The sequence below is a fragment of the Microcebus murinus genome, chromosome 15 (genome assembly GCF_040939455.1).
Source record: "Microcebus murinus isolate Inina chromosome 15, M.murinus_Inina_mat1.0, whole genome shotgun sequence".
Lineage (NCBI taxonomy): Eukaryota > Metazoa > Chordata > Mammalia > Primates > Cheirogaleidae > Microcebus > Microcebus murinus.
The window spans coordinates 34,174,373-34,318,551 of record NC_134118.1 but is presented as its reverse complement, the minus strand read 5'-3'; the positions used below and the strand labels follow the sequence as shown (position 1 = coordinate 34,318,551).

Genomic DNA, 144,179 nt, shown 5'->3' with positions numbered 1-144,179 from the left:
ATAGTTGCTTCTCCCAATTTTTGAATTTACTTTCATGGGGAGGACTTTACCTGAAGTTGTATCTGTGGTGTTGAGTGGGTAGGGAATTTTGGCTTTCATTTTGGGTGGATGCAGTAGAGTAGCCTTTGTGTTATTCCTCAGTGCTACTGCTGCTGGGCACTAGGACAGTGTGCAGTTTGCCAGAGGCTAGTTTTGAAAATGGCCCCCTGCTGCAGCTGCTTAGGTCCTGGAAAATATGTGCGACACAGCACAACCCCTGCCCCAACTGAGTACTTCCATCCCTCTGTCTCCTGGTAGCTTCCTATGTTAGTTTTAGGGGTTGTCAGGGATGAGTGGTCCTCTGGCAGCAGGGATATGGCCTCTGGAAGTCTCTTATTTACCACTTCCTCATTTTGGGAAGATGATCCCATCCAGAGAGGCTGCCTCTCCTTCTCCTTCGGTGTCCCCTGTCACTTCTCTGTTGAATTTCAGTGTTCTTTCTTGGATAATGTGTTCAAAGTGTGACTGTCTATACACTATGCCGCTTCTTCCATGCGGAGGAGGCAGGCACAAAATGCTTCCAGTTAGCCATCTTGAACCTCCCTCCACTCTGATGTCTCCTGTTGACATTGTTTATAACCACTGGACTAAATGTGCAAATTACGATTCAGATATCATTATGATGTAGCCTGTTTTCTTATGTCTTCCAAAGTGAACGAAATTCATTTAAAATAAAAATTTACCCCAGGCCTGCAAGTGATTTGAGTTTTTATGCCATTGTCTATAATTCATTCATTGATAAATATTTTTGAATAATAACTGGGCTGCTCTGGGAGCCCAGAATGCAATAGTGATCAACACGATGACCCTGGTCCTCATGGAGCTTACATTAGAACAGGGAGACAGACAATTAACAATAACTATAATAAACAAATAGTATAGTATATTAGTAGATGATAAGTGGTAGGGGGGGAAAAGAGCAACGTAGGGGAAATTTGGAATGGGAAGGGTAGTTGTCATTGAGAGTGACATTTGGAACTTGAAGAAAGTTAGGAATTTAGCCAGGCCCTTATCCAAGGGAATAGCCACCCAAAGGCCACAGGCTGGAGGAGACTCCTATGGGGCTGGAGCAGAGTGAGAGGGGAAGTGGCATGGGGGAGGGAACCAGGTGGTAGCTCATGGGGGGGACTTTGTCTTCCTCCTGGAGTGAAATGCAGTGTTTGAGTACAGGATCAAAATGATCTAAATTGCTGCATTTTTTAAAAAAAAAATGCATTTTAGATTTTAAAAGGATCAGCAGATCAACCTGTCTGCTGTGTTGAGAGGGCACCACAAGGACACCAAAGGTAAAGCAGAGAGACAAGTTTAGGAGGTGATTATCCTGATGAGAGATGCTAGTGGTTCAGATGAGCACTGTAACAGTAGTTGTGATCAGAGTGGTTGGAGTCTGTATATATTCTGAAGGAATAATCAACACTGATTTCTGACAGATTTATGTTGGATGTAAGAGGAGATAAGTAAATGCATCTGTTTCATCTATTATGAGTGAAAACATCGTATTTTTAAACTTAAAACCTTGTATACTTTTGCTTGCTCAAAGTTTTCTTTCTATTGAGTTGCACACAATTAAGCTGCATGTGAAGTAAATGAAAGTTTTATTAGCATATTTTGCAAAAGGTTGACATGGTGATTCTTGGGGAGAGAAGTCTCTACAATTAAGTCTTAGAAAATGGGGTGAGCTGCCTGCCGTGTCCCTTTGCTCTGAGCTTTGGGATGATAGCTACATTGTAGATGTCAATTTATTTCATCTCCATCAACCAAAATTGAAGTGGCATTTACTGATTTCATTAAGTGAGATTCTGCTTGGTTTTGACCTTGGATTTCCAAATTTGTGACTTCTTATTCTTCTTTGCAATCTTTGCAGCCTGTCGTGGAAGAGAATTTCATCTTACTGTCAAGAGAAAATTACTTCCAGCTCTTTCAGATGTCAGAATCCTGTCATTTCTGCAGGTGTGGCCCATTGTGACTCAGGATATGAGATGAGGCTTTGGATTTTTATTGTCACTTTCTTTTCTTTGAAGTATCTATGTGCACACCTCCCCTCCCCGCTCTACCTCTGTATGCACCTGTGTCACAGCAGGTATTGTTACCTAATTGCTTTGATGCCAAAGATGAGCTATTTTACTCTCTTAGGTTCTACTTGTAGAGAAGATAATCCCACAACAAAACTTTTGCTATCCATAAAGGTTTTGTCCACCATTCTCATAAGTGATGGAATACCCAAAATACCTATATAAAATAAATAAATAATATTGATTGATTGATTCATTGATTGGTTGATAAAAGACTGGGTCTCTTTTCCTTAGGGAACTCTGCAGACTATCAAAAAAACTGATTGGGTAAGGGGGAAAAGTTTAATGTCCACCTCAGACCTGAGTAAATATAAGGTCATCTCTTAACTCATTCGCAGTATCTCTATATTTAACATTTTGTTTTTAATAAATATGGTACGTTTGTGTCTCTTTAGGGAACCAAGAAAATCTTTCTTGCATACTTCAAGGAAGGGTTATTTATTTTAGCCTGTATTGGTTATTTGAGGCTCTTTACATGTATTGAAATTTTATAGGTATCAGGATGGAAAATAAAGCTATTCTCTTTCACCATAGGCGGAGTTACCTCTTATCCCTGCATCTGAGTGTGGCACTCCTCTCCCACACACAAAATGCTGCTTTTGGAAGAAATCATGCGTACTGTATCTCTGTAGCTTTGCCACTACCACTACTGCATGTAGCATTTAGAAGAAATAAGAAACACGCAGAGCCAACATAAGCTTTTCTGAGATGTCAGAAGCTTTTACACCACTCCTAGATTAAAGCAAGAAATAAATAGTCTGTTAATTCAACTTTCTATACTTTTGAGAACCATTAGACCACTTCTGGAATAAGGCTAGTTATATCTTAGTTGTCACAACCTTCAAAGAGAGAATCCAGGTTTGTGTCCACCTTGGGAGACACAACTCTGCCACTAACTGGCAGTGTGAACTCAGAAGGGCACATCATTGGAGAAGCACACAGTTTTTTTTAGCAGTTAAAAGGTTTCTAAAGATATTGTTAGTCGTGTGTCACTTAACAATGGTGATACCTTCTGCGAAATGTGTCATTAGGCAATTTTGTTGTGCGAACACCATAGAGTGTATTTACACAAACCTACATGGTGTAATCTACTATACACCTATATGAGATAGCCTATTGCTCCTATGCTACAAATCTGGACAACATGTTACTATACCGAGTACTGTAGGCAATGGCTACAACATCATGAGGCAATAGGAATTTTCTAGCTCCATTATTATCTTATGGGACCATTATATATGCAGTTGGTCATTGACTGAAAAATCACTATGCAGTGCAGGACTTTGTAAGATTCTACTGTATTTATCTATGGCAATTCAAATTTATTAGATAAAAATAGTATTGTAAAGGAAATACATTGGTCTTGGATCTTCCCTGTTTTTAACCTTTGGTCTTGCCTCCCAGATTGTAATGACTGCTCAGAGATTTGTGTCTCTTTTTCCTTGCTAAGACTCACAGGAGTGGCCAGGATGTTCTGTGAACTTGTGCATTACAATGTGACCAAAGTCATTGGCTGTGCAAGAAATATACTGTACAAGAATAACAATCCTATATTTAGAAAAAAAATAAATAACTTCAGCCAAAACTTTAAATTTCTTGACCCTTATACTCAAAATGTTGGAAAAACATTGTGATGTCAAGAAAAATAAATTATAGTCATCCAGAAAAAGAAGTAAACATAATAAAATTGTGTCCTTATTAAAAAACAAAAAGTAGAAAAGAAATTATTGATTAAAGAAAAGATAATGAAAACAAAATTCATTATTACCAGAATATCACGGAAGACAGCTCCTGGAGGAAGGAGAGGAGACTCATAATTGCAATTTCCCCAAATTAGATGGTGAAACTATGGGGGGATAAAGCTTCAAATTATGGTTTTCAGAGATTCTCTAGTTTCAAGATGGGAACATACCAAGTGTGGTCTTAGTGCTTATTCTTTCTATCTAAAGGCAAGTCTTGCTAGTGGTTCTTTTATGGGCATAACAACAGTAGTCACTTTTTCTTCTAAATATCATGCCCCTGAGCCAGAATTATGCTGGAGCTAAATGTGCTAATTCAAGACAGCAGACTATGCTCATATGTTCCCAACTGCTTGTTCAATGAATCACACTGGTGGCTTATAGTCAGCCAAGGTAGGAGCATTTACACAATGGAAATTGGCAAACACTCACACCAGCCCTCCCCACCAGAGCCCACTGTGAAAGTTTTACCAGCATACCACTGTCCTGATCCCATAAACCCTAACCCATCTACCACTGCTCACTCCATCTGCCCGCACGGCCTGAGTGATGATGCTTGCACAGTGAGTGACACTATACTTCCTTTCAGATCCCCAGCCATGGCCCCTGCCACCCTTGCTACAGTAGTTCCCATATATTATAATTGCAGTGAATATAGTTGGATAAAGGAACTGGTATTGGGTAGAAATTACAAATAGATAATAATAGTGACAGAGTGATTGAGTTTCACTGATAGATATATTATAAAAGCCCAGTAAATGTAAATTAAACAGAAACTGAATAGCTTTCCCCATTTGGTTTGGTCAATGTAGGTTTCTTATGGGCATGAAAAACAACCAAAGCTGTCCCGTTCTATTAAATAGCATCAATGTTTTAAAGAGTTCAACTTATCTTCAGGCAAATGATTTCACTCTACAGCAGAAACATGCTTGTAAGGTAAAATATGGTAGGTTTTATAATTTTCATGATATGAAAGTTTCAGAGGAAGCATAGAAAGAATAAATCATTTGCTAAAATCACACAGTGAGCTCATTTAAATTATAATATATCTCTTTGTAATATTTTATAAAAGGTCATCATTTCAACATAAGATTCTAGAGTAAGAAAATATGATCTCAGTATAACCAGTACTGACATTTTGAAAATGTAGTAAATTTGTGTTTTTCTCTCCTGAATGTACCATTTTCAAATAAACAAATGCCATTTTGAGACAAAAGTAAACAAGATTGGAAACTTAAATTTAAGCATTGCTACCCACATGGAAAACAGTGACTATCTGAAAACAATTCCACGATAGGCTTAGGATTTCTCGTTATGACACACTTTCCTGTAACAACTCTTTTCATTTGTATATTTTTTTAAATGTTGACAAAATAACCTCAATAGTTTCATTCCCATTTTATTTTCACAATATTACTTGGTAGCAATGAGTAACATTCCATTTAACAAATTATCCCCATTTAATTACAGCTTAGAGAGTTTGTCAGTTGCTCAAAGTCACAGAGAGCTTCATTAATTGGCTTCTGATATGTCTTTTTTTTTCTGTGTTGTCATTGCATAGAAGGACAAAAATAATTCTGATATGGATTTTAAATATGCTAATTATAATATTAATCTTTATAACCATTTACCTTGATATTTAGAAATGCAAACTATCATTATTATTATTTATAGCATTAAAAATTGTTTTGGACTTAATAACTACCATTGAGTGCTTATTATGTGGCAGATTTTGTGCTAAGCTCTTTACATACATAGCTTCATTCAACACTACAGAGAAATGATATCACTCAGTTTACATAAATGAACTGAAGCTTAAAAATGATAAAGAATTTTCTCAAGATTATGTAAAGAAAGACAGGGGTTTGAAACATGGCACTTATTCTATATACTTTGAGTTGCATCAGTCTGTTAATATTGCTTTGCCAACTATTTGATGGTTGCCCTATTCAATCTCCTTTGGAAGAGTTTTTTTTCTTAAATTACTTTAAATGCATTTTACTCTGCAATCAAATATCCTTAAGACAATTCATATCTCACAGTTATTAATTTTAATAATCTTCCTTTATTCATGGCTTCCATCATTTATATATTCATTCAATGTTTATAAAAAAGACAATGGCCACTCATTGTTTAGTTAATTGGCTCTAAAGTCAGACTAGCTGAACCTAAATTCTAACTCTCCACTCACTTGCAGTGATGCATTATGTAAATTACTTATACTCTTCTTGTATCATTTTCCTTCTACGAAAAATGGGGATAAAGTGGGATCTCCCACTGGTTTTTGTATGGTGATTAAATAAGTGGATACATACAAGGTACTCAGAATAGTGCCTCTCATACAGTGTTAGTTCTTACTAATAATTAGTATAGGTAGCACCCATATACAGAGAATGTTCAACTACTCAGAAATTGTATTTAAAGACTTAAACTCTGCTCTTAAACTTTTATTCACAAAGCCATGCTTCATAAGTCATAGGGAAAAGGAAAGATCTAGCTTTCTAGTTTGATGTTAATTTGGAAGAAAATGTTGCATAGTGAAGGGTTTGTTAGATTGAATATTACTTCTTCAGTGAAAATTTAATTAGCATCTCTTTGAGCTTCCATTTCCTATTTTATAAAATGGGACTATTAATATCTAGCTCACAGAATTGCCTACAGGACTTCTTCTCAACCTTTTACAAATCAGAAGTATGGCAAATAATCCCATGTGGTAGCTCACTGGCGGGCCTCAACCTCAGGCCCCGCTGGCTCTCACCATCTTGGCCCACTTGAAAGCCATTCCCTCGAGCCCCACAGAGAAGCTCTGGCCCGGGGAATCACATGTGGTGTAGACGGATGGCAGAGCGCTTGGCAAACAGAACACACCATGTTAGTTCCATGTTATTAGCTCAAATTAATGAGCCTCTATTGTATCTGATGAAAACTCATGAATACTACAGAGCCTAAATGGTGTCTGCGTGTGCCATTTTTGTCACTGTGTTTCATTCTGGCTTGACTATCTCATTCCTTACTATTCACCTCTCATTTCCTGTGAGCTAGGAAATCCATTTATCAAGTGTTGGAAATTATGCCACAAATGTTAGCAATGCTAAGAGCGGAGCACTCTCATTAGAAAAATAGCAAGAATCATAAGAAACAAAGAAAACTGTTTTGTTATTTCCCATCATCATTCAGAAATGACACTTTGGGGCTGGTTCTTCTCTTGTGCACTGTACAGTGAACTCCATGCATTTTCTAGACACTTTCATAGTGAAAAGACAGTCATTTTGTTCTCCAAATTGGACTCCATTTAGTAATTAAAACCACATCTTGTCCGATGCACCAGTCTCATCTATGAATGCGATTAAGAGGTAAAGATCTCCTCGTCCACACCGTGGCTCTGCTCCAGCACGAAGCCTGCAGTGGAAACAGGCTGTGGTTGCCTCTTCTCATTTTGACTCATCCTGATACTGGCATGTTCTTCTTTCTCAAAGCCCTTACAAAGCTTCTGTGGAGACATCTCCCCTGACTCCCATGACTAAGAATGGAACTTCAGTTTCCAGCTGACTGTTTATGACTCCTCTCTCAGCCCCTGTGCATCTAATCTAATTTTGACCACCTCTGGCATCGTTCTCATGAGGTCTTTCTGCTCCTGCAGGTGACCCTTTCACCCAAGGTCTAAGACAGTACCTCTATTCATCTCAAATATACTCCATAGTTGCACAGGAAACACATACCTTAGAACTGCAGTCAATGGCAGAACAGTTTCTTTGCAAAATATAACCCCAACTCTGCTATAAACAGTGACTTCAGGCAGCTTCTCACATTTGGGATTTCTCAGGTTAAGCCATCAGTTCACTTTGTCCTTCAGATGCAGGAGCATAGCAAGTTCTTTTGGTGGTCAAAGGAATCCCTGTCCCCAGTCTGGAGGTGAACCAACAGCCCTATTCCTTCACTGTCGCTTGGGGTTGTAGATGGGGTGGGCATAGAGCACTGAGCTCTCCAAAGAGCCTCACCAGTCTTCAGCTATCCCACCTCATCAATCTGAAACATTTTATACTTTCAGTGAGTCCCTAAGTGTTACACAGTAGGTTTTTGAACCCCACTTTGCATGTCTGCATGGGTGGTCTCACTTGTACCTTACTTGAGAATGTGAGACTTGTTATTGGCTATAATCTTTTTTTCTCTCTCTCTCTTTCAGGAAATTTATTTTATGTATTTTTATTTATTTATTTATTCCAGCATATTGTGGGGGTACAAATGTTAAGGTTATGTATATTGCCCTTGCCCCCCCTCCCTTCTCAAGTCAGAGCTTCAAGTGTGTCCATCTCCCAGTTGGTGTGCATTACATACATTATGTATGTATATACCCAACCCCTCCCCCCCCTGCCCGACATCCGATAAATGTTATTCCTATATGTCCACTTAGGTGTTGATCAGTTAATACCAATTTGCTGGTGAGTACATGTGGTGCTTATTTTCTCATTCTTGTTGGCTCTAATCTTAAGTACACTGCTGTAACACATCTGAATTATTTGCTATGTTTTAAATAATTTAATTGTCTAGACATGTGACTTCATACAGGTGAAGTATAACTGTCTTAAAATCAGGAAAACTTTTTTAAAAATTACGATTCATGCAGAAGCTCTCCTAAGGGCTGATACTATAATTTTGGATACATTTGTCAATAGACTAAATAATCAGCCAGCAGCGCTTTAAATTATCTTAAAGAACATAATTACATTTTGGATGACGTGAAATTGGAAATAATGTTTGCAATTTTATATGCGAGACTAGAATTCAAGGCAACTGTGATAAAATTTTAGAAGGCAGATAAATAATTATCCCTGGTACTCTAATCTTGGGAGATTTGCCAGGTTCCAACTGATTATGCTGCAACCAGGACATCCTGGTGCCTTGGTTGCCAAGCAACCATTCTCCTCCCCCCCCCTTTTTTTTTTTGTCTTCTAGAGGTGCAGAATGCAATGTCAATTGGGATTGAAGTTGATAGATAAGAAAGTCAATTGCATTACATCAGCCAGGGCTGGTTTGGCATGGACACAGTCTGAGCTTTATGTCAGACAAATCCAAATTCAAATATTGACCTTGGAAAACATAATTAACCTCTCTGAGTTTGCTTTAAAATGGAATGTTATGTTTCAATCACATGTTCAAATCCTTTCAATGGAACAGTTCCACTCACAGCCCACTGCTCAGGAAGGCAGCACTTTCTGTGGAAATTTTTGTCACTCATTTTACAGAGGTCACTCAGCATGTGCTCCCCAAGGAACCCAACTGAGTTTACTGACAATCCAGGGGAGGGTTCTGGGAAGCTCTCTGCTGAAGGAAGGTGCTGGTAGTTAGCCAACTAATTGATTCATTTTTTTCATTCAAACAATAGTTACAAAGAGCTTCTTGTCTGTTCTATAAATTGTGTCAAGCACTAAGGATTCAATAGTGAAGGTGACCACTGCCACTGCCCTCATGAAGCTTAAAGTTGAATGGGGGTGATGAACAATACGGAGTAAACATAAAATAAACAAGATGTTTACAGGCTGTGATTATTGCTATGAGGCAACCATATGGGCGGGGGGAGATGGTTAGAGAGAAAATGAGAGGAGACCTAAATCATGTAGCAAGGTTAAAAGAAGGCCTCTTGAAGAAGGGACATTTAAGCTGAGATCCCAAGGGGCCAACCAAGAGGGGCCCTGAGTTGGGAAAGGGGAAGAGAGTGGAATATTAGAAGGCTGAGAATGGGGGCAGGAGCAAGGGAGAGAGTGAGGCAGGGGGAAGAGAGGCTAGCAAGTGGGAAGGGTTGCGAACAGGCGGGGCTCCTGGGCTGTGCTTAGGCAGTTGGATTGCATTCCAGGTATTCTCTCTGGAAACCAGATCCAGAGCACACACAGAGGACTGGCCATTCAGAAACAAAAGGAGAATTTAAAAACCATGCAGAGAGAAACAAAGAGACTACATGGAACAGGCTATGTAGGACCTGGGAGAGCAACTGAGAGAGATAAGATCTCTGGAGTGGTCATAGATCTGACAGCCTTCTAGTTCTTGGTCCAGCCTCTTTTTCCCTTCACTGGAGTATTTTGCTGGTTTTGCTTTCAGAAGTAAGTAACCCCAACATAGTACTATAGCAACCCCAATATAGTACTACAAGATAGTACTACAGCAAAGATTAAATGAAATAACGCTGATAAACCCCTAACACAGGGATGGGCATATATTGGGCATTATGGTAGTTGCTGTTACTCACTTTTTCATTGTGAATTGTTATGATTATCATGTATCCTGTCTCTAATAAGCCCATTTTACTGCTGATATGGTGATACATCACAAAGGAGGGATGAGAATTACAGAGAATCTAAGGTGGCAAAGTAATTACAAGTAACCAGATTATTGCAATTTTTCATAATGCTGTCTTTAGTTTGTATCCACTGTGGACATAGAATATGGAAAAGTCTTTAAATTACATCAAAATAAATTCTGTATAAATTAGTATGCTTCTTAATACATGTGAAAAGATTAAAAGTAGCACTTCCCCCAGTTGAAAGTTGCCGCATTCCCATTTGACTGCTATACACCAGATTAAATACTCAATCATCTGTTTTATGCACTTAAGTAGATATTGACCAATAAAATAAACAAAATGTGGTTTTTTTTTATAAAACTGCCCATAGATGATGATAAGATTTTTGTCAATGTTTATACATGATTCACTGAAGAGAATTTTGCTTTGGAATCAACAGACTAGTTCCAAGACCACCTGCCACCATGCCACCTTATGTCATTTATTTAACTTCTCTAAGCTCCTATTTTCACCTTCGTAAGATGATTTGCATTCTATTGCTTTACTTTCTGCATAAGATTGCTATGAAAATCAAATGCCAAAATGGAAGTTAAAGTAGTTTATAAGAAATAATAACATAATTTATCATTAAAACCAGCAACATGATTTTTTTATTGGTCAATTTTCACTCTGAACTGTTTTTGTCTTTCTTTCTGTTTTATGCTTTATTCTCATAGAAATGTTTTAGAATTTTAACGTTTGCCTACTCTGTTGTTCCCAGACTGTTGGCGATCACAGGCCAAACGTCTTCACCTTTCATGAATTTAATCTCTTCCATAGAAGGACCTTTCACGGTGTGTATCAGTTCCTGGGCTCCCTGTACATTTCCCTCCCACTATATTTAGCTTCTGGAAATTAGAGGTGACCTTTAGAAGCTAAGGGTGACATTTAGTAGCTGATAACCAGCAAGAAGCCAGTGCCCTCAGTACTATAGGACTGCAAGGAATTTGTACCTTGAGAGTGTATGTACTTTGTACATTGGGGAGTTTCAAAGGGAGAAATTTAAAAGGAGAGAGATCTGGACTGCGAAAAAGATTTGGTAGTCTTATGTAAACAGAAAAAGTGCCAGGGCAGTGAATGAAATTATTCAAAAAAGAGTATCTAGTGTGAGAGAAGCAGAGGACCTACAACACAAGATAATATAACAATATTTCAAGGACAGAAATGAATTGGGGAAGGAGATGCAGGAAGAAGAAAGAAAAAAGTGTGTTATTATTAATGCCACAGAAAGAGATTTGCTTTGAAAAGCACAGAATGCTGTTAAAAAATTATGAAAGAAAATGATTCAAAAGTGGCCATTGGACTTTGTGACTGAGTAGGCCATTTGCAGTGGATGGTGGGGGCTGAAGCCAGGTGTTTACAATGAGTGGTGGGGATGTGGATGAAAAGAGGCATCAAGTGGAGGTGAAGGACTATAGGGAAGGTCTGTTGTGCACCTTGACCTGGAAATGATTTAAGTGGAGCTGCAAAGAAGACTCAGAGGAGGAATTAAGAGGGGAAAGGAGGAGTGAGACCATGGATCAAAGGCTAAAGCACGAGGCAAAATTAGGATGTGTCTTAAGGGACTTATATATTGGGCAGAGTGTGGACAAAAGCAATGAGAGACAGAGTATGGCTGGCTAAGGCTCAGGGACTCCAAGAATTCTGAGTCCCAAGAGTCCTGTCTGTGGGTGCTCAACCATCTCAGATTTATAAAGGCTTCATCTAGAGACCTTCCTGTGTTGGTAAAGTGCAAACCAGGGGAAATCATGCAATATGCTATTTCTTCCCAAAGGAACCTATGCAGAACACTGCGGGACTGTGTGAAGAACCTAGGATATCAGCTACCAGTGAGAAGCACATGCATACAAATTGGGCTCCCTTCATTTCTCAATTGGACTATAAACTCCTTAAGAGCAGCATTGCTGAACGCACAGTATTGGGAACACACCGCAGGTGCCCAATAAATACGGGTAAAAATACAGGCATACCTTGTTTTATTGTACTTTGCTTTATTGTGCTTTGAAAAGTTTGCGTTTTTAACAAATGGAAAGTTTGTGTTAACCCTGCATCAAACAAATCTATTGGCATTATTTTTCACAGCACATGTTCATTTTGTGTCTCTGTGTCACATTTAAATAATTCTTGCAGTATTTCAAACGTTTTCATTATTATTATATCTGTTTTAGTGATCTGTAATTAGTGATCTTTGATGTTACTATTATAATTGTTTGGGGGTACCACAAACTGTGCCCTTATAAGAGCACATTTAATTCATAAATGTTGGATATATTGTGACTACTCTACCAACTGGCCATTTCACCATCTCCCTCCCTCTCCTAGGGCCTCTCTATTCTCTGAGAAACAATGATATTTATATTAGTCCAATTCATAACCCTATGATAGCCTCTAAGTGTTCAAGTTAAGGAAGAGTTTCACACATCTCACTTTAAATCAAAACCTGGAAATGATAAAGCTTAATGAAGAGGGCATGTCGAAAGCCAAGATAGGCCAAACTTAGGCCTCTTGCACCAAACAGCCAAGCTGTGAATGCAAAGGAAAAATTCTTGAAGGAAATTAAAAGTGCTACTCTAGTGAACACACACATAATAAGAAAGCAAAACAGCCTTATTGCTGCTATGAAGAAAGTTTTATTGGTCTGGATCTAAGATCCAACTAGCCACAACACTCCCTTAAGCAAAACCTACCAAAACCTAATCCAGAGTAAAACCCTAACTCTCTTAAATTCCATGAAGACTAAGAGAGGTGAAGAAGTTGCAGAAGAAAAGTTGGAAACTAGTAGAAGTTAGTTCATGAGGTTAAGGAAAGAAGCCATAATATAAAAGTGCAAGGTAGAGCAGCAACTGATGATGGAGAAGCTGCAGTAAGTTGCCCAGAAGATATAGCTAAGATAATTGATGGAAGGAAGTGGCTACACTAAATGACAGATTTTCAATGTAGACAAAATAGTCTTATATTGAAGATGCCATCTAGAGAGGCAAAGTCAATGTCTAGCTTCAAAGCTTCAATACTTCAAAGGACAGGCTGACTCTTATAGGGGCGAATGCAACTGGTGACTTTAAATTGAAGCCAAAGCTCACTTACCATTCTAAAAATACTGGGGCCTTTCTTTAAGAATTATACTAAATCTACTTTGCCTATGCTCTGTAAATAAAATAAAAAATCCTGATTACAGCACATCTGTTTCCAGCATAGTTTATTGAATATTTTAAGCCCACTGTTGAGAACTTCTACTCATAAATAAACACCCATTTCAAAATATTACTGCTCATGAACAATGTACCTAGTCACTCAAGAGTGCTGCTAAAGAGGCACAGGAAGATTTAGGCTGTTTTTTTTTTTTTTTTTTTTTTTTCAGCCTGCTAAGACAAAATCCATTCTGCAGCCTAAGGATCAAAGACTAGTTTTGACTTTCAAGCCTTATTAGTTAAGAAATACGTTCTGTAAGGTTAAAGCTGCCATAGATAGTGATTCCTCTGATGGATCTGCATATAGTAAATTGAAAACCTTCTGGAAATGATTCACAATTCTAGATACCATTAAGAACATTTGTGATTCATGTGAGGAAGTCAAAATATCTACATTAATGGGAGTTTGTAAGAAGTTGATTCCAACTCCCGTACATGAATTTCGGTGGTTCAAGATTTCAGTAGAGGAAGTAACTGCAGATACGGTGAGGATGGCAAGAGAACTGTTAATATTAACAGAATCAGAAGTGGAGCCTGAAGTTGTGACTGAATTGCCGCAATCTCATACTAAATATTGAATGGATGAGGAGTTGCTTCATATGAATGAGCAAAAAACATGGCTTCTTGAGATGGAATCTTCTGGAGAAGAAAGATCCAGTGAACATTTTTGAAATGACAGCAAATCACTTAGGATATTCCTCCATAAACTTAGTTGATACAGAATCAAGATTTGAGAGGATTGACTCTAATCTTGAAAGAAGTTCTACAAGGGGTAAAGGGCTATCAAATAGCATTGCATGCCACAGGGAGATAGTTTGTGAAAGGAAGAGTCAATCAATATGGTAAACTTCATTGTCTTATTTTATTAATAAAACATTGCCACAGCCACTCCAACCTTCAGTCATCACATCCCTGATCAGCCAGCAGCCAACCACATGGAGGCAAGACTTTCCATCAGCAACAGGATTACAACTCGCTGAAGGCTCAGACGATCATTGGCAGTTTTTAGAAAGAAAGTATTTTTAAATTAAGGTAGCTCAATGGGTTTTGTTAGACATAATACTGTTGTACACTTAATAAACTACAGTATAAATGTAAATATAACTTCTATATGCAGTGAGAAATCAAAAAATTTGTGAGACTTTCTTCATTGCTAGATTTACTTTATCACGATGGTCTGTAAGCAAAGCCACAGTACCTCTGAGATATGGTTGTGTGTATGACATCAATGAATGAATGGCTTAGGCCCTAAAGAAAGGAGTAACCACAGGCAATTCATTAAATACACTCAAAAATCTTAATTAATTATTGTTTAAAATGTTCTCATAAGGCCAGGACAAAAAGTACTATGAAAATGATGACTATTATTGTTATAAAATCTACAGGCTTCTTCCATAAACGCATTATCCAGTCTCTTCCTCTTAATGCCTTAATTTTCTTTGTTAAAATATTTATGTTTTCAATGTTATTTTAAACTTATTTATAATCAGCAAAATATGAGAGTTTATCACTGTTTGTAGAAAGAAAGAAGTGCCTACAAACCATGCCTCTATCATTAACTCTTTGACCTTGTGAGAAGGGAATTCTCATGACAAATTAGCATGCATATCATTTGGAAGAGGCATTTAAGCTGTGCAGACTGCTTTAGCAGATTATTGTGTGCAGCGTCCATTTGCTTCTAGAAAAGGATGGATTTTCCCCAGTGCACCCAGGTAAAGAATATTTTTCAAACCTTCGTAACTTTGTCCTTTCTTATGACATAGAGTCCATTTATCACAAAAGGATCTTAGCTTCATCTTACACCCCTGTCACCAGAGTTAACTGGGCATTCACAAGCAGTATGAAATGTATTACCATGTATAGATCTTTTTCAAATTCTCTAGACAATTACATACTTTAATACTTATATTTTAAATTTAACATGATTTCTATTTTTACTCATTTCCAAAGCAACCCAAGTTAACCAAAATAAATATAGGATAGTAGTAACTGAATGAAAGAGAAATACATATCTCTCTACTTACCTGGTGATCAAACACCAGAATCACCTTTGTGTATATGTTTTATAACTCCCTCTGTTTTACTTGTTAATTTATGTTTACATATTTCATATTTTAGTCAATTTTTAATTTTTAAAAAGTTTCCATCATTCATTTTTACTATAACTTATCCCCTATAAATAAATTATTTTGCATTATTTTTAGTAAACACGTGCACACAATATACATCAGAATTTTATTTGATCCATCCTTATTTCTTGACATAGAAAAGGTTTTCCACTTTTCATCCTTAAAAATAATGCTACAACATCCTTAGCTAAATCCTTGCACATATTTCTGACTAGTTCCTCAGGATAAGAAACCAGAACTTACTAACAAAGATTTCATACATTTTTAGGCATTTGGCATCATTGCTAGGTTGTGCTCCAAAAATGTAAAAATTTATGTTCCCCCCTACACTATAAGACATAACCATATTTTGAAGCTAAACCAAGGAGATGGTTTCATGTGAAGTGTAAAAATAAATTAAGATGGAATTATTTACTAATTTTCATGAAGGATAAGAGGAAGAGAGTGGGAGGAGTTTTAACTCTTGGCTTAGTTTGAAGCATATTTGATTACAGGGTGGCTTGACTCAGAAACATTGCCACAAAGGATCTTTAGCTGGCCATTAAACTGCAGAGCACAGGCAGGAAATGACACAGCACACCAGGCTGTTGTTTATTTAACACAGGCAAGATGTACTGAGCAGCTATTATCTGCTCAGTGCTCAGCTAGGCAAGATAGCAAGCAGGGAAAATGTAGGTGTGCTTCTCATCCTCAAGAGGAAAGATAATTACAATTGAAAAATTCCACAGCAACACAAGGAAATATTTGGAAAGTAACAATTGTGCTGTACAAATCAGTATACATTATGGTAGTCAGGGGAGAAAAGAAAACTTTGGCTCCCTTAATTAGGAATTTATGAGAAAAAAAATAATGTGTAGTTTGAAGGAGATAGTAAAGAACAGGTAGGACTGAAATAAGAAGAAAAATAATATAATCTGAACAATCAGAAAATGAAAATGAGCCTGTCACAACTAATTTCCATGAGAGCCCTCTGATAGAGATAGGTTCCATTGGAAAAATGTGGAAGGCAACGTGGAAAGCTTTGTCAGGACTACAGCATTGGATTTTAGGATAAGAAAACTTAACTTACAAATTCAAGTTAAGTCATTTGAAAGTTTCTGTGCAGGGAATTAAAATGGGAAAATCATCTTCTATCTGTTCATCCAGGCGTGCATAATTAATATTTATTGAAAATCTACTAGTAACTAAACATTAGGTAAGAGAAATATATTCTATTGAAAAGGCTTTGTACTAGAAAAGCTTACCCTTTAGGCAAAATTAAGCACTGAGATATTAACTTGTATTTTGTTTTTGCTGCTGAAGATAAATTAGGATGAGCATTCCTGTGGGGAAGCCCTTTTTTCTTGTCTTATGCTCCCATATTAAGGGGTTGGGGCTATAAAAACATTTCTAGTTTCCTTCCCCACTGAGGACTTACATAGCTCACTATCTAAATCCAATCCTGCTGCTATAGCAAAATACCTTAGACTGGGTAATTTATTAAAAAACAGATATTAATTTTCTCGCAGTTCTGGAGGCTGGGAAGTCCAAAAAGGCACCAGTAGATTCAATGTCTGGTGAAGGCTGATGTCTCAGATTCAAAGATGTTGCCTCTTGCTGTATCTTCTCACGGTGGAAGGGGCAAAAAAGAGAGTAGGGTGCTCCCTTCAAACTCTGTTATAAGAGCACCAATCCTCTCATGAGAGCAAAGCCCTCACAATTTAATTACTTCCCTAAAGGCTCCACCTGTTAATACCATCACCTTGGAGGTTGAATTCCAACATATGGATTTGGGAGGGCATATTCATTCAAACCATAGCACTCAAAATGGAAGAAAAAGTAATTAACCTGCAGGGTGGAATTAGTGCCCCTTCTAGGCACTGTCTTTTAAAACCAGCTGGTCACATCCTCTATTTACTCATACTCTGACTTCTTGAAGGGGACTCTATCCCTACTGAGGATACCTGAAGTTGTCCAGTATGCTGGTTATGAAGTGGATAAGTTTATCTAATTCCCAGCAGGTGAAGTATTTATAAGCGCATTGGTTCATGCATCTAAAACCATACTTTCTAATCGTCTTTATCAGCCATGGAGCTGGCCTACTGATCCCTCTGTTGGTAATCCCACATTGCCCCTCAAACGATCCTGAAATAATGAGAAGAAAGGAATAATTTGCCCCTCCCACAAAAGAGCTAAATTTTGTTATAGGGCAAAAAGTAAAATATACCTGAAGATGTTTTCTCTTTCTAGTTGTTGTTTTATGAAAGCCTAAACTCTTGAGGATATTTTACAAGTAAGGATGAGAAAATCCACTACTTTGAGGAGGGCAAGGCTCAAGCTCAGGTTTGATAATGATGAGGTTTCTTATGTGTGGGTAGCAACTAGGTCCACAGAACTCTTGGTATTATAGATCTGTGCTCAGCTCCCGTACAGCACCCTGGTAGATTAGCAAACCTGGAGGAATGACCATGTGGTGTGTCCTGCAAGCCTTGATACTCAGCTTAGGGTCCCCAGCTGCAGCAGAATCCCACACCCAAGGCAAGCATGAAAAATGCTGAGTTCCTAGATTTAAGTGGAATGCCCATACATATCAGTTTTCCTGAAACAGTCCTGGTTTATTTTGTATTATTCTGACTTGACTTTTATTTGCACCCTTTTCCACTCTTTAGAGTCTCCTATTTTGGGTGATAAATTTTATGTAGTTGCCCTTAAAACTTTTAAGAGACCAGGCAGAGCTGTGCAATGAGGATTCTAGTAGTGAACAGGGTGGGTGACATCAAATGAAAAAGAAGAAATCCTTCAACAATACCTCGAATGAACAGAAGAATCTCAAATGTAACTTGAGAATGGCCCCTCTTAGGGACTAGAGTTGGATCTCATCTTCCTTTATTGGCTATGAATTCTTCACCTTTCTAGTTTGCAATGTAGGTGATGCTTCACATTCTTCCAAAATATCATGGGCAGATTTCCTACCCCAAGCCACACAATAAAACCAGGGAATGCCTAGGAACTTTATATTAATAATAATATGCATTCTCCTTGATCACCGAACATCTTCTACCACTATTCCCCTTGTTAATTTCCCTTAAGCCACACTGCCCTTCTCAATGTTCCTTGACTCAGCCAACCTCCACCTCAGGGCTTCTGCCTTTGATGTTTCCTCTTCCTGGAATTTTTTCTCTTAGATATATACAAATCTTGCCCCCTTGCCTAATTCAATTCTCCCTTCAAATGTCCTCTCTTACTAAGCCCCTCCACAGCAACTCTAGGAAAGAGCATCCATACTGTCCCTTCCCCCTTCTGCACTATCTAGTCCCTTATTGTGCTTTATTTTTTTCATAGCTCTTAATAATAATTGGTATATGGTATCTTTGATTTGTATATTTCATTATTAATTGTTTTCTGTCCCTATAAAGGCAGGGATTTTTTTCTTCCTGGATGTATTCCCCCTCCCCCAGCTCCTTCAATAGTACTTATCACATTGTTGGCATGCAATATATATGTGCTTAGCTAAAAAATAAAAACAAAACAAAAAACAAACCAACAAAAAAACCCAAACTCTAATAGAGTCATGGAAATGCAATCACTGAATAGGATGGCAAATATCTAGAGATCTGTTGCTGTCATTCACAAAAAATCATATAGTTTATGTTTCTTATGTTTATAAAAACATCAATTTTTTGACTTTGCAATAATTTAAAAATATTCTTTAGTGGTGCTAGTAATGATACTTTTATTTACCTTATCTTTGAGAATCTTATTCACATATTATCTATTTTTAGAAATGTCACCATTCTAGAGGAAGAAAAAAATCGAATATTCAAAGTTAATGCTTTTTGCCTGATTTCATGGGCACCAGTTATTGTAGGTGTGATTTTGCCAAATCTCAAATAAAAACTAGGCTGCCTTAGAAGCTTCTAGAGAAAATTGCACTTTTCAGTGACTATTAATGTTTAAAAGTCTATCCTCCAAATACAACAAAAAAAGGAGTTCATGGTCATTTTGAGTCATGTCACGATAAATTGGGGTATCTTCACTGACCCCAGGCTTTGAGTTTAGCAGAGGCTACAAAGCCCCACAAAATTTGATCCTAATTAACACACTCTAGACAAGATAGAAAATTTCCTTATGCCTACTCCTAACCACCATGATTTAAGATGTTTTTATACATATATATTTTTAGATATTTTGTGTAATGATCTTGACATGAAGTATCATCAGCCTATAGCCCACAGGTCTTTGCAATATCTTAAAGACAATATAGTTATGTTTTTGCTTTTTGACCCTGGGCAAGGTTGTGTCAGTCAAATTATCCTTTACTTGCTTGCTAAATAAATCTGGTGACATATGCAATAGATTTTCCTGTTTCAAAAGGCCTACTTCTTTGAAATGCAACCAACAACTAGGGCTTGGGACTGAAGGGTTTCTAGATTCCAGAGGCACACTGCCTAGTTACTCGTGAACATTAATGACATCATGCAGGCTCTTCTGCCCTAACTAGTCTTTCATGTTGGGCTATCAACTGGATATCACAGATGATTATTGAGGGGGAAAATGCCTGTTCCACTGATGCAGTTTAAGTAAGTAATCAATACAGTCCAGTTCTAAAACAGCTGCCATTTTGGTCATTTATAAACAACATTTTAACCTTTCTTTTCACATATTCTAGCCAAAGTTTAGTATTTCATTTTTATTTTGGAAAAAAACAAACACAAGAAGCAAAACTTTATCACCACTCCATTAGAGATATCTATGCCAAATAAGATGTAATGATCAATGTCATACCTTAGAATAGCAAATAATTTTTAAACTAACTTGATTACAGTCATGTATATGTTTAGAGCTTTTGTATACGTGAGCCTCCCAAGGACAATTTGATAGGGCTTCTCCCTCTGTGTTACCACATGTGGTGAGCATCAAAATGCACTGCTCTGGTCTCCTCTTGCAAGAAGCATAATTGACTGATGGCCCCAGCTGCTGTCTCTCTGGGTCTGCAATCATGGTTGCTCCTAGCCAATGACTGAGTATGGTGAGAGCACTCAGGAAGCCTGGTTCTGTAACATGTAGGACTCCACCTTCCACTGGGCATCTTTGACTCAAGGACTCCACACTGGCCTGGTCAAACATTCTTTGGACCTGCACTATGGTCCTCCATTCTTTCCACCCAATATTCCCCCTTTTCCTCCCTTCTTCCACAAAAGCTTATCTGTACCACAATTTGAAGACTGTGCCTTCTTTTGCTCCCTTCTCCAATAAACCTCTTACATGTCTAATCCCATTTTGCTGTCTGCTTCTCAGCCAACCAGAATGAACACATCATTCAAATTACAAAGCCATCTCACTAGAAGTCTCTTTCATTTATTCAGCAAGTATTTATTAAATATCTGCCTATGCCAGGCAACGCTCTCTTCACTGGAAATAGAAAATGTTGCACTAACAGTGAATGTATACATTAGATACAGATTTTATGCTATTGAGGAAAATATATATTAAACAAATAATTATGAGTATATTGAAAAGAGAAAAGTTCTATAAGAGCACAATTTGGGGACAAAATAAATTCTAAGATTTCAAGATGGTCACCCAGAGGAAGAGAGTTTTAAGCTGAGACCTGAAAAATGTGTGGGGATTAACTATGCAAGCAGGAAAAATAAGAAGAGCTCACTGAGAAAATTCTGAGACAAGGAAGCACATATTTTGTTCTGACAACTGACAGGAGTCAAGTATGAATTGAAGTAATTCACAAGTAAGTTCAATATAATAAATAATTCTTGAGGATGTATATGGGAAGTACTCCCTGGATCCACTTCTTTCTCCCAGGAAAAGTATTTGATATAAATGTCTTATTTTAGCCCCTCATTTTCAGTTCTATCTGCCTCCTTCTGAACATCCTATAATTGTACAATATTAGATCCCTGTAACTTGTAACATAGTGGGGTCATGGAGTCTTCTCAATTGTACAAGCTTGTAATATCCAGCAAACTGACTAATGGTGTTATAGCAAATAAACCAGCAACTCTCATATTTTTCAGCAACTATTTCTCCTTAAGTATAAGCTTCCGACATGACTTCTAGAATCATCTTCATCTTTGTCATGTGATCAATATAAACATATCTCTGGCTTAAGTTGAGCACTAAGCTGAGATGTTCTTGAGTATTTTAATCTATTTTAAGCTGCTAAACCCTTTCTTGTCACTTACCTGGCTACCACAATTTATATAAGCAACATTTGAGGCAGAGAATACTAATGTTTAGAGTAATATATGCAGTTACATTTTCCTTTACCCTATGTAAGAAGTGAATTAAGAAAATATAATTTTTCATTTGAATTATACAGATACTTGCCTTAGGTTGACTTTAAATTCTGTTAAGAAAAGACTTTTAAATACATTCAATTAAGTGTTATTTAAAATAGAACCTAAATTCATTTCCTTAAAAGTGCTAGTATCATGTTTTGCTAAGCATAATGATAACTGTCATCTTAATCTGCATTTCTCTATCATCAATCATAATGCAGCTATTAGGTTAACAATGATGTTGCTAAATAAGGTACACTCATTTTACACCTAGAATTAAATGTTAAGAAAAATTACATCTTCCTTAAAATTATTGCAGTATAAATATAGTATAACAATGTCTGACAATACCTTTTAGAGAACATCAAGGGAACATTTTTTTAAATAGAAAGAGGACACTGAGGACATATACACTGAGAACTCCAGCATATTATATAAATACAAAATAACACTATGAAATGAAAAGAATTCTGAATACTAAAATAAGATGGGATTTCAAGAACTCATTTCATTTAGAATTCTGGCCTATTTCAACTTTAATTAAAGTCCACAAATTACTGGAGAAATTCAAACACTCAAGATATACCAGAGAGAGATAGGAAGGCAGCTGCAATGTGAAGCAATGCCAACTTTAAGCAGCCTCTCTTGTTTAGATTTTCTCCTCTCTTAGTCTCTTTTCTGCTGCTACAACAGAATTCCAGAGACTGGATAATTTATGAAGAACAGAAGTTTATTTAGCTTATGGTTCTGAAGCTGGCAAGTCCAAGAGCATGGTGCCAGGTTATTCCATGGTAGAAGCCAGCACATGGTGAGACAGAGAGCAAGTGGAGACCAAACTTATCTTTTTTATCAGGAACCTATTCCCACAGTAGCATCATTAATCCATTCTTGGAAGCAGAGATCTAATCACCTCTTAAAGGCAGCCACCACCTAACACTATTACACTGGCAATTAATTAAATTACAGCATGAATTTTACAGGGAAAGTTCAAAGAATGGCAAACATATAAGTTGAAAACATTTATTTAGATAATTATTGGCATTTGAAAACCAATTTGTTTGCAAAATGTCAGCACCTTTGATCTACATCAGGAATCAGTAGGCAAATTATCTAAAGGGCCAGCTAACAGGTTTACTTTTGCTTATCAGAAGATTTCTGTGACAACTACCCAATTATGTTGTTATAGAGAAAAAGCAACCTTAGACAACATGTAAGCAAATGCATGTAGCTGTGTTCCAATGGAAATTTGATTACAAAAAGAGGTAGCCAGCCACATTTGGCCCAGGCAATGTTTACTGACAACTACTCTAAAGAGCAAATAGTATGGTGGAGGATACATGGCAGTTTGCTTTATTAAATTGGGTGGTGAGGGCAGACTCTCTTGTTTAGGTGGATTTAAGCTGACTCAAAGGAGGTGAGGGAGTTGGGCACTCAGATCTCTTGGGAGGTATCCAGGTAGAGAAAAGATTAGAGCAAAAGAAGGTGACTATGTGACCTGTGAAGAGATAAGGGGCCAGTGGGGCTGGAGGGGAGAAAGGAGTGAATGAGGAGGACAGGCAGAGGATGGTAAGGAGGAACTAGGTCCAAAAGCCATAGGTGGGAGTAGGGCCTTGAGAACCATTGTAAGGACTCCACTTTTGCATTGTAAGAAACAGGGGACTCCTGCAAGATTTTAAGCAGAGGGGTGACATAAGCTGGTTCATGTCATCAGAGAGACTGCTTCACTTTCATGCATTTGGACTCTAAACTGGAAGTTAAATATGGTGGAGGCTCAAGGTGACCATGGCCAGCAGTGTCATTTGGGCTGGAGAAACCGGATATCATAACATACTCAGGGTACCCTAATTCTACTGTTTGGATTCACACTAGCTTTTTCCAAGATATAGAACTGTCCATTTCCCAAGGGCCTCCAGGAAAGAATTCTCTACCTTTTCATGGGAATATACTTTTGCTGCAAGAAAACAAAATGTTTTCTCCTTGTCTTTTCATGGGAGACCTAAGTTTGAGAAAAAGGTTGTCTGGTGACTTACCACATTTCAGCTTGAGTAATCAAAGGAACACATTTTCAAAATATGTACAAAGATATCTTTGTGAAATTTACTCAGTAGCAGATTCCAGATTCACAGACTTCATTTATACAGCTTACTTTATTTAGTTTGAGCTTACTGGTAATATTAAGTAATCAGAGTTCATATCCTTGTGAAAATTCTCCCCCGAAGGCCAATTCATTTGTAATAAAAACCACATTTTGAGCAGTGATAGAGTCCAGGTGGTTGCATTGGTAAGACATCTTCATTTTCTCCAGCACATCTCAGCTTTCCAAGTATTGCATATTTGTATGAGAGAAATGTGTCTGAATTCAAGGTTAATGAAACATGAAGTCAGTGATATGCAAACATCTTCTTCTTCCTCTGCTATCTGGGAAGTTGTGGCCAAGAAAACACTTCTGCTCATTAGAGAATTGATCAGATGTAGTGCTAGTAACATTTCTCAGATCAAATGAAGCTTGCTCAGATAAAAGAAGAAATGTAAAACTGACAGATTGAAAGAACTCAACCAGGGAAATATTACCCCAAAAGTGAAGCACTCAAAGATACAAAACAAACTGACTTCAAGCACATCCAATTTGCATGGCCATAATTAACTCTCACATTAAACACACTTTAAACCTGCTTGTGGATAAAAGGTCATTTGATGGTGGTATAAGAACCTTCATATTGTGTAAGTGTAATTCCCCTAATATGCATGTTCTTTATGTTTTATAGAAAATCTACGATTTGTTTATTTTTGTTTATCCTCTCAGTACATGTACATTTGTACAGGACTCCATTGATTCCATATACAGAATCTTCAAAAATATATTTTGTTAAAGTTTTGGTTTTGTGGGAAGTTTTAGCAAATTTATATTAAGAAAGCCAAAAGCAATTTATAACTTCATGACTAATTCAATGCCAGACCTTTCCCCAGTATTGTCTTGTTCTCTGTATTTGTCTGCTTTCTCACTGTTCTTTTCTTCTCATTCTTTGTTCATTACTATATTGGATAATATAAATGATAGAGCATTTTAAAAGTTTATCGCTGATTTGACTGAGAATATCTCAGTAATCAAAATAAGCTGTACTTCACTGGGCAGTTTTAGAATGCTGTACACTAAATTTAGCTTTTAAGCTTCACAGAATTACTAGGACCCCTTTAAAGCAATTTTCCTATTTTGGTGACATGTATTATCAAAAACACACACTCTGGTGTGCTACATAGCAGATCACCCAGAGGAGTGCCTGGGATAGCTTGTTCATTGCAGCAGGCCTCTCTCCTTGCTGCTGTACCCAGCCAAATACTCATTATCCTCACCTGTGAATGCAGTAAGTAGACTCTCAGCAGGAAATAGATGGCCTACTCAAGCTGGTTTGCTGAGAGCAAGTGTTTAATGAGGACTATTTAAAAGACTAGGCCTGGGCTTTGGAAAAGCAACAGGGATGATATGCCACCCCAGGGATGCTAACAGTGGTAGCTATTACTATTATTCTTGGAGGGACTAGGGGAAGGAGCTCTCATTTGGGATCCAGAAAGTGAGGGGGCTGGGTGGAGAAGGGACCCCCTTCCTGGGAATTGTGTGCTTTGGTTGAGGGAAGCAACCCACTCAAGACAATGCCTACAAAGACTACGAGAGGGAGCTAAAGAAATCAGTAGTACAATTTCATGCTCCTCCATCCATCTGATCTCTTTCAAGGGGCTCTCCTTTGTTGTACCCAGCCAGAAGCCAGAGGGCAAGGAATTCCTGTGGCTTCCCGTGCACCTTTTGCACCTGTCACACCTGTTGACCTGTTGATGCAGCCCACACAGGTCAGGCTCCCAGGCCACAGAACAAAGAGGAGAGGATAGAGAATGAATCTCAAGGGGTAAACGGGGGATTTCCAGCACAACTTTCCAATCACGTTCACTGTCCACTTGGATAGTGAACAGAAATATTCAAGTAATCTAAATGATCCACTGAATGTGACTAGAGGCTCTTACTGACATTCTTGCAGCAGCTGAAACTGCTTACATTCCTCTAAAAAGGCCTCTTGAGGCTTATGTAAGAATCAAAGTACATATAATCAATGTCTGTTGTCAGCCCATCCAATATATCTAGTATTAGCACACTGTGACTAATATTTGTTTTTTTTATCTTAAGTGACTAATTGGCACCTGGCCTTAATTTAGTCGAACTACTTAGTGGAACTACTTCAAAACATGAGCTTGAAGGAAATCAATATAAATAAGGAAGATTTAGATAATTATTGGCACTATTCACACTTTACCCTATTCAATAAAAGAATAAACTTCAGAATGTTGTTAAATTTTAAAATCACTTTGAGGGTTTTTTTTTATTAATTCTCTTTGAAAAGGCCTTAATTCATGCTCTCTAAAAATTAAGCTGTTTAAGGAAGCCTCCAATAATGTCAAACAGTCTTACAGTTCCCCAGACTTGAGAGTCAACTCTCTACACAAAATATTTATGGAGTGTCATTCTGGGCCAGATAATTTTCTCGGCACAAAGGTGCCCGTTGTTCTAAGAAATCAAAATCTGTTCCAAGAGTTGCAAACACTTGACTTATAGGCAGGTGTTTGATTTGACAGTATACGCTTTTTTGTTTTTAATTATAGTGTCTTCAGGTGTGTTTTTTTTTTTTTTTATTTCGGCATATTATGGGGGTACAGATTTTAAGGTTTCAATAAATGCCCATTTCCCCCCCTTCCCCCAAAAGTCTGAGTCTCCATCATGACCATCCCCCAGATGGTGCACATCTCACTCATTATGTATGTATATACCCGCCCCCTCCCCCCTCCCACTTGCCCAATACCCTATTACTGTAGTACCTATGTGTCCACTTAGGTGCTACTCAGTTAATACCAGTTTGCTGGAGAATATATCTGGTGCTTGTTTTTCCATTCTTGGGATACTTCACTTAGTAGTATGGGTTCCAGCTCTAACCAGGAAAATATAAGATGTGCTATATCACCATTGTTTCTTAGAGCTGAACAGTACTCCATGGTATACATATACCACATTTTATTAATCCATTCTTGGATTGATGGGCACTTGGGCTGTTTCCACAGCCTTGCAATTATGAATTGTGCTGCTATAAACATTCGAGTGCAGGTGTCTTTTTTGTAGAGTGTCATTGGATCATTTGGGTAGATGCCCAGCAATGGGATTGCTGGATCAAATGGTAGATCCACTTGTATCGCTTTAAGGTATCTCCATATTGCTTTCCACAGAGGTTGAACTAGTTTGCAGTCCCACCAGCAGTGTAGGAGTGTTCCTCTCTCTCCACAACCACGCCAGCATTTATTGTTTGGAGATTTTTTGATAAAGGCCATTCTCACTGGGGTTAAGTGATATCTCATTGTGGTTTTGATTTGCATTTCCCTGATGATTAGAGATGTTGAGCATTTCTTCATATGTTTGTTGGCCATTCTTCTGTCTTCTTTAGAAAAATTTCTGTTCAAGTCCTTTGCCCACTTTTGAATGGGGTTATTTGATTTTTCTTCCTGATTTTCGTGAGTTCTAAGTATATTCTAGTTATCAGTCCCTTATCGGATGCATAGGATGCAAAAATTTTCTCCCATTCTGTAGGTTGTCTGTTTACTTTCATGACTATTTCTTTGGCTGTGCAGAAGATGTGTAGTTTGATCATGTCCCATTTATTTATTTTTGTTGCTGCTGTGATTGCCTTTGGGGACTTCTTCATAAACTCTTTGCCCAGGCCGATGTCTAGGAGAGTGTTTCCAACTTTTTCCTCTAGAGTTCTAATAGTTTCATACCTTAGGTTTAAGTCTGTTATCCAGCGTGAGTTGGTTTTTGTGAGAGGTGAAAGGTGTGGGTCCTGTTTTAGCCTTCTACAGGTGGCTATCCAGTTTTCCCAGCACCATTTATTGAAGAGGGATTCTTTTCCCCAGCGTATGTTTTTGTCTGCTTTGTCAAAGATTAGATGGCTATATGAGGATGGTTTTATATCAGAATTCTCACATCTGTTCCACTGGTCAATATTTCTATTTTTGTGCCAATACCATATTGTTTTAATTACTACAGCTTTGTAGTATAGTTTGATATCTGGCATATTAATGCCTCCCATTTTGTTTTTGTTGCCTAGAATTGCTCTTGATATTCGGGGTCTTCTTTGGTTCCATACGAAGCGTAAAATTATTTTTTCTATATCTGTGAAGAATGCTGATGGGATTTTAATAGGTATTGCATTGAATCTGTAGATCAGTTTGGGTAGTATAGACATTTTTATGATATTGAGTCTGCCGATCCACGAGCATGGTATGGATTTCCATCTGTTCACATCCTCTGCTATTTCCTTCCTCAGTGTTTCATAGTTCTCCCTGTAGAGGTCTTTTACGTCCTTGGTTAAGTATATTCCTAGGTACTTTAATTTCTTTGTTGCTATTGTGAAGGGAATTAAGTCTTTGATTTGGTTCTCAATTAGATTGTTGTTGGCGTATATGAATGCCTCTGATTTCTGTGTATTGATTTTGTATCCTGAGACTTTACTAAATTCATTGATCAGTTCCAGGAGTTTCTTGGTTGAATGCACTCAACTTCAATGTAGTCTGGTACCTGACTAGCATCTTTTGGAATTTGGGTTTATGACCCTTGATCTACTCTCAGAAGACAAAGCTCCGGTCTTGTGTACAAATGCAGAAAACGAGAGCATTCTTAGCCAAATAGCATTAGTACTGTTTTCTGCTCTAAATTTTAATATTACATATAGTATTATATGATCGGGGTTCCATTTATAAACTCTGTTAGCCATAGAATTAATATAATTCAACTTAATTAATTGTTTTACTATATTAAACTTTTAGGGATAGTTTTTCATATTACTATGTTACATAGCTTAGTTACTATATGTTTAATGACAATGGCATGAGTTATTCTAAATGGCATGTAAAATTCCCAATTCTGGTTTTCCCTCTGAGAGAGTAAATTATCAGAATTTTCTTGGCTTTTTCATGCTAAAGCTGCATATCATATTCTGATTGTATTCTCAAAGTACTTTTTTTTAGTGTTGGCAATCATTTTTGATTTCTTGGATCCCTACTGTAAATCTCTTTTCCAATTTTGGCTATACTCCTGCATTTTTCAGGGGGAAAAAAAATCAAGAGATTTTGCTCCTATGCAATAATAGGTCCATTTTCAGTAGCTACAGAATCATCTTAATTGTATAAAGTAAATAAAGGCTCTGTTCCAATGTAACATATTTTGGCTGGGGAACAACACTTGCTTAAAAAATAATTTCAGCTGTGCTGTTTTCTAGCAAACTGAGTAAAGAAAGACTAATCAGATAGATATTTGCTACAATGATAAAATACCTCTTTCTAGAAAGTCCTATCTGTAGAGATGTTTTTCTCATAATACTTAAAGAATTAACTGAGTTTGGGGCACAAATATCACCCCACTGAGGATTGTTCACCCTGTTATTCTCCCAGGAGAGAGGGGAGGCCACTTTTGGACATAAGCATATTGATCTACAGGTATGTGGCAATGAGTATATAAGTAAGGGGTGGTGGGTGTTTCTGCTGCCAACCATTAAGACAGAACCAGACTCAAGATGGAATGGCAATTCCTCTCCATTTGAAGAGCTCTTTAATTTGCAATGAGAAAAAGCCAACATTTCTCTCTAAAAATCCAGACTTGGATTTTTACCCCTGATAAAATTCCTCCTCTGAATTCTTCTTTGTCTGACATATCTCAACTCCAGCTTTCTTTTGATCAGTGATAGAATGGCACAAATGTTTCATCCTTTCCTTTTTAACTTATTTTTGTCTTCATATTAAAATTAGGGCTCTTGTAGGCAGCATGTCATTGAATCTTTATTTTCATGTCATCTGAAAATCTTTGCATTTTAATTTAGGTTTTTAGGTCATTTGAATATCAATATGATTATCAGTGTTTTGGGGTTTAAATCTATCATGTTGCTATTTGGTTTCCCACTGTCACATCTGTTTTTTCTTCCCCTTTCTTCCCTTTCTGCATTCCTTTGAAATAATAGGTTTTTAATTATTACTATTTCATTTTACTTCCTTTGTTGGCTTCTTAACTACAGCTCTTTTTTTAAGTGAGTTCTTTAGGGTCTGTCTATATCAGTAGTCAACAAACTATAGTCTACAGGCCTAATCCATTTCATTCTGTTTTTATAAATGAAGTTCGAGCGGAACACACATACGCTAACATACTTATGTACTGTCTTTGCTATTTTGCTATAATAGAAGAGTTGAGTACTGGCAATAGATACTGTATGGTCAGAAAGCCTAAAATATCACTTGGTCCTTTACAAAAATGCATGCCAATCCCTTTGGATATATTATGCATCCTTAACTTATCACATTCTATCTTTAAGTAATAATATATCACTTCACTTACAGTAAAAGCCTTGCAACAAAATGCTTCAATTTCCTCTAACAACTTTGAGTTAATATTGTCACACATTTTATTTCTACATGTGATAGAGCTCTCAATGCATATTTCTTATTTTTGTTTTAAACATCCAATTGTATCTTAAAGAGATTTAGAAATAAGAAAAAACATTTTCTTTTCACTCACATATTTACCATTTCCATTGCTCTTCCTTCATTTATGTAGATCAAGGTTCCATCTGATAACATTTTCCTTTTGCTCCAGGACTTCCTTTAACATTTATTATGGTGCAAGTCTCCTCATGACAAATTTGTTCAACTGTTATACATTCAAAAAAGTTATTCTTTTGACATTCATTTTCTAAAGATATTTTTATTGGGTATAAAATTCTAGTTTGACAGTTTGAGTTTTTTATTTCTTTCAGAACTTTAATGATGCTGTTTTACTGTTTCTGACTTGCATTGTTTTTGATGGAAAGTCTCCTGTTCTTATCTTTGTTCTTCTGTGTCGAATTTGTCTTATTTTCACTGAGTGATTTTAAGTTATTTTCTTAATCACTGGTTTTAAGCCAGTTGATGTTCCTTGAGATAGTTTTCTTCATGTTTCTTATACTTCTTAGAGCTGTGTCTCTATAGTTTTCAACGAATTTGGAAAAATTTCTGTCCTTATTTCTGCCCCCTGCTTGTCTCCCTCTTCTCTTTTGAGGACTCCACTTAAATATATTTGAGGCATAAAGTTTTCCCATAATTCTTTGATGCTCTGTTCATTTTATTGTTTTTTTTTTCCTCTCTGTGTTTCATTTCAGAAACTTTCTATTACTATGTCTCAAGTTCATTAATTTTATAGTGTCTAAACTTTTGTTAATCCTATTCTGTGTACAAGGGTTGCCCAGAAATTATCCAACCATTGTTAATATAATGAAAACAAGGAACATGGCTGGATGCTTTCTGGACAGCCCTTGTATTTTTACTTCAAGCACTGTTTTTTCATATCTAGAAGTTTAATCTGGATTTTAAAAACATCTTTTGAGTCTCTTTTGAACTTTTTTTCTACCTTTTTTAATGTATTAAATAGAGTTAGAAATTTGTTATCTAGCAATTGTATCATCTGATCATTTCTAAGTTTATTTTTATTGATTTTTATCTAGCTGTAGGTCTTATTTTTATGCTACATTTAATGTCTCTTAAGTTTTCATTATAAGCTATAAATTGTTAATTATATCTTTTCTGGGCTAGATATTTTGTATTACTATTAATATTCAGGACATATGTTCTGCAATGTGCATAAGGTACTTGGAAACAGTCTTATACTTTCATATTTCTTAGATGGACTCAGAGTAGCCTGTAGTCTAAGACTAATGTTACCTTACTATTGAGGCAGTACTCATCTAAGTAAGACACTACGAGTGAAAAGGTCTTTCAACTCTGGCTGTTGAGAACACAGATTATTCTCAGTGAGCTATAAGAGTCAAAAGTGTTTATTTCCCCAGCATCTGGTATTAATTATTTCCTCACGTGCATTATTTCACTGCTCAGCTGAAAACTTGAGAAAGAATCTCTGCAGTTTTCTGGAATTCCGTGTGTGTGTGTGTGTGTGTGTGTGTGTGTGTGTGTGTGTTTGTGTGCAGTTTTTTCTTCATAAATATTCTATGAGTGCTTGAAGCCTCCTTGGCATTCTCAGGCTTTCAAAACTACTCCTGAACTCAGGAAGAACACAAAGTTCTCTTAATTTTCTCTCAGGGTTCTCCCTCTAATCAGTAAATTAGAAAAATCATAGAGTTTACCATGTTTATTTTCCCTCTTTCAGGCATCCCTGCCTTGTGCTGTCTGATGACAATCTTTAAATATCACTATTTCATGTGTGTTTTTCCGTGTGTTCATAGGAGAATAAATCTGGACCATGTATGGCTTTAAGAGTATGCGTTTAAGACTTCAAGGTAATCTTTAGCTATTTTAATTTTATCTTTATATCACTTCTATAGGATCTTTAAGGGGAGCATAATTATATTCACATAAAAATTTTGAGGAAATCTATACTTATCTATAATCATCTTTCTTTTTTATTGGAAATTCCTGCACTAGAATCAAATGCACTGTATCCAACCATAATTTTTTTTCTAAACAATTGTGTCAAAAAAAAGACATTTTTACTTTGAAAGATAAGTAGTTTGGAGATTTTTAAAAAATCACTTATATATGAGGTTATTATATGCATAACCTTTTCCTTAAGTCTTTTGTTAAACTATTTCCTTAGAACACTGTTCCCATTTTCTTTTCACATCAAAGATTAAATTGTTTTTATCTGGAGCTAAAAATTTCCAAATGTGTTGAAGACATATAAATACGGAATTGACAGTATATTATTAATGTCAGCTTATCAAACACACCCATCAGTCTGAACTTTCTGTTGCTAATTTTTGGTGCATAAATTTACCGCTTAAGTGGATGTACAAATATCAGACAAAATTTCTAAGGTCAATTTTAAAGAGGGAATTAAAAAACACGTCACCAAAACATATTCTCAGTAATGTCTGAGGAAAAGCAATGTGATTTTTTTCAACATAATTTTTAATAATTTTTATTATAAATGTAATGTTTTAATTATTAAAAAGTTTAAAAATATAAATCATAAAGAAGAAGAAGAAAAGTAAAATCACCCTTAATTTCAGAATTAGAAAAAAACTACTACTCACATCTTTATATATTTCCTTCCAGTGCTTATTTTTCTCTCTTCATTTAGGTGTTTAGTTATATGTTTATTTTTATTGTCAAATAATGGAATTAAATTGTACCTATTTTTTCAAGTTGTTTTTTATTTTTTTAACTTTCATATTAGTTTATAAGCTTTTAAAAGCCTCACTTCTCCCTTTTTGTGTTCTAATATTGACATGGTGCTTAAACTTCTCTTCAGTTTAAAAGCCAGATGCTTATCTCTTGTGCATGTTACTAAACCTGACACTAAAAAGAACAAATGCAAGTTTAGGAGAAATAATTGTGACCTATAAAGAAAAAAAGAAACACTCAGTATCCAAAATTTTCATCTGTGGGTTAAAAAAACACTCAAGGTAAACATTCACGTTTTGTTAATCAACTACTTGTTGAATCAATTTTTTCCTCTGGGGTGGACAAATTTTCTAAAGCTAAATGCCTTCTGTGAATCAGCAGAGATGAATGTGTTCAATACCATTCTAGGACCACATTATTTGCTAGAGTTTAATACTTTGAGAAAAAAACAAAATCATATAAAGTGTTTTGTTTTTCCCAAGTTTGCTACATCATTAGAATTGCTTGGGAGAGGTGGATTTTTTTTTTTTTTTTTTTGAAGAGAATCATCTCTAAAAGTTTTGATTTAGTGGTTCTCTGTTAGAGACTAGGGATCTGGATTTTTATTAAGTTCCCTCGGAGATGGTTCTGGTCAGGCTAATTGGGAAGCACAGATGCCAAGAATGTGTATCTCTATTTATAAGAACAGCCTATTTCCCATTCATGCTGGAAAGCATGTCATTAATACTGTCTCTCTCTCATTTTTTTTTTTTTTTACCATTATAGGGTAATAGTTTTCTTCACTCTTGTAAGGTTGGAATACTGGAGGGCTCTCAGAGGCTGTTGCTGCTACCCTGATTCTCTTGCTATTGTGAGGTCTGCCATTTAACACCTGCTTTGACAGTAACAGGCCAGGGGGCCTTTTATTACTGTGTGGCATCTCTTAGGGGCTCAGAATGTCCAGTATATTTCTACCAGTCTCTCATAAAAAACCAAAAAGGGGACATCCCTGAAACAAAGCTTTAGGCATTAAGAATATACCTTATGCAATTCTTGGAAGGAAGAATTTTGTGTGTGTTTTGTTACCAAATAATAAAAAAGAATATACTTTATGACGGAATTATGTAGTTTATAAGAAATAGAGTATCATGTTTAACAGATACATTTTGTCATAGGCATTTTATGTACAGTTGATGTTTGGGTCATTTTAGGATGTTTTGTAACATTCACATTCTACTTACATTGAATAGCAAGGCATGGTTATTATCAAATTCCAAGTTATCCTGTATAAATTTATTTGTAGCAATGACGTGAATCATGCATTTTGATTCACTATCTCATTAATTTGATATTTTCTTATTCGATAACTCATTATTTTCCTGATAACTTGGGCCAAAACTCCTTCAACAAAAAGCTGATTTCTCTGATACCAAATAAGTAAACTCTTTAAACAGAGTGTGGTAATCAGACTTACCCAGGAAGGGGGACCGTGGGAGACAAGAGCAAGTAGGATCTACCCATTGCTTAAAAGAAAGGTACAGAAATATTTGCTGAGATGAGTAAGCTGAGTGAGATGGATGCTCTCATAGTAGTAAACAAACACATATGAAACAAGAATGGGGAAAAGTGCTCTCTTCTGAGAAATATTTGTTCTCCTAAGTTCCCAAGTGGTGGCTTGGGAATAGTGGGCACTGGCAGCCATAAAAATTGACCAGCATTTTGGTATTTGTCTGGTTACTAACAATCCAAGCAAGTCTACCACTTTTTGTTTTGTGGGGTTCTGTTTGTTTGTTTGCCCTTTGATTGCCTTACCCAGTCCTACATTTAGGTCCCTACATGAGATTGTTTTCCATTCCAACTTCTTAAATACTGTAATTACATAAGTCAATATGTAAGATACTAGTAATATAAGCTCAGCATCTATTAAAATTTGCTTCTGTTTAGCTTTCAAAGTGCATGTTATGTTTTCCCGCATGATATGAACAAAGAAGTGCACAGCCTGGGGAGTGGATTTTGCGTCCAGTCCAGAAGTTGCAGTGTGGAGTGCGGCACCCGTGGGCAGCAGGGCGAGTGTAGCCTACCTGATGCAAAATGAGTTGCCACATGGGAGGCCGTATGTTTTAAGCATCTGTACCTTCAGCTTTTCTTCCTCCTATCAGTCAACTACAAAAAGCAAGCTGCACATATTTCCCTTGAGATAAGGAACATGCTTTGAAACACTGCAAAAGAACAAGGGAGAAATTTCATTACATGTCATTTCTTTCAGTCTGGCATGAAGATGATAAGATTCCTTTGTTTTTATAAAGCAGCAGTCCTGCTCTTGGTTTTGGGACATTTAAACAGTCAAAACTTCATTTCCATGGTTCCTACCTTATCCTTACCCCTTAACTAGCTATTTTTAATATCTGTTCCCTTCTTTTTATTGATTCATTAAGCATGTCAGCATCAATGACCTCAGTAGCACCTCATATATATGATACACTGGTACATAGCACAGATACTCATACATGGTACATTCTCTTCCCTTATTTTGAAGCTATGTATTAGATTGTGCTAAAGTTTTCAGGAAATTCTTATTTTATTAGATATAAGACTTAAACCATAATGTATTATTGTAATAGGACTAAGCTTTGCCACTGAAAGAGAGAACAAGTACCCAAATAAGTCATTGTGCCCAGGCCTTTCCTGTGAGCGTGGGGGAGAGGCCTCCTTGGAGGTAAACTCTGCTTCTCCTGTGGTGGTTTGGCATTTAGAGCACCCACCCAAGACTCATCAGAACCTGCTTGCCCTTGTCAGAACAGCGAGGGAAAGGGAGGAATGAAAACCCCCAGGACTGTCCAAAACTGTAGATCACGCAAATGATAGAGAGAACAAGGAGAATATGAAAGATATGAAACAACCAGCTGTTCCAGATTTGAGAGTTCACGACATTTAACATTTCAAGAATGACAGAGACCTCTGCGTGTCAGGCTGATGGAAAAAATGAAAGGACTGAGAACAAGAGGGATGAGAATGTTCCTTTTTTGTCAGTGATCAACCAAATATCATTTTTAATCAATAGAGCTATCACATCATGGAAGAAAATATATTTTCAGAAGCACATTATATTTACAGAAGCATATTCTGTGTCATCATCACATCTGTACCTTTAACTTTTTAGGAAAATCAAACTGGAACTCAGAGCTGCTGCACATGGCAGAAATGGGCATGCTGTGTCCTGTCAGCTGATATTAACACTTCTCTGGCTACAATCAGCTAAACTAGAATGGCTGGACCAGATTCCATCTTTCCTTTTCTTCTTCCAGTATACTTGCTTCACTTGGTAATGATCAGGTCTGGAGTGAACAGATAATGAAGGGGCTTTGGGTGACTGAAGAATGGCAGTGGGGACAGAGGCATCCAGGTCCCAGGTCCCAGCAGAGCAGAAGGCTCCCACTGGTGAGGAGGCAAGAGTGAAAGCATTCTTTAGTCTCACTCATAGTGCGCAGAGAAGGGGGATGGGAAAGGTTGTCAACTTCCCATTCTCAAGTGCTTGTGTTACTACCTGGTTGTGTTAGGTGCTTTACAAATTCTTTCTCATTTATCCTCAAAATAGCTCAGAGGAAAACTCAAGCTCAAAGGGCTCAAGTCACGTCCCCTAAAATCCTAAATAGCTTAGAAGTGATAGAACTGGTATTCAAACCTAGTGGTGTCTGGCCCTGGTCTTTTATTCCCAATACTGTCCCTGACAGACAGGACAAGGAATAGACATTAATAGTTTTGGCATCCTCAATGCCAAGCACAACATGGTTTCAATGGACAGATATTAGAGGAGTGAATGCAGGAAGGAAGGAGGGAGGGAAGAAATAAAGGAGGGAGAGAGGGAGAGGCAAGGATATGGAATGAAAGGAATACAGAAAATAGTAGAAAAACCATTAGGGCATCTTTAATCAAAGGTAGAGCCATACCAATGTCCAATCAGATTATATCCATTTTTCTCATAATGAACACCTTTCTCCTCCTGACCTTAACTTGGCAGATTTTTGCTCTTGCTTCTATCATTTATTTCATTACAAGTTGCAAATTAGCAATTTTCATTCCTTTCACATTTATTAGTTGGGATACTTCTGGGGGATGGGAAAACAACATATCATCAGCTAGTACTATTTGGTTATTCCTGAAACTCATTTTGATAGGGAAAATCATGAAAACTTTACAATGGTCATGCGTTCAAGGTGACTGGGCTCAGACTAACTTTTGCTTTCCAGATCTTGTGAGTAACCAGCCCAACACAGCCACCATCACTCCAGTGAGCTGGCCACAGCCCACCAGTGCGAGGAGCTCATGTCGCTGACTTTAAAGCTTTTGTATTCTTAGAATACAAACAACAGAAACTTGGGCATTTTCCTAAATATGTCTTAGGTTTTAAGTCATTGCCAGATATGTTAAATTATTTAATGCAATTCATAGAGAGCATATAATTATGAATTTGGCAAAGGCCTAATGGAGAGACAAGTACATAGAGAGAATTTTAATACACTGTCTTCCTGGTAGCGAGCTGCACACATTCTGTGATATATTTAAACAGAGGAGCGCCAAATTTTATGATTACTTAGCAGGCATTTTCTCCTTCTCAACCTAACCTTGAATGCCACAAATTGGAGCTAGTAATTGAATGGGATTTCTCCATCCCACACCCCTACCCTAAACCCCATGGTAGTCTCCCAGGTTCCAGGGACAGGAATCAGAATATGTAGATAATTGGGGAGACCCACCGAAGAGTCATTTCTGACAGATTTCCTGTCAAGCGGTGTGTTTGCTCACACACCTTGTCAGATTCTTTTTCCTTAATCAGTGTTTCCATTTGTGGCAAAAGAAAATCTGTGTCAGCTCATTGCCAATGGAGACGTGCTTCTGAATTATTTAGTAAGGATCACTCTAGTACAGCAGCATCAACGTGCTTTTTGAAATGTATGTTCTAGAAACCAATTTTGTCGTAGAGATTTTATCCAGTTGAGTTGCCATTTGTGTGTGGTTGAAAGCTTTCTTACTGGAATGCAACCATAATATTTTTAATGTCATGTTAATTCTAAGATAATATTTAACCACTTCGGTACGAGCGTCGACTGTAGTCGACAGCCACAGAGGAATGTGCACAGCGACTTTAGCCCACAGCCGTGATATGACTTTTCTAATTTTTCATTTATCAAAATAAAATTGTGAACATTTAAAAATAACGTAATGAAAACATATATGTATATGTTACCTGTTCTGATTTACATTACAAGTAAAGCTGCCTGTAAAGTAAAACAAGCTTTCAGTGATTTTAAAGCTGTTCTCATCACACAAGAGCAAAACGGATTCATCGTCAATGCACAGCACAAACTATCATGTGGACTGTGAGTGCCGGCTGTGGGCAAGGTTTCGTGGCCGGCGAGCGTGGTACCGAAGTGGTTAAATTATCAATCTCTTATATTTAAAATTCAGCAGAATATCCACTCTTAAACCTGTACAAAAATATTCCTGATCATGTTTTTCCCTTATATTTTCTTTCGACACGCTGGTAGTGTAAAAATACCAACATAATAAATGAATTCTATGTATTTATGCATTAAAATAATTATCATATATTATTTGTACCTTATTTTAAGGAAATATCTGCTTTCAGCAAGAAAACTAACTTCATTTATTTTTTTTCTAATCTTTTATGACATAAACCACCACTTCAATGAGTTATAATAATGGCTATCCTGTTAGAGATGTTGGTCTATTCTGTCATGTTTTATAAGTATTAAAACAGAAGTTTTTATGGATATAAGATATTTTGAGATTTGTTATTTAAATTATAATACATTCATACAATGGGATAGTATTGGGCCACTAGTAATTATAATAATAATTCATAAATATGGCCCTTACCATGTGCCACATGTTGGGACATGTGCTTTGCATATAGTAATTTATTTACTCATCACAAAATCCTTTTGAATTGAGAAAACTGAGATACAGAAAGGTAAAGGGACTTGCCCAAGGTCACACAATAGGTAAATCACACATTGGGACTTGAACTTATGTAGTTCAGCTCCAAAGCACAGGTTGTGTAGGGGCCAAGGGAACACTTTTCCTTTGCCCTCTGAAAGTTTGCTGAAAATCACTGACAAAGACAGATTAATAGGAGAAAAGGAATATAAATTTGTTAACTTGTACATGGGAGCTTTCAGAATGAAGACCCAAAGATAAAGAGGAAATTGTCTATTTTTTGGTTTCACAAAATATAGACAACTGTGTAGAAATATGATTGGACAAAAAGGGTATGATCTAATGTTAACAGACTGAGTGGGGAAACCCAGAGAGGCCTGTCTGTCTGGATTCTTTTTGGTCTCTCTGGGTATATAGTCCCTCCTTCTGGGTACGGAGTGGGACCTCTGGAATGAGAGTCTTATGACTTTCAAAGGTCAAAAAAGGTAGTGCAGATAATTTCTTTATGGCCAGTTTTTACCCAGAAGGGTAGAAGGAAAGTAAGGGTAATGTTTTTAGGTTTTATGGTTGGCTTTGTGGAAAAGGATTCTGTTTTCTATTACCCACCTTGGGGAAGAAGAATTCTAATTTCTATGGCTAGTCCCAATTTGTCTTTTTCCTTTTAAAACTAAATCTCCTTCAAAATTTCCATACCGACAGATGGGAAATGGATAATGAATAATAAAAATGGAAATTGCTTTTATGTGGAAATATGTTTTCATCATGTTTTAACCCCAAGTTTCAGAAAAAGTAAGACTTCTTCATTTTCTAATAGGGTTTGTTCTCTTTTTCTGATTCTGACATTTTAACTAGACTGCTTAGCACATATTCTCTTTCACTCATAATCACCAATTAATATGTACCTGAGCAGATGATAAAAACAAAATATAATCTGAGTAGCACTTCTGACAGGAAAGAAGATAAATCTAACATCTTACTACTGGCATAGGAATCCTTAACTCAAGTTCTGTTCCTCCACTTCCCTCTCTCATCTTCTATCTCTGTGTCCATCGCTGACCATTTTGATGTGATGAAGTTGATATAGTAGCATTTACTCTTGGAAAATGAGACTTCTGGTTAGAGACAGCTTTGAATATAATTTCTGCTCCTTACATTAATGAAAATACATGATTTACAATATTAAATATAATACCAAGCTTTTATTTTTTAATATGAATTTTAGACTTGGAAACATCAATAACTAAAAGAATCCACAGGCATATATTTTTGGTTAACACTCTGAAATCTTAGTAACTTCATGCAATAATTTGAGGATCTAATCCAAAATCATGGAGCAATTGTGGTTGATGGAAGTTTAAGTTATTTAGCCTCTTTAGTTTTTACTCTCCTTATTTGTAAAATGAGGAATAAGAATCCATATTATTTAAAATAACTAACTATGCATCTATCATCAGTATGAGCTTAAGAAAAGTTTATTAGAATATTCATTTTGAATCTAGACTTATATGGCTACCACAAAAAATGTGAGGTGTCCATTTATCTATTTATTATGTCCTCAAAATTAACAGTAAAGGGTGAAGGCTGAAAAACTTGACATTATCAGATGGAAAGCATAGGGACAGGGTACTAATGCTACGTACAAGTGGAATTTGCTTGGAAGGACAGGCAAGTGATTCAAAACTTGTCAGTAAAATGATCTGAAGGTAAATGATCTTTGTAAGATTTATAAAGCTGGATGCATATTATATATATTTTGAGAGACGCATGAAAATTCATTCTAATATAAGTTGTCCATGGAATCTAGATGAGTTACACATAGGTGGGTTAGTCTTCACCATCTCTCCGAAGTTTGAACACTACCACAGACCAATTTCAACAGCTGTTATAATATACCAGCTGTTGTTTTTCTTTCTTTTTAAATACAAGTGTTGTTGAATTTCTAACAGATTACTTGCTTAAGATTTATTACCTTTAACAAAACCCAATGTAATTAAAACTTAATGTCATTATTTCTTTTTTCCTAATAAGAACTAACTACTGTGAGAAAGCTTTTGTTAAGGCTTATCAGTAAATCAGACTGAAAGAAAATGTCATTTTTGGCCAATGCTAAAGTTCTTGGTCACAGATAAAGGATAACTATTATGTTCTTGTGCCAGAGTTTTAAAATATTCTGCTCATTTGTTGGCTAAGCCTGATCAAGATCAAGTCCTTCATACAAGAATGAAAGAAATTTGTCAATATTGGTGATTTGGGATCTAATTAGAATGTTTCCCTAAACTTTGACAGGCCATTTATGGACATTGTAATGCCTATAGCATGCCATTTTAGGATAGCAACTATGAGGATTGATAACTGTTTTAAATTGTTTACTGATAAATTATTTAAACATAATTATAAATATTACTCCAAGCCATAGTCAAAACAGAACCAAAATGAAGCTGGCTGTGTTTGCTGTTTCATTTGTAGCTGCTGCTTCTCTCCCTTTTTTTTTTTTTTCAGGATAGGATACCTCTGTGTGTGTAGGCAAATGACAGGGTTCAGATCTCAGCTCAGGCTTCCCTTGAGCCATGGGGAGATATGTTGTCTTCCTAAGATGAGCAAGGTCCCTGGCAACTGAGCCCCCACCTTTTTAGTAGTGCTGTTCAGTTCAGAAACAAACCTGTGAGTAAGGTCCCAGATTCACAACACCTAGGATGGAAGGCTGTGACATTCCAGGAAGCCTGTCCAGTTGCAGACATTCAGACACTTAGTGAAGTGATGGACGGGCTCTATCTTCATCCATTTTGTGCTGTTATAACAGAATGCCTGAAACTGGGTAATTTATAAAGAACAGAAGTTTGTTTCCTCACAGTTCTGGAGGCTGGGAAGTCCCCAACTAAGACGCTGGCATCTGGCAAGAGCCTTCTTGCTATTTCATCATATGACCACATGGCAGAGGGCAGCATATGGAGGAAAGGGAAAGAAAGGAGGAAGGGGGAGAGAGACAGAGACACACACAGAGACAGAGACACACACAGAGACAGAGACACACACAGAGACAGAGATAAAAGGGGGCTGAATTTACCCTTTTAAAATGGCATTAGTCCCCTCACATGAGGACAGAGTATTGAAAGTCTAATCACCTCTTAAACATCCCACCTGTCTACACTGTTACAATGGCAGCTAAATTTCAACGTGGGTGTTGAAGAAGACTAGCATTCAACCAGAGCAGGCTCCTGATCTTTCCTCTTCCTATCTTGTCTTCAAGTCACAAGGACTGGCATCATCCCCAGTGGGAAAGAAATACAGTTTTAATGTTCAGCAACAAACATCTGCTGACAACAAACTACCCTCTTATTAATGTCTGCCTCTTTCTCTTACCCTTTTCTTTCTTTTTTTCTTTTCTATTTTTTTCTTTCCTATTTACCACCTTTTGTCATTTCCCTTCCTATTTTCATGAAATGTTCCCTTTCTCCTGTTCTGCTTCCCTCTCCTTCTCACACATCTTCTTAACTCTACTTCTCTTTTTCTATTCCTTCTACTCTCTATCTCACCTTTCTTTTTCACTTCCGCTTTCCCTTTTACTTTCCTTCTCATTTCACTCTGACCACAACAGTAAAACATATATCATTCAAAAGACAAGATTCCACCCTGCATGCACAGAAACTCCAATCAAAGTGTATTTAGAGAGGATGCTATTTTGTCTAACTCCATTTTTTCAAAGGAGATTTCTAAAAATAAAAGTTGTGCCAAAGAATATAAAGAGCTGGGTGGGAACTGCTGTGGTGTCAAATTGTCAGTTGCCTTTTAAATCCTATGCATGAAGTGTGTATTAATGAATTATACAAAATTGACACAAAAAGAAATTGCCTTTCATATTCTCTTTTGAGTTTCAGAGCTGCCAGAAGATTTAGCAAGCTACATTTAGAATAAAAGCAGTTCCAACTTCTTCAATTTTCTTTTTGATAACAGAAGAATTGATTCTAGATCAGTTCTATAAAATTCAGTGCTTATTAATTTTCTCTATCCAAATAAAGTTTTAAATGTCTTCCTTTTGTCTAACTTAATAATTTTATCTTAGAAACATCTTTATGTATACCAGAGTCAATAAGTCAATCCAGAAATTGCATTATTTCAATGAGGCTAATAGGTATTAGAAAAGATGGATTCTTTTTGCACCTCTTCAAGAGCAGTAGCTAAATAAAATAAATTGAAGGAGTATTATTTTTTAGTAAAGAAATATGTACAGCCTGCCTGTTCTCACTGAACTGTAGACCTGGAGTCTGATAAACTCCACACTCACTGGCCTTTCTGTTTGCTTGCTGTCAGAAGACAAATAATGGCAGTTCTTGCTTAGCAAGGAAAATATAAAAAGTTCAATCGTTTCTAGACACATTCCGAACTTCCTAAAGTATGGTGAATAGGCTGGCTAATGAGGAAAATTTATTAGCTCTTGGTCAAAGAACAACTAATTCAAAACAGGTTTAAATCAGGGCAGCCATAACACATTGGGTGAAGAAGAAGAAAAGAAAAGGAAAAACTTGTTTTGTATTTCAAGTGGGTTAAGGGGATTTCTTTCAAATCTAAAAAGTCACAACCAAAAGAACATAAAACTTAAATGAAAATAACAGTACAATGATTCTTGGACAAGAAGTAATTTTTTTTCAATAAGATCATCAGTACATATGAGGCATCTACTACGTCAAAAAAACTATAATATTTATATTGATAAATATAGACCAACATAGAGCAGTGTATATATTGGAAGAAAGTCATGCTAACATAAGGTGATACAGTGTATGATTCACCTCAGAAGAGTTTTTTGCATAGTAATCTCCACTAATTACAACAGAGATAGTATCATCAAACTCACCCTTGATTTAAGCTAGAGAAAATTATTCCTACAGTTTGGTTTCAATAATTTATATTATTGAGCGATTCCATTTTAAGTCAATTTCTTAATAATACATAAGAATGTCAAACTAACATAGTTTTGTATTTCAACTAAAGATAATACCACAGAAGTTTTTATGAAATGATCTATTCCATTAAGAATCTTCTCCAAAGATTCAATGAAGCCATGATATTATATGTGTGTGAAAATATATTAGGGGCTAATTGTGGAATGCATGTGTTACATTTTAACTGAAAAATATGGTATCTATAAAACCATACAAATATCTATGTAGAAATATTTTATAGTATTAACTTTTTATTTACTTTGTATTAATAAATATCTAAACCATTTGTAAGAAAGAAAAAACTACTTCCTTTGGATTTTGATAACAATCTATATCAGAATTCCCAAATTAATGGAACAAAATAGGAAAAAGTACTTGAAACCATAATTTATATTTAGGTATTTGTCTCCAGGCCAGATTCCATGGGTTTTGTATATCTGACCCTTTGGCATCTTCCCACATAATCAGCCCTTTAACCCAGACTTGGAGTAAAAGGAATAACAGTATTTTTTCCCTTCTCTGTTTAACTTGGCTTAACTTTCTGTAGAAACTCCTCTTTCCCACAGCCCAATTCCAAACAAATTGTGATATTAACAATACCCTTACTGCAGTTAATTTAGTCATTTTTTTGCCAGTTAACCCGATGAAAGGCCAACAATTAGATTCATTTCCTTTTTAGGTGAGAAAGTAATTAGAAATTTCAACCTAAGCTTGACTTGTATTCTTATTAGTGAATTTCCTTTTTTCTTCCATCCACTGTACTTAAGCAGAAATTCTCAGTCATGGGAAGATCCTAACAAAAAACCACAAGGGAGATAATATCAAATTATCTAGAAACATATACCTTTTCATTTCATAAGTAACAGGATGCTAGGAAAGGGACCACAAATGCTTGAAATTGCAACTTTTTCGGGGGAAATTTGAATGAGTCGAATGTCTTGTTGCTTTTCCGTAGATCTAAGAGAGAAAATATAAGAGTTTAAGACATCATTGCATTTCCTAAATAAAGAGAAAACAAAATGAGAAAGTTATCTGTGATGCTTTGGATAGAAATTAGGGAATAGCTAGGGGATGAGGAAGCAAGATAGTCTAATCCTGCATGAGGGATGGGCATGCATTATCAGAGACGAATTAATTTCAGCATTGCTCCTGGTTTTCTTAGGTCATTTGATAGGATAGCAATAACCAGGAAATATTTCAAAAGTCTTCTGCAATCAGAATCTCCAAGAATGGGGATTCTGGGGATGCCGATCTGTTGGACACAACCCTGGGCAGGCAGCTGGCCTGTGTGTCAGCATTTTCCACGTTGGAGTCAGGAAAACATCAAAATCTCCTAAAATATTTAGAAGGTGTCCACAGTGGTGGAGGTGAGGAGTTGTGGGTAACAGTGTTATATGACTAAATACAATTTAGAAATGGTATTAATTTATTGATGGTTTGAAAATTTACTGTGCTAAATAAATGTTTTAACTGTGTTTAATCCAGTATTTCTCAAATTTACTTAAACACAAAACTTTCCTCCCTGCCTCTTCCCATAAATCCTTAACAACTTACAGGACAATGTATTTTGTCCTACAAAAATACATTTTGATAAGTGATGACTTTTATCATTGCCAGTTGTCCAAACCAAGGATTGGGTAGATTAGAAAGAAGAAGGAAAATACTAAGGACTTTGCAAATCCTGTGATTTATTCAGTGGTCTAATACTATTGATGAAGGCTAAGGAAAACTCAAGGGCTAATTCTCTAGGTACCTAAAAATAAATCATGTATAAGCTTAACATTCAACCATAGAGTACTCTATGCTGACTGGCAGGAAGATGGAATCTCTTCTGTCTTTCTCTGTATCCAAAGCAGATATCTCACTTTCTTACTCACAGTTGAGTAGTTATAGGGACTGGCATTTAAAGATGCTTCTTTCTTGGTATATCTAGTGAACTGATTTTAAGATCTTCTCTAGGGCATTAGATATTTTCTATTACTGTAGTTCTTCTATTAATAAAAATATTACTACTTATTCCACTCCCTGGAATTCATGTACAGTGAGTTGAAATTATAGAAACTACTTATATACAAGTCATATAATCAATAAATTTTCTATAGGTACCATTTATCCATTTATTCATTCACTTATTCATCAGGATTTATTGAGTACTTACCATGTGCCAAGCACAATGCCAGGTGATGAGAATAAAATGGTGAACCTCACAGGCCCTTTGTGAGGCCGTTGAGTCTCTTGTGTACTTGTACTGTATTTAGCCACGTATATTGAAATTTTCTGTCAAGTAATTAACTGAGAGAAACAATATTCCCTTTTAGCATTTGTTTTAAGATTCTATAATTTGATAACATCACTTTTTAAAATCTTCTCTGGACTTTAGAGCTTCTTTATTTTGAATTAATTCAAAATATACTTGAAACATAAAAGCAAACAAGACTTTTTATGGAATTGCCAAGAGCAATGTTTTATGAATTTATTGACAACTGTGAAATAGCAATTTGCTAACCATCTCCCATACAATATGGCCAATCTATCTGTAGTAAGGAAAAAAAAATTAAAACTTCTCTATATTTAATTATATTGTCTCTAAAGCCCTATGTAACAAAATCATGATTTCTGATGGAAAAATAAATAGGATCTGCTAAAATATGTCAAGAAAAATAATTGGCACATCAACAAAGATTTTCACATTCTAGATGAGCATATTTCCCTAATCTCAGGTGGGTAGTTTTCAAATATTAAAAATATTTCAGAATTTAGGTATCTGGAAGAATTGGGGAAAAAGTGCCCTCTTGATAATAATCATGGGTCTACTTCCATTGTCATTTTTTTAATGTCAACAATAATGATGGATCAACATAATCCCTTCAAATTGGTTGATGATTCATTGATTGGTTTTTCCTGATGTAATATAATTTATCACAATTTTGGTAATGGTACAAATGAGGAAGAGCATAGTAAAAACCCATCACATTGTCACGCAATGTGGGGAAATCAATTCTATTCATTTTAGTGACTATACAGGTTTCCTTCTTCACTCACAGGTACTCTATCCCCACTAATACCTTTTGTTACACGTTTGCTTGATTTACCCTAAGTGTGCCATGATTGATTTTCTCACAATTGTCCCATAATATGCATACTCTACCTTCCATACATATACATCCTATCCATAACCAAATTTAAGTTCCTTAATATTTTAGAATCATTCAAGCTCATCTGTATTTACAGCCTCCTTTAATTCATCAGTTACTTATTCCATGATCTGCTACAATGTAACATCTTACTTTCCATAGGCTGTTGAACTTTACCCCTGTAAGGTCACCAAAGACGTCTTCATCTTGAAATATAGCCTCTTTCCCACCCCTGCCATCCCCAGTACTGAGCCTACTTGCAGAAATGCCCAGAAATAGGATGAAGTCAATTGGTGTGTCAAAGAAGGTGCTTGGTGGCAAGGAAGAGGAATGGTGCTGGCCATCTTATATAAATAAGACTATTTTTAGCAAAATGGGGGAACTCATGGTCAATGAGAAGACTGGCCAGGAAAACTGGCAAGAACAAAGGAATCATGGCAGCAGGATCTACACACAGTCAGGCTCTTGTGGCTGGAGAAGTCTGTTCTCACACTTCTCACACCCCAGACATTGTGCTTATTTCAACCTATAAGCTTATTTATGGCAGAAGTCAAGTCATATTTCTTCAATGAAGAGTCATAGTCCTAGAGAGGTCATCTCATTGGACAAGCCATATCACATCCCCACTTTTGCTTCAACTTCTAGTCTTGGCTGTTCCTGCAGAATCTCTCCACTCTTGGATTTAAGGAAACCGTATCACTGTTACTCAGATTAGAACAGATTGGGATGTTCTCTTTCTGCTTCCTTTGCTAGAAGTGCTAATTGTGAGCAAAGATTCCTCTCTCTCACCTATCTCCATATTTTCTCTTTACAGTGAGAAATAAAAATAAAATCATGAGTCCCTCAACCAAGTGAAAAGATCCCCTCTTGGCCAAAGGGATCCCAGGGAAACTTTAAAAACTGAGTTCCCAGCCAACAAGGGTGGGAGAGGAGGGAGAAAGGAGAAGTGAAGAAGAAAGAAGAGGAGAGGAGAGGAGGGGAGGGGAAAGGAGGGGAGGGGAGGGGAGGGGAGGGAAGGGAAGGGAAGGGAAGGGGAGGGGAGGGGAGGGGAGGGGAGGGGAGGGGAGGGGAGGGGAGGGAAGGGAAGGGAAGGGGAGGGAAGGGAAGGGAAGGGAAAAGGTAAAAGAAAAGATAAGATAGAATGGTTTAAATAAAAGCGTATCCAATAAAAATTTAGGAGACCTAGTTTCTACTTCTATACTTTCCACTAATTAGGTCTGGGTTTAGTAAACCATTAAACAATCTCTGGCTTTAAACATCTTCATCTAAGACATGAGGCCTTCATCCATGTGACGTACAATCTTTTCTAGTCCTAACACTTTATGACGTTTGTTCAGAAGCCGCTGTTTTCTAGATTGTGACATTCAAATTAAGTTACCAGGGTCCCTCAGAGTCAAGTAGGGTTCTCAGCAAAGCCCAACTGGTGCTTAAGGGTGCCAGAGGGGAGCAAAAGAACACATGATTGTCCAGTGTCCCCTTTCTAAGACATCAGGATCAGAAGCGCTGAGACAGATTTGGGGTGCAGTATCTGCTAGCCTATGTCAATTAGGGGATAGTGCACCTCTCCCTTATGGGCTATAATGTGCGGTACAGAGGGGAAATCCATTCTAGCATCTGAATCAAAAGCCAAGTAGACCATTTAAAACAATCAAAACCATAAGGCAAAAAGGGAGAAAATATATGAGGCTGCTCTGTGTTCTTTTATTCGACGGTCCATTAGGGGGTGCTGCAAGAGGATACACAAGGAGAGGAACAAGAAAACAAAGTTTATTATACTCACATATCCTGGAGGATCATTGCATGCCACACAGGGTCACAGGAGAAGCATCAAGTTTAAGACAGGTGGCAGAAGACAGGAGCCAGGAGAAAGCATCAGACCAGAGTTTCCATAGGAAAGAAAAGGCAAAGAAGAGGAAACAGTTGAGGATTGGCTAGTTTGAATAGTGTCAGTGGGCTCTAGGCTGTTACTGTGGTCCCTACTTGCCTGGGACCTGGCCCTGGGATGATTAAAGCAGAGGACTATTGCTTCCTGGGGTGTACAGGCCAGAGAGAGGTATATGGCTCTGGGTTGGTTAGTTTACATATGAAAGCCATACTCCTGGCTGGACTTTTTTTTCTCTAAGCATTGACAAGCCCCTGGAAGGGCAGTCTCTTCCTCAGCCAGAAAGGTTTCTAAAACATCAAAAATTCATAATATATAGGAAATTTAAAAATATATATCCAATATAGAGGTGGAGAGAGATTCTAGAAAATTTCCCTTAGTAGAATGTCACAGGAGCTTCATGGCCTAAGGATAAAATCTCTGAACTGCAGTGTGTGTGTGTGTATGTGTGTGTGTGTGTGTGTGTGTGTGTGTGTGTGTGTCTGTTTAGGTAGAGTACTAAAATTAAGAGATGTTATAAAATAGAGGTGAAAATATATAAATTATTCTTATAATGTTATCATGATATTTGATAGTGAAGGAAGACAAAGTAGTAGTCAGAGGAGGGTGTAGATTGAAAATAAATATTTATCAAAAACCTATTGCATACATGACTCTGTTCTAGAGAGCCAGTGACATCGGACACAAACAGGAACCTACAACTATTCTATGAGTTAATGCAAGTCTAAAATTGTCACAATTCTAGATTAAAACTAAACTGCCTAACATATTTGATAAAAATACATAATAAAGAAGAGAGCATGTTCTCTGCTGCTCATTTCGTTTTTCAAACACTTCTGAAATCCCATTGGTTTTTTCCATTCTGTCTGTGTTTATCCAAGTTAGGTCCCCATGATTTTTCACCTAGACTAAGGCCCACCCTTTCTAACTGGCCCCGCTTCCTGCAATCTGGCCTCTTTCTAATTCAGTTTTCACATCACAGCCAGCCATCAGTGGCTCCCAGAGCATTTATGACAATGTTTTAACTCTTCAATGTGGCTGTGCAGCCCACACCCTCTGGCTCATGGTTACTGACCTAGCTTCATGCTTTATCACTTTCTGCCTCACCGTCTAAGCTGAAGCTATGTTGAAATAAATTCAAGTCTTAGGTTATACTGAGTTCTATGTTGGGTCTATCCTTTCATTCATGCCATTGATAGGTGGTATTGCTCTGCTACCATAAAGCCCAGTTCTCTATCATGTGGCTCCCATTCCTGTCCACTGGGATGTTGGACCTCCTTGTCCAGAATAAGGAAAATTATTATTCGCCAAACCTCCTTGTAAAACGTCCATAGGCGTGCTTGACATTGGATGGCCCCCTTTCTGTCTCACACTTATGGTCCTAGGATAAACTATGCTTTATGGCTAGTGGGGTTGTTCCTGGGCCTGACTACCATGATGAAATTGAGCACTTTCAAAAGACTCAGAGAGCAAAATTGTAATCTAGATTGCAATTTATGATTAAATCTTTTCACATAGCTCTGTAGTTTCCAAATATGTGACAACCGAAAGTGGGACTGGTATGTGTTAGATGTCAATGATAAGTTTTCTTTTCAGTATTCCATCTGTCACTATAGCAAAGAAAATTTCCAAGTATAGTTGTTGCCCGTGCAACTTTGAAGCTGAAAATCTTTCACAGTATTTGGGGATGTGAGAACTAATTTACTCTTGACTACTTTTCCTTCATATATTTATTTATCATTTGTTCATACAGCATAGTTATTGCATAACATTTATGTACTAGGTATTGAGAGACAGAAATAAAATAGTGACCAAGGAAGAAATTGGCCATGCCTTCCCAGAGTTGACCATCTAATAGAAGACACAAATAGTAATTAAGAAATTACACTGCAGTGCAATGAGTTTTATTAGGTGAAGCACAGAGGGCCATAGAAACACAGGAGTGCTACCCTGACAAGGAGTTAGAGATGGATTATTAAGAGAATGAAATTTCACCTGGGACAATGAACAGGAGTTAGCTGGGCAAAGAGGAGGAAGAAGATGCTTCCAGACAGATGCATCAGTAAAAGTAGGCTAAGACATGCTGGGATAGGATAACAAAAAAGATCTCCAAGTCTCAGTGGTTTAGAACTACAAAGGTTTATTTTATATTCATTCTATGATTCTATGTGATTTAACCTAAAACAAAAACTGTCACAATTCTAAAGTTATGCTCGTGTCTTTGATACAAACACACATAACAAAGAAGAAAGCATGTAAATAAGCCAGATTAAGGAAGATTGTTACTCTGTTACACATCAAACCTTGTCCTAAAAACTTCTGTAGATCTACTGGAGGTGGCTGACCCCCTTCCTGCCACACGTCTGCAGCCATCATGTGTTGGCTCCAGCTCTGCTCCATGACTGCTCTCCAGGACACAGGTTGATGCATCGTCCTCTGTCTGGGACATTGCCTGTTTTTTGGCACAGTGAATAAAGAGATCATGGCAAGAGTGACTCTTAAGGCCATCATCCAAAAGTGATGTGTCCCACTTCCACTCACATTTCACTAGGCAAAGCAAGTCACTTAGCCCAGTCCACCAGACAAGGAGGTGCAACATCCCAGTGGACAGGAATGGGAGCCACATGGTAGAGAACTGGGCTTTATGGTAGCAGAGCAATACCACCTATCAATGGCATGAATGAAAGGATAGACCCAACATAGAATTCAGTATAACCTAAGACTTGAATTTATTTCAACATAGCTTGAGCTTAGATGGCGAGGCTGAAAGTGATAAAGCACGAAGCTAGGTCAGTAACCATGAGCCAGAGGGTGTGGGCTGCACAGCCACATTGAAGAGTTAAAACATTGTCATAAATGCTCTGGGAGCCACTGATGGCTGGCTGTGATGTGAAAACTGAATTAGAAAGAGGCCAGATTGCAGGAAGCGGGGCCAGTTAGAAAGGGTGGGCCTTAGTCTAGGTGAAAAATCATGGGGGCCTAACTTGGATAAACACGTTTGAAAAACGAAATGAGCAGCAGTTAAAGAGAATGCTTGGATATGAAGGTGTAAGGAAGAACTAAGGATGCAGTTCAGGTTTGGGTTTGTCCAGTGAAGGGTGGTACTAAGCCCAGTACAGGAAACATGGAGGGGAAATGTGTGGACACAGATGGTAAATTCCATTTGAACCATTTTGAGTCTGTTTTTCTGAAAGGCTTTCCAGTGGAGGTATCCAGCAAGGAAAGATTCATTTAGCTCTGAAGCTATGGAAGAAGGAAAATCTGAGCTAGAGATAGAATTCTGGGACTCATCAGAAGATAGATTGCAAGCAAAGCTGTGGAGTGGCTGAAGTCATCCAGAGGAGGAAGAATGAAAAGATTATGCAGCACAAGACCAAAAGTCTTTCTGTGGAGAGATTTTCTTGGGTCTTTAGTAAAAGCCCATGTCCCTATACCTTTGCTACTCTGTCAGTACAGGAAGGGCATTCGTCCTTAAAGAAAAATCAGGAGCTGGACTCTGGACCTCCCATAGCATTCCACATAAAGTGGTCAGTAAAAGAGTTAAGCGGTGACTCAGACAGTTTGGGTTTTAGTTCCCAGTTTTGCCTCATGGTAACCACATGTCCTTGGAAAACCCCTTAATCAGCCATGTCCTTTGTAACATTGGGCTGCTAACACCTCTACTCCACTCCACACCGAATGAGGATGGCAGGATTGGAAAAGCTGCACGCTATCGGTGAAAGTCCCTTGGAAACTGAAAGTACTATTAAAATACAACATTGGTATTATAACATTCATTCTTGTGGGGGAAATTCCTAAATCTATTTTGAGATCTCATAAAATAAGGAGAAAATAGGAAGTCCTTTGCCAAACCTCATAAGAGCAAAATTGACAATGTTTCTGACATGACTCATTCTTCCTTTGAAAAACCAACTATCAGATCCGATAAGGGTCAGCTCATTTTAAATAGAAGCTGAAGGAAAATAATACTTTTAAAAGTCTTTCTGGAGTGAGACTGTTCTTCAGATTGCTCATTTTGGAGGTGTCCATTAGTTATATACTAGTTAGCCTATTTATAGCCCTAACCCTCACCCTAGTCCTAATCTTTGCATTTTTCCCTTCAGACAGATACATTTGTATGGTGGCAAAAATAGTCATATTTTCCAATTATCTCATCAGATCTTTAGTGATCTTTATTATGGAGCTCTCTTAACCAAATGCTTTGAACATCCTCATACATATAAAAAAAATTCCAGAAGACTTGTCTAGAGATGAGACATCAGAAGTTAGGTGTTTACACTGCCAATGGCCCAGTGAACATTCTCTATAACTTACATTTTAAAAATGTAATTATGATTTTCTTTAACAATTTTTAGCTCTTTGAATTATAGCCAACCTTTACTGTCATTGTTTATGTATTTGAGTTCTTATAAACTCCAATTTAAAAACACTTTAATATCCACTATCCAAGCAGTTTATAAGAAATTTGATTCTTGGTTGTAAACTAAGTGGTTTTTTTTAAATACTGTGCCAAAAGTAGGACTTATGCTTTCTGCTAACTATAATCTCCTCTTTTTATTTTTTCAACCTAGAATAGCCCCAACATGAAAACATTATGCAAGGCTATTATGCAAACATTATGATTTTAAAAAAGAAAGAAATAAAAACTTCACTACCTATTTAATGAAATTTCTTTAGATTTTATAGGATAAAATTTTAAATATATATTTATGGATATATAAATAATAGAATTAGCTTTGTCTTTTCAGTTAATTTCTAGGCCATATTATTGGCTTCAGTGAGAGTAAATGTTAGCTATATGGGCCATCACTCACAAGCCCCACCCCAACTCAGCATCTTTCTGAACACAGTGCTCCAGGCAGCCACTTTTGATCAATTAGAGTTTTCACAAAAGATGAAACTTTTTTGCCACCCTGAGGCCAACAGTCAGGATAGGGGATAAAGACTAATAATCAAATACAGTTCATCCTACCTATGATGTATTTTATAGATGTATTTTGTCTGGAAATTTTATCTTTGAATATTAAAAACTATTCCTTATAACTTAATTTATGCTACAAGTACTTAAACATATAGACAGTTGTTTATTTTTCTACAAATATGGACACTATTCATGGAATAATAAATTATTAATATGATACCACTACTCTCTCTGTCACCCTTCACTATCATCAAAAAACAATGAAGTGTTTGCCAATCATGGATAGCTAAATGCTCATTTAACAATGATCATTATAATCACTTCAAATAAACTGGATATTTGAGGAAGTTAAGAGTATGTTGATTTTAATCTCATGCAAACTTTGTTTTACCACTTCCATGACTATAGCCTATTTTTTTATATTTCTGCTAATCTTTTCATTATTGTTTGTAAAGTAATAGCAAAATGGACGTTTATGATGCGCTAATGTGGAAAGTTATCATTATTCTTCTAAAATACATCCTTTTGCCTCTTATTGAAAGGCATTTACCTATTTTTTTATATTCGTTTGAAATATTCCAAATGAAACTATTCATACTAATTGCATTGTAAAGCCACACTATGTATCCTTTGAGATCATACAGACGTGTGTTGACAAAATAGCTATTTCAACATTGTACATGGTCTGGAAAAAAAAGTGTTTTAATGACTAAGAAAGGAGATTTGTTAAAGAAAACAAGTTGATGGTAAGCAGCTGTTTCTGTTTTAAACATTCCATCTGTTGAATTGCATTTTATATCTGTTCCCTTTTCAAGTCAAATCTTCAGCAGATTCATCTGAGTCATTATTCATTTAATAGGCAATGTCTGGTAGGGTACAGTTTTGCTATTTACAATCAGCTGGTTGGTGGATAATATATATTGTACACTACTCCTGGGCAGGGGACTGTGGCAACTTTACTGGGATACACACAGTTCTTGACAGTATAAAAGAGATTTTCAGCCACCATGGAAAAGCGTGATGATATCTCATTGTATATAGCACTATAATGTGAGATCTTAAAAATGCACACCTGTAAACACACATCTGAAAATACTGATATTAGAAGTATATTTTCATCAGCATACAATATGTCTTTGTGTAGGGAGTCTACTTTTAAAACCTACTTTGAATTATTTAGTAACTTCCATTTATAAAAATCTTTTACGGCTACATCTTACATGGGACTCCTTATGTAAATAATATTAATAATAAAAATAAGTTTGTTAAAAACATTTAAAGCAGGATTTGTTCATTTATGTCATTCTTTTGTTGAAAAAATGAATTGAACAAATTAGCTTGTGATACAGAAAGTGAGTAAAGAGAACCTTATAGTTTCAACTATAGAAAATGTTCTGCCACACCAGAAAGGGTCAAAATTCCTGGGCTGGACCATATCACTTTTATTCTCTTGAATTGCTGCATATCACACTTGAGGATTAAAATGACCAATAAATACTATAGTTGTGTGGTATTGATGAGTACCAGAGAGCTTACAAGGTCTAATTCCCATGGTTCAAGCATATTAGTTGGGGAAAATGCATGTTTCCCCTCTCAGAACCAGAAATCAATGACTTGACTATTTCTAAATGGATTTTATGACATGCTATTATGAATTTTATTGGATAATGATAAAACTGGTGAAATGTCAGTACACAGCAATCATTTAAACAAAGAACCATTTAAAGTTTAAGCCAAAACAGCACAACTTATAACTGCAAAGACATGGAATCAACCTAAGTACCCATCAACCAATAAGTGGACACAGAAAATGTGATATATATGTACCATGGAATACTACACTATTCCGGGGGTAGGTACAATAAAAGTCCAGACTTCATTACTATATGATTCATCCATGTAACCAAAAACCACATGTAGTTATAAATCTATTGAAATAAAAAAAAAATCTCCACCCACAGTGTGATTTGTTAAAAAAATAAAATAAAATAAAAACACATACACCTAGCATTATGATCCAGACTTTGCAGTCCTAGGTATTTACTTAAGATAAATAAAAACTTCACCAAAAAATTTAATTATCGAATAAAATAAAATTTAAGCTAAAAGTCTTAATATATTCACTGATGAATATGAGTGATCCATAGTCAATAATTTGATTTCTTAAACAATAGTCTCATCAATAAAGCATAGAAAACTTATCTAATGAATGAACTCAGAGCTTTCTGGGGGCTGATATTGGTAAATTAATAATCAGTAACTTGATATCGATGTATCACATGCCTTTGGCAGGTCTTCAGAGGGTACAGCTATAAGGTTAAACTGTACAACAGGTAAACAGCATATATTACTAATACTTCTGGAGTTGTGCAGTGTGCAACCTGCAGAACAATACTTGGCAGCTCTGACAGCCTGTCAGTGGTGTTATATTAATATTTTAATCAATAGTTTTTATGATAGAAATGAAATAGAAACACCACGATATGATTCTCACTTTTATGTCAAGATTGGCCCTAAAATAACATGTCTGTAAGAGTTTTTGCTAAGAGAAGATTCACTCTGCCCACATCTGCCCTACTTGAAATAACTGTATTAAATGAGACAGAAATTCTAAATTTTGGTTTGTCAAGATCAGTTGTAAGTTGTGTTCAAAATGTTACTAATTCTAGTAAAATACTCAAATGTGTGCACAATTTGCTTGAAAAATAAGTTAAGAGTAGATTCAAGGGTATCCCTACATACCTCTCTCATTTGCATTTCAAAGTGTTTTCTTGGGTTGGAGCAGAGGAATGACATCATAGTGAGCACCATTAGGACACCCTCCAACCTGTGCTCCCTGCCCTCTTGTCTGCACCACAGTCCCTAATAGAGGTGGACCCATGGGAATGTGTGGCATGGTGCACATCATTTTCTGTGTGCCAGGGCAAAGCAAGAAAGAGCAGCTTTACTCTGAAGAATGGATCGAACTCTCAAACCCAGACTGGGCAAAGGAAGTTCATGATAGAAACTAATGTGTGAGAATAGGGAAATGAAGAAAAACCTTGAGGCCTGGGGTTAGAGATGACATATAACAGATGTTTCTGGCCTGAGTTCCCCTGAGAAATAAGAGATGGTTCTTATTCTCAAAGAGCTCATAGTCAAGTAGTACAGACAGATGTAAACAAAATACTACAATATAGTATCCTAAGTCCTGCAGTACATATATCAGCAAAACAGACGAGAAGTGTGATCTACTTTTTCCAGGGTTTGGGCTAAAAAGGCAAGGTCCATACCACCTGAGAGGGAGCTAGAGTAGGCAGGGCAGGGAGGGAGGTGGGATACGGGAGAATGTCACCACCACTCTGGCCTCTCTAATCTCTGGATTACGACAATCTTATTGTCAGGGTCTGCAAAGGGCTGGGTGAAGCTTCCTAACACCAGAGCCAGCTTAATTTGCAACCTGGGGTTTGCCATGCCTCCTAGGAAGCGGTACAGATGTGTAAGCTTGTAGAGTTCAACGGATCCAGGGGCCAGGGAGGATATGGAGGTAATAGAATATGACATCTTACTCCTCCCTGGACCACCATGTTTTTAAATGGAGTCCAGAGTCAGAGAAAGTTATTTTCATATGTTTTCAAGGCCACTATTTCTTTCTCCCTGTGGTCTCCACTCCAGCTACACTCATCTTTCAGTTCTTCCAACATTCTGTGTTCCTTGTCCTCAGGGCTGTCCATGGAGCTCTAGTTCATTTCACTGGAGAGTGGAATTAGAAACCCAGATTTGGGCACTAAACAATGATTGCTTTTTAAAACTACTAGTTTGAATTCAGGTTTATTAAAACATGTTTTCATTGTGAAGTTAACAGCATTGTATAGATGTTTCCCTGATGTCAATAGAACACAGAGATGCTTCTATGTCTTGTTAATGTGTATTTATTCTATATTTAATAAAGAAAAATATATGGTAAGTTCATTTGATCTTTTTGGGTTTAGTTTTAGAGACGAGGTCTTGCTATGTGGCCTGAAATGGTCTGGAACGCCCAGGTTCAAGAGGTCCTCCCACCTCGGTCTCCAGAGAACTGGTACTACAGGCACGTGCCACCAGCTGGCTGCTAAATCCATCTGTAAAGTTACCTTTGGTTTGACACACTCCTTTATTGTGTCTACTTCAGGGTTAGCCTCCACCTCTGTATCCCCAGTGGAATATTCACAACAGATGCGTTAATTCTTTTCCACTGCACCCTCTAGTACATGATCTCAAATATCCAAAGGCAAATATTCTCTGCTTTTCAAGAGTAAGACTTAAGGGAAAAAAATCTTTAACATCCACTTTTTCATTTTTGCTGTTCTTTTGATATATCTAACTTGGCAGTTATAAAAATTTTCTTCTGAGAAAGAAAGGACCTCTGAACCACAGGCCCTTCTAATGTGGGGCATAGGAAATTTCTGTTATAAACAGAGGAAGTCAGATGTTTCCTTTTCCCTAACTTCTAAGAAAATTATTATTGCTAACATCTACTCCCACCTAGGAATAAAAGTAATTTAATACAAATCAAAGAGAAGTCCTCATCACAGAAATTTATTTGCTTTATCTAGAGAGACAGATGTTAAACGATGTTCTCATAAACTTGGTGGGGATATTTTCTGTTTGTACGTAACATAGGTAAGTATACTCTCATCATTACAGAGTCTATACTACTTACTTCTAATGCAGGAACATGACTGCATTTTTGAAACATATTTTAATCTTGTAATGATGATTGGACAGTGAGTCTTTATAAATGAACCAGAAGGTATTAAAGTCAAACACTTGCCCAGGGCTTTACAACTGTAGGTGCTTAAGTCTTCCCATATAATTTATTGTCCAAATCAAACACTTCTGAGAGTGCAAAGGGATATTAAAAGTAATTCAAATTATATAACTTTTCAAATGCTTAATTTTGCCTAATAAGAGAGTTTTAGTATATTATGAATATATATTTCTATTCAAAAATATTTCAGGCATATCTGTTTTAACATTTTTAGAAACATTTTCTTTTCAGATTAAAATAGCATATTTTTGTATTAACCATCTTGAATATAACATATTTAGGGCTTCCTGTTTCGACTTTGATATGTAAAAAGCTTAGAAGTTGTAACTCTCAGTTTTACAAGAAGAAAAAGTTAGACAAATTGAAAATCAACTATATTTTTAGACTCATCAGAAAGCCGAAGTGACATGACAAACCACAGCCCCAAAATCTGGAGAGACAGGAAAGTTCAGAGAACCACAACTAAGCAGTAGCACCTGGAAACATAAATTTATAGGAACATTTAAATGGTAATTTTGATGAATTGCTAGCTGCGGAGTGTGGGCTGGCATGAGAGCAAGAAACTTTTGGAGGCCACAATCTTAGAAAGTTTTCCACACTTTTGTAGATATTACCAATATTAAATTGGAGCAAGCAGAAAATCAATAAGGGGGCGACTTCTGGGGCCCCCCTCTCTTGGGACCTCAGAACCTCATCCACAAAAAAAGAAAAAAGAAAATCAATAAGGACAGAGTTAACCTAAATAGACTAACCCTATTAATTAAGTTACTTAATTTAATTATTGACATTTATAGAATAACCTATTAAACAATAAGTACACATTCTTCTTAAGCCTATGTGGACTATACACCAAGATAGCACACATTCTTGGCCACAAAACAAACACCAACAAATTAAAAAAATATAAATCATAGAGCATATGCTCTTAGACAACAATAAAATTAAGTTAGGAATTAATAACAGAAAGATTGCTGAAAATTTCCCCAAATATTTGGAAATTAAACAACATACTTGCAAATATGATGAGTCAAGAAGTCTTAAATGAAATTTAAAAATATTTTTAACTAAATGAAAATGAAAATTAAACTTATCAAAATTTGTGGAGTAAGGTAAAAGTGTGCTCAGAGGAAAATTTATAGCATTACATTTATATATTAGAAAAAAAGAATGCTTTAAAATAAATATTCTAAGCTTCCATATTAGAAAACTAGAGAAAGAAGGGGAAAATTAAGCCTACATAAATCAGAAGAAATGAAATAAAAGTTAGTGGGGATATCAATAAAATTTGAAACAGTAGAGAAAGTAATGAAACCAAAAGCTAATCCTTTCAAAAGATAAATAAAATTGATGAATGTCTCTAGCCAGGCTAATGAAGACAAAAATTGAAAAGACAAATTACTAATATCAGAAATGAAAGAAAGATTATCATTACTGATCCTGTGAACATTAAAAATAATAAAGGAATATTATGAACATGTCTGTGCTCATAAAGTATGAGCATAACTTAGATGAAATGGAAAAATTTCATTTAACTTATAATTTGGATAAAATGTATCAATCCTTGAAAAATACAAATTATCAAATTTCACACAAAGATAACTAGATAATCAGAAGAGGCCATATCTAATTAAGAAATTGAATAAATAATTTATAACACTGCAAAAAAGAAATCACCATACCTAAATGTTTCCACAGGTGAATTCCACCAAATATTTAGGCAAAAATGATAATAATTTCCCACAATCTCTTTAAGAAAATACCAGTAGAAGAAGCACTTCCAAACTCATTCTATGAGGCCAGTACCACCCTAAGATCAAAACCAGATAAAGACATTACAAGAAAGGAAATCTACAGACCAAAGCATAAAGAATGGAAAGGAGCTATCCTTGATAGGATTCTGGAAAAGAAAACAAACATCCACAAAGTGACAAAATAATCCAATTTATATTACAAATGTATGAAAAGCCCTCAATGAATGGGGATAGGGAAAGTGGTGTTGACCTAAGTAACTCTGGAAATGAGTAGAGTCTGTAAGATGAGGCAAAAGAAACTACGTAACACTGTACTTTAGTTGATAAAGTTGTATTTTTATGAAGATACAGATCAATAATTCCGATATTGCTATATTTGGAATTAGCAATTAAGCAAATGGGTGGCAGATGGAGGGAGCCAGGTTTCTCCCTGTTGAGTGAGTGGTTACAATAAGCAGAGGGAGGAGGCTGGAATTATCCAGGTAATGGGTTAGAGTCAGAGACATCAGTATGAACTCATGTTTAGCTTAATACCGATGCAGATGTCTCCATATGGAAGCATTGATAGCTACGAGTATATGGAGTGGTTAGTAGGCACACAAATATCCCTCCTGTGCCAGTTGAGAGTCCTAAAGGCAACAAACAAACCTAGTAGCAACAAACCTGACAAAAACTACCTCAGCCAGGTGATCAAGGTTAACACCAACAGTGTTAAGACATATTGACAGTGTGAACCTTTGATATGATGTTATAAAAATGGCACTTTACCTCCAAAAACACATAATCTAATCTAATCTCAGTCTAATCATGAGTAACACATCAAACAAACCAACACTGGGGAATACTGTACAAGTATTTTTACTTGGCCAGTACTTCTTGAAACTGTCAAGGTCATTAAAAAAAGGAAAGTTGAGAAATTGTCACAACCAAAAGGAATTTAAGGAGACATGACTACTACATATAATGTAGTATCCTAGAACAGGAAAAAAATATAGTTAAAATCTAAGAAAATCCTATTACTTTATACACTTTAGTTAATAAGGTTGTATCACTATTGGTTCATTAATTATACCAAATATGTTATATTGATGTAAGATGTAAATAACAGTAAAAAATTTGGTATAGGGTATATCATAACTCTGTGCTATCTTTGCAATTTTTCCTATAAATCTAAACCTGCTCTAGAATAAAACATTTATTTAAAAGTAGCAATTAACAGTATGAAATAGAAATATATAATTGTTATAATTTTACAAGCTTTAGATTTATCTTTACAATATGCTATTATTATATTATTACATTTAATTCTTTATAAAATTGCCTATAATCTTCTTCAAAATAGCAATTTATGGTTGGGGCACACATCTTTACCAGATAATGCCTTCATGCTTTTCTTGATAGGAAGATATCAGTTATATTACATCTGAAAAGGGAGATACTGTCTTTCAGATTTATCTACATGGATCTATATTTATCTATGTTAAAATAAAAAGTCTCTATATTGCTATAGGATACACATCACTATAGTCCAGCATGGCAGATGCTGTGTACACAAAGTGGAGGTCTGCCAAACCTATCTGTGATCATTATAATGCAACTACTATTAATAACACTGCACTTTAAAGTGTGAGAAATCTAAACTAAGGCCAATCTAGGCGTAGTAATGGGACAACAGGCATGAATAAGAACTATCACAGGGAAAGCAGGACATTCCTGGGTAGGTCAGAACAGTCATGCATCACTTAACAATGGGGATATGTTCTGAGAAATGCATCTTCAGGCAGTTTTACCATCATGCAAACATCATAGAGTGTACTCACTCAAACCTAAATGGTATAGCCTACTGCACACCTTAGTGGTATGGTATAGCCTAATCCTTCTAGACTACAAACCTGTATGGCATGTATTGAATACTGTAAACAACTGTAACACAATGGTAAGGATTTGTTTATCTAAATACATCTAAACATAGAAAAGGTATTGTAAAAAATACAATATAAAAGATTTTTAAAAAGGATATGCCTGTATAGAACACTTACCATGAATGAAGTTTGCAGGACTGGAAGTTGCTCTGGGTGAGTTAGTGAGTGAGTGGTGAGTGAATGTGAAGGCCTAGGACATTACTGTACACTACTGTAGACTTTATAAACACTGCATGCTTAGGCTACCTTAAATTAATTTTAAAATATTTATCTTTCTTCAATAATAAATTAAACTTAGCTTACTGTAACTTTTTTACTTTGTAAACTTCTTAATTTTTTTTTTAACATTTTGACTCCAAGCTTGAAGGAGAAAGGTAAGTGATGGTGTGATTCTGAGTTTGAAAGCCAGAAAACCAAGAGCTCTGATATTTGAGGGCAAGAGAAGATGGATGTCCCAGCTCAGGAAGAGAGAGTGAATTCACCCTTCTCTGCCATTTTGTTCTAGTCAGCCATCAAAGGATTACAAGATGCCCATCTACACTGGTAAGAGAGATCTTCTTTACTCATTCTACCAATTTAAATGCTAATCTCTTCTAGATACATGCAGACACACCCAGAAATGTTTTACTAGCTATTTGGATATCCTTTAGCCTTGTCAAGTTACCACAAAAAGTTAACCATCATGCCTTTGTTTATTTGAAGCTGATTAATGTCTTTAAAATCATGATACTCTTTGATTAGACTTCCTGAGAAAAGATTGACCTTTTCAACAAAAAGGTAAACTAAGTTCAGAGAAAAGGAAAAATCAAGAATGAGTTTTATTTCCATTTTTTGGGTATAGGACAAAATGAAGGGATAATTTTATGAGACCATAAATCTTGCAAACGACATAATGGTTAACAAATGTGCTTATGAGAAGATAGTCCTGAAAACCTTCACCAAAACTTCATGCAAAATGGAATTGAGGTCAAAATTGTTCAGTTGTTTCCAACTGTTGTGTAGTGTATTGAATTGTGGCTCCCTAAAAATATGTCCACCAAGGACATCATAATGTGACCTTTTTTGGAAAAGGGATTTCTACAGATGTAATTAAGGTTAGGATCTAGAGGTGACATCATCTTGGATTAGGGTGCGCCCTGAATTCAATGAGAATTTATAAGAAACATAATAGGGAAGTCATGGAGGCAGAAGGAAGGCCATGTGAAGGTGGACGCAGAGATTGGCGGTATGCAGTGCAGCAACAGTAGAAGGAAAACTATTGCCAGCAGCAACCGAAGCTAGGAAAGAGATGTGGAACAAATTCTCCCTCAGAGCTTCCAGAAGTAATCACCCCTGCATGTACCTTGATTTGGGACTCTTGGGCTCCTGAACTATGAGAGAAAAAAGTCTATATATTTTTTTAAGCCACCAAGTTTGTGATAATTCATTGCCCTGTGCCTAAGAAACTAATACATAAGGTGATTCTCATTAGCTGGGTGAAAGAACAGATGGTCTATAGATTTAAGATTCTCTAGCAGCTATTTTTAGGTGGAATGGCCTACAGACATTTATGTTTTTCTCTTTTTAAATATCTAAGGCAGAAGGCTGTTCTAAAGATTTCCAATTATCTTAAAGCTAATGCTCATGTGATTAAATTTAGTTGACTAAGATGAATGTTGGGTTTCTAAGTAACTCAGTTTTGCTATCTGTACAGCCAAAGCATTTGTATAATTGAGATATCTCCCCTTTTGTGTTATAGTGAGTAAACATTGCCTCTCACTGTGATGAGATTCATGTTCTATGACCTAAAAAAAGTGACAACATTCTAATAATTGCTTTATCGCCACTAAATAAATATTTATACAAACTTTACATGACACCCATAAGCATTTATTAATATATTGGTACCTTTGTGCTTTCGCTATCAATTTCTGGCTATAGGAGGGGAAAATACGTAAGAAACCTAAAATTAGGTGAACATCTAATGAGCATATAAGTTATAGGTTTTTCTAAAATTAACAGAAAGCATTCTTTTTGTCCTTACACTAGTTAAAACATTAAGTAGAAGATGAATTCAGAAGACTTATTTAACTTTCCAATTTACTAGGAAGTTTAAATAATCCTTAGGAAAATCCAACTATAATGATTTAGAAGGGTTCATTCCACTTAGTTATGAAATAAAACCAGGGTTAAATTAAGCAAGATCTAAAAATATATTAATAGTCTTACACTGAAAGACTGAAAATAAAATTTAGATTAAATTATAAATCCTATTTTAATTAATGTTTTACTAACTCAAATTAATAATTGCCCATGTCCCTTTAACTAAAGTGTTGTACTTATAGAAAATGGAAAAGGGAATTTAAAAAATGATTCTGCCTGAATTAGTGTTCATAATAATCACTATTATGTGAACTTTTCTTTCTTCTGTAAAAGAGATGTATTAAAGAAAATGTATAAAGTCTTACTTGTTACTGTTGAAAGAATGTCTGGTAGAAGAATTACCTATGTGAAAAGATGGAATTATAAGGCAGTTTTTTACTTCAACAAGCTTTAACCATCCCCAAATCAGGCTTCTAAACTGTCGTGGGAATTTGAGATTCTATAGTCTATTATAATATTCATCTAGGATAGTCACATTTATTACTTTATAAAGCTACCTCCTTTAATAAGGAGAATTGCTATTAAACAGTTCCTAATTTTAAAGAACTCTGCACAGTCTTTTTATGCTGGCTGAGTTCATTAAAATGAGGTAGATCAATGAGTTAATAATCAGTATGTTAATTATCACAAAGTTGGTAAGTAAAATTTACTTCTAATAACAAACATTGTTTATAAGTAAACAAAATTTTCTGCAATAATTCATATTCTCAAACCTGTAGCTCAATATTCTTAAAAATATTGAAACAAATAACATATAAGAATATTATTTTCCTCTTTCAGGAAATATAGTTGAAATAAAACACCTTTTTTTTTTTATTTCTGCATATTATGGGGGTACAGATTTTAAGGTTTCAATAAATGCCCATTTCCCCCCCTCCCCCCAAAAGTCTGAGTCTCCATCATGACCATCCCCCAGATGGTGCACATCTCACTCATTATGTATGTATATACCCGCCCCCTCCCCCCTCCCACCTGCCCAATACCCTATTACTGTAGTACCTATGTGTCCACTTAGGTGCTACTCAGTTAATACCAGTTTGCTGGAGAATATATCTGGTGCTTGTTTTTCCATTCTTGGGATACTTCACTTAGTAGTATGGGTTCCAGCTCTAACCAGGAAAATATAAGATGTGCTATATCACCATTGTTTCTTAGAGCTGAATAGTACTCCATGGTATACATATACCACATTTTATTAATCCATTCTTGGATTGATGGGCACTTGGGCTGTTTCCACAGCCTTGCAATTATGAATTGTGCTGCTATAAACATTCGAGTGCAGGTGTCTTTTTTGTAGAGTGTCATTGGATCATTTGGGTAGATGCCCAGCAATGGGATTGCTGGATCAAATGGTAGATTCACTTGTATCGCTTTAAGGTATCTCCATATTGCTTTCCACAGAGGTTGAACTAGTTTGCAGTCCCACCAGCAGTGTAGGAGTGTTCCTCTCTCTCCGCAACCACGCCAGCATTTATTGTTTGGAGATTTTTTGATAAAGGCCATTCTCACTGGGGTTAAGTGATATCTCATTGTGGTTTTGATTTGCATTTCCCTGATGATTAGAGATGTTGAGCATTTTTTCATATGTTTGTTGGCCATTCTTCTAAAACAGCTTTTTGACATAAAATACAGAATAAATATATATTAAGCTCATTATGCTAGCAAAGGTATACAAATATTTTTTTAGCCTAAACAGAAAGTACTATTTATACAATACTTTGAGTTCTCAAAGAACTAACATCAGTAATTCTGAGTTTCAACCAGGCACGGTGGCTCACACCTGTAATTCTAGCATTACAGTACCTTTACTTCCATTTAAAATATTACTAGATAGCCCTGAATTCTCAATTCAAATATCATCAACTCTTTAAAATTATTCAGGACCCTTCATGGGTTCCCAATACATACTCTGAGCATTCTATGACATCATGTGTATCACTGTATTGCAATTATTTTTCAATTTTCCTTTCCACTTCTAGACTGTGAATTCCTGGAGAAACATCACTAGATCACATTAAAAAAAAAATCCCCAGCAGTTAAGTTAATAGACAAATAAAAAAGTATAATTGAATCAAGTGAAAGATTAAAAGAATAAACAAATTTAAGCATTTCATTTATGACATGTTCATTTCATCAAAAGGTAGAATAAATGTTTAAATGTGTAAAATTTATGAATAAATATAAAATATAATTGATTTAATGTTTATATCACTCTTGATGCTTTAGACTTACTTAATCTACCTTACAACACATGAATCAAACTGCAATAGAACTGTCTTTCCTCTCAGCCTCAACCCACCTCTCCTCTCCACGTTAATCATTATTCCACCTGGGATTAACCCTCTCTCTTATACTTCAACCTTTTGATTAATTAACTCAAGTTAAATGAGAAAATTCAGTATCCTATAATACATATATTGTATGGGCTAATTGGACAAAAACCAACTTTTTCATATTTGCAATAATGAATGTTTCTTTCAAGCTTTGTTGTTGTATCAGACTGCCTGTTACCAACTCAGCATCACCCCTGCCCCTTTCTATACATTCTTTTGCAATGCAAGCAGGGAGCATGGAAACAGCTCCCAGAGGCCCTGGCCAACAGGGGTTTTAATTTGGATTCTGAATTCATGTGAGATTTAGATGGCATAGAAAAGGAAAAGCGCTAGTCTGGCAGCAGTGGACACCTGCAGGGGCAGAGGGCCTGGTGAGATTTGTATCAACCACGTGCCTGCTGCAGGCAGCTGGCATCCTTAATGGTATTTTCCTTTGATCCCTAAGTTCCTCCGCCAGTTCTTTCAATAGTTCTGTGAGCATCCTTTTCTGTCTGAAATGCACAAGTGGTTTCTTTTCCTAAAGAAGAAGAAATCTAATACCGTGGGCATATCAAAACTTACTTTATATTTGAGAGATTTATTGGCTGCACATAAGGAGCTGAAGTTCCTTACCCTCCCTACCTTACCCCCTCCCACCAACCATCCTTTTGTGCTTTATTTTTCTCCAGAGCACCTATTACCATCTGACATCCTGTGTATTTTATTTGTTAATGTATTTAATTGTCTGTCATGTCATTGTGGAAAGCCTTGACAACAGGGATCCTGCTTTTATCTTTCCCCAGTTTGTAGAACAGTGACTTGTGTATGATTGTTATTCAATGTAAGTATTTTTAAATAAGATCTTTTTCTTCTCTTTGAATGTTATGAAAAAGCTAAAAGGGGGCTCTAATTATGGTAAGAAGAATGAGAACATGCATACTTTAATTCTGAACATTCTTACCTTATCTGACTAGTCACCCAACTGTGTTCTTTCCTTGTCCTACTATGTTGTCATTGTCCTACTATGGTTATCATAATGCAAATAGTCTTTAACTAGCTTGAAAAAGACAATAATCAGTCCAGCATTGATTGTTATTTACTTTATGGTTTGTCATTAAATGCCACTGTAATCTATAGTTTCTTATAATTTAATCAAGATGAACTCAATTTGGAGGCTTATAATTTTTGTTTCAGGTGAACATTCTCAATATATAAAGACTATCTTCAAATGAATTGGAAAAGCACTAATACCTCAATCAAGGGCAAAGAACATAAATTAAGAGTTCAAAATATATAGGGTCGTGGTAATAATAATGACCAAATAAACCTGTAAGATATTTAAGAAATATAATTTGAGATTCACGTTTAACAAAAAAACATCTAACATAAATCTTTAATAAAAATAATAGCAAGCATATAGTTCATCCTTTACACAAAACTGATAAGATTATAAATTTATTAAAACTTATTAAACGATTTGGCAAATGGTATTAGTCACAATTAAGTAACATTCTCTGACACCAAAATTCCTGGAATGTTTCAAAGGAAGAAAATTTAAGTCATGTGGACTATTTATGAAGTTGCTCATCTGTTTTTAATTATGTTATGAATAACTCATAGTTTTTAGCTTTTTGCTTTACTCTTTTTGATGAAAAGAAGTGTTTAAGTTAAAAATAATATAAGTTTGTCAATCTGTTTCTTTGTTTATATTTAACCTAAAAATATATGCTTTCTGGGTCCCCCCCACCCCACTATTCTTTCTTGGCTCTTAGATCTTCTGATTGGCAATTGTTCTTTCTGTAGTACATCTTTACAAATTATCTTTTCAAAGATATATTGATTTTAAAATCTCTAAGTAAAATTACCTTCTTCCCACACCAGCCACCAATTCTCAAAAGTCAGTTTTGCTGAATATAAAATTTTAAATGGACAGTTATTTTTCTCTCAGCATTTTCTAGCACTTTGAGGATTATGGTCTATTTTCCTCTATTTTTGTTTCTGTTAGGCAGTTAGCAAAGTTGATAATCAATCTACTTGTCATTCAATTATAGGTAATCTGACTAATTTTCTGGTTGCTTTTAAGATCTCTTTATCTTTGGTTTGATCATTATACCAAATATATTTATAACTGGATTTTTAAAAATTTATTTATTCTTCTTGGGAATTGTTATGCTAACCAGAAGATGGGTGACTGAACTAAATTCTGGAAAATATTAGTCATAGTCATGTTGAAATTACCTTTCTACTAAATTGGTATTCTCTCCTTATAGTATCTTTCAAACATCTTAACCTATCCTTCGTATTTTCATCCAACTCTTTGTCTAAATTCTGGTTTATTTCTTTAAATGTATTTTCCAGTTCATTAATTTTTTCTTCAGTTTTATCTAATCCATTGTTTAGCTCATTCATGATATCTTATTTTCAATTATTATATTTTGTTTTTCTGGAAGTTGCTTTTGGTTCTAGTTTCAATCAGTTTAAGTTGTATTTCTGGTTTGTCATACTATGAATAACATTTTATTTTTTAAACATGTTTATTTTATATTCTGTTTTGAATAACTTCAACTTTTATACTCCTTGTAGGTTTGACTTTTAATTTTTTTAGTTCTGCATTCTATCATTTATGGTGGCTTTTTCCCCCATGTATTTGATGACTTCCTTATTACAGACTCATTTTCCCTGGGACTTTATCTGTAGAGATTATTTGAAGCTCATCTTAAAATAGAATTCCCCCAGTGAGGATTTGTGTTTGTTTCTGCCAGCCTCCTAATGTCATGACCACTTTAAAATAACATTTCTGCCTTGGGATTTTCAAGCCAGAATTAGTATGAATTTCGAATCCAAAACTATGGAAGTGCAGTCTTGTGATCAGGAATTCTTAGGAGGAACATGTTTTCTCCTCTGCTTCATTCTGAGCCAAAACCTAAAGAGACAAGGTACTTTGCATGAGAATACTCTCCTCTTCCACCCAAGGTGTCCATTTGTGTGTTGTCATTTCCTATTTGCATGGTTAGTTTTGTCTTCTGTCTCCCCTGTACATGTCACCATATAATCCAGGCTCTAGCCCACGAGTCTTAGGCAGATGGCCTCAGGGCAATTGCCAGCTACAGTGATTGCTCACCAGTGACATCCTTCTTTCTAGTCTCAGCTCATTGCCTTTTCTGAACAGCTAGGCTGGTTAAGCCTAAAAGCATGCTTAAATTTTTATCCACCATTGTCAGGTGTTCAGTACTGTGAAGAGATTCTCAGCACATCTTTTATAGTGTTGGAAAGGGAAGGTCCCTTGCATTAATTTTATAATCAGACCAAAATAGAATACTCCAAAAAGCAATAAGAAAGAGATTTGGTAAGACACTATTTCCCGTTGGTAATATTGTCAACTGTTTAAACAAAGCATTTTATAAATATGAGACGGCAGCCATAACTGTCATTTTCATAAAATGAGATTTCAACAAGCCTGCCTCTGCATAATTTGCCTTTTTTTTTTAAATGTCAAAACAGAATTCTTTTTACTTTCAAACTTGAATCAGTTTTCTTTTTTTAAACCACAGCTCAGGATATGGCTTTTGGCCGCATCTGGCAAGACTATCATTTAAGAGTATCTCAATCTCCTTGGCTGTCTTTTCCAATTTTGAGATCTATGTGTTTTACCTTTTCCAGAAGGAGAAGCATACATGAAACACTCTCATGAATGGAGTACAAAGAAAACATCTTGACTTCTGAAGCAAAGTGAAACTCAAAACCACAATTGATACCCATCATTAGAGGTTTCTGATACAGTTGCATGAGCTCATCAATATAAATCACCCCCATGTAGTGAATGTCCTGTGTAAGAATCATGAAAATTACCTGGCTTTACTCCCACTGGGCTGCTTAATTAGAGGCATATTATTTTTCTCATATCATATTTTGCAGCTTTAAATTATAAAAGTATAGTATAGGAAGCAGAAAAAAATGTATCTGTTAACAGTATTTTAAAACATGAGAAGGCACTTTCATGACTAAAGTGCACTTTTAATTTTTTTTTTTTTTTTTTTGCCATTCTTCAAAAAGTTACAAGTTTGTCTTTCTACAAAGATGACTCTTTCTTTCCCATTGGTCACTAGATCATATTACTTTGGAATGTTTCTTAAAATATAAGGGCTCATAGATCTCCACATTAAAAACTCTTCTAATTTTGAGTAAATGTGTTCTTCTAAAAGTGAGGTTCTGTTAAGGCTGTGATTTTTAAACTCTATTTCAGCTTGGCTATGCAAGATCCCTTGACATAGCAGACAGTCATACTACTGGAGAAGATTTGTGGGAGCTTCATTTTCAGGGGCTTTCCAGTTGTTTATATGTCCAGTGTCTAAAAATAGAAGATGTTAATTTTCAACTCTGTGTAACAGGCATTCATTTAATCAATGATTATTTCTGAATAGGCCTTGCCATGAAGGAAAGCAGGACTAAGGCAACCTTTAGGGAGAAAGTTACCTGAGTATGTTTTTCTTAATATTTCCTTTTATAAGCAGCTTTATTGAATATACTTCCAACGCTTCGCCTACATGCTCCTGTAAAGTTCCTTTCTCCCTTCCTCCCTCCCTCTCTTCCTTCCTCTCTGTAAATGCATAATTAAATGGAAACACACTACTCCTATTTAGTTAACCATTCTGTGAAGAAATCAAACTCTTGAAACTCATGTTCTCCACCAATCACTTGGTAACTTAAACTAATGTCAAGCAAAGTAATCAAGAAAATAGAACCAGTTTGATGTGCTAGTGCTGAGAACCACAGCCTACTACGTAAGGGCATCACCAGTGTGCACCTGCCCAAGGACTTCTTCAATAAGATAGCTTTACTACCTTGAAGTTTTTAGTATTTCTGAGTGTCATTCTCAATATTCAGAATAATCTACAGATGCTTGTTAAAGTGCAGGTTCCGGAAGCCTACCGGTACCCAAAGAATATGATTTAATAAGTTTGGACTGGTGATCTTTATTTTGATAATTCACAAGCTCTTTTCAGAATGACAAGCATGATTAATACCCTGGAGTTATGAGCCAGATTGCTTGAGTTTGAGTCTTGATTTTGCCACGTGGGGAGACATGTTTAATCTCCTTACACCTCAGTTTTCTCATTTGTAAAGCTGATATAATAATAGCACTTACCTCTAAGGGTTTTTAGGGGAAACAAATAATGCAGTGCATATAAAGTGCTTATAACAGTGCCTGGCACATAATAAACAACCAAGGATGTTAACTATTTAATATTATGTTTCTCTCTTGACAATTGAAATGTTAGAACTACAGCAAATAATTCATTGATCTTTCTTTTGATAACTTTTTGTTGGCAGCTGGCATTAGTTTTCTATTTAAAAAATAGTGACGTCAAAGACTCATAAAACATAGAATCTGTTTTTAAATGGCAAATTATTTTGGAAATCCCAGAAATCTTATAAAAAGTGAGGCTAGGAGACAGAAACTAAGTGAAAGAAGAAAAAAACAATATGGAAAACTAAGTGTTTGTGAACCAACTTAGAATGAGAGCTTAACTGTAGCTATCTTTCCATGGAATTTTTTCTTTTTTTAGAAATGGGGTCTCTTGCTACGTTGCTTAGACTGGAGCGCAGTGGCTATTCACAGGCACAATCACAGTGCACTGTGGTCTCAAACTCCTGGCCTCAAGCAATCCTCCTGTCTCAGCCTCCCCAATAGCTGGGACAACAGGCATGTGCCACTGTGCCAGCTATGGACTCTTTTTGTTCTTTTTCTTTTATAGACATTATCTTTGTTTGGCTGAACGATTCTTTTAAACCTGGTCAGATCTCACTTGCATGAGATATCTTGTGCTGAAATATTTTGAGTTACACTCAAAAAATACCTTTGGCATGTTTCACAAACATTTATTTTGCAGTGGCCACTAACCCATTCATCTTTTTTATTATGTCACTGTACCCATCCTATATTTTTTTCAATTTCCCCAAGTCAATGAAATTATAAGTTATCCCTTTGAGGTAGTATTTTTAAACAGCATTAGATATGTTAGGACCTTTAGGATACCATTTTTATTTCCTTTTAAAGTACATGTCAATACAATTTTGTAGAATAGCAATGCCTAGACTATATATTGGCAACTAAATGAATCAATATAATTATTATTTTAACATAGATTAAAATATAGAGATCTCTTGTATCAAAACATTTAGCAGATTTTTCAAATATGAGAACTGATAAAAACTTTCAGTCCTACCAAAGTACAAAGACATTACGCTCACCAAGACAAGAGAGGATGTAGCATCTTTTGCAATCTGGATAGGCTGAGGATTTCCCAAATAATCAAGTCCTGCTTCTTTTTTGCTTAATAGTTCTTCCTTCAATCAATCTCTTTCTCTCACATTTTATAATAAATAGCAAGGAAAAAAAAAAAACCAGGCCATACCTTCACCACTTTGCTTAAAAATCTTCTCAGCTAAATATCCCAGATCGTTATTTCCACCTATGTATGAGACATAATTCAGCTAAGCTCTCTGCCTCTACGCACTATGAATATAGTTTCCTCCACTTTCCAGTAACACTTTCCTCATCTCCATCTAAGTTCTAGCCAGTAGGACTTTTAAAGTCCATATTTGTACCAGCAATGTGTTCATGATGATTTATATATTCCCAAAAAATGCGATAGGCTTTCTCTACCACGCTCCTTACTTTCTTCTGAGGTCTCACTAGCAGAGTTGACAACTATATTTTTATTAACAGCGTGCTCAAGGAAAGCTAGGCTTTTTAAATGCTGGCTCCACAAAATACTTCCAGCCTCTATTCTTGCCCACTCCCAAAGGCACTTTCACATTTTCAATAATTTGCACAGCAGTACTCACTTCTCAGTATCAAAATCTCTATAGTTTCTTATTGCTGCTGCAACAACAACTTACCTCCACCTTAATGCTTAAAACAACACAAATTTATTATCTTACACGTGTGGAAGTCACAAGTTTGAAATGAGTCTCACTGGAGCCCCTCCAAAACCAAACTGAAGGCAAGGCTGCCTTCTTTTCTGAAGAGTCTAAGGGAGAATAATTTGCTATCTAGTTTCTGCACACATCCCTTGGCTAAACCCCTTTCCATCTCCAAAGCCAGCAATTGCTGGTCAAGTCTTGCTCACGTTGCATCCCTCCGACTCTGTCCCTGACCCTGACTCCCTTGCCTCTTTCTTTCTTTTATAAGGACTCTTATGACCACATTGGGGGTCACCAAGATAAGCTGAAATAATCTCTCCATCTCAAGATTAACTGATTAGCAACCCTAATTCCACATGCATCCTTAATTCCCCCTTACTACATAATAAAGAATATTCACAGGTTCTGAGGATTCACATGTGGCTATCTTAGGAGGGTCATTACTTTGTCTGCCACTCTATTTCATTTCTGTCACCATCAGAGTCTTTTCAAGTCCAGACTACATCATGAATGCCTATAGCAGGACTAGACATTTATGGACTCCAACCTCATATGATCTGCTGTTCCTAATAAAAACTCCACATTCCTAAAGAGACGACTTGGAGTACCACCATGGTTCTAATTATCATAAGTTACGGTGTAAAATGTATCTAACCAGGTGTGTTAAAACAAATAGAAAATAAATAATACTAAGAAGAAGAGGAGGAAATCAAGTAATGAAGAGGTAGAAGTTTATCTTATTTTTCTTATGTTTGATAGGCTATTTGGTCAATAGCACAATTAGTGGTTTGATTGTTTGCTAAAATAAAGAGAAGTTTTGCTCCTGACATTACACACACACACACACACAAAATGCTTCTCTCATTTTTACACCCTTGCTATTTCTTTCTCTCTGTCTCTCTCTCTCTGTCTCTCTCTCTGTCTGTCTCTCTCTCTCTCTCTCAATTCCTTTTGGTTTATGAATTTTTTAAGGTCCATGAAGTCAAAAGAGGTGAACCTATTAGTCCTGTTACTGTATTTGAACTGACAGGGCAATACTAACCCAGAAAAATAAAGATTCTGGTTTTAAAAATTCCTGGATTTAGAAAGATTCAGAAAACCTGTTTGGGGGCTCAGCATACTTAACAAGTTGACTTTAGAACAGTGCTTTCCAAACTTTAATAAACTTGGGAATCACCTGAAGATTTGTTAAATGAATATTATGATTCAGTGGGTTTGGGGTGGGTCCTGAGGTTCTTTATTTCTAAAAAGATTGGAAGTTATACAGATACTGCTGATACACAAACCACGCCCTGAGTAGGAAGGATTTAGATCATATATCTCTGGTTGCCATTAGCAGTTCACTTTCAAGTATGAAAATAATGTACAATTGAAAGCTTCTGTACTGCTGTCAATTGTGAGTACAAGAAAAGCAAACGATCTTGAGGAGAAACACAAATACCTTGAGCTTTTCTGCCAGAACGAGCCAACAAGGCTAGGGAGGATTGCTTTCTACTAAATAAGTGTCTTTGTTAACATTTTTATTAAGTTGTCGACAATGACAACTATCCTATTCTTAATAAAGTAGAGACAAGTAAGTTTTAACCTACAAGTCAACCATAAGATAGAAGAATGAACCTGGAAGATGATGAAATGTTCAGATATTCATTTATCTGCCCAGTCATTTTACTGAATCCCTATTATGAACCATGTTTACTGCTAGGCAATTGGGCTGCAACAATTAGACTTCCCTCACATCAAGGAACACTTGGTACTTTTTTAGGGCACAGCAAACATCCAGATTAGAGACTGTCTCTTGCAATCATGTTTTGGTGGTTTCAGCCCCCTTAAAATGGTTACCTCCTCCACCTACCCCATTGCCTGACACAAAGGATTGGAGGAGAAGGAGGTAAGAGACTCTCCAGTTAAGAGTTTGCCCTTGGTAAAACTAAGTAGCTCCTGGCAGAAATTACTGGGGTTAAACATAGTACACATCAAGGAGTTGGGTCTATAAACTTTGGGGGATGGTAAAGGCAGAAATGACCATTCATTAAACAAGTCATGTTCCAGAAGGAAAGGAATACTGAGAATAGTAATGTCACTAGGGGAGAGCAACAACAGCAAAAGAGTCTTTATAAAAGCCTACAAATGGTGACAACTAGAGGATAGACAGACTAGGGCATCTGGGCCCAAACTCTGTTTCCATCATATCTTCCTATACTTTTCTTTATGTACTTTTCTTTTCTACCAGATGGTACCACTCCTTGTTTCTTGAATACTAGTGCCATGCCTTCTCACCTCCATGTGCTTGCTCACAGGTTTTCCTCTGTCAGAAACAAAACAAAGCAAAACAAACTTTCCTCTATTTCATCTTTTTTTCCAAATATGACCAATCCTTTAAGACCTAATTAAAATGCTTTTCCTTTATGAAGCATTTTCCCTGCCAGAAGGTATCTCTTTTCTCTTTTTCCTCTGAACCGTCATATTATTTAATTTACTTTTTAAAAAGTATGATTCCCCCCCCCCTTTTACTTAGGAGTTACTGTGTATTTTTTTTTTAATTTTTCTTTCTAGATCTTAAGTTCTAAGTACTCTGAATACAAATGCTTCATGGATATAAGATGGTATCATGGATTAGAAGTAGAAGAAGAGAAGCTTCTGAGATGGCAGAAAAAATAAAAACTGCAACCCAACAGCTCTGAACTTGTACCTGATGTTAAAACAAAAGTTTCTCTGGCTACTGTATTTATATTACTGACTCTTGTGACTATTTCAATGCCTTTTTTTTTTCTGATTCTGATTAATGTTTGATATGAGGCAAACACAGTAGTAGGCAAGAATGGGGGAAAGTTTGCAAATGCCATGAGCTTAAATGGGACCAGATTAGATGGTGGGTTTGGTAAGCATTTTTAGGGGGACATAACCATGAACAATTTGTCTCAAAGTTCCTGGGTTTGAAAAGGGATCGCATAAAGATCATGATTAATTGTGAACGAACAATGGAAAACATGACAGGATTTTTTTAAAAGCCAGAAAGGCAACCAAAAACGTTAACATCAGAACACACATATATATAACAAATAGAACTAAATGTATTGAACCAAGCAGAAGCTGGACCTTACTCAAAAAGATGTACAATCTCTGCAACCATAGAATTGCATCTGCAAAGAGATTAGCTTCCAACCATGAAAACTAGGACAAGAAAACCATCCGTGCAGATGTCAACTTCCCAGCGGAAATGTTGGAATTTTTGACTGTGGAAAAATACAATTTTTCCAGACCAGTGGATAGTGAAGATGTGTTTTTGTTTTTATTTTTAAGTGGACCGAATTTTGCTACAGCCCCCTCCCTCTTTTTCCTTTCTTCTTCTTTGTCCCCTTCCCCTCGGTCTCTGTCTCCACATAGTAATTTCTAGGATGGCGATTGGGTGGCTGTGGAAAGCAGGACTCGGTTCCCCTGCCCTAGTGTGAGCGCAGTGGGTGGGACTCAGCACAGAGTCAGTTTTCCGCCAGCAGGTTTCCATGCAGAGTTTTCCTACACTTTCCCTCCGCTAGAGCAGCCCTCGGCCAGGAGAGCGGCGGGGAGGACACCTGTGGGGAGGGAGTGCCGCCGCGGGCAGCAGGGGGGCCGGGCCCTGCGGTGACCTCACCATGGTGCGTTTTGGCCGCTACTTTCTTTTTCAGTCTTTCAGTGCAGAGAAGGGGAAGAGGCAGGGAGCGGTCTGAAAAGTCGAATGCTGTAGGGAGAGGAACTGCAAGGCGTCCTTTGGGGGTGACCAAAGGGAGAGATACCGAGAGACACCGGGAGAGAGACAAAGGCGCGGACTGATTGTTCTGGAGCAGCGCCGGCGATCGGGCGTGCGAGGCACGTCGCGTCCCGCCCAGCCTGTTGAGCAGGTAGAGCGGAGCGCGCCCAGGTGTCAGCGCCGCGGCCGCGTGTGCCGTGGGCGCACTCGCGCGGGGACCGACAGGTGCCACTGCAGGGTCGCCTCTCCCCACCGCCGCCCGCCCCTGACGCCCTCTCTCTCTCTCGGTTCGCAGTGCGGATGTGCGAGGCGCGCCCTGGAGCTGCAGGAGACCCAGAAACGCCGCCCCGAGGTGTGGGAAGCCAGCAAGTGAGTGGCGCTGTGGGGGCTCTCCAGAGAGGCCGCCCCTCTCCCGGGACGCCGGCTCGGCTTGTCCTCCTTCCCCTCCAGGGCAGCCTCCCGTGCGCTCCCGGCTGCCCGGCCCTGGGAAGCCGGCGCCGGGTTCCCACGCTGGGGAGGGGCGAGAGAGCAAAGCAGACGACGCCCGGGGGCCCGGCTCAGGGCCTGGGGGAGGAGCGCTGGCGCGGGTGGGCGCCGGGCCGCGCCGCGCGGGTGGCTTCGCTCGCCGGGCCGGCCGTGAGAAGGCGCGGGGCGCGCCGGGGCGCTGCTCTCCCACGACCGGGGCGCCGCGGCCTCGGAGCCCGCCAGCCCCGTGCGGCGGCAGCGCCGCGGCCTCCCGCGCACCGGCGGGCGAGCCCGCGCTCCCGAGGGATGCCCGGGCCTTAGAGGCGGCGGGGCTTGAGGCCGCGCCCCGCTTCGCGGCAACTTCCCCCGGCGGCTGCTGCGCGGGTAAGCGACGCGTCTTCCTGCAGAGCGAGCGCCGCGGGCGCTGCATTGCCCAGAGGAAGCAAACTTCCAGCGGGCTGCCCCGGGGCTCCGCGAAGTGTGTGCGGGTGCACGCGGTGTGTGTGTGTGTGCGCGTGCGTGAGTGTGTATTACTGCTTAGCAGTCTCATTTCTGTTTGCACCGTGACTGAGGCGCTTTGAAAAACAGCGGCCAGCGGGGTCACCACGGTCCCTGCGCCTCTGAGTGGGCGGCTGCGAGCCTGTCGCTGAGCTGCCCTGGAGCGGCATTTGTGTGAGGGGCTGCGTCGCGGTGTGGTCATGTGATTCAGGTTAGGGATTTCGCGAGTCTTCCTTTTTTACTCATCGGTCTGCACATGGTCATTCCTTCGTTTTGTACTTTATAAACTGTTTACATCTTCTGAAGTAAACCAGAAGATCGTACGTCTCACTTAGGTGACTGGTTGAAGACACCTTGGTTTGTGACCTATTGAAACCCAGCTGGGTTTTAAATAGGACAATTTTTTTTTTTTTCATTTCCACTTCACTGATAACACATCAGAAGTTAAGTCCTCCAGTGGTGATTTCATTAAATATCTGCCTACTTACCAGAGATGATCTTGGAAGGAGCATGTTAACTTTCCCGTTGCATATAGACAAACATCGAAGCACTCGATGATAGAGACCAGATTTTTATATCTTGGTTCACAGTTTAGAAGTAACCGTTTGCTTTTCTAAAATATGGCTATATGTTTTTCTTCAGGAGTGATCATTTCAGGTACTGTATTTTGAATGGTAAAAAAAAAAAATCAACACTTGTTATGATAGCAACAATATAACAGCAATAAGGATGTCTGGAATCCCAGAGCAAAACTTAATTTGTCTAAAAGTCATCTAAGCTTTATTACGCCTTCGGTGGGGGTTGTATGTACAGTCTATGCTTTGTTCAGTCATGAAACAACTGAGTCTGTGGATCTGCTTCAAGGGATCTTGAGGTCTGCAAAATTGTGCTCGGACATTTAAGTTGCTGCATTTTTATCGAGATAGTAGCGCCCTCGGATATCCAAAGGGTTCTGTGACCTAATAGAAAAATTAGAACCAAGGAGTTGAAACATGTAAGCCACACTTTTTCTTGTCAAAACAACAAACTCACTAAATAAAGCCTGCAGATGCAGACTAGTAGGGGAAAACTCTAGAATAATTAGTGTTGCAATAATTAAACATTTCATGTAAAATAGACCGTTTGTATGATTTTAAATGCATTAGTTAGGAAACAGGTCTGTGAAGTTAGTAAAAATTCGTAATGAATAGATGAGACCTGCTGTTTCTTCATGTTCTGTAAGATCTTTTTCTACTACACGACAGAAAATATTTTTTTTTTTGTCTTTGAAATCCAACCAAAACGTAAAGTACTTATGCCTGGTATGGTGTTTCATAGTGTACAGAGTATAAATAGTCCCTCCAAGGCCCTGTTTATAGGTGTTCAAATATAAAATAACATGTTTATGATAGTTTTTTTTCATTCAGAGAATGAAGAAGAAAATACAAAGTTATTGTATTTATATATGGCAAAATCAAAGATAAAAGAAGTGTGGAAAACTTTACAACACTCAGTACTAATAAGCATTTTGATAAGCTGTTTTAGTTAATATTATATTTTATGAACATAAGAGACAGCATTCAAATTAAATTATATTTCTTATGAATCATCAATAAAATATTATTGTGACTAACTTTTAAGAATTTTGTCCTAGACATTTTTGAAACAAAATTTTTAAAAAATTTAAATTTTTTGCTAACATCACTTTTATTTACACATTAAGATATTGTATAACTTTAGATTTTTTTCAGAAACCATACAAGGGAAATTAAATCCTGTATTTACCTTTGCTAACGATTAATGAGTGTGGGGTGAAGAGAATATTTATTTTTTTACAAGTTAGTTTAAAATAGCATGATATGTACCCCCCCAAAAAAACTTAATCTTTTTTCAGAAATAATTATCAAATTAGCAGTAATAATGAATATCTATAAGTAAGGGGAAATGGAAAGGAAAACAGTATTTTGATAAAACAAGTCAAAAAGTATGTTATTGATGAGAAAAAAATTTGGAGAAAGTAGTTATTTAGAATGACTTTGTATATGTCAGATTCACTAAGAAGTCACTTGGCATTTTTTCATTGCTGGGATGTTCAATTTTTATGGCACTGATGTTCATACAAGTTAATGAGAAATATTTATCCAGATAAGTTTTCTTACACAGATCTATTTATTACTTTTCTGCACATTTGTAAAAGGAAATTTTTTTAAAGTATTAATAATAATGATTTTCATCTCTAGGCCATCTACATTCATTCTGTAATAGTTTCTTTGGGTGTGTCCATTTAAAGGTGATAAAAGAAGAGCTTTTGGCAATTTTTAGTTCTTTTGTTGAACCAATTTAGTTGCCCATAAACTAGTTGATGTACTTAGGGTTGGAGTAATTCATTGGCTATCCTGAATCATATCTGCTTCTTTTAATTTCTTTCACAACATTGTGAATGTCTTACCTATTTTGTATTTTTTCTTCTCTCCTGGGTTCAGACCAACAGGCGTCATCTTCTTATATTTTGGGGGGCTTCTAGAATATTAACAGAATTATTTGGGAAGAGTGAAAGGCTTTAGGGCTAGCTTCACCTTCAGGAGAGAATGACTACATTATAACACTTGAGAGACTTTGAGGTATGGTCTATCTTGTCACAAAAATGTGCCTCACTGTGGGTAGTTACTAACTTGTCTTACCTGGCATGCTTTCTGGCCATTAATAGTCTTTCATTAAAGCAAGGCTTCCTTTTTATAAAATTGAAACCAACTCAAATTAGTTAAGTCACGTACCAACTCCTCCATCTCCCCATAGTAAGGATTAAGGAAGTCGACACTAGACAATGGCTTTGGGAGTGAACGCCCTGGAAAAAGGAAATGGGGCAGACCCACTGCTTAATCCTGAATTTTTTTTCTAGGTGCAACCTATTGGCATATCTCCTTTTGCTATGCCACATTATATCGCGAAAGTACCTGTTTAAATGTCTGCATCTCCTACCAAACCCGAATCTCCCTCAAGGTTTCCATTGTTGAATTCACAGTACTTGGCACATAGTAGGTGTCTAGTGAGGTTGACATTGTTGTTTTGTTATTCTTGAATTAAGGCTTTTTTGTACCTTGATGCAGTAGGTTATTTGATTTATGATGACCCCACATGGACCTATAGTGTTGGTTATATAGAGACCTTTCTGTGCTCTTTTCTTATATAGTTTCAGAACTGCTTATAAACTGTTATTTCTTTCACCAGCAATTTCAACTCTGCTCTAATCCTCAAATCTCTTGCCACTAGACCTATCAGAACCTGCTTTTCCAATTTTAACTTCACATTTAATGTCTACTTCACCTTCCTTGCTTTGGATTTAGCTGAGGAATGTGATATAACTGTATCTTATGGTCAACTACTAATTGATTCACTCCAACTTCAGCTTAGGGGATGCCTAACGGTACTATGAAGTTATTTCATGGTTGATTCCATATCAAATTCTCCATAATACATATTCTGAATTTTTCCTGGTTTTCTAGTCCACTCAGATTATCGCCATGGTGGAGGATCACATTTCCTAACTCACAGAGAATATTAAGGTCAATTTTGGCAAATTATTTGTCAATACTCATCTTGCATATAATAGGCATTTCTTTATTTGACCATTTCTGAGCATAAGAACTCTCTTATATCTAACTCTACTATTTGTCTCTATACTATTCATATCCTTATTTTAACCTCTTAAAGTGCTTATACAAAATGCTTTTACCTATAGTGACTTTTGCAGTCTCAAGGGTAATGCTCAGTTTCTTCAACTCATGCTTATTTGGCATGGGGTGAGAGTCTCATTGTCATTAGGGAATTTCTTCTTGCATTCTTATTTTTCGTAAAGTGTGGTCCCCAGAGCCGAATGTAGAGGACTGTCCTAATATCATCGGTTATATTGGGTTATCTCCTCTGAATACCATATGGTAAATCAACCTAAAATCCAATCTACCTCTTTTTTTTTGCACTTATACCACACTGTTTAATTATGTATTTCTTTTGTATATTCTTCTGCAAATATGCTTCTTCTCCCCAGTTTTATGTTTGGCCACTTGATTTGGGACTTTTAAAAATACTTATTGCAATTAAGTTTAATCTTGACCTTTAGTTAGCTATTGCTCCAGAAGGTCAAGGTCTTTTTTGGATTTTGATTCCATAATACAGATTAGCCATTTTCCCCAGTTTAGGGGAATTGATTAGGATATAATTAATGTCTTCATCCAAGTGACCATCTAAATTACTGAACTGGAACTACATTTGGCATGATCCTAGACACATTTCTTTAAGTTAGACTCCTGCTTTACATTAGTCCATAAATCGGTCCTTTTTATAAGTCTGTTCAACCAGTTATATAGTCAAATAACTTTCTTTCTTTGGAGTTTATATTCCTTGTGTGGCCTAAGAGTATATACTGTGACAGATTTCCTCAAATTTCTTACTGACCTGTATTTCCACTTTCTGCACAGTAGATATTAGTGACCCTATTAAAAAACAAAAGGAAATACACGCAAGTTAGTTTATAATGATGTGCTCCTGTGACCTCTCATTGGCTTGTAGATAATACTTCACATTTTGAGTGGTCACATACGAAATTCTTAAGCATCTCTTTGGAATAATGCCTGGAATTAATGTCAAGCTCTCTAGGCTAGAGTTGGTGGAATTCACCTTCTTTATTTTGAAAATTGAAGCAATGGCTGGATTCCTTATTCTCTGTCAACCCTTCTCTTCATCATTATATTTTTAAAGATGATTTTTAGCAATTGCCTTATTTTATTCTCGAATACTTTAAGTATTATGTAGCATAATTTCTCCAATTTAATGTATTTAAACTTATTTTGAATATTTAATTTCATCCTCTGTCTTGGACCTTAAACATATTATTTTCATTTTTGCCCTCCATGTATCATATTATTTTCTTGAGGAACAGAGATGAAGCAAAATAAGAATAGAGTAGTTCTGCTTGTCTTATCATGTACTATCATTTGAATTTCTTCATTTGCCAGCAGACAGTGTATTCTTGCTGTATCTAATAAAAATGCCATCATCACCACTTTGGCAATCATAGCAAAAATAAAAAGGGCATTTTTTTTATTTTGTAATTTTTTAAAGCTTCAGCTTATTTTATGTTTTATATTTTTTGCCACTCTTCTTAGAGGTTCAGCCACTGTTTTGTACTTCTCTCAATAAAGTTTATTATGGATTATACTTGTCACCAAGGGAGATACAAGCAAAGTTTATGACACAGTCCCTGACACGAAGGCATTTAAAGTCTGAGTGTGGAGATAACAAAGCCGAGAAATAGTGTCACAATTATACATGGCAGCACTTAACAATGAGCTTAATATTTGTGGAACAGTTTTAAGAAGTTCTAAAGAACTTGGGAGAAGGGAGAGAGTCCTACAGGATGGAAATATTGAGTAAGACTTTCCAGAGAAGATCTAGGACTTAGCTGAGATTTTAAAACAAGATCAGGATGTTGGAGTTCACAGGACCTGTAGGATTTAAATATAGAGAATACTGGGAAGAGTATTCTAGGTAGTGGAAAGGAAAGGAGTTGCTGCAGGGAGCAGGGTGTGTGTCTGTGTATGTGTGTGTGTGTGTGTGTGTGTGTGTGTGTGTGTGTGTGTGTGTATCCAGGGTATGGCAGGAAGGGAAAAACTCTGCCTTCCTGAGCCTCCACTTTGAAATATTCAAAGTTTGTGCAGAACACCATCACTCCTTCCTCCATTTCCAGCTTTCTCTTTCCTCTTGTTCAATCTTTGCAAGGTGCACACCTACTCATCCTTTAGATCTCAGTCCTACTGAGACTAAATAGGACTAAGTCCTACTTCTCAGGAACTTTCCCTGATCTTCCAAGCCTGAGCTGAGTGTGTGGTTATGTTTTCCTGCAACACCCTGTGCTTCCCCTATCATATTATTATGCTATATTGTAATTGCTTGCTGAATCATCTATTTTCCCCATTAGACTGATACTCTGTAGGAGGAGGTACCATTTCTGTTTGGTTCCCCATTCTATGCACAAACACCTAACCGAAGTGCTTAATGGCTCATAAGCACTCAGTAAAAATGTGTGATATGATATGCGCCTGCTTGGAGCAATGAGGATATATTGGGGGATGTTTTTTAAAATGTTTTAAGGTAAAGAGGGGTTAGATTACAATAAGTCCAGGATGTCAGACTGAATCTTTGCTTTAGTAGGTAATGTGGAATGATGTTTTGTTTTGTTTTGTTTTGTTTTTCAGTTTTAAGGAAGGGGGGGTGTATGGCATACACATTGCTTTTAATTAAACTTTCATAAATCAATTCAAACCATTCGAAGTTTGGTATGCCTTTCTACACTTAACGAGGAAATTATTTGGCATACTTATCTTGTGTTCATTCTGGCTGTTATAAAAAATTACTGTACATACTTTGTGGCTTATAAACAACAGAAATTTATTTCTCATAGCACTGGGGACTGGGAAGTCCAAGGTCAAGGTACTGGCAGATTCAGTGTCTGGTGAAGGCCAGCTTCCTCGTAGGTGAACATAAGGCAGCTTCTCTCTGTGCCCTCATATGGTGAAAGGGGCAAGGGATTTCTCTAGGGTTTCTTTCATAAAAGCACTGATTTCATTCATGAGGGCTCTACCTTCATGACCTAATCACCTCCCAAAGGACCCATCTCCAAATACCATCACATTTGGGATTAGATTTTAAAATGTAAATTTTGGGGGAGACACAAACATTCAGTCTATAGCATAGGATTGGGTGTTTCTATCCCTGATGTTCAGAAACCCTATGACTGTTATTACATTTATTTTTATCAGAGAAGTTTGTTATTTTACTAGTTTAATTTTATATACAGTCATATGTTGCTTAAGAATGGGGATACGGTCTGAGAAATTCAGCCTTAGGCAGTTTTGTCACTGTGCGGACATCAGAGTGCCCTTACACAAACCTAGATGGCCTAGCCTACTACACACTTAGGCTCTATGGCATAGCCTATTGCTCCTAGGCTACGAACCTCTACTGTATGTTACTGTATTGAATACTGTAGGCAATTTCAGCAAAATGGTAAGGACTTTTGTATCTTAACATAGAAAAAGTATAATAAAAATATAGTATAAAAGATTTAAAAAATAGTACACACATATCACACCCTTCCCATGAATGGAGCTTTCAGGAATGGAAATTTCTCTGGGTGAGTCAGTGAGTTAATGGTGACTGAATGTGAAGGCCTAGGACATTACTGTGCACTACTGTAGACTTTATAAACACTGTACACGTAAGTTACAATAAATTTATACAAGAAACTTTTCTTTCTTCAGTAATAAATTGACCTTAGTTTACTGTAATCTTTTTACTTTATAAACTTTTTAATTTTTTGAACTTTTCGACTCTTGTAATAATACTTAGCTTAAAATACAAACATGTTGTACAGTTGTACAAAAATATTTTCTTTCCTTATATCCTCATTCTATAAGCTTTTCTATATTTTAGAATTTTTCATTTTTTGGTTTTTACTTTTTAAGCTTTTTTTGTTATAAGCTAAGACAAAAACACAAAATAGCCTAGGCCTACACAAGGTCAGAATCATCAATATCACTGTCTTCCACTTCCATATCTTGTCCCACTGGAAGGTCTTCAGGGGCAATAAGAGGCATGGGAGCTGTGAACTCTTATGATAACAATGACTTCTTCTGGAATACCTCCTTAAGGAACCACCTGAGGCTGTTTTACAGTTATTTTTTTTTTTTTGTAAGTAGAACTAGTACCTTCTAAAGTAACAGACAAAAGGTGTAATATAGTAACTACATAAATTTACTGATTTATGCTTAGTTCTTTATTAGCATTATCAAGTATTATGCACTGTACATAATTGTATGTTTATTTACATCAACATCACCATAAACGTGGGTAATTCATTGCACTACAATGCTACAATGGCTACTACTTACTAGATGAGGGGAATTTTTTAGTTCTGTTATAATCATGTGGGACCACTGTTGTATATGTGGTCTGTAGTGACCCAAATGTCATTGTTCAGTGCATGACTATGTATGCACTGGAATTGTGGCATTATTGGCTGCTTATTGTTCTCACTTTTCAATCATTTTGCAACTTCATATATGCTCTTTTACAAGTAGGTAAATGATATATGGATAATATTATATTATTAAGTTAATAAAGCATAGGAATTTCAGTATCTCATTGGTATAACATGAGCTTTTAAATTGTGTATTCATGAACATAAAGTTTCATCAAGATATTACTATATGTGAAGTATTTAGAGGGTTGCAGATATAGAATGGAAGGAGATTTGGAAAAGTACAATAAAATTGTTAATACTTGAAATGTCAAGATGTAAAACACTATATTCTTACACTGAATTAACCCTATACATTTGTAAATGTGATTAGCAAATGGCAGTCTTCCCAGTGAAAGAGTAAAAACTCTGTGGAAAATTCCATTTCTTTTAATGTTTTAAAATATTTGCAGTCACTAACTGTAAGTAACATTCCTCTTTGTCCACATCTACCCAAATCTCAATTTAATATGTCACTGCATCTATTTTTGGTTCTTTTCTATGTGACTGGATCCGAGTAATTCTTAGGCTCTTGTTGTGTCATCTTATGCTAAAAAAAATTCAGCAGTGATATGTAGGAGAGCTGTGATTTTTCTTTATAAGAGTTTATACTTTGCTTGGAGAGCATGTTGTTTGAACCAAACTCATTGCCTTTCTCTTCTCCTCTTTTTCCTCGTTCCTTTGAAGCTGTGAGAGTTTATCTTGACTGAGACTGGTTACCACCTATAGCTCAGGTGCCAGCTTGGCCAAGAACAAGAAGGTCGTGTATGAAGGGGTATCCCAGGCCACCCTCCACAAAAGTTTCTCTCCCACTGGTTCTGCCATAGAGCCTAAATCTCCTTTGGGTTGATACAATCCTTTGGAGTATCTCTAACATTCCAAAGGGTGACTGTTTTATGCAGAAGAGCAGCACAAATTTGTTTGCCCAGTAGCAAAAAGTACTTTTATTTTATTACATTCTGCCATCAATCAAGAGCATAGCACTTGGACATTGATTTTTAATGTTAAGAGAAAAAGGAAACTAAAAGATCCACTATGTGGGGCATAGATAAGAAAGGTAGACCCAAGTATGGTTTATTGTGCAAAAATAATGGTGCTTAAACAGGAAGAGAAAGGCTAAGACAAAGCAATGAAGGTACTAAGAAGAGCTATTTCTGTATACTTTTGTTGCCTCCTTAGTTTTATTTATTGGTGGGGATGGTTAGGACATTTTTCTTATCAGCATGCTGTGGCCTTGGTTATCTACCTAAATCAAACCAGAGTAAAATCAGTTTAATTATTTTTATCTTAACATTGGACCTTTTTCAATGCGTGGTGGAAATTAGTAGGTTTTATCTTATCACAGTCTATTTGATACACAGTAAAATGGTATTTAGCTAAGATTCTTTACATTAACTGTCTTTGATAAATAATAATTGGTCAATTAATACAAGTCTCAAGAATTTTTGCTGCACACCATGTGTTAAAGACCATCTTAAGTGGTGTAGAGTTATGCAGTGTTCATAACTTCAAGCCGGTGATCTGATAGGTACTTTACTGCCTAACTACAGCCTTATTCTTGATCTTTCCCCTAACTGAATACTGTGTTGCAGTCACATTGTCTTGGCTGCAGTTGGTTACCAACCTTTCTTTTGTTTCCATGTCTTTGTCTTTTGCACGTCTTTGTCTTTCTACTCCTGAAAATCCTTTTCTTGTTTTCTCTGCCTTGCTATTTCCTACTTATTCAGCTCAGCTTAAATGTCACCTTTAAAGGATTCATTTACCAATGTACCCACGCAGGGTTATATAGAGATTTTCTGTGTCCCCATTACAACCTGTCATGGCATCACACTGAACTGAATTTGTGTGGCTTTAGTCTCTCTACCCTTAACCTTTGCTTGAAACACTCTTTAAAGATTTAAAGTTGACTTGTTTTTATTTGTTTGTTTTTTTTCTTTTTAATCCCAGAAACCCCATCCTTTAGAATGCAGTATTACACACTTAATAAATACTTTTGAGATATAAGAATGAATAAATGAATGGTCAGATAGGTTGATGAAAGATACTAAGAACAGGGAGAATCATTATAAAGAAAGGCCCTTGAAGAATGCTTAGGAACCAAACCTTTATGCATACATAATTTTGTTCATCAGCTCATGTAACACCATGGTCATTTGGAAAATATTGGTGCATTGAGATTCACAGATTTTCCAAATGGTGGTAGGCTTTCTTATACAGTATAAAAAGGTAACCTTCCTGAGTATCACCACCGATCTTGTCAGGAAGTATTGGAAAGCCACAAACTCTCACCATGGAAGGTTTAGGCAGTGTACCTGTGGGTTGCGAAAGTCTCTTAGTGTTCTTTCTTTAAGCCAAGAATCCCTCCTTAAATATAAGAAAAATATAAGTAGATTTTCCTTTAAATCAGAATAAACATTAAATTCTAAATTAACAGTTTAAGTGAAAAATTTAAAATTTAGAAAAGTTAAAACAATTTGATATTACTGCAAAATAAAGCAGCGAAGTGTAGTTACTTTTTCTGTATACATGTAAGCTCAAGAAAAACTGTGATTTCAAAATAATGAATTATTATAAAGAAATGAGATTATAGGAATTATATCAAATAAAATGATAGTTAGGAAAAACAAAATGGAAGTTCTGAGAACAAACTGCATTAATCTCTGAAAATGTGAATTTATATTCTAAGCCTACTATTTAAAAAATTCTATACAAACATAAATTCCATTAGAATGATCACATCATCACATGTCATGTAGCCTCTGGAAAACTTCACTGTGGTCTGTGAGGGAATGAGAGTGAAAAAAGCACACAATATCAGAGTATTTGCAAGTTTTACAGGTGAACAATAGCATCTGTTTATACCATGGTTTAATTAGACTCTATAGCATATAACTTTCAGAATTAGGTTTCAAGGATCTGTGAACTTCCAAATAAATCAAATGAAATAGAAAAAAGCTAATATATTTGAGAACATTCTAATAGAAATTTAGTCAAATTAAAATAAAAAAGTAATTCTTTGATTTTGCCTTGTCTAATGCTAACACAATTGAAATGTTTAAAAAATTTGTTTGTATTTCATATTCACTCTTGAAGTATATTTTGTTGGATGTAGAATTTAAGGTAGCCAGGTTTTGTTTTGTTTTCCTTCACACATTAAATTGTTTTGATTAGAATTAATCTTACCATTTTTTCTCTCTTCATTATGGTCCTTTTTTTCCCTCTGGCTGTTTTTAAAGTTTGAAAAATTTAAAGTGTGAAAAAATTTTTTATCTTTGAATTTCAGAAGTTTGATTATGATTAGTCTATGTGTGGTTTTCTTTGCATTTATCATGTGTGGGCTTTACTAAGCTTCTTGGATTTGTGACTTGATGCTGTCATCAAATAAAGAAAATTCCTAGCCATTACCTATTCAAATATTTTTTTCTGCTCCAATTGACTCTCTGATAACAGCAATATCTGGGCCATTTCTTGGTCTGTTTTTATTAACTGTTTCTTCTCTTGACCCTGGGTACTTTTTTTCCTTCTTTGTGTGTTATATATCAGGCTGTATGTGCACATATACATCAGGCAAAAAATTAGAAGGGCTGAGTCCACTAGTTAATCTGGATCTGAGCTTTGTTGCAGCCCTACTTTGAACAGGTTCACCACTGGCTTCAAATGTTTTGTGGGCAGAATTAGAGCTTTCTTTTTAACAGGGTTTGCGATCTGACACATCTGATATCTTTGTTTATCTCACAACCACGGAGTCCCAGCAGCCAGCTTTTTGGGTCTCTGGGAAGTTCCCTTTGCTCTCCTAGCATTCTGTGCCTTGAAAGACCTTTCTTTGTCCTACTTTCTTGCCACAGCTCTAGCAGCCCAGCCTTGTACTTGTTGGAGACTTTGAATACCCCAGGGCTCTTTTTCTCAGCTCTTTTGCTTGGTTCATAGCCTTCAGCAAGCTGTTGTCTTGCACTTGAGGGAAGCCCACATGCCATAAAGAGGAACTCTCTCACCTCTCATACCTTACCTCCAGCATTTGGCAGTGTACTGTGCTTGATGAAGGCCAGTAGGAAGGAAGTAGCATGTAGGCGGAGCTCCTCAGTGTTCTAATTTGTCATGCTACCCACATGCTGTGGCTAAACATTTGATAAACATTCAACTAGCTTCTTTTGACCCTCCTCTGTGGAAGATTCTGTCACATTCTACCACTCCATCAAGGAAGACCTTACCCATGTTCATCCTTGGAACATACCCAGTTTTAAATCATAAGTCCTTCAGTGCTGTGTTTCTTTTTCAGTGTTGATTTGGTTATTCCGTGTTTCTATATATAGTTGACCCTTGAAAAACGTAGGGGTTAGGGACACTGACCCCTCATGCAGTCAAAAATCCACATAAAATACCCCCAAATCTTAACTACCAATGGCCTACTGTTGACAAGAAACCTTTTCACTAACATAAATAATCAATTATCACATATTTTGTGTGTTATATGTGCTCTATATATTGTATTCTTATAATAATGTAAGCCTGAGAAAAGAAAATGTTAGTGAGAATGTCATAAGGAAGAGAAAATATATTTACTATTCATTAAATAGAAGGGGATCATTATAAAGGTCTTCATCCTCCTTGTTTCCACATTGAGTAAGCTGAGGAGGATGAGGAGGAAGGGAAGGGGCTGGTCCTGCTGTCTCATGGGTGGCAAAAGGGGAAGAAAATCCACTTATAAGTGGACCCACACATTTCAAACCCATGTTGTGCAGGGCTCAACTGGACACACACACACACACACACGCACACCCTTGCAACCTTTTTTGCCTTTTATTTCTTTTGCTAAACGTATTGCAATGGCTAGGACCTAACTTCAGGACAATGTTGATTAGAAGTCATGAGAACAGGCATCCTTGCTTTCTTCCTTATAGTGGTGGGAAAGCATTCAGTCTCTGATAATTAAATGTGATTTTAACTGTAGTTTCCATAGATGCTTTGTGATGGAACTTTTTAAAAAATTATGATTGCATAGCTTGTCTAGCTTGTTCTCATTATTAGGTTCAGAATGGGAGTCTCTTGTGATTTTCTACAACTTAACCAGAAGTGAAAAACCCTGTACTTTGACCTTGTTTGAGCTAACTTTGTTACAGAAAGCTACTAATATGGGTAAATAAGGAAAAAGGAATTTCCTGTCCTCAAAATTCTTCTTTCAAACTTGCTATTTCTCAATCCATTAGTCTTAATGTAATCTATACTTAATTACAATGTAGTATTTCCACACCATAACTCCTTTTCTCTTTCCACTTTCATGAAGCCATTCTTACTGCAATTTCTCTATTAAAAATCATAAATATCTTTGTATCTTAAAAATCAAATGCTATTTTGATATCGGTCCTTCTTACCAAACATTTATCCTCTTTTTTATTCATTCTCATCATACTTTTCTAATTTCTGCTTCTCTGTCTTAGTTGTAACATCCTTCTCCAATTCTTAAACATGATTATTCTCCATAGTTCTAATTGGCCATCTTCTTTCCCTACACATAGCCCTTTGATCTTGAACATAATTAACTCCTGACTTGAATGGCTTCTTCTCTGTGGAGGAAGACAAATTCATCTCTAATTTGTAATACATTCCCAAAGGACAGACTGCAGTTTACAAATGTACCTCTAACTAGATGCCCTTCTAACAGTTCAAGATCCATGTTTACAAAACAAAATTCAATACCCTTTCTCTCAGGCCTAGTGCTCTACTTCTGTTATTTCTTTCTATTGATGGCACCATATCATTCCAGACAGAACCTCAGCCTCATCCCGTTCCTCAGATCTAGTGAGTTGCCACATCATGCCCACTTTAATTTTACCATATCTCTAGTACCCATCCTTTCCTGCCACTTTCCCACAATTTCCTGCATTCCTTGCATTCCCTTATGCTGCTCTCTCTCTAGGGCTGCCCCTTGCCAATGTCTTAATTTTCAAACTCTAGTCATTTGCAAAAATAAGCTCAAATTCGCCACATTCCAAGAAGGCTTTCTTTTTTTTTTTGAGACAGAGTCTCGCTTTGTTGCCTAGGCTAGAGTGAGTGCCATGGCGTCAGCCTAGCTCACAGCAACGTCAAACTCCTGGGCTCAAGCAATCCTGCTGCCTCAGCCTCCCGAGTAGCTGGGACTACAGGCATGAGCCACCATGCCCGGCTAAGTTTTTCTATATATATTAGTTGGCCAATTAGTTTCTTTCTATTTATAGTAGAGACGGGGTCTCGCTCTTGCTCAGGCTAGTTTCGAACTCCCGACCTCGAGCAATCCACCCGCCTCGGCCTCCCAGAGAGCTAGGATTACAGGCGTGAGCCACCGCGCCCGGCAAGAAGGCTTTCTGATCATCCTTTTGCTGCCACTGCTTAAAAGTGATATTTCTTATTAACATTGTTAAGTCTCTATTTCTACATTCTCCATTTTTTTATAGCCATTTAAGAAAATTTATTGTGTGTATATGTTTGCATATATGTAAACATATATGCATGTATACAAAAAATATATATATGTATGTATAGATCCCACCTATAGCACACTTCGAAGAAAATTACAGGAAGGAACAGTTTTATACTTTTCTGAAGCTCTGAAAATTTTGATTGAATTATAATTATAAATACATTTATTAACAATTCATTTTAAAACATATTTCCAAATAGCAAGACATTCTAGAAGCTCTGATTTAGCTTCCTTTTACTTGTGTTTTTATGAGGTTATTTTTGCCTTTGTCTTGCACTATATATTGCTTATAGTTAATAGCCCAATATTAATATATTTTATTAACATTAGATTAATATTAATTGAATGCCCAACGATGCATGATGCTGTGCTAAGTGCTTCTGATAAGCCAATGAACTATAGGAAGTGTCGATGGTTTTTCATTTAGCTGATTTCACAGTGAGGTTAAAAGGAAGTCACAGGACATTGTTGATTTCTTTGGCAAGCTCAGACATTAGAAATTCATAAACCTCTATATCTAGTGAGATTTGGCCCTTCCAAAAAATGTAGAACACTATACAACTAATAATAAAATAGAAAAGAAGAATATATAGAAACATGTTTGAAAAAATTTTTTCTCATCATGTTGTATATTATTTACACATGTGTGTTTATGTCTTCACATACTAAGGATCCAGGAAAAAGACAATAAATTTGATAATAACAGTTTAGGCTACCTATCTATACCCCTTCCTCTTCTGTGTGCATACCAGAAGACTTGGAGCCAGCAGTTCTATTTTTTAATTTCAGCAGAAAATAAATAACTGGAGGTCCAAAGTTGGATTAACTGTGATCTGTGTTGGCTAGTTTGATTAAGCTGGAAAATACCTAACTTTCTATTAAGTGACAAAGACAGGATGAAGAAGGTTATTTAGAGAATGTGTTTAGAGAATTGAAAAGGGACTAAAGATAGCTTCTTAAGAAAGTGCAAAAGGTGATGAGAAAATTATGAAAAAGTCTGGGGAAATAATTTAGAAACTCTAGCTAGCCAAAGAAATTCTATAGTGTGTATTAATATTAGTGTGATGTGTAGGTGAAATGTTACCTTCTAGTGGGACTAACAGGAAGTATTCATGTAACACTCAAAAGATGGCTGAGTATTTAACTTTAATTAAAAGAACTAAGTGGTAAATATTTCTTAGAGTGGTCCTTGCAGTGCAGTAGTTGGGGGTCCACAAAAAGAGGGGGAATTCTCTGCATTTCAATTGAGCAGTTGATCAGGATCCATTGGGCTGAGCTCTGGGGTTGTGGTCAAACTGCCTGAGTTCCTGTCTCACATATATACCCTTTGAGAGCTTGACTCAAGCTCTCAAAGCTTAGACCAAGTCACTAAAATCTAGACTCCTGTCACCTGCAAGTGGAAGAGATTGCAGTAAGTAATCTCTAACATATCGTCCAGTTCCAAATTTATATTCTGAAAATGACAGTGTCTTTATGTTGATGCTGAAATGAAGAGTAAAACTTGTTTAGGATTTACTGTGAACAGGAAGATTTCTTTTAAATTTGCCTATTTTGAATCAATTAAAGGGTGGAAGACATTAAAAGAATATGGTTGTGGTTTGGGATTTAATGGGAAAGGACTCAGCCTTTCTCGACATGGAATTTGTGGGTATCCAAATTTCTGTTAATGATTTCTTCTAAACTAATTATTACATAAAAATTCAGAAAGAATTGAATTTGTGTTGGAATTTGTTGCATGTCTTTTGCTAGCCTAGCTCCAGCATAAGCATTAAGGATCTGTGTCTCAGTATTGGTGATAAAAGGTCATTTTCTGCCTCAAGAAGCAGAAAGAGCTTTGCTGATGATCAGAAATCTTGAAAAGGCCTGGACATCCCGTTGGTTCCTAATTACTCAGTAGCTGTGCTCCCAGGCCACCTCCAGAGAAACATCTTCCTTTGGTCTTCAGGACTCTAATTTAGCTCTTTTATTAAATATTAGCCTTCTTCCTGCTCCCCCCATCCCCACCAAACATAAAAGAAAAATTCTCCAGTAAACATACTTGGCCAGAATTTCTTCTTCTGCTTTGCCATAATGATCCTTTAAATGTGGCAGAGACACCTATGGTCTTTCTAGTTGCCCTCCAATTCTTATCTGAGTCATAATACAAAAGAGCCTCAAAGTGAAGGTTTGCAAAGGGAGTCCCCTTAGAATTCACTGGGAGCCCGAAAGGATCTCTCACTCCTGCGTTTTGGGACTATCTCAGCTTCGTTCTCTTAATTGACATGTACAACAATCTGACCTTCCATTTTCTACTGTACTCTCATTTAGCAGATAGAATTTAGTCTTTGTTTTCCCAGATTCTATTTATTGATAGGAGAACTTGAGTCACAATCACAATGACATGTAAAAAGCCCCTAGTTTCTCAAGGCCATTCCAGAGCGTGAGCTCTGTAATTAGGAAGAGCTGGGTTCATTTCCTATTTCTACCACTCACTAGCTATGACCAAGGGCAAGTTACATAATCTATGTTTCAGATTCTTCTTGTGTAAAAAAAAAAAAAAATACTAAAATACATAAACACACACAGGCACATCCATATACCCTACCCCATAAGAATGTTGTGAAGATTAAATGAGATAACGCATCTGATATCCTGAGCATTCTTTTAAAGCAGAAATCAATCAACTGATTTTACAAAGGACAACTTAGTAGATATTTAAGGCTCTGCTGGCCTGTGGTCTCTGCTGCAGTTACTCAACTTGGTGTGTCGTAGCAGGAACGCAGCAGCCACAGACAATGCATAAATGAATGAGTGTGGCTGTGTTCCAGTAAAACTTTATTTGTGGGGACAATAATTTAAATCTCATATAATATTCGTGTACCATGAAATATTTTTCCTTTGATTTTTAGTTACCATTGAATGATGTAAAGACTGTTCTTAGATCACAGGCTGGATAAAAACAGGCAATGGGATACAGTTTGGCCCACAGACCATAGTTTGCCAACCCCTGCTTTCAAGGCTCCTGAGTGTCTGTGTCCTCCGCAGTGGCAGTTCAGCTCCTGCATCTGCATCTCCTCTGCTGCCTGCCTCCGCCATTAGCACATTTGTTCTGGTTCTCCTTGCTCTTTCTTTGCTGTTCTGTGGCCAGGCCTATACTTCTTGATTAATCTGCTCTTGGTGAAGTTGGGTAAGGTTCTATCTCCAGCAGTATATAAAAGTCTTAAGTTTTCTGGCTGCATTAGTTTATGGTCCTTTCTCTCAAGGAGCTTGGGAAAGGTGCCAAGGGCTGGATTAAAAGAAACTGTGGGAGTCACTAGCATCTCTTATTCCAGAATCTTTTTTCCAAGTATATGACAAGTTAGAGCCAAACAATTTGACTTTCCTTTACCACTGGGTGAGTTATGAGCTCATAAAGTCACTTCTTCCCTTCTATCAGGAATAAGATGGCCTTGATATCTCCCCATTGTTCAAAACATTAATTCAAGTGCTCCACAGATGTGACAATCAATCCCAGTAGCCACTTTTCTTTTGTGAGGAGCCCTATATTTCTATTTTAATTGGACTCTGGGTTGTGACTTACCTAGACATCCTTTAAAAATATGCCAATTAGTGTCTCATCTCTCCCTGCCCAGTACCCAAACATTTCTACAAAATAAATAAACACCGAGAAAGTAAGTAGATAAAAGAGATCGATATTGAGAATAATTGATAAAAGCAGTGATTATAGACAACATTCTTTATATAACATATACTAATCATTTCTCAATCTAGCATTCTAGGAAAAGAAAATCAGATACCACAGAATTTTTATGTAAGCTTGGTTGTTATGAGATGGTTTGTTTTAAAATTTTCCACATTGGGAATAATGTAGATTTATAGATGAGAGTATGTACTGCAAATAATGTAGATTTATAGAAGAGAGTATGTACTGCGTAAGGATTGCTTGATTTATATGACAGTTTTGATTTAATGGGTAGAAAAGAGTTTTGACATTCAGCATAGTTTCCCTATTTTTATATTCTAACATTTTATTAAAGGAATTTGACATGCAATTTATTATTTAATAGAATTAGATAAGATAAAACACAAAATAGAATCTTTCTGCTCTGTGATGTGCTGTCAATTCTATTAATTTGTAATTCAATAAAAGGAGCCCTAACTATTGACTTAGATATAACTTTTTTTAAAGCATTGTTTTTTTATTTCAAAACATTTCAGGGGTACAGCAGGGTTTTGGTTATATGGGTTACTTTTATAATGCTTGAGTCAAGGTTATAAGGGTTCCCATCACCCAGATAGTGCTCATTGTACCCATTAGGTAGGTTTTTGCCCATCCCCTGTGTCCCCCCTTCCCCCTGGCTGATTTCTGTTGAGTTTTATTGCCCTTTATGCACATGTGTGCTCATCATTTAGTTGCTGTTTAATAGTACATATTGCGTCTGTTTTTCCATTCTTTAGATACCTCATTTAGGATAAGGTTCTCTAGTTCCTTCCAAATTATTTCAAAATGCATTAAGTCATCCTTCTTCGTGGCTGAGTAGTATTCCATGGTATACATATACCACATTTTGTTAATCCACTCATGAATTGATGGGCATTTGGGTCAATTCTACATCTTAGCAATTGTGAATTGTGCTACAGTAAACATTCAAGTGCGGGTGTCTTTCTGATTAAATGACTTCTTTTCCTTCAGGTAAATACCCAGTAGTGGGATTGCTAGATCAAATAGTAGGTTGAGTTTTAGTTCTTTGAGGAATCTCCCTACTGATTTCCATAGAGATTGTACAAATATGCAGTGTCACCAACAGTGTATAAGCATTCCTTTCTCTCTGTATCCATGCCAACAACTTAGATATAACTTTTTTGGTATTCATTAATGTTCTTCAAGAACAAATGGAGATTATTTTCTATATGTGTAGGGTACTGGACATCTGCTATCCCCAGAGTTCCCTTAAATAGGCTTTGATAAATAAGGAATAAAAGACTTCATAGGTATAAAACATTATTGGATCTTTCTGAAAAGATAGAATAAGTTTAACAATCATTTATTTAGTAACTGCTGCTGGCATGATTCTCTTGTAGTAGGCAATGAGCATTTTACATTTGGTTGTATGTACTCAAATCTCTTTTTATAAGGGCTGCCTTAAAGTCATCAAGTAGACACTGATAATTTCCTCCTAACTGTAAGAACTTGCCTAGAGATCTAGTAGAACAGGCATCACATCTTTTGTAAAGCAAATAAATTTAAACTTCAATGCAAGACTGGGTTCTTTTTCTTTTTCTCTTTTTTATATGATGGATCTATGAGAGCCAGGCAAGGTCAGGCATTTTACATATATTGTCTCCATCCTTAATTCAACCTGTTTCATTATGACTTTACCATTTTGTGGGTGAGATAACAGAAGCCCCTGAAGTTAAAAAGCTTGTGTAATGTCACTCTACTACTAAGTAGTAATTGTGATAGTCAACATATATTCATCAAATACTGGGTGCCAGTGCTTTTCTGAGTGCTTTATATTTATCGCTTTGTTTAATTTCACACCACATTTACAAAATAGTTGCTATTAGTATTCTTATTCTCCAGATGAAGAAAATTGAGGTGAAGTTCAGTTAAGAACTTGGCTAATGTCACAGAACTAGTAAATGGAAGAGAACACAGACTATGTGGTTCTATAGCCTAACTCTTAACTGCTATATGAACTCCACTGACTCAAGGCATGACTGGTCATGGCACCTACATTTATGTGAACCCATGCTTCCAAATCATGAAGTCCCTCTATGCTAATCATTGGCATGAAATACACAGATACCTACACACACACACACACACACACACACACACACTTCTATATTTCTCAGACACTTAAAAACTCACCATTACATAAGGGGGAAAATAAGTATATGTATATAAGTATATGGGTGTGTGTATATGTCTGTCTATATGTATATGACATCAAGAATATAGAAGGTGTACTTCCAGGCCTTCCTGCCTTACCCAAATTTAAAAGAAGAGAAAATGGAGGAGTTACAATGTCATGTAATCATTAGTTTTATTATGTCACTTAAAAGAAATCTATCAATCAGCCCAATCTTTTAAGGAGTTATGATGTCGTGTAATCATTAGTTTTATTGTGTCACTTAAAAGAAATCTATCAATCAGTCCAATTTTTTAATAAATCAAGGATTCGTTTTTATTTAAAAAGTTTCACCAGGTTGTATTACCTAAATCATAAGCAGACCTGTGGAACCTTAGAGAATATGATCTTTTTGAATGTGTCTTCCAGGTAATTAAGTCAGCTTTTCACCTTACTTGCAAATTTATATCAACTACTGATGAGAGCAGAGACATTTCTGCTATAACACTATAGATGTGTTTCTGGAAAACCACATATGTTTCAAACTGTGCACTAAAATTAAAAGGACTTATGGGAGGAAAATGTGTTGGTGTGAAACCACTCGACGCTTATGAGCACTAACAAAAGCAATAATAATCCTAAAAAAAAATGCATGCCTTAGTTAAAAAGCAGGTTGAATTCTAATGAATACTGCACTACAGTAATTACAGGCCTTGACTTAAGGGGAAAAAAGTGAGGGTAGCTGATAGGAAAGGACTGTAAGAAAGTTCTGAGCCTTCTGAATTGTGGAGACCAGGGGAAAATAAAGGAAAATTGTGCAATGAGTGCTTCCAAGACTGACTATACAGTCAGATTACGCTAAGAGGAAGAAGGGAGGTCGGGGGGTAGAGGAGCTACAGCATGACCGCCACTTTATCATGACATCATTCCCCTTTGAAAGGTGTGTCTGAGCCTATTCACATTACAGAAATACACAGTACTTAATTTAAAAATAGATAAAAACAGAATGGATTTCTACAGAGTAAAGAGGACTTACATTTCCCCCTTAACTCATTTTATAATAATTAGTATACTTTCAGCAAGTATATTTTTAAATGACTAAGCCTCTATAAGGAACTATTTAGCGATGTAACTATGATGAGAATCATAGAAACAGCTGCAAGAAATTGTTTTTTATAATTTAGGAAAAAAATTATGGAAAAGTTTATCTGATTTCCTCATGGCCTGCGTGATGCACCCTAAGTGACAATGATTTTTAATTTGGAGAGGTTTAATTACACGTACTCAAATTTTGCTACTACAGAGTATACTGAATTTTGCTATTACTTCAAAGATGTCACAGAATTGCCTTATAAATCTAATTTTAAAGATTGTGAATTATGCTCATCTTATTTTTAATAAATAATTTAATATAGCTTATTAAACATAATTTGTGCCCCGCACAAATATAGCTTTATCAAGGCGGTTGACATCAGGCAAGGGTGGGACTCCTCATATATTTGATTATTGGACGTGAGGTTGCCATTGCCTTTAGAGTTGATTTCATTGTTTTGTGAGAATTACCAGTATGGGCTCTTTCATTACAAAAATTTAAGATAAACACCCTCCATTCTTCTTTAAAATATCTTGAGCCGGCTAACACTTGCATGTAGATGCAGTTAGTTGACAAGATAGATGCTCTGCTCAGTAATATAAATTGGAGTCAGCCTTCCTGTGTCTGAGGTTTTGAACAAGAAAGAGAAATTGCTTTCCAAAAGGAGATTTTAACAGGAGAGTTGAGTACCCCGACTTCCACAAGGTATTATATAACATTGAGAACCCAAACTGTGGCCTTAATTCCAATTAAATAACCAAAGTCATAGGAAATGTATTAGAGATGATTTTGATTGCTCTCCATGGTCCCTAGAGAATTTTCCTGACTGTGGTATTGAGAAGTAAAGTCAGAGGAATGTGGCCTCCCTCTTCTTGAGTCTCTATGTCCAATACCGTAGCTAAGGCCTGTGGATTCTTTCTCTGAAATACTTCTGCATTTGGTCCACTTCTTTGTATTCCCAGATCACCATTTTTGCCCAACCCAGATCTGCCATCTGCCCTACTCTTATCCATTTTTCATTCTACATCCCAAATAATCTTTTAAAAATGCAATCTAATTTATTCATTCTCTTGCTTCTTAGCCATGTAGTTGATTGCACTTAGAATTGAATATTGTCTTGTCTAACATGATTTACATAACTCTGCAAAACATAACTCTACCTGTTTTATCTCTCACCAGCATCACCTTGTTCTCCCTGACCACGTCCCCTGGCCCCACTGGAATTATTTCAGTTCCTAGAACATGACTAGGTCTGTTTTGGCTTCCAAGCATATTGTTCTTTCTGGAACTCTCTTAACCTGGTTCAGCTCAGATGCCTCTCATGGGACTAGGTTCAGACCCCTGATTTGCACTCCCAAAGTATTATGTGCCTCCTCACCTTTTAGAGTGTGGCCACATGCCACACTCAAAACTATATCAGAAAGAGTTTTCTTTCTGGTTTGTAAGCTCTGTGAGAGCAGGAGCTCTGCCCCTGTGTCTATAAGAATGTCCTGCACACAGCAGGATATCTCTTATACAAATATTTGCTGAATAGAATGAAAAATGAGCAAGTGAATGCATGAAGAAGTAGAAGGCAATCTGGCAACAGCAAAGAATCTATGAGAATCGAGATTATGAACAACAAAATGCAAATGAATGTAGAATTCAAGCAGAAGCCAGAAGGTTCTAGAGTTTTGACCTTAAGGCATCATTGAATTTAGCAAGGAGGTTTCAGTAACGTACTAGAAACAAAAGCCAGATAGTTATAGAAATAGGAATAAATATGATGTAAGGAAATGAACACTGCCCATAAGGCCTGTTCTTCCAACAAGTACGACAATAAAGAGATAAGGTAGTACTAGGGAGGAGTAATGGGATGAAGGGGTCTGAGATTTATTTGCCTTTTTTAAATTTAACTTTGTACTGGAGAGACTTGAATGTGCTTACCAGTTTTCCTACTACTTTGTCTTGTTTTCCTGTTATAGCACAGAGAAGGTTCTATAAACATTTCTTACTGCAAAGTAAAAAGAAACACATTTTAAAAGATTTATTTATGGGATTTTATTTAATGTATTATCAATGTTTGAGGAAGAAAAAATTGTCTACGTTTTTTGCCTACCTGAAAACTAAGCTGTTTTCTTTAGTTTATAAAAATAGTTGTTATAATTTGTACTGAATTATGGCAACTTTATCCTTACTAAGGAATTCTTTTGGCTGCTTTTAAAAATATGGCCTTTTGAATTTGATCTTAAAACACTTGCATCTTTTTAATCACAGATATTGGCATGTCAAGGTCCTAGTGTGATATTAGAGGTCAGATATAGCTCTTTGTTTTTACTATGGAGACAATTCTTAGGCTTGCCCCTTCTTGCCATTGTTAACTTGATAATCTACTCTTTTAGACCTGCTGTTGTAAAAGAGGCTTTTTTGTGTCAAAGAGTACTGAAAGGGTGTTTTCCTCAGGTCTACATGACCTTGTTACATGTAGTAAACAAGGTGTTCATGCTTAATTAAATCCTAGAGTTTAAATGCTAGAGGGCCACCTTCCCTGAACAATAATATGTCCTGGTTATTAATACTGGGCCAGTAGCTGGGTCATTATTCTCACCACAGCGAAGTTAATCACTCACTAGTAAAAGGGAGCCAGCATTCAGTATAGCTGGAAACTGTTTAATCATCAACTTTGGGGGATGGCAAGTACCTCTTCAAGTTTCTGAGAACATATTATACCCCTGCTTGCCAAGGCCTGTCACCGAATTTATTATTTTAATTTATTTGTTTTCCCCTTACCATGTTCCTACCATTACTACCACCAGCTATGTACTGAATTCATCAAGTGACCAAACCATTTCTGAAGTTACTGCTAACGTTACCCATAAAATCCATCACTAGTTTAGCTGAAGAACATATTCTGTATTCCTGGCAGGCAAAGGCAAGACAAACATAGGTTTCCAAGGTATCAGCACTGTGTGCATCTGTTTCATAGTGTAATTTCATCAGTTGAACAGATGAAGAATGCTAATTAGTTTGTTTATACGTATGTGATTTAATGATACTAAACACTCTACTGATCTTGAAGTAAGCACAACTTGTTTCCTGTTGCTGTTTTTACTTTAATAAAAAACAGTGCTCAACACATTTTCTGGAAATTGTAGTACTGTGCAATACAGGAAAAGAAAGGATCTCAAGGAAGGTTAGCTGGTCATTTGTATCCTGCTGTAGCCAGATTGAGTTGGAAGATGAGAATTAAAATATCGTGTTTGAGTACCAAGGTTGAATTCCAGTGTGAATAAAAGAGATTAAATTTAATGGAAGGACTTAATAAGCTATATTATATCAAACTTCTAAATTCAATACTAAAATTCTAATGTGAATAACTTATTTTAGGAAGCCGTTCTATGCCTTTGTCAGATCCAACCTATAATTTTCTATTTCTTATTGTCTTCCATTTTTTGGGTTTTCTTTTTTCTTTTTAGTACTGCTAGTTATTATAGTTATATTTTGATGTAACTGAAATAGTGGCATTTGGTTAATACAACTCTACTTCCTGAAAATTAATATAAAATAATGGTATTATATTTTTATAAATGGTCAGTTAATATTATCTGCAAATTCTCTTTGATTACATTTAAGTTGTACAAAAAAAACTAGGTCCACATAGGCTGCTATTTTTGGAGAGAGGTGAGGGTAGAGAGGATGAGGAAATAACTCTGGCCCTATAGTCAAAATTACATTTGAATCAAAATGCTCCAGTACATGTACTCAGTCTTTTCAATGAGGGGTCAACGAACTCCTGGGCTATATTCACAGCCTGTGCAAATAAGGTAGTATTAGCACACATCCATGCCCCTTCGTTTGCATGTCATCTATAGCTGCCTTCATGCTGCAGTGGTAGAGTTTAGTAGTTGCAACAGAGACAATATAGCTTGCATAGCTGAAAACCATTACAAAAATGTTTATTGATCACTGATTTAAACCATAAATCAGAACAATAATTAGAGTTATGATGAGATGTAATAAGGACTGAAAAACAGATATTAAATTAAATCCTATAAGAAACGTGGATTCTTAAAATCCTTAGATTTTTAGGTCTTTTAGAATTCAAGTAAACATTTCCTCTATTGGCATATTACCTTTGGGTCACTTCAGTAGATTGTTGAGATAGACAGCTCCCATTTTCCTCTGGCAGAATATGGTTTCTGCTCATGAATATATAGGATCTTCCTTTGTACTCTCTTGAAGATTCATTTATTACATATGATCACAGATATAACTTTAGGTAACAGAGAGTACTGGCAACTGCTTCTGGCCTGTCAGCATCTGTAATCTTCTTCTGTACCTAATGTCCCATGCCACCTCCAGGCATGACAGAGGTTGAATTCAGCTTCAGAAAATGAATCATCATTGTTCTAAACTCAGATGACCTACCTGTGACAACTTACAGGCTGTTGCTGATACATATTAGGAACATATTAAGGGCATTGTGAAGCATAGAAAAGAAAAAAATAATTGAACTCCAGTTCTGGAGATTAAAATGTAAGACTGTATCTTAGATAATTCAAATATCATCAGCCAAAGAGCAGATTTATTTTCTTGATTGGATTTCAGTGTAAAGTTATAAATCATATTTGCAAAATAAACTAATCCCAATTTATAAACTAAGCATGATTATGTAGAAACTGGTCTAACTTGGTAATATGAGTTCAGGGTTATAGAAAACACATTGGCTCTGTCGTCATAGTGATCTATATTTGAACCCCTTTTCTGTCATTTTCTAGCATTTCGAATGAGAGAAAATGACCTAAACTTTTGGGCCTCTGGCCCATTAGGGATAATAATATCTGTACCATATGGTTGCTGTGAAGATTAATTATAAATATAGAGTTCCCGGCACTGTGTCAGACATACAGTAGGGGATTAGTAAATATGGATTCATTTCTACTTCTTTTGTGTGTTTTCTTTTCTTTTCCAATAGTAGGCAATAGTTGATGGACCGAGTTGGTGGACTGATTAATAATCAAGATCATTAATATTGTTGATAGGCTGAATTCACAACCAGACAGTTCCAGTGACAAATAACTAATGATAAATGGGTTGTAAATTGTGTGAGGATTTACAATCCCATCAACAAAAACAAAAGCACAAGGGAAAATATGTTGGAATATGATTTCTGTGGGAAGAGAGGCATTCTTGGCTTATCCCAGTGTTGTCTAGATTCAGATCCAGAGATCCCAGCAAATCCCATGGTATGTTCATAGGGATAAAGATTTCTTTGGGGATTTCGATAATAATATTTTAAAATTACATTTCTATTTAATATTTATAGCAATAAATGTTCTCTTTTGCAACAATAATTTTCATTGACTTTTTTTTCATCTAAAAGTCAATGCTTCAAATCTGAAAACCTATACATGGGCACCATTATATATATTATTTCCTTTAGATATTTTGGAAACATTGGTTTATACAATTCTGATTTTTCAGAAAGGACAGCATAATGAGAATGTAGTAGTACTTTCATTAATAAAACATAGATTTAGACTTGACTTCTGTCATAAAACCATGGTGTTTAATTTCACAAGAGTGAAATTAACCCTAAGCCTAAATTAAACTGGACCAAATGGGTTATATAAAATGGAAATCAGTAGTTCACACCAAGGACATTGTGAAAAAATACATTTTATTTGAAAAGCGTTAAAATATTAAAAGCAAGTATTTTACTAATATAATATATATTTATTAGTATACTGAAATGCACATATATTAAATCATAAATATGTACGTAAATGTACACATTAATTACATCAGCGTATAAAGTCACTCCTCTTTCTCTTCTGACTTTTTGATGCCCATAGACATCCCAGTTATTGATAGTGGCTTCTTGGAGGAATTTGGGTCCCACGTAAGAACAACAGCGCATCAGGAGATCAGAGCAGCGTGAGCACCAGCGACACCATGTTCTGCACGAAGCTCAAGGATCTCAAGATCACAGGGGAGTGTCCTTTCTCCTTACTGGCGCCAGGGCAGGTTCCTAAAGAGTCAGCAGAGGAGGTAGCAGGAAGCTCAGAGAGCTGCAAAGCAACTCCGCCCATCTGTCAAGACATTCCTGAGAAGAATATGCAAGAAAGTCTTCCTCAAAGAAAGACCAGTAGGAGCAGAGTCTATCTTCACACTTTGGCGGAGAGTATTTGCAAACTGATTTTCCCAGAGGTGAGTGCTTGCACTTTAGAGATTCTAATATTTTGAAATAGTAAAAAAAAAAAAAACATTTCGCTAAGGAAAATTTAAACACTTGCTTTCTCACTTTCAAGGCTATAATAAATGTAGAAAAACATTCTCTTACTTCAATCGTGTTCTTAAGTTGTGCTGAATCTTAAAATGTTTAAGATCTTGAATTCTTTTCAAAAGGATCCTGCACTCTGACAAACTTTATGACTTTGGCAACTGGCTTAATCCCCCTTAGCCTAAGCTTGTTTATCTGTAAAAGGGAAATAATAATAGTACCTGCCCCCTAGATTTTTAATGAGTATTAAGTGAAGCCATCCATAGCTCATCCCATACCTTAAGTAATAGATAGTTGTTAACTACTATTGTAAAATTAAATTCTTCAAAGAATAACTTACTTTCCTCTTGGTCTTCCTCTCTTAGTAGCAAAGAGCATCATGTGTTCCCTGCCAATTTGCAGAGGTGTGAAAATCTCCCTTGGCTTCTGGCTCTGAATAAGAAATCTCTGCTGAAGCCAGGCTTGGCCTGCTCCCTTAGGTCAGAGTCATGAGCCTGAGATTGCCTACATCTATGTGCTGTTATCTCTGACACTTCTTCTTATGGCCCTGCAGCCTGCTTTGCATAGTGTCATTTTGAGATCTGGAGCATCTTCTGTCAATCCACCTCTAAGGAAACTCTGGGAACAGGACATATATCTAAACAGATAAAATATCTGATGAGTAGAGGGGTTATGTAGAGAGCTCCTCTCCTCTCTGCAGGATTAAAGAGCAGTTGAAAGTCCTCATATCTTCCTACCTCTGTAAGTGTTCACAGTTTTATGTAAATTCACCTGACCTATGAGGTTGAATCATTTAATCAGATTCCAGTTATCAAAATACATCGATAATTTTTAATTGACTCATCACCAACCCTGTACTTTTCTCAAAGCACTGAAGAACCACAGACTCATTGACTTTTAGAAGCGAATGCAATTTCAGAGGTAATCTTATTTCACTCCCAGAAAGTGCTTGGGAAGTTAAGTGACTTAAAGTCACACAGCCTTCCAAGGGTAGAGCAATTAATTACTGCTGTAAACAATACAGGCTGGAGTGATTGAGAAAGAAGAGACTTGGAATGAAGCTTGAAGGATGGATAAATTACCACTAGCAGAAAGTTGGGGGAGTTTATTTTAGAGAAAATATTATCGCAATAGTAATTTGGTTAATGAACTTTGAAATTGAAATATTTAATTATTCTCACCCCACTCCAGTCAATAGACAGCAAGCTTTGGAAGGGAGGAGGGATGCAGCCTGTCTCAGGGAGTTGGTTTGCATCACAGTCTGGGAAACAATTGGACCTCTCATTTCTAAGGAAAGAATGCGAGGCACAGAAATGAACAGATGGTGATGATGAAGAAGCTGGATAGCTTCCATGCTTTCCCTGACTCTGGCCATTACCATATTGGCTTCATTATTTTGTTTGGTAAATTTTGAATTCCAATGATAGAAGGCTTACACATATTGGACTCTCTTTTTATAACATCCGGTTCACTTGATGGCATCCCAGAAGTCCCACAGGCTTTCTTCACTTTTTCATTCTTTTTGCTTTTTGCTTCATTGACCAGATAATTTCAAATGACCTGTCTTTGAGTTTGCTGATTCTTCTGCTCAATCAAGTCTGCTATTGAAGTTCTCTGTTTGAATTTTTCAGTTTAGTTATTCTTCCATTCCAGAATTTCTGTTTGGTTCTTTTTTATGGTTGTTATCTCTTTGTTGATATTCTCATTTGTTTATGTATAGTTTTCCTGATTTAATTTAGTTGTCTATTTGTGTTCTATTGCAGTTCACTGAGTTTCTTTATTTTGAATTATTTGTCAGGCACTTCATAGTTCTTCATTTCTTTAGGGTCAGTTACTTAGAGATTCATTTTGTCCCTTTGGTCATGTCATATTTCCCTGATTCTACCTGTTTCTTGTGGCTTCGTGCCAGTGTCTGTACATTTGAATAAGCAACCACTTTATGGACTGGCTTTGACAGGGAAAGACCTTCACCAGCGGGCCCAGCTGAAGATTCTGGTAGCCTCTGAAACCTTTTCTATGGATGTGTATTTTCCATTCCTCTCCCTCCCTGCCAGAGGAGAAGTTTCAGGGTTCTGTGCCTCCTCCCAATCTTGAAGAGCCATGCAGGCTGCTATAAGCTGCCCTTTCCTTTTCTTTAGGAGAGTGTTTTGAGAGGCCAGGATGCGATATCAAATATAAATTTAATTATAAATATATATAAATATAAAATATATTTCAAATTTAGAATAATCTGTTGTTTGTTCATTAGCTTATAAGAATAATCATCAAGATTTGACTATAGTGTCATGTAGCAGAGAGGGCAAGGCTACAGGAGGTAGATGGGATATGTTTGGCGTGAATGACTAGAGCTCTTCTCCATCTGAGGCTATCGCTTTATGACAGTAAATGGTCCTATGTTGACTACATTTGAACTGTATAGTAATCAATTTAGATGATTTCATCAAATGTCCAAATATCTACTTATCTTTGATAAATACCTGTCATTTTTTACTGATTCTTTTTTAAGTTGACAGGTTTAATGTTTAGATTACTATTTAGTTTCAGTTCTATTAAAAATCCAAAGAAAAAGGCTCAAAATATTATTTGATATCATAGTTTTTATTTTAGATAATTAGATTTAGCTTCCTGATAATATTTTTATTAGGGAAGGGGCAAGAATTAAAATGTATTTTCCTTAGCAAATTTAAAATGTGAGATGTTATTTCAGACTAGTGGAATATTAGAACTTACAGAGGTCTTCTTAATATCTAATGCAATGTTTTCATTTCTATTTGACGACATCAAGGCACATAAAGTTAGATCACTTGCTTATAGTAAAAATGATAACTGGAGAAATGAGAAACTCCCTGCATTTTATTCATAATCCATGGCTCATTCTACTATAATATCGTTTGCACTTTTTTCATGGTTATTGCTCCCCAATAATCCTATAAGCTCCTCGTGCATAGTGTCTATAAGCAGCTTGTAATAGAGTATTAACCACAGTTGTAGCAAATCAGAACCCACTTACTGAATTGAATCAATTGAATTGGACATGCTTACATAAATGATATTACCCCAAATCAAAGAGCTAGTGAGAATAAGAGGATCCAAAGAGAATCACGAGGTCTCTAGATGTGTTCCAGAGTATTGGATTGCAAGAAGAAAAAACAAAAAGAATATTGCAATTTATCCTTACGAATTAAAATATCCTTTGTCTAGGAAAACATTAAAAACTATAGAAAAGTTAAAAACCTTAGATGCACATGGTGTCTATTCAGGAGGCTGAAGCTGAAAGATCATTTGAGCTCAGGGATCAAGGTTACCATGAGCTATGATTATGCCACCTCACTCCAACCTAAGCATCAGAATGAGACCCTGTCTCTAACAAACAAAAACAAGAAAACAACAATGGAAATAGTAACTTATCCATAACCCATACCAATGAAATTTCATCCATCAGAATTCATAGTGTTCACAGCAATGTTATAGCAAATAGCAGTTATTCCTGAAGTATTCGTATATGGTATATTCATGACAAAAATACTTGTTTTAACAATTTAATACATATCTATTTTTTATCTATTTTAAAGACAAAAGGTAGTTGTTCAGTCAAGAGAAACAAACTTGAGAGCAATAAAAAATGTTCACTTTTAGGGGCAGGTGCTCCCACTGTGAATCAGAAATTCTATGATCCACAATACTTCAGATTCCAAGAATTGTAGATATAAGAGAACCTGTTCTTTCAAAATTCAAAATGGAGGCTTTTCCAAATATATATATATGGGGCTTTTAGTGCTGAGCAACTGAAAGACTTACAGAACACTGATATAAAATATTTATATGTATTTAATTGTAAGGAAAAAATTTGGAAGAAAATATTGGATTTAATTCTAAAATACCATACTAAGCTAAAAATGGATATATAGAATTGCTGGGATATGGAGCAGTCCTGCAGTGTTTGATTTTGTGTCATGAGGCCCTGAGGTTGGCTGTGTGTGACAGGTGTCACTTAAAGTTGAGTCCTACCTATGACTTTATTGTGGACTCTTGTTATCTCAAAGTCTGGGCTCAGGATATATCATAGGAAGTACAGCACCAAAGTAGGAAACTCTATGCACCAACAGCCATTACTGATAAATGTTTTGCCTATATAGCTTCTGGGTTTGGTCCCTTGTGGATTTTGTTTTGAACTTACAACAGTTTTCCAGAAAAGCAAAGATATAAGATGAGATTCCCACAAATGTCTCTTAACCTATAATATCACTAAAGTGTGCTACAAATGCTTTGCTAAAATTTCAGCCCTTTTCTTCTTTAGGCAGATAAGTTCTGGTTCAAAATAGAAAGTCAGGAGTACATTTGCTCCACCAACCCCAGCAATGGGAAGGGGACTATTTCTCCTCCCCTCCTACAATGACAGCATATATGTTAGGAAGAAAGGACCAGAAAAAAAATGTTCCTGGTAACAGTGGGAAGGAAATGAAAGACCGAGAAGAATCTTGACTGCAAAGGATAAAAGACTGTACCTGATGGTTTAATCAGAAAGGTGAAGAGGAAGAGAATATCTTCAGTAGCACTGGAGAGGAAGAAGGAAACAATCTTCAGTGGCAGAACTGGTTGGATTTTCTTTCCCTATGTGCATCAAAAATTATTGGTCAGAACAGCAATTCATATATAAACAAATGTAATTCAAATTATTTTACGTTGGAAACAACCTGAATTTGTTTGTAAACAAGCTAAGAGAGCAACACCTCTGTACTTGGCTCTATCACTTCACTGATAAGTTTTTATAGATTCAGCCTTCAAGACTTTGAATAGCTGACAGGGAAATTCCACTCATTCATTAATTCAATAAATATGTATTGAACGTCTTCTATGGGCAGGTTATGTAATGGGTTCTGGACATACAGAGGTAAACGAAACAGACACTTCTTGCCCTTTTGGAGTTCCTATTTTAGTGGAGGAAACAGATAATGAAAAAATTTTAAAGTTGGGTAGCAAATACTATGAAGGAAAACAGAGCTCACACAAAAAGGCAGAAACTCTCAATTTATTCATGACCCCTTTTCATACGTCAATATTTTTTGCAGGAATTAATAAGTCACAGCCACCTAAGGTTTCATGGATTTGTATCTACACAAATGCTCTGGTACTAGTAATCTCAGAGTAACTTTCTACTGTACCAAATACACGGCTCTTGAGAAATTTAAAATTTTCAAGCACCCTGGTTGATCTACTTCATTTACAGTCTTGCCAATTTAATATTATCTTCTTATTTCTTTGATGTGAAAGACTACTAAGAAACATGCCCATATTTCCTTCCTGAACATGTTCCATACCAACCAGGCTTCCTGCCCTTTGCCCTTACGTACAACCTACTAGGACCTGCTGAGAATTTGCTCTCTGGGTATGTCTCCTGCCGGCCTTCCTTTCATCCTGTGGCAGATGTATCCTTCCTCCCTATCCTTGAAGGGTTAAAAAAATTGGTCTACATTGTTAATTTAAATTCTTTTTTTATTTATTTTCAGCAATTGCCTTTTCTTTCAATTAATTTTAAATTTCCTTTCCAAGCTTTGTAGGTGCTTTTAACGCTAAAGCCCTTTTCATAACTCATTTCATTAAAACAGAATCTTGCTCTATTTTGTTTAACTCCACTGCCTCACTTGACTGGTGGAAACTTTACAAGAGATATAAATAGTTCTTAGGGAAAAAGGAATTTCTCAACCTGGAATGTAGCCAAAAAATTCTTCATTTTCCTCTGGGTAAGCTACAGAAAGAATCAACAGTTACATAAACACACATAGATATGTACGATTTTTATACGGAATGCTAAAATAATTTATAGCACTGCTTATCAATGCTCTGCTTCCCACTTATCAATTAATTAGAAACAAACAGTTGTAAAGAGAGAATGGTAGTCAAAAAGTATCATTTAAGTATGGAGACTTCATACAAAGACCTTGTAAAATTGGAAAACTAATGAAATACTCAGAAGTCAATAAAAGATAGTAAAACTATGACTATATTATTAGTTCAAAAGAAAGGAAATCGGTACAAGTTAAGCTAAACCCAAGACTTGTTTGGAGTAAACGATCAACTGACTTTGGTGATATATTAGATTTAAGTAATTTAAAAAAAAAGTTGAGATGGAGATAACTCCAGAATTTTCTGGACTGAGAGATATGAAACATAAATATGAATGTGTAGTTAAGCCAGAGGGTCACTGGGATGGTTGGGTGTGGAGTTTGTGAAAGGAACAGGAACTTGCTTGGCTTGAGTCCTACTCAGATTGCAATATTGGCAGCTCATCTAAGGAGATTTCCTGACCCAGAAGAAGTGATGCCCACAGATTCCTATATTATAGAAGACCTGACATTACCAAATTGCAGTCTTCTGTTTGGATTCAGACTTAGCTTGGCTGTTTTGTGACTGGCAGGGAGACCACCAGCAAAGGCAAAGCCTGTGGCCAGAACACACATCCAAACTCAAATGAGTCTAAGCTCGTTGTTTCTTCTCACGTTTGAAAAACCCATAGAAAAATCAGTCCTTGTTTGCAAAGTGTAAATTAACAGTGCTCATCATTCAAGTAATAATGTTTCTGTTTCTTCAAAAGAAATAGGATGAATTTATCAAACGCATATTTTTAAATAGATCATTAGTTCAGAGAATACTTAAAACATTTCTTTTCAATTTTCAGTTTGAACGGCTGAACCTCGCACTTCAGAGAACATTGGCAAAGCATAAAATAAAAGAAAGCAGGTAAGTCAAACCTCTTCAGTTGTCTGAACCTTCTGTTACCATTACTACCACTGCTACTAACAGCCAAGACTTCTAGAATATATCAGCCTTCATTGAGTCATTATGGTATGCCAGAAACCTTTTAACTGCTACTAATTTGAAAGTAAGTACATTTATTTTTCACATTTTACAGATGACTAGGGTTTAGGATTTTATAGCTGTTTAGGAAAAAACAGAGCTGGGGTTGAAGCCTGGGTTTTTCAGAGCCCGTGATTTAAAGCATATTACTGTATGCTGCCGTTTTTAGCAAGCTCTCATAAGGCCTGTTCTTTCATACTAAAGTGTAATTTCTAAAATATTTAACAAAAGATATGGCATGGATACCAAACAATCAGAACAGACCACTTGCCTGAAGGACGTGGCCAAAGGTCCCAGCAGGGTCTCAGCGGGCACCCCATCTCCAGAACATACACTTCAACATGCTAAAACTTTAGCAGCTATGTCAGGAAGAGGGAGAAGGATCAAGGCGGGGAAGAGAAAGGCATTCAGGGCCCTTGGAGCAGCAGCTATTTATTAATCCTTAGGGAAATGTTTCCGTATTTTCCTAACCAGTTAGGTTGCGCTGGTGAATATCAGTTCTGTTTATACCTGTTTCCTTGTATTCTTAGAAATTGTCTTTAAAAAGGTTTCTGAAGAGATTTAATATAAAGTTCTAATTTTTAAAAAAATTTGATTTGTATAGTTAACTTTTCAAATATAACTTAGCACATTTACTGCTGGTAGACAGTTTAAGAGGCCCTGTTTTTGATTCCCTGAAATCTCAAGGATTATTTAATTTGTAAATAACAGAATAAATACTTGAGTTCAAATTTGCAGAATTGAGCAGTCAAGTTTTGTCAAGAAGGTTTTATAAATTGTCAGGAAAGTTTTATAAATTCATTCATCTGTCTTGTACTTGAGAGTCAGTAGTCTGCCCTGTGGATTATCTGTGCTTGGTTTCCCTTGCTGACTAATTGCTGGCAGACTGCAGGCAGCAGGGCCACCCCAGGAAGGGGTCATGGGCGGGTGCAGAAGGAGAGAGTGTGAATCTATGTGTCTGATGGAAGCTTTGTGTGCAGGAGCAGTATGAAAGCATTCCAGAACGCCTCTGACCTTAATTCTCAGTCAAGCTGATAAGGCAGCCCCGAGTCATTCTAGCTGTGCTACTGTGTCTGTCTGCTGAAGTCCTTGGCAGACAGTTTACTCAAAATTTACTCTCAGGGCTTTGTGTTCTGAAATGTTCCTGCAGCTTCATGCAGATATTCAGTTAGGATGTGTTCCCAACAGTGTTTTTCTTTTAAAAAGATCTTAAAAGTTAGGCAAATAATCATCACATTTGGAAATTTCGAAAGATCTTTTACCACTTCCCTAATTTCTTAAATGAAAAAAAAAAGCTGATTATGCTAGTGATAACTATTTAGTTGTTGAAGTAAGATTTTTCATCCTAAGACTACCCGCTGATATGCTAAATGGCTCCACTCTGCTTTGCTTTTCTTAGTTCCTGAGCATCCTCTTTGATTCTGTGTTTTTCCTTCACTTTCTTGTTCCCCAGTCAGCTGCTGTCTCTAGGGCTCTCAACTTGCCAAATGCTGAACACATTTTAACCCTTTTTATGCTACTTATTATCTTCTGTGACTTGAAAAACGAAAAAACCAATATACCAAACAATAAACTCTCCTTGATTGAATGACTAGAGCCTCCACCCGCCTTCCTTTTTTTTGTTTTAGTGAATAAGTTTTAGTATAGTCATCATATCTCTCTGAATTGGTTGATCAGAAAGCTTTTGCTTAGTTTCTTTTTTGATCACATCATCATGTGTGTGAACTCATGGCTTTTGTGATGTGTGTGTATGTGTGTGTGTGTGTGTCTATGCGTGTGGTGCACACATGCATTTGCTATTATATATGTCGTGCTTATGCCTGTTGGTATTTTTTGAAGGTAAGGGTGGAGAACATAGTTTGAATTGCACTATGCGCTATTTGGACTAGCTAAATTTTGCTCACATCTCATGAAATGGGTGCTGGGAAATAGAAGCATGGGCCTGAGTTCTCTGAGCAGATTTGCTGCCATTCTTTAGAAAAGTAAAATTGAAGTTGCTTAAATAAGCTAAAGAAGCAAATCTAAAGATTGGTCAATAGAGAGAAATATATAAAAAGATACTTGGAAATCTCTAGATCCCAAATTGATATAATATTGTATAAGGATCCCCAACTAACTTAAACAAGAAAATATTTCTACCTAGCATTTTAAATATTTTGAAGCATACATACCTTTATATAGGCATGGTTAAGTAGTTTTGAGCAATATACCTTTATGTGATAAAGTGGTAAACTGAGCAATTTCCCTTCTTGAAAATATTTCTTCTGAAATTTTTCAACATGTACCATGTTTTACTGAAATCTGCTTAAAATTTTAGTTGTATCCTGTTTTTAAACTTACTGGGCTAATGGCAAATTGAACCACAAATAGAACCTTGGGTGACTTTTAATATGTTCGAGTAATTTGGCAAATTTGGTCATTATCAAAACCATCATCAAAAAACAATTAGGCAAATATGAATCAAAAAGTTGTCCAGTTGAAATTACAGAAAACTTCTATCAATCAAAATATATGCTGTTATCAACTTCTGTGCTACAGAAACAAATGCAGTAATTGAATAGATTTATTTTATTAATTTTTCATACAATAGCAACTTTTTATACAAAGGTTTAATATAATGATGTCTGAGAGATAAATATCAAGAACCTTAAATGTAAAAACAAGAAATAATATGTATTTGCTTTATAAAAAATGGTATTACTTAAAAGTGAAATCCATCTCTATGTAGATTTTTCTTCTTGGTTAAGCTATCAGTAAACCCCTGGGCTAATTAATTACCATCCTTTTCCTTGGCCACTGCACACTCTTGGCTGCTAGGCAGTGCAGGTTCTCGTTAGCACAGGTGCTCCTCAACCTACAGGGGTTACATCTTGATAAAGCCATTATGAATTGGAAATGTAAGTCAAGAATGCATTTAATGCATTTAATCTACTGAATATCATAGCTTAGCCTAGCCTAACTTAAATGCGCTCAGATCACTTAAACATTAGCCTACAGCTGAGCAAAATCATCTTGCAACACAATGCATTGTAGACTATTGGTTGCTTATTCTCTTGATCTTGTGGCTGTCTGGGAGCTTTGGTTCCATGCCGCTGTCTAGTATCACAAGAGAGTATCATACCACAAACCGCTAGTCGGGAGGAAAATCAAAAATCAAAACTGAAAGTACAGTGTCTACTGAATGCTTATCACTTTCACATCATCTTAAAGTTGAAAAATCGTAAATTGGAGGTCATCTGTATTAGCCTATGTAAAGTTTATTTAATAGGAAAATATGCTTCATAAAGAATGATAAAAGCCGGGCGCGGTGGCTCACGCCTGTAATCCTAGCTCTCTGGGAGGCTGAGGCGGGCGGATTGCTCGAGGTCAGGAGTTCGAAACCAGCCTGAGCAAGAGCGAGACCCCGTCTCTACTATAAATAGAAAGAAATTAATTGGCCAAATAATATATATAGAAAAAATTAGCCGGGCATGGTGGCTCATGCCTGTAGTCCCAGCCACTTGGGAGGCTGAGGCAGAAGGATTGCTTGAGCCCAGGAGTTTGAGGTTGCTGTGAGCTAGGCTGACACCACGGCACTCATTCTAGCCTAGGCAACAAAGCGAGACTCTGTCTCAAAAAAAAAAAAAAAAAAAAGAATGATAAAACAGTTCATATACTCTATGTTGTGTATATTTTGGGGCTTTCCAGCATTGTTTTGGATTGTGCATGTCATTGCTCCTTTCCTGTAAACTTGATAGTCAAGATTTGCCTCTACAGAAAAGATCATATATTTTCTGTCATTATTTCTGTATATTATAATATGAAGTTTTAGCATTCATTTATGAGTTTGTAATTTAAGATATTGAAATATTTCTAGGAACTCTTTGGAAAGAGAAGACTTTGAAAAAATAATCGCAGACCAAGCAATTGCAGCAGGTAACAAAGTTAAGTATATGTAATTAAGAAGTATATCCTATAACTATATAACTAATATTTTCTCCAAAAATATTCTTATGTATTTGTTGGTGACTCCCAGTATGAAGTGTTCAATACTGTGTTAATGTAAAGAATAACTATTTTTCATGCTATGTTTTTCTTTGATATAAAACATTTTCTCTTTATGTTTGCTTGCTGAGAAACTGAGAAGCTGACTTACAGATATTCACAGGCTTTGGTCTTGAATCTAACTGTTCCTCATTTATGCATAAAAAATTATACTCAACAAACTAAAATGAAAATAAAGAGTGTTTTTAAAGTTTGGAAGCAATTATAGGGAAAAAGGTTAACAATGCTCTCACATTAATAAGTTTTGGGGAAAAATTAGATGAGTCATTTGGTCTTCCTGTCCTTTCCAAAGTTTGAATACACAGACCAAGAGGTTCCATCTTTCTAAAGGTAAAAAATGTTAAAAATTATAATAATGATAAAAATAACTAACTTCCATTGAGCCCTTCCTAGGAGCCACGTGCTATTCTAAACATAATCCCCACACATCACAACAGTGCTATGGAAGGGGCACTATTGTTTCTCCTACTTTACACATGAGAAAAATGTGGTGCACAGAATATAAAAACTAAAGGAGGTGATAGAAGGAGAAGCTATAGAAAGTAAATAATATATTCTAAGTAAATATTCAGGTCATGCTAAACAACAAAAATGCTGTTTTACTCAGAAAAAAAAATTCTTTAAAATCATCTCTAGACAAAATTGAACTTCATGATCAGTGATTTTAAAGTAATTCCAATATCTGGATGCTCTCTGAGGGGGAGAGCCCCTTCCCGAAGATGTATTGCTTTCGTTGTTAGTAGAAAGATAGGAGGACTTTTTCTGAACTGGACTTAATCCTGGAATTCTAATTGTTCTGTTAAAGTTAAGTTTAAGGTTATATATTACACTCAATTGGTCATTCTTCTTTTAATTAACGTATTGGGGATTTTTATTCAGGGCTGTCAGAATTTTAGAAGCTAATCTATGTGGACAATTTGAATATAGGTGTTTGATTTTGGTTAAGACTCATATTACCAGATATAAAGAGAATTAAATCAACCAATAACACAGCTCCCAAAACAGGAGTGACAGCACAGTTCTACCACGGTGGCATATTTGATATGGCAGAAAATGTATTTGTATGTTTTCAGGAGTTCCAGTGGAGATCATCAAAGAATCTCTCGGTGAAGAGCTTTTTAAAATATGTTACGAGGAAGATGAGCACATCCTCGGCGTGGTTGGAGGCACCCTGAAAGATTTTTTAAATAGCTTCAGCACCCTTCTGAAACAGAGCAGCCATTGCCAAGAAGCGGGCAAGAGGGGCAGGCTGGAGGACGCCTCCATTCTGTGCCTGGATAAAGATCAGGATTTCCTCAACGTTTATTATTTCTTCCCTAAGAGAACCACCTCCCTGATTCTTCCAGGCATCATTAAGGCAGCTGCCCGCGTATTGTACGAGACCGAAGTCAAAGTGTCGCTGGTGCCTCCCTGCTTCCACAAGGATTGCGGGGAGTTTGTCAATCAGCCCTTCTTGCTATACTCTGTTCACGTGAAAAGCACCAAACCGTCCCTGTCCCCCAGCAAGCCCCAGTCCTCCCTGGTGATCCCCGCGTCTCTCTTCTGCAAGACATTTCCGTTCCATTTCATGTTCGACAGAGACATGACGATCCTGCAGTTTGGCAATGGCATTAGACGACTGATGAACAGAAGAGACTTTCAAGGAAAGCCTAATTTTGAAGAATACTTTGAAATTCTGACTCCAAAAATCAACCAGACGTTTAGTGGAATCATGACCATGTTGAATATGCAATTTGTTGTGCGTGCGAGGAGATGGGACAACTCTGTGAAGAAATCTTCCAGGGTAAGGAAAACATGCTATTCTCTTGAATATGAAAGAAATTATTTCATATCTAAGGACTAGAAACAAAAAGGTAAGAACATGCAGCACTTGAAATGCTCTGATAAAATATTTATGTCTAAAACAACTTTAAAATAATTTTAAGACTGGAATTAAAAAAAAATTCTTTCTGCATTCATTTACTTGCTTACTTGATTCATTACTTCACAGATATTTATTGAATGCAGTGTGCCTCTTAAAATCCTTATTGAGTATTTTATAACTAAATTAGAGAATTGTTTATGTAAAATGTTTTCAATTATCAAATAGCTTAGTTCAAATAATAAGCGGTATTGTTCTACAATTAACAAAAAACGACTTTTTTTATACTAGGCAACTAAATGGATTTTTAATCAATATTTAATAGACATAGAAAAATAATTTAATTGTTACAGAATGTGGGCGTGCAAAAATATTCTGTCATCTCAAGAACTTTGATAATTAATTAGTCTCAGGAAAGAAAGTTTGCTAACTCATAGTTGGTAGTATAAGTAAAGCTAAGAGAGAGAGGCTTTAGTCACTGTAACCCCAAGCAGAAGCACTATTGGTTCCTCCAAGTGCAAAACAGTTTTATTATTATTTTTCTATCATAAAAATCATATATCTGAATGTTTAAAAAATGAGTTATACTTAAAGATGTCCATTGCAGCAAAAAATGAAAAACTTTAATTATATACATTTTTGTTTACAACAAAAAAATACTATTTTACAACTTCTTTTATCACTGAACAATGTGTTTTGGGCATCCTTTTACATCGTTGGATATAAGTTTATTTCACTATTTCTGAGGCTGAGTGATATTCCAATGTATGGTTGTGCTCTACTTTACTTAACCATTCCCTTACTGAAGGCCCTTTGGGTTGCTTTTGACTTTTTGCTGTAGTGAACACACATGTACATATTTGTCTACCCACATGGAAGTAAATCTTGTGATTCTGGACAACCACTTGAATAAGTCCCACCTCTCTCAAGGACCCCTGGGTACAGTCCTTTCTGTTGGCTGGTTTGTTCTTCTGTTTGTGTCCTACAGGACAGGGTTGGTTAGGTACTTAAGGCAAAGTAGAAGTAAGGAGGTAGCCTTTCTTATAAGATTCAGATACCTCATGCAGAAGTCTCTGAAAAAATAATGACTTCCAAAAATAGCTCGATGGGCTATTCATGACAGACAAACAAGACATTCTAACAAAAGTCTTACCTTTAGAGTCTTTTTAACTTCTATACCTGCCAGATGGAACAAGTAGCTCATGGGAGAAGAAGGGAAGAAAAAAGAAGCATGCTAAAACAGGAGAGATTCTTACAAAAAAAAAAAAGAAAGAAAGAAAAATGAAGAAGAAAATAAAAAGGGAGGGAAAGAAGGGAGAGAGGGAAAGAGGGGGGAAAGAAAAAAGGAAGGAAGGATACAATTTCATGAGTATAACATTTTTCAAAAAATATAGCTTCAGATTAACCAAATGAGAATATGAAAAGAATGTAGTAGCAAAAGTATCAGCATACTACTTAGTGAGAAAGCTTTGAAGCAAGAATTTTTTGCATTGTTCACTGTAAATCATGATTTCTGTGTAGAGTATACTGCAGTAAGTTGTTCAAATGTCTACATGCATTTTAAATTCATTGCAAATTGGAACTATAAGGAAACATCCTGTTCTTTTCTAGTAGATTGAAAAAAATAGAGTTTAAACACAAAGCGATTGTCACTGTATCTACTTCCTCTCCTTTTATGTCAGAATGATGTTGAAAACTTGAATACACCACAGTTGGGTTTTCCTTTGCCTCACAGGTTATGGACCTTAAAGGCCAAATGATCTACATTGTCGAATCCAGTGCAATCTTGTTCTTGGGCTCACCCTGTGTAGACAGATTAGAAGATTTTACAGGACGAGGGCTCTACCTGTCAGACATACCAATCCACAACGCACTGCGGGATGTGGTCTTGATAGGGGAACAAGCCCGAGCTCAAGATGGTCTGAAGAAGAGGCTGGGGAAGCTGAAGGCCACCCTGGAGCAAGCCCACCAAGCCCTGGAGGAGGAGAAGAAAAAGACAGTAGATCTTCTCTGCTCCATATTTCCCTCTGAGGTTGCTCAGCAGCTGTGGCAAGGGCAAGTTGTGCAAGCCAAAAAGTTCAGTAATGTCACCATGCTGTTCTCGGACATTGTCGGGTTCACTGCCATCTGCTCCCAGTGCTCACCGCTGCAGGTCATCACCATGCTCAATGCACTCTACACTCGCTTTGACCAGCAGTGCGGAGAGCTGGATGTCTACAAGGTAGGAGTGGAGCAGAACAATGACCCTTTGACCTACCAAAGTCACTGGGGTGGCGGTGGGCTGTGTGGAGGCAGGGAAGTACTGTGCCTTGGTCCTGAATTATAATGCAAGTGAAAGGCCTTCTCTGCAGGGTGCTGCAAGCCACATCCTGGGAGCAGGCATTGTAAATTAATTATGTGGGTGTTCTCCAGCCAAAAATAGCTCTGAATCTGCTAGAAAACAGAGATAATTGTTCCATGAAAGGACTGCTACATTGTCTTCCCAAAAAATGAGCAGAGAAAGGAGAGAGGATAGGTCCTGCCACATCTCTGTGGAAACTAAGTTGAATTATTAAGCATGAGATAATTCAAGCTATGACTTATACAGGGAATGTTACACAGGGAAATCTTAAAATCTTGTTTTCTATCTCACTTGCCTTGTAAACTAAGAAATTTAACTTTCTCATTATTTCTAAAACAGAGAAAATAATATCCACCCACAGAGTTTATATGCACATTATGTCTTGAAATCTTCATGAGCAGGACTGTTATAAAGACTGTGGTAGATAATATATGTCATTCATTAAGCATCCTTGATGGATTGGGAGCATCATTTTAGGCTCTAGGGATACAGCAGTGACATATACCTAACATGAATTTTTTTTTAACATATTGGGCATATTTTTTAAATTAGTTAGAGAGCTAGTTAGATTTTTAAATTAGTTAGAGAGCAAAAATTAGTTAGAGAGCTAGTAAAGAGACTTCAAGTTCTACCTGCTTCTTTAGAATTAAAATAGTTTTTACTGATTTAAATCATTTTCCCTTGTTTTAGATATTGGCACTAAGAATCAAAGCATGTTTCTCATTTATATGGCTTCAATCATCTCCTTAATTTGCCACATAATAATCTAACATTCCAGAGGCTTAACCCAACATGAAATAAATAAATTATTGAAGAGGAAACAAATATTATTAATGGGAACACGTTAGCCCTTGCCTGTTTTGTTCTGGTTGCTAGAAGTAAAACCTTCCTTTTTGAAATTTCTAACAGGAAATTCCAGACAGAGCTATGATTCCCTTGGGGAAAAAAGAGGTCTATGTATAATTACAGATAAAATAATTGGCTTCAGTTAGGTTAAGTTTGATGGCCTCTTGTGGAATCCACTCCATTTATTTGTAGACATTTTCTAACTTGAAAATGTCTCCTCTTAGGATTGTGAGAAGGAAGTCTTTTTCTCCTTTGCAAACTGCTGTTATTGCTAATAGAAGTAGCCCTCCTCTACTTGTGGTTATTTCTATCAAGGGTATAGAGTATAGTTACCAAATATCCTATCAAGTATTTTGAAGCTATGCTCCTTAGTATGAGGACAGCAGTTGATTAATCCAACTATAGTTGGAGTTAAAATAACAAATCACCTTATCTCCCAGTCCTCATTCTCACCTTCTCTTCACTTCTCATTTTGCATGAAAATACCTGGAGATAGCTGACCACAAATAAGGAAGGATCTTAAGCAAGGAGTATACTTCAGATATGCAAAATGCATAATCATAGGCAGACTTATGAGTGTGACAGCTTCCAAGGAAGAGTCAACCTTATTTATTCTAGGACATGATTGTACCAGAGCTTTACTTAATTTTATTTTCTTTCTGTCTTTCAATCTTTTAACTACTTCTCTGTTTATTTCTGTGTTCATTTACCCATTGCTTTAGCAAATATTTACTGGTTGTCCAGCATTTGCCAGCATGGGTGGGCAGTGGAGACAGAGGTAGAGGGTACAGTTGCTGTGAGGAGAGTTCACACGGGGGTGGAGAGAGAAAGGAGGGTGGAAAGGACAAATGCCAGATTTCCATATGACAGGATGGATGGATGCCTGCTTCTGCCCAAGTGTGTATTATCCAACAGCAGAAAGAAGAGGCCCGTAACACCACGTATGGGTGGAGGCAGATCTTCTCCTACTTAGTGTACTTATTGAGAACCCATGATAGCCATCATGATGAGCACTTATCATGTACTCACTGCCGAGGAGAAGCTTATGGGTGGGACATTTCTGTCTGCTTTATTCATTACTGGCCACTGGCGATATACGAGTTAATAAAATAGACAAACTCAGAGAGCTTACATCGTATTGGGAGGAAGAAAGGCAATAAACAAATGAGTAAACATACAGTATTGCAGTTGGTGTACTATTATTCTAGACGGCAAATAAAGCAGGCTCAGGGGAAGAGGTGCAGAAGATAAGGGGTGATAGGGCTACCTAATAAGGTAAGGTTTTAGCAGGGACTGAAGGTAATGAGGGACAAAGCCATGTGGTTATTTGGAGAGAGGTTGTTCCAGGCAAAAGAAGAGCAAACAAGAGCATGTTCGGGATGTTTGAGGGATAATAGCCGGCCAGTGCTATTGGAACAATTGGAGCTAGATGGAAGATGAGGAGATAAGGTCAGAGATTGGCAGGAAGACAGGTCAAGAAGAACTTGGGAGACATTATAAGGGTGTCAGCATTTACTCTGAGTGTATGATGAAGAATTTCTGAAGGTTTGCTCCTCTTTTCTTTTTTTTCCTTTCTTCATCCTTTCACAATGGAGACTTTTGGTAAGAAGAGTAATATGATCTTATAAGTTACAATAGATATTTAGAGGAGAAGAAAAATGCAGCTATTAGAATTAGGGGGATTATTTGTAGATGTAAACTAACTATTTACTTTCTGTAGCCAGTATCACAGATAAAAATTTCCTGTAACAATAAAAATAATGGTGATAATAATAATATTAATACTTGAGTTTTAGATAATAGCTTGATTTCCAATAGCCTTACAAATAATATCATTGTTTTTATCTCCTGGTTCAACATCTTGGCTTCTATACTTTGCAATTAATATTCATGTAGACACTTGATAATTGCTATAAGAACCCCGAGAGTCCTTTAGAAAAGCCACGTCTCTTTTGCTCTTATAACTGTTAATATCTTGGTTTTACACCGCACATTTTTACCACATTCAGATGACATTTATTGAATAGTGACTTCATGCAAAACACTGTTTTATGAGGAGGATATAAAATGAGTAAATGATCCCAATATCTTTAGGCAATTTCTTTTAATTCAAAAATATATCACTTGTCCCTACAAAAACTATTTTACATCATAGGGGGAAAAAAAGAGGCTAAATGATATGAAGAGCCAGTGGCACATTTGGGAGTAGAAGCCACCTTATAGAGTGTTCACAGGACTCTGCTGTCTCTCAGTGCAGTGCCTCGATGTAAGGCGTCTAAGTTTTGTGAATTTCACCTTTTCTGAGGGAGTCTGATTGACCCTGATTCTCCATGGGGACTGAGCACTGAGATTTCTGTTATATGAGTTTTAATTTCTGCTATTTGCTGTAGGTTGTGATTCTTCCTGAGCTTTTTGTTATAATGTGGAAACTCTATTATGTCCAGGTGGAGACCATTGGCGATGCATATTGTGTAGCCGGGGGATTGCACAAAGAGAGTGATACCCATGCCGTTCAGATAGCACTGATGGCCCTGAAGATGATGGAACTCTCTAATGAGGTCATGTCTCCCCATGGAGAACCTATCAAGGTAAGGCAGAAGATGTATTGTCCAGTAGATGTCATGGGAACAAATGCATATTAGCTGATTATCAAAAGAACGGTGTATCAGCTGGGGTTTAGTTGCAGAGAACACAATCTCCTCTAACTTGTTTAAGCAGGAATAAATTTACTATGGGATATTAAATGGCTTCCAAATTCATTGAGAGGACAGAAGAAGCCATCTTTCAAAAAATGCCTCCTAACACAACACTTCAGATCCACTGCTTTTTCCCTATCTGGCAGCGGATTCCAGAACACCACAGTCACAATCCGTAAACTACCGTGTTTACTGCTGGCTACGGGAAAAAAAAAGTGCACCTACAGCAAGATGGTGATTTTGCATCATGACCATTGCAAGACAAGTGACTGGGAAATGGACTGTCTGCTAAGTGTGCCATAGAAAACACAAAGGCTTCCACAATTGTGCAAAAGATGTGCAGTAATAGCAAAAATCAGACTTTCCAAATCTCATGCAAGTGCATCTGATTCACCAAACCTGAATGCATTTAGAAGCTGCAAGTTAATTTGGAAAGTGTAGTTTTCAGTTTTTCAGCCCCTGCAGGAGAGAACATTACACTCAAATGGGTGTTAACTGTTACTCCACCAATATTTTCCACTGCACATATCATTCCAAAATTTCCAGATGAACAGATCCCAGAGTAATGTCTTCTCGCAGATGAGAAAATAAAGTTAACATGCTAGGCACTGATTTAATGAATAGAGCATGAGCAGATTACCTTTATTTGTCCCCCTTGTAGTGAATCTGCCACCAAATTTTTATAGAACACTCCTCAATTGATGACCTTCTGAAATAGGCCTTTGAAGTAATGTAGAATCTTACCTGGTATGCTATCAAATATATACATGAGAAAGAGAAAAACATTTTGTAAACAAACTATGATATTTAGAGGGTTAGCCTTGGCTCTCTTTAACCATAATAGAAACCATATGTCTAAGCCTTCATAACTATTTTTTAACTCTGTTGTCAAACCATGTATATGTTGTTGTGTGTAGCATATGTCCCTAAATTTAGTGGTGTAAAACCACAAACCTTTTATCATGCATGGGTTCTGTGTATCAAAAATTTGCATAAGGCATAGAAGGGATGCCCTGTCATTTCTTCACAGTGCCTGGAAATACTCAGTGGTTGTGGATGTGTGGATGTGTTGGAATTGCAGTACTCAGAGCTGGAGGATCCATTGTAAGATGGCTGCCTCACTTACATGCGTGGTTCTTTGGTGGGGATGGCTGAAAGGTTGGGCTCAGCTGAGATTGTCAGCCCAAGTGGTGCTCCAATATGACAGTCTCAGAGTAGTCACATTTCTTACATGATGGCTTGTGTCCCACTAAACAAGATTGGTGGAAGCTGCCTGGGCTTTTATAACCTAATATTGGAAGACAAATGTTGACATTTCCACTATATTCTATTGGTCAGAGAAATTGTAAGGCTGTCCAGAGGAGAAGGGGAATAGACGCTATGTCTCAATAGGAAGAATGTGACATAATTTGCAGCGGACTATTAAAAATACCAAAATATCTGACTTTTTGAGACTTAATTTCCATAATTATATTTTTAGAAGGGAATTATGTATTTCTTTTTTTATTCTAATTCATGTGAGGGAATTCATAGCATTAAAGTAAATAGTAAAACTATCCAGCCTATTAATATAAGTTAATGATTAACATAAGACCAGTAATTTCTACATAAATTGATTTTGTAATTAAGATGTATATGTTGGGGTGAAGGAATTAGTGGCATGATTTTTGTTATTTATAGAAATGTATTTTTAGATTCTTGCAATTGGAAGAATTATTCATAGTTACCTGAGTAATAATAGGTTAGCTTTAATAACCTGTTAAGTGTGACATTAATCATACCTTTTTATATGTACTAACCTACAGTCCTGGGAAATATCTGATGGCCTTAAGAGCTACCTGTGAAACATCGCGGTGGCAAAATGGAGAGTGTTTTTAGTAAATGGAGAAGCATTAACGTATATGAGAAGGGAACATATTATGACTTAAACATCGTCTCATTTACTCCTTATAACACCAGTATGAAGGGGAATTCACAGCTCACGGAGCGACAAGAGCAGTCAAGTCTCTTATGTGTCAGGATGCAGAGTCATGTCCACCTGGCTTCAAAGCCCAGGCTTTTTCTCCTTCTTGTCTTGCTTCCTCTTGTTTCACTTAGGATAGAACCTAAGTGAAACAATAGAAAATAATCCCTTTTTTCCTTTGCAAACTCTATCCTTTCCCCCATCATGTCACATAGGCAAATCATTCGTCTACTCACTTATTCCCATTGATTTCCTCACTGACATCCATTCAGTCGGGCTTGGAAAACTGCAGGTAGATTGGTGACAGAGACCAGAGGGCTGAATGTGACAGTGAAAGTTAAGTGGTGAGCGAACACAGAAACAAACTTCTGTCTGTCACCTCCTGTCCTATTCCTGGAAGCCTATGATAAGAAATGGGCTATGCCAAAAGTAGTCCCCAAATAGAAGATGCCTGCAGCAGGCTCCTGTTCAAACTTTTACTGAGAGCCAGAATTCTGTCTTTGTCTTTTATTGTTGCACATGGAAGTCTGTTACCAGTGAAAAGAGATGTGTTCGGGGCACGATGTGTACCTTAAACTTTGGATCATTTTCTTGCTCATGAATCTGAAGAGCTCTCTGATAAGAAAACTTTGGGCCTAAGAGTGAGATTCAGAGCTGGAGAAGGGGATGTAGGGAGAGCTGCACAGATGGAATCCATGGGTCATCTGCTTTATCTGTGTTGTTTGGAATTTTAGGAGAAGAATGTATTTACATATTAATTATGAAATATAAAAGATTAAAAAAAATGACATGGTAAATTTCTCATATAAAAAGCTAAAATAACTAAGTACATACATAGAGAGAAACCATTTAACCAGACGTACCCCCAAAGAGGGCAAAAACTTTTCAATCTAAATGTGGTAAAGTTGTGGCTAATATTTATGGGCAGAAGATACTCTTTATTCACCTTTCTAAAAACTCTTAAAAATTTTTTTATTTCAAATATTAAGGGGATACAAATGTTTTTGTTATATAGATGCCTTGTATAGGCTTAAGTCAGGGCTTTCAGTGTGCTCATCTCTAAAATAGTGTTCATTGTACCCAATAGGTAATTTTTTTAAATTATTTTGGTATATTATGGGGGTACAAATTTTAAGGTTTAAAAAAATGCCCTTTCCCCTCCTCCCCCCACAAGTCTGAGTTTCCAGCGTGACCATCCCCCAGACGGTGCACATCTCACTCATTATGTGTGTATATATCCGCCCCCGGCCCCGCTCCCACCTGCCCAATGCCCAATTAGTGTAGTTCCTATGTGTCCACTTAGGTGCTGCTCAGTTAGTACCAGTTTGCTGGTGAGTATATGTGGTGCTTGCTTTTCCATTCTTGGGATACTTCACTTAGTAGTATGAGTTCCAGCTCTAACCAGGAAAATACAAGATGTGCTATATCACCATTGTTTCTTAGAGCTGAATAGTACTCCATGTATACATATACCACATTTGATTAATCCACTCTTGGATTGATGGGCAGTTGGGCTGTTTCCACAGCCTTGCAATTATGAATTGTGCTGCTATAAACATTCGAGTGCAGGTGTCTTTTTTGTAGAGTGTCATTGGATCTTTTAGGTAGATGCCCAGTAATGGGATTGCTGGATCAAATGGTAGATCCACTTGTATTGCTTTAAGGTATCTCTATATTGCTTTCCACAGAGGTTGAACTAGTTTGCAGTCCCACCAGCAGTGTAGGAGTGTTCCTCTCTCTCCGTATCCACACCAGCATTTATTGGTTGGGGACTTTTTGATAAAGGCCATTCTCACTGGAGTTAAGTGATATCTCATTGTGGTTTTCATTTGCATTTCCTTGATGATTAGAGATGTTGAGCATTTTTTCATATGTTTGTTGGCCATTCTTCTGTCTTCTTTAGAAAAGTTTCTGTTCAAGTTTTTGCCCACTTTTGAATAGGGTTATTTGTTTTTTTCTTGCTGATTTTCGTGAGTTCTAAGTATATTCTAGTTATCAGCCCCTTATCAGATGCGTAGGATGCAAAAATTTTCTCCATTCTGTAGGTTGTCTGTTTACTTTCATGACTGTTTCTTTGGCTGTGCAGAAGCTTTGTAGTTTGATTATGTCCCATTTATTTATTTTTGTTGCTGCTGTGATTGCCTTTGGGGACTTCTTCATAAACTCTTTGCCTAGGCCAATGTCTAGGACAGTGTTTTCAACATTTTCCTCTAGAATTCTAATAGTTTCATACCTTAGGTTTAAGTCTGTTATCCAGCGTGAGTTGATTTTTGTGAGAGGTGAAAGGTGTGGGTCCTGTTTTAGCGTTTTACAAGTGGCTATCCAGTTTTCCCAGCACCATTTATTGAAAAGGGATTATTTTCCCCAGCGTATGTTTTTGTCTGCTTTGTCAAAGATTAGATGGCTATATGAGGATGGTTTTATATCAGGATTCTCAGATCTGTTCCACTGGTCAATATTCCTATTTTTGTGCCAATACCTGATTGATTTAATTACTACAGCTTTGTAGTATAGTTTGATATCTGGCATATTAATACTTCCCATTTTGTTTTTGTTGCCTAGAATTGCTTTTGATATGTGGGGTCTTCTTTGGTTCCATACGAAGCGTAAAATTATTTTTTCTATATCTGTGAAGAATGATGATGGGATTTTAATAGGTATTGCATTGAATCTGTAGATTAGTTTGGGTAGTATAGACATTATAATGATGTTGAGTCTGCCGATCCATGAGCATGGTATGGATTTCCATAGGTAAATTTTTACCTTTCACCTCTCATCCCTCCCTCCTCCCCCCTTCTTGATTTCCAATGTCCTCTGCATCTGTTTGTGCCCATGTGTGCCCATTGTTTAGCTCCCAATTTTTAAAGAGTACATGTGCTGTTTGTTTTTCCATTCCTAAGATACTCCACTTAGGATAATGGTCTCCAGTTCCATCCAAGTTGCTGCAAAATACATTATTTCATTCCTTTTTATGAATGAGTAGTACTCCATGGTGTGTGTGTGTGTATCACATTTTCTTTATCCACTCATGAATTGATGGGCACATAGGTTGATTCCACATCTTTGTAATTGTGAATTGTGCTGTGATAAACATTCCAGTGCAGGTGTCTTTTTGATAAAATGACTTCTTTTCCTTTGGGTAGGTACTCAGCAGTGGGATTACTGGATTGAATGATAAGTCTACATATATTTCTTTGAGGAATATCCATACCATTTTCTATAGAGGCTGTATTAATTTGCACTCCTACCAACTGTGTATAAGCATTCCTATCTCTCTGTATCCATGCCAGCATTTTTTAATTCTGTTGTCATCCCATTGTTTTTTGACTTTTTATTAATGGCCATTCTGATAGGGATAAAATGGCATCTCATTGTGGCTTTAATTTGCATTTCCCTGATGATTAGTGAAAATATCCATACTGCCTAAAACAATTTACAGATTCAACACAATCCCCATCAAAATATCAATTTCCTACCTCACAGATCTAGAAAAAGTAATTTTATGCCTCATTTGGATCAAAAAAAAGAGCTCAAATAGCTAAAGCAATCTTAAGCAAAAAGAATAAATCTGGAGGCATCACATTATCTGACTTCAAATTATACTACAAGGCTATATTAACCAAAACAGCATGGTACTAGTACAAAATTAGAGACATAGACCAATGGAACAGAATATAGAACCCAGAAATAAAGTCATCTACCTACAACCAACTGATCTTTGACAAAGCAGACAACAGTGTACACTAGGGAAAGGAATGGTCCTGGGAAAACTAGATAGCCACACACAGAAGAATGAAACAGGACCCCTATCTCTCACTGTATACAAAAGTTAATTCAAGATGGATAAAAGACCTAAATGTAAGAAATTAAACCATTAAAATTCTAGAAGAAAACATAGGGAAATTTTTTCTCCACATCGTCCTAGGCGAAGGATTTATGACTAAGACCCCAGAGACAAATACAGCAACAACAAAAATAAATAAATGAGACTTAATAAAATTAAAAAGCTTCTGCATAGCAAAGGAAGTAATCAACAGAGTTAATAGACAACCTATAGAATGGGAGAAAATATTCACAAACTATACATCTGATAAAGGTCTAATATCCAGAATCTACAAAGAACTCAAATCAGCAAGAAAAAAACCAACCCCATTAAAAGTGGGCAGAAGACATGAACAGAAGTTTTTCAAAAGAAAGTAGACAAATGGCCAACAAATATTTGGAAAAAATGCTCGACTTCTTTTTTTGAATATTGTATAATTGTTATATGTATAAAATCATATTATCCTAAAGAAGAAAATGCAAGATATAATATACATCTAAGTTTTACTTCTTAAGGTAAAACTCTGATGAAGAAAGGACTTTAACAATAATACAACCCTGTATTTTATAGCTGAAAAAATAATCAGAAGAAAGAAAAGAGACTTATAGAAAGTCAAATTGCTAGTTACTGGCCAAGTTTGGTTTAGAATGCAAATCTCCAGATTCATAATCTAGTATTTTTATTCAAAAATTTGTGGCATTCATGTTATAACATCGTAAAAGCTAACAACTCTGAAAAGTTTCTAGCAGGTATCTGAAATTAGCCATAAAACTATGTAGAACTGGAGTCTTCTGATTTCTAAATTATATCTAAGTTACTGAGTACTTGGCCTTTGTTCAAAATGTTTATATCTAATAAAACTTTTTTAAATGGTCAACTAAACATAGAACTTGAAAATAATGAATATGATGTCTAATTGTCAGTTAAAATATCAGTACATTGACTTGCTTTGTGGTAGCAGTAATTTAAGAATTTATGCACCCTTTAATCAAGTAATTAAATCTTCTAGAAGATCCTATTTTAAAATATTCTGTCTCAATGGCTCTACAAATCATTGATAACTTTCAGGATTCCTAAACTTTTGATCCAACACACCTATAAGATTGCCTGTTATAGGTAAGCGTGGTACAACTTTGGTTTTACTTGGGTCCACATTTTTAGCTTATATGTAGTCAGGGAAATCTAGATCTAAGCAACTGGGCTTTCTCCTTTCTCTGTTATTTTCTGTTTAAATATTACAATTTTCTTAACCCAGTTGTTAGTCATTTGAACATTGGGATAATGTTTGGCAAAAAGCTATTTCAAGGCAAAATGTCTAAAAAACACATTTATATCCTTATAGCTAACTTCACCTGCCCTTCTCCATCAGTGTTGTGGGAAATGACTCCTGAAGTCCAGAAATTATGTCAGTCTTGCTTGATGGACAGAGCAGGTTCACATAAAAAGCTCATGGACTCTTTGTTGTGTTGCTGTGGTGACTGTGATAGTTGTGCATGGAAATTTGTTTCAGATACCAAAGACAGGCACAATAAAGATAGTTTGTGTAATGAACCTAGCTGCATAAATGGAGGAGAGTTATGAGGTATGACTGCTGATTCTGCACTAGTAATTTTTAATTGCATGTGTGGAGTAGGAGGAAGCTGGCTGGAGTTTTGAGGAAAGGAGTGGTATGGTGAGGGCGAATGGTAAAATAATTTAGACAACATTCAAACAACACTGACAAGTGAGAAGTGTTTTACCAGGGGCTGAGAACATTGTGTTATTCTTTGCTTTCAGATGCGAATTGGATTGCATTCTGGATCAGTCTTTGCTGGAGTTGTTGGAGTTAAAATGCCACGTTACTGTCTTTTCGGAAACAATGTCACTCTGGCTAACAAGTTTGAGTCCTGCAGTGTACCACGGAAAATCAATGTCAGTCCAACAACTTACAGGTATTAATTGCATTAAACCCTGCCATCTATTGTTTTTACTTATACAAAATTGCCATTTTCCCATTCATTTGATTCATTCTCCATCACTTTTTTTATTTAATCTTAAAAGAAAAAGCAAAGTAATAACTTTTAGCATCCCCACTTTAAGTCTTTCTGCAAACTACTTATTAGCCTCATGAGAACGACTCTCCTGAGGTATCTGTAGCCCAGCTGTAATCGTTGGCAGACTCACATATCACTCCGTCATTCTTAAATGTGTGTATTTTAAATGTGTGTGTTTAATGCTCTTAGGTTGATAGGTGTTCTGACATCAGCTGGTGTACTGCAGTGCAATTCTGGCACTAACCACCCAGAGTTAGCACAGTCATAACTGCAAGTTATAGGGCGTGGTACCCAACAAGATTGCCTTTAATTTAGATGCCAACCACCTTCACAGATCCCTCCATCATCAGCATATCTGACCGATTGGCTACAAATTTTGGGGTTCCCACGACCCCTTATAGTTAGATAATTAGCTAAAATGACTCACAGTACTCAGGAAAACACTATACTATTATTAAGGTTCAATTATAAAGAGTACAAATTGGCCGGGCGCAGTGGCTCACGCCTGTAGTCCTAGCACTCTGGGAGGCCGAGGCGGGCGGATTGCTTGAGGTCAAGAGTTCAAAACCAGCCTGAGCAAGAGCGAGACCCCGTCTCTACTATAAATAGAAAGAAATTAATTGGCCCACTAATATATATAGAAAAAATGAGCCGGGCATGATGGCACATGCCTGTAGTCCCAGTTACTCGGGAGGCTGGGGCGGCAGGATTGCTTGAGCCCAGGAGTTTGAGGTTGCTGTGAGCTAGGCTGATGCCACGGCACTCACTCTAGCCTGGGCAACAAAGCGAGACTCTGTCTCAAAAAATAAATAAATAAATAAAGGGTACAAATCAGGACCAACCAAATAAAGAGAAAGATAGAGTGTGTATCTCTACCTTAAAACAAAATCTCTCTATATAAAAAGCATATTTTTCTGTTTCCTTTTTATTTTGATTGTTTTTAAGCAGTATAAAACTGAAGTTTTTAAAAAATCTTCTGTTCCATATCTTTAAGTCTGGTGGTCTTGAGTCATGTTTGAAGACATTGATACTAACTACTCCTTTTATTCCCCAAATATAATTCAGAAACTCAGGTATTTCAACAGAGGATCATGACTTGTTAAAATACATTTCCAACAACAGGCCAAAGCTTATGACTTAAATCTTAGATTCACTGTTTTGGCAATATTATTAGAAATGCACATATAGGTTTTTATACCATAGATAGTGGTTTTTTAAAATAAAATATATTTTTGATTATAATAGTAACATTTTAGAAAATTTATAAAATCAGAAATTTATAAAATAAAAATAACTCATAACCTCACTATCCAGAGATAATAAGTATTAACATTTTTGTATTTTTCATTTTTTCTTAGTTATGTTTATGTGCACATATGTGAATGATATTGAAATTTTACTTCATTTGAACTTCAGCACATTTGCAAAAGTAATTTCTACTTTTCATAGACATATATGATACAGCTTTATCTCTTTCATATTGATTTTAATAATAATTTGTTTATTTTCATAGATGAGATATTTATGTCTTGACTAAAGGGCAAGCAGTAGTTAATATGTTCTATTTAGGCAGGAAATAAATAATATGAAATACTTTTAAGAACATTTTAAAATCCTCTCTTTTAGAGGTACTTCATTTTTTTCTGTATGATGGGAAAACTTAAAAGGGTATAGACAATTTATATTTCAATCAAACATCCATGCTTTTTAAAATTTAATTAATGATGGGGACATAATTTTAGTTTTACTCTAAGTTCAGGACAAGCAGTAGATGCCAATAGAAGATGTACAAATATAAAAGGCAATTGTTTCTTTGGGGAGCTTTACTGGCAATACATTGAATTCTGGAATGGCATTTGTCTCTTAATAAAATAATGTTTACGGTCAGGTGTGGTGGCTCATGCCTGTAATCCTAGCACTCTGGGAGGACAAGGCGAGGGGATCACTCAAGGTCAAGAATTCGAAACCAGCCTGAGCAAGAGCGAGACGCTGTCTCTACTAAAAATAGAAAGAAATTAATTGGCCAACTAAAAATATATAGAAAAAAATTATCTGGGCATGGTGGCACATGCCTATAGTCCCAGCTCCTTGGGAGGCTAAGGCAGGAGGAGTGCCTGAGCCCAGGAGTTTGAGGTTGCTGTGAACTAGGCTGATGCCATGGCACTCTTGCCCGGGCAACAGAGTGAGACTCTGTCTCAAAATAATAATAATAATAATAATGTTTGCCATTAAATGTATCTTCCTCAATATATTTATGAAACCTATGTAAATTTCAGACACAAGATACATACCTACACCAAAAAAAAAAATTCCTTATCTTCAGATTTCCATGTCTAAATTCTAATCAGTGATTCAGAATGTAGGATTGTAATGACAATTATGCATTATTTTCTTTTAAATGTTGTAAGGTGTTTTATTTTAGAGGGCAGTATTCTGTATTTTTGTTTGCTTTTTTTGAAGTAAGGAAAACAAGTAAAATACTACATTATATATTGTTAAAAATTCAGGGAAGATAGAGGCTTATGTGGTGATTCAGGGATCAATAAAAACAAACATGGCAGCTGGGGAATATACACGATGCTGCCCAGTGTAGGGTGAATGAATAGACCCAGGAACTCTCATTTATAGATGTCTAAGAACATAGTGCTAGAGAACCAGGACTTGAATTTTATAAGAAAGAACAAAGTGAATAAAGTAATATAAGAGACATAACAGAAAACAGGAGACTTGATGCAATAATTTGGGGCAAATGGTGTCCCATCAAAAGGCAGTAGAAAAAATGTCCACCATGTGAAGACATCTAGAATGTTGCTGCCTTTCTTGATGTTACGGTCATCAAGCTTTCATCTAAATGGTTTTGTTTTTCTGTCTTTCTTGTAAATTCTGATTTTCTAAAAGACGAATTTTATGAACATTTCTAACTCCATGACATACTGTGTTTGTTAAGTGTCTTTCAGAAGCTTAGGATTTTCATTAGTTTTAATATTTTGCACATTACACATTCATTGATGTACCAGTAAAAATTAGTTAATTGAATACTATATTGTATTCTACTCAAGGTATGAAACTCTTGAGACACAAATTTCTATTCAGTTGGTTCCTTCAACCCATAGAAGTTGTCACAGTACAGAAATCTAATTCAGCACATCATTCTATTTCATTTAGACATGACATCACAGACTGGTAAGTAGAAGGCACTGGTCTGATTTGGCAGATATGATAAATGAATTTCTGCAGAAGTTGGTTAAGAGCCCATGACTATTCAACATTTTTCATCAATGGCCTTGAATAGTAGAGAGAATCTAGTAGATTAGAGAGAATGCTTATTAAGTTTGCATTTGGGAGAAAGCTAAGGAAGGGAAGAGGTGCCAGTAACTTAATCAGTATAATTAGAATTTAAAATACATTTAGCATAATGGACAAGTAGTCAATAACAAATGATATAATTTGGTAGAAGAGATGAATTTAAGAAGAAAAATAATGCTAATAACAATCAGTAAGTAGAGTGCTGGTGTTTATAGCTAAATATCATTTGAGTCCTACTAATCTAGCATTTATAAAAATTCTTTTGGAAGATTCAAATACTTTCTCACATCACTTTTATCATTTTACTTTTCTTTTACAATTTCTTGCCCATGACTACTTCTCAATGATATTTGCACAATTAATGAATTGATAAATGGACAATATCTTGTCTCTTTCAACTTAGGAAGTCTTATTTAATACCATTGTAATTATTTGTTGGTTTTTTTGCTATTATTAGACCTTTGGATTATTTTGGTTTTTCTTTTTTCACTATTGTGAATTACTCTATTATGTAGATTATATCTTTGCAAAGATATTTTATAATTATTTACTTTTTCCTACACGAGTGAAATACATTAGTTAATAGAATTTTCTTGTTATTGTGAATTTATTCCTCATTGTACTTCTGTGAAGATGTCTGTTAATGTCATTAGGCTTTTTCTGTCAGTCACACCTAAAATGGCTGGTTTATTAATATTCTTAGTAATATTCATGTACTTATGTTGTCTTCTTTTCTTGAGCAGACATTTATGCCGGTGTTAAATTTTAATATTTTTATTTTAATCTTTTCAGATTACTGAAAGACTGTCCTGGTTTTGTGTTTACCCCTCGATCAAGGGAAGAACTTCCACCAAACTTCCCCAGTGAAATTCCTGGAATCTGTCATTTTCTAGATGCTTATCAACAAGGAACAAATTCAAAACCATGGTTCCAAAAAAGAGATGTTGAAGATGGCAATGCCAATTTTTTAGGCAAAGCATCAGGAATAGATTAGCGAACTGTATACCTGTTCATTAGTCTTTGGGGTTTGACTCCTTCTAGGATGTGTAGAACCTTTGAAAGCACTTTAGGACTGCAGATGGCTAAAGAGCAGTATTAAAATTTCAGGAGCTAAGTCACAATCTACTCATTATTCCATTTAACATGACAAAAGTGTATTCAATTCAATACTCTTCTGTCTAAATACCCTTCAATACTCTTCCTTGTTTTTTTTTTTTTAAGAAACCTCAAAAGATAACATTTTGGGGGATTTTTCTCTTATATAACAATCACTTATAAGCCGTACTCAAAATTCAGCACATTGTACATATATCAGATAATTATAGTCAACTGTAAAAAGTGATGGAGTCACTTACAATCTTGTGCCCTGGTGGAATGCCATGGTTATTAAAGTGTGTTTGTGATAGTGTTGCCTTAAAAAAGCTTTTGAATAGAGATTACATTCTTTGATATCATAAACTCTTTCATCCTTTCAACTCTGCATTTCATTACATTTTTTCATTTAACTGTTTAGCTTATATAAGAAAACAGGCTGAGATTTTTTTTTCTCTGTTGCACTTTCTTCCTATTTTCCTTTTTAGAAAATAAGCAATTAGGGGTTAGATGCAATACGAATATAAAATAGTTCTGTAAATATCAAAGATTATTTTTAGTTCTTGAAGTTAAAAATATTCTCCATAACACTATGTGTCATAACAATAAATATTTCTTTTTGTTTGACATTGTTTTTTATTCTATATATGGTAAAGGCTATTTTAATTCATATTAGCATTTTAGTATCATACTAGCAAAATATGCAGGATAAAAGAGGTTTATAACCTGTATTAAAATGCAATAATATCATTCTAATGTAATTTGGCCATAAGCACCATGAGAGTAAAGTAAACTCCCAGAAGACCCATAAAGTACAGTAGCCAGACATTTGCAAACATGCACATATACATATACACTTGAGGAATTTGGACCTACTTCAGCAGACGATTTTCATTGCCATGCTGAGCCATATCAAGTTGCAAGAAGAAAATCTAAGTTCAGAAGTAAAAAAATAAGACTTGTTCTTTTTATTGATAGCTCATTTTTTAAAGTATTTGCATTGAACATATACATTTTGGTGTATGTATATGTACTAAGAATCAAGTTTTTGTCTCATTAGGCATATGTACATGAAGATTTTAATTCTAGTTGAAATATCTCAATGCCATTTTTTTAAAGAGACTGTTAGTATTGATGAAGAAAATGATGCAATGACTTCATTATGGAAATTTCTAAACATTTTTTTCTGGAGCTTGAATTGTTTTTAAAGAGTTGATGTTAGTCTAAGTTCTCTGTTAAACTAAAAAGTCTAGAGAGTTTTGCTTGGGACAAGGTTTTGATTTGAAAAAGAGTTCAACTTTAAAGCAAGAAAAAGATGAAGGTTATTGTTTTAAAAATCAGTATTAGCAGAGCCATAGAAATCCTGAACTCTTATTTGGGGTTCTGAGAAGTAACTCAGTTTTGTCTCCATTAGTCCTCAGGTTAGCCCATGGTGATTTCAGGGATAAAAAGTCATTGCTGATTGACCTCCAGTATCCCAAGTGTACCACTACAGATGCTACGATGATTACTATTTACTAAGTGTTACCCTAATGAAGAATAAGACTGAATGTGTCTCATTCAACACCCACCCTATTATTAGAGAGTACCATAAGCCTTGGGAAAATATAGTTACAATGTCATAATTTTATGAACCTAAATAATTATTTACAAGGACAATAAAGGTGTAAATACATTTTTCTTTCTGGAACTGAACCCTTATTATAGGGAAATAATACAAATTAAAGAAAATTAAAAGGCATAAAATAGAATGTGGTCTTCAGCAATATTTTAAGCAGACCTCAATTTGGTAATAATTTGTTATCTAAAAGTTTATAACTTAATTAGAATTTAAAAAATATTTTCCATATGTGTGTGATGTATTAGTGTACACAAACCTCCACACACAGAGAACAAATGGGGGAAATGGACATAAACAGAGTAAAAAGCTGTATGGGAGTCCTTGTACTTTTCCTGTAACTTTTCTATAGATTTGGTATTTTATCTAAATAAAAAGTTACCAAAAACGTATTTTCCCAGAGAAATTAAATCATCTGAGATAGGTTCCCCAGATCAGCCTACAAAGGCAGGTTAATGATGGAATACTCTGTGGACTTTAAACAAAATAGACATACATTCCCACAAGAGAATGCATTAAAAAGTCACAATTTGGATTTGGATGCTAAAAAAATTAAGAGTCTATTTTTTCTCTATTTTATCTGGTTTAGGGTAGAGATCATGGAGACATTTTTCAGACCCAGACCACTGATAGTAGCTAGGACACAGACCATGAAGGGTAAATTCTCATAAGAAGTAAGAGACCAAAATCAGAGATCCAAGGTTAGGAATAGAACTGAGGATAGGGAAAAGAATGGAGCGACAGGGCCTATAACTGAGTAGGAGACGAAGGGTGCTGAACCATGTTGCCAGTTACCTATTCTAAAAAAATAAGATTGGGTCCCAAGTCTGCTTCCCTATCAGCCTGTTTCTCTTGAGAATTCCAGGAGCTATTCCTTCTGCTTGGGTTATGTAGTTTCCATTCGTGAATTCTTGTCCTGTTATTTTGTGTCAAGTACACAAAATATTACTCCTCATACATATTTCTCAAGCAAACATAAAGTTGTATTGAAGTTTTCCACCGATGCTTTGCATCAAGAAGCAAAGAGAGATATAGAGTTAAAATGTTTCTTCCCATTTTGCTGTATCTTTGTATATCCATCTAGACTTTGCAAGAAAATGCCAAGTTTAGGAATTAAGAAAACATAAATACTAATAGATTCATTTACTCATTTTCATGTATTCATTCATCAAGCATTTATTGAGTGCCTACTGTGTGCCAGGGTAATGCTGTATTTTTTAAATTTAAAGATATTATATGGACCATTCTATCAAGAAAAGGAAAATGAAAGACAATTATATGACAATTACACAATTCTGTGGAATCACAAAGTAGGGGCCTCAGTTCTTGGGGACTTACAGTTCACCTAGCAGAGATAGGGAAGGCCATGGTCCAGGCAAGTGACCTAGCACACCCAAGGAAGTGGGGCTTGGGTAGGGAATGGTATATTCTGGATAGCCAGTTGCCTGGGATAAGTTGGCAGGGAAGAGATAAGGACAGAAAGTCCATCTGGACAAAAATCATGGAGGGGGCTGTTTGTCATGTAAAGATATGCAATTAATAATAATTACTAGTAGCGTGTTTAATTTGTTCAAAATAAATCTTACAAAGAAAAAAAGAAAAGAGAAAGCAAAACAGAAAAAAGCAGATGCATTGGTTTCTGTCTCCCACTCCAGTAGTTTTAAAGCTACTAGAAAAGGGAGACAGCAAATCTTAAAGGAAGAGAATGGTATGATCAGATGTGTGTTTTTGAAAGGCGGTGTCAGAAACAGCATGGATAAAGATGGATAGGATGGATATTTATTTGCAGAGATGACTAAATGAATATCTGCCTACATATCAAAGGGAAAAATTAATGTTATATCCTGAGTATTTTACTGAAAATATGAATTTAAAGCTCAGATTTTTGACACTGAATTTCATATCACTCTCAAGGACATTAGTCCTTCAGATCCTTTGGTAGGGAGGAAAGAAGAGTTGCTTCAGCATTTTAACTAATTTTTCTTCAAAATTACTTCTCCCTGATATTGCCAGTCACACTAAGGCAGACCCTGCCCAGGCCTGTCCTATGTTAGGTTAGAAGAAGGCATAGGATAGAACAGGGTGTTGTAGGATGGGCCTACCAAATTAAAGAAATGAATGAACAAGAGTGTCTACTCCAAATAGTGCCTGAGGAATAGACATGAGTCCCCTGAGTTTACCCAGCTGGGAAACTGCCCAAATGGAGCTTTGCATGCAAAACCCCAATGAAGTCTAGGGCTATATGATGCTTCAAGGCCATATTCAATCCCAAACAGAGTGGGTTAATGAATTACTGCAGTAGTTTTAAGCACATGGGTTTGACCTGCATAAATCATTATTAAGAAATGAAAAAGAATCTATTTGATACATATTAATATAGATCAATAGATCATACTACCCTTCACTTAACAGTAAAACATAGAGTTTTTCACCTAATTGTGCACTTTGGTGCTATTTCACGCTTTAGACAGGTATACTGGGACAGTTAAATGAAGGTGGGCTTGAAGGGAGCAGGGATGGGGGACGTGACATGTGTAAGAGGTGGGAGGACAGTTATTAGAAGGGGCTGTGCCAGAGGCCTCACAGTTCCTGCAAGGAGAGACTTATCTCCTTCAAAGCAGAAACTCAATGCTGCAGAGACGACAGGGAAGTGCAATTCTCTTGTTTAAACACAGGCTAATAGCAGGGACAGCTTGACTTGTTAAAGGAGAGAACACAAAAATGTCATTTTCAAACAAAATTTACAGTGTTATAGTGGACAGTCTTTGGTGGGATACTTTTCAAGACTTGGGAAATCTTTGTGTCCTTTAGTGAGAAGGGAAACCATCGACCCAGTTGGGAAAGCCATGAGCTTACAGTAACACATGCCATTAGTGCTTTGTAGTCTTTGTTGAGTTCAGTTTTCTTCTGCTTTCTGCATGTAGGCTTCTGGGTTTTTTATGAAGTATTGCTCACTTAAAAGTACGTCTTTTATTATATTGATGGCATGCATTGATTTGGTATTCTTATTTTAAGCCATTTCAAACATTGTACATTTTATTACCACTTACATTTCTCTTGAAGCAGCTTTGCTCTTAACTTAGCCACTCCTGCATCTGTTTTGACTAACCCACATAATCCACACATTTTTTCATACAAAACTATCTCCTTACATTCATATTTATGCCCATTTCTTCCCATATTCATGGTCTGCCCCCCAAAATAGCAAAAGCTTTATTAATGCATATATTTTGATTTTAAAAAAAACAAAGCAAAACAAAAAAAAAGTGATATTCTAAAAGCCACACATCTTTTACCATCAGCGCAGATTTGTTTCCATCATAATAAATCATTGGTTTCGTGAAAATGTTAATATCTTAGATTTAAATGTTTGAGTAGAAATCAGGACAAAATTTAAATGGCATAGCCAGGACTTAATCTCAGATATTCTGGTGAAAGATTTTAGATAAGATCGTGGCTTCCTATTAAGTTTCTAAATTTTTTCAAGTATGGAATGTGAGAAAATTAAATCACAAATGAGCCTTCCAGAGTGTGAAGAAAATTGCTTGGCAGGAAATGACTTTGCATAATGCCCAAATCTTAAATTATCTGCTCAGATATTTGTTTAGTCTGAAATGCTGCCAAACCTATCCGTATTGACGAAAGAACTATAAGGTAGTTTCAGAGAAAGCTAAAACAAAACAAAGAAAAAGAAAAATGCAATTATAGATGTTGAACAGTCCATTGTGTTAAGTATTGTACATCTAGAATATGAGCAGCAAAACCGAAGCTCTTTGGAAAGTTATGGTGACAGTGGTCATTGAATTTGTGCCTTTAGAATAAGAAGGCCCAGTGATGCAGGAATTTGCGATATCCAGGCACTGTTTAATCACAATGAGTGGCCTTCTTCCCTGAATAAATTGTACCTTGTAAAATTGAAATGAATGAAAATACATTAGTATTTGAGAATTTACTGTTCCTTTGCTTCCTCCTGCATGTAAATTAAAGATGACCTGAAAAATCTGAGAACTTGATATTGACTGATCTAGAGTGATGTTCTCCAACCTTTTGGATTATAGCACACTATTAATCAAATATTTTAGCACATCAACTGTACATACTGATATATGCTGCTCTCAATCGATTTACTACATATTAGTATAGCATATTTTCTTTTGTAAATAAGCATGAATATAACTAGAAGTATTTTTTTCACCTACCCAAGTGAATCATCTTCATATTTTACTTTGGGAACTGCTACAATCAGCCAATGGGTCTTCACTTTTATTGAGTCACATATCACTTTGAGAACTGGATAAAAGATAAAAGATACAGACCATCATCCCTCCAGAACTGTGCATATGCCTTTATGCCACAAGACATAAATACTTCTAGAGGTTTGCAAACTCCCTGAAATCCACTCCTCGATCACCCTAGTGAGATACCATAGACCTTATTGTCTAGAGGGGACAAAATAATAAATGTTGACTAAGAATTTATTGTATAGAAGGGAAAATAATGTTTGAAATGATAAAAAGACGAATAACAGTCAGAAGTCTGTGACCATTTTTAGATGAGACCACTATTGACTTTTTAGGAACAAAGCAAGTTAGTTTTTTGGTCCTACTATGTGGATTTATTCATGAAATTTCACATACAGACAACTAAAGTTTTCTTTTTGGCAAGTATTTAACATCTCTGTCAACATATTTTTCTCCAGCTTTTAATACATGTGTATTGCTACAAATATCTCAATTTTTTTCTAGGTAATTCATTTCATTTTTCATCTATAGAAAGATAGCCATTGCACCATGCATTGAAAACGTTCTTAGTGCTAAAAACACTCCTTTCATGATTGCTTTAAACAACACATTTATTTTGAGTTCTGCTTCTGGCAGAGTTGCAAAGTCTATCAAAATGTTACCTCATGTCGCAGAAACTTGTTAGATATTGCTGCCACATAAATATTGTAAAAAAAGTGTTTAAATAAAAATCTTCTTAAAATTTAAAATGAGTTATGTTTAAAAAGAGAAATGAACCATCAAATAAAGTAAAAACAATATTGTTCCAAGTTATACAAACACATTTGTTCTGATGTAGGTCTTGCTGCTATGGAGAGAGGAAACCTCCAACACAACAGTGTGGAAAACAGGATTATAACAACCATTATGTCAGACATTTGGTGTGTACAGATCAATGTATCCAAATTCCCCTTTCAAAAAGTTGTTGTTAAATAAGGTAATAATATAACCAAAATACATTTCCTTAAGTATGTAAAGCTCCTATTTCCAATAAAACTCATACATAAAATAAAAATTAAATTTAGAAATAAAATTTTTAATTTTTTTATTTATAAAAATTAAACTTGAAAATTTGTTTTTTAATCACATACAAAATCAAAATTTTAAAAGCCCTATATTTAGAAATAAACTATACTTGGCTTATCCAAGTATGTGAGCTAGTAATTCAAGTTTGGGGGTAAATTTGTCTCCATTGTCAGGAGACAATTTTCCATCAACCCCTCACATTTTATAAAGAAACCGGTATCAATTGCCTTTTTCTATATTATCTTTGAAAGGATGTTGTATAGCAAGCAGCCTTAGAAGACAGAGATGTCTCTATCTCGAAGGGTAGGCATGTTTGCTGCCCCTTATAAAAGATTTGTGTTCCTAAACTCAGGGTTTCTCTTCTGGAATGTAACCCAAGGTGTGTACAG

General features: G+C 36.3%; 1 protein-coding gene across 4 annotated transcripts; it reads left to right on the top strand.

Annotated features, from left to right (window-relative positions):
- Nucleotides 1-77,172: 77,172 nt before the first annotated feature.
- Nucleotides 77,173-143,761, top strand: GUCY1A1 (guanylate cyclase 1 soluble subunit alpha 1). Of its 4 annotated transcripts, none has more exons than XM_012783624.3 (10): nucleotides 77,173-77,255; nucleotides 77,643-77,716; nucleotides 105,579-105,933; nucleotides 112,683-112,744; nucleotides 116,718-116,776; nucleotides 117,979-118,688; nucleotides 120,502-120,987; nucleotides 124,398-124,541; nucleotides 132,212-132,366; nucleotides 136,567-143,761. In XM_012783624.3, exons 3-10 carry the CDS (start codon nucleotides 105,679-105,681, stop codon nucleotides 136,766-136,768), a joined length of 2,073 nt encoding a protein of 690 aa, XP_012639078.1. In that variant the 5' UTR covers nucleotides 77,173-77,255; nucleotides 77,643-77,716; nucleotides 105,579-105,678; the 3' UTR covers nucleotides 136,769-143,761. The 4 variants fall into 4 exon arrangements, with proteins under 4 accessions (XP_012639078.1, XP_012639079.1, XP_012639077.1 ...); XM_012783625.3 differs by lacking the exon at nucleotides 77,173-77,255 and adding an exon at nucleotides 77,271-77,494; XM_012783623.3 differs by lacking the exon at nucleotides 77,173-77,255 and adding an exon at nucleotides 77,271-77,498.
- The last annotated feature ends 418 nt before the right edge of the window (nucleotides 143,762-144,179 follow it).

What these genes read in the sequence shown, in the direction of transcription:
- GUCY1A1 (XM_012783624.3), top strand. Translation starts at nt 105,679, where the DNA reads ATGTTCTGCACGAAGCTCAAGGATCTCAAGATCACAGGGGAGTGTCCT. An exon ending in GCAAACTGATTTTCCCAGAG is followed by an intron (nt 105,934 to 112,682) that starts GTGAGTGCTTGC and finishes TTCAATTTTCAG; the next exon opens with TTTGAACGGCTGAACCTCGC. An exon ending in AGACCAAGCAATTGCAGCAG is followed by an intron (nt 116,777 to 117,978) that starts GTAACAAAGTTA and finishes GTATGTTTTCAG; the next exon opens with GAGTTCCAGTGGAGATCATC.